The 102,089-nt window shown below is 54.9% G+C and overlaps 8 protein-coding genes and 1 long non-coding RNA gene across 22 annotated transcripts; 5 read left to right on the top strand and 4 right to left on the bottom strand.

Moving 5' to 3' along the window:
* Positions 1 to 13,416: 13,416 nt before the first annotated feature.
* On the top strand, positions 13,417 to 16,788 carry NKX2-3 (NK2 homeobox 3). The gene is made up of 2 exons (XM_064663027.1): positions 13,417 to 14,449; positions 15,134 to 16,788. The coding sequence occupies exons 1-2, from the start codon at positions 14,107 to 14,109 to the stop codon at positions 15,772 to 15,774; spliced, it is 984 nt and encodes a 327-aa protein (XP_064519097.1). The 5' UTR covers positions 13,417 to 14,106; the 3' UTR covers positions 15,775 to 16,788.
* An 8,318-nt stretch (positions 16,789 to 25,106) lies between these two features.
* Positions 25,107 to 29,400, bottom strand: SLC25A28 (solute carrier family 25 member 28). The gene is made up of 4 exons (XM_064663019.1): positions 28,753 to 29,400; positions 28,429 to 28,657; positions 27,589 to 27,645; positions 25,107 to 26,206 (listed from the first exon to the last, which is right to left on the bottom strand). The coding sequence occupies exons 1-4, from the start codon at positions 29,383 to 29,385 to the stop codon at positions 25,689 to 25,691; spliced, it is 1,437 nt and encodes a 478-aa protein (XP_064519089.1). The 5' UTR covers positions 29,386 to 29,400; the 3' UTR covers positions 25,107 to 25,688.
* A 296-nt stretch (positions 29,401 to 29,696) lies between these two features.
* Positions 29,697 to 34,871, top strand: ENTPD7 (ectonucleoside triphosphate diphosphohydrolase 7). 2 transcript variants are annotated; one of them, XM_064663006.1, is made up of 12 exons: positions 29,706 to 29,792; positions 29,869 to 30,036; positions 30,119 to 30,324; positions 30,407 to 30,557; positions 30,926 to 31,029; positions 31,103 to 31,159; positions 31,561 to 31,709; positions 31,791 to 31,957; positions 32,735 to 33,059; positions 33,160 to 33,245; positions 33,363 to 33,524; positions 33,660 to 34,871. In XM_064663006.1, exons 1-12 carry the CDS (start codon positions 29,785 to 29,787, stop codon positions 33,886 to 33,888), a joined length of 1,812 nt encoding a protein of 603 aa, XP_064519076.1. In that variant the 5' UTR covers positions 29,706 to 29,784; the 3' UTR covers positions 33,889 to 34,871. The 2 variants fall into 2 exon arrangements, with proteins under 2 accessions (XP_064519077.1, XP_064519076.1); XM_064663007.1 differs by lacking the exon at positions 29,869 to 30,036 and having other exon boundaries at positions 29,697 to 29,792.
* A 652-nt stretch (positions 34,872 to 35,523) lies between these two features.
* ATP6V0E2 (ATPase H+ transporting V0 subunit e2) lies at positions 35,524 to 37,083 on the bottom strand. Its single transcript, XM_064663026.1, has 4 exons — positions 36,926 to 37,083; positions 36,799 to 36,846; positions 36,568 to 36,715; positions 35,524 to 36,309 (listed from the first exon to the last, which is right to left on the bottom strand). The coding sequence occupies exons 1-3, from the start codon at positions 37,027 to 37,029 to the stop codon at positions 36,622 to 36,624; spliced, it is 246 nt and encodes an 81-aa protein (XP_064519096.1). The 5' UTR covers positions 37,030 to 37,083; the 3' UTR covers positions 35,524 to 36,309; positions 36,568 to 36,621.
* Positions 37,084 to 37,265: 182 nt separating this feature from the next.
* Positions 37,266 to 41,754, bottom strand: LOC135418100 (heme A synthase COX15). 2 transcript variants are annotated; one of them, XM_064663022.1, is made up of 8 exons: positions 41,516 to 41,754; positions 40,903 to 41,025; positions 40,481 to 40,667; positions 39,877 to 40,044; positions 39,264 to 39,345; positions 38,785 to 38,939; positions 37,797 to 37,910; positions 37,266 to 37,564 (listed from the first exon to the last, which is right to left on the bottom strand). In XM_064663022.1, the coding sequence occupies exons 1-8, from the start codon at positions 41,728 to 41,730 to the stop codon at positions 37,433 to 37,435; spliced, it is 1,176 nt and encodes a 391-aa protein (XP_064519092.1). In that variant the 5' UTR covers positions 41,731 to 41,754; the 3' UTR covers positions 37,266 to 37,432. The 2 variants fall into 2 exon arrangements, with proteins under 2 accessions (XP_064519092.1, XP_064519093.1); XM_064663023.1 differs by having other exon boundaries at positions 41,689 to 41,706.
* Positions 41,755 to 41,779: 25 nt separating this feature from the next.
* Positions 41,780 to 46,531, top strand: CUTC (cutC copper transporter). Of its 2 annotated transcripts, XM_064663024.1 has the most exons (9): positions 41,780 to 41,864; positions 42,169 to 42,240; positions 42,312 to 42,371; positions 42,512 to 42,721; positions 43,930 to 43,965; positions 44,271 to 44,404; positions 44,982 to 45,009; positions 45,394 to 45,499; positions 46,094 to 46,531. In XM_064663024.1, exons 2-9 carry the CDS (start codon positions 42,171 to 42,173, stop codon positions 46,203 to 46,205), a joined length of 756 nt encoding a protein of 251 aa, XP_064519094.1. In that variant the 5' UTR covers positions 41,780 to 41,864; positions 42,169 to 42,170; the 3' UTR covers positions 46,206 to 46,531. The 2 variants fall into 2 exon arrangements, with proteins under 2 accessions (XP_064519094.1, XP_064519095.1); XM_064663025.1 differs by lacking the exons at positions 41,780 to 41,864; positions 44,982 to 45,009; positions 46,094 to 46,531 and having other exon boundaries at positions 42,077 to 42,240; positions 45,394 to 45,493.
* A 115-nt stretch (positions 46,532 to 46,646) lies between these two features.
* Positions 46,647 to 67,323, top strand: ABCC2 (ATP binding cassette subfamily C member 2). Its single transcript, XM_064662993.1, has 32 exons — positions 46,647 to 49,612; positions 50,147 to 50,320; positions 50,803 to 50,928; positions 52,028 to 52,162; positions 52,572 to 52,694; positions 53,034 to 53,089; positions 53,336 to 53,567; positions 54,177 to 54,361; positions 54,970 to 55,147; positions 55,650 to 55,904; positions 56,379 to 56,444; positions 56,949 to 57,086; positions 57,435 to 57,581; positions 57,845 to 57,929; positions 58,021 to 58,087; positions 58,283 to 58,409; positions 58,584 to 58,760; positions 58,863 to 59,030; positions 59,309 to 59,495; positions 60,336 to 60,468; positions 60,898 to 61,003; positions 61,251 to 61,470; positions 61,943 to 62,097; positions 63,077 to 63,232; positions 63,334 to 63,533; positions 64,161 to 64,287; positions 64,677 to 64,778; positions 64,881 to 65,024; positions 65,260 to 65,418; positions 65,669 to 65,835; positions 66,169 to 66,363; positions 66,808 to 67,323. Exons 1-32 carry the CDS (start codon positions 49,571 to 49,573, stop codon positions 66,935 to 66,937), a joined length of 4,662 nt encoding a protein of 1,553 aa, XP_064519063.1. The 5' UTR covers positions 46,647 to 49,570; the 3' UTR covers positions 66,938 to 67,323.
* A 749-nt stretch (positions 67,324 to 68,072) lies between these two features.
* DNMBP (dynamin binding protein) lies at positions 68,073 to 101,656 on the bottom strand. Of its 11 annotated transcripts, none has more exons than XM_064662995.1 (18): positions 94,850 to 101,326; positions 94,565 to 94,729; positions 92,940 to 93,118; positions 90,585 to 90,707; positions 88,097 to 90,031; positions 75,538 to 75,725; positions 74,815 to 74,914; positions 74,143 to 74,290; positions 73,689 to 73,706; positions 72,893 to 73,092; positions 72,494 to 72,624; positions 72,158 to 72,262; positions 71,823 to 71,951; positions 71,025 to 71,357; positions 70,488 to 70,670; positions 70,214 to 70,412; positions 69,663 to 70,117; positions 68,073 to 69,332 (listed from the first exon to the last, which is right to left on the bottom strand). In XM_064662995.1, exons 3-18 carry the CDS (start codon positions 93,082 to 93,084, stop codon positions 69,147 to 69,149), a joined length of 4,578 nt encoding a protein of 1,525 aa, XP_064519065.1. In that variant the 5' UTR covers positions 93,085 to 93,118; positions 94,565 to 94,729; positions 94,850 to 101,326; the 3' UTR covers positions 68,073 to 69,146. The 11 variants fall into 11 exon arrangements, with proteins under 11 accessions (XP_064519065.1, XP_064519066.1, XP_064519067.1 ...); XM_064662996.1 differs by having other exon boundaries at positions 94,565 to 95,072; positions 96,103 to 101,326; XM_064662997.1 differs by lacking the exons at positions 94,565 to 94,729; positions 94,850 to 101,326 and adding an exon at positions 101,579 to 101,656.
* On the top strand, positions 76,167 to 79,063 carry LOC135418107 (uncharacterized). Its single transcript, XR_010432317.1, has 2 exons — positions 76,167 to 77,425; positions 77,791 to 79,063. It is a non-coding gene; the product is annotated as an uncharacterized LOC135418107 (long non-coding RNA).
* Positions 101,657 to 102,089: the final 433 nt, after the last annotated feature.

Raw genomic sequence — 102,089 nt, 5'->3', positions numbered from 1 at the left:
CAGAGTGGGGAGGTATGGGCTAGAAGGGGGCAGATAAAAGGTGGCTTAAAAACTGAGATGTTGGAATCTGTGTCTTCAGACATTTCCAAAATTCAGTGGATTGAGGCCCAACCTGTGGTTGTACCGCCAGAGCTCCTGAGGCCAAAATTATTCTGTGAAATGAGAGAGAGTGCAGAAAACAGGCACAGAAAAGACACAATTGCAGGAGAACGCACCCCACAGTGACGGAATCAAGCTGAACCTGTTTTCTTCTTAAAAAAGCTCAAGAAATTTGACTGCTATGCACAAGTACTCTCATAGTAAGAAAATACGGTGTGATAAACTGTTTTTATTCCAGCCAAAAAAGGGAGAACAAGAATCAATGGCTGGAAATTAAAAGCCAGACAAACTTGCATAAGAAATATGACATGCATTTTCTGAGCAATGCTGATTAGCCAGCGGATTAACCATCAGTGATTAAATAAAACCAAACCACAAACTCCCTTGCACTTCCAGACCAGATGATTTTGTGCCTTAGTGAAACCCCAGGTTATTCAGATCCAGAAAGAGTAAGACAAGGTAGTCAGGAAGATCAGTGTAGATGGTCTAGTAATTGACTCTGATCTTAAACACTGTGGGTAAAAATACATTGTGTTACTAGTACACACAGAAAAATTCCCATTGCACAAACTCAGTGTAAACACCGAACAGTTGACATCTGCAAACCCACAGATGGAGGGAGATGACAGTTGTTAGTCCTGTTTTAGAAACAGAAAAACACCCAGCCCACGGACGACCCACAGGGGCCTTGCAATGGGAGGGAAACCATGAACGAGGCATGAGCTTGCAACATCAGGAGTCCGTCACGAGGCAAATTCATGAGAGAGATGGGGTCTGCCCCAGGATGCTCTTGGACCCTATGTACAGGCATATGGTACACTGATTGGGGAAGAAATGGCCTCTCTACGCAGGACCTGGGGGGACCACACAAGGCATACGACCATTTCAGGAAAAGTAGGATCAGAGAGATGTACAAAAACAGGGGAAAAAAATCAATAGGAAAAAAGAAATGCTTAGGAGTAAATAACAACAACAACAAAAAAAAGCTGATGGAAAACCTGGACAGCATTCACAACTAAAGCAAGACACACCTGGCAAGGACCAGTCCTGAATAGACTGGCCACAGGCAAAATGATCTTCCCTCTTTTTAGTATCTGTATTCACAGAATTATAAAAAATAAGCCTGGAAGGCCCTTGAAAGGTCACCTAGCCTGTCTGCCTGCCCCCAGACAAATCAAACCCTTCCTGGTAGAGCTTGTGTCTAAACTCTTCCTAAAACAAGCCGCTAGTGGTGAAGACAGCTCCCAGGAAAAACAAGTTTTAATCTCTTTTACCACAATCATTGCAGGGTGAGTCTATGGCTTCTTCTAACCACCTGAAAACAAGAAATAGCCCATTATCTCGTACTTTGTAGCAGGGCTTTATGCATTTAAAGACTTTTATCTTATTTCCCTGCAGTCTTTGTGCTGTGATACTAAGCTACCCTTCAGCCTTCTCCAGTATGTCATGTTTTCTGAATTTCTGATCTCATTCTTCCCTGGGCTTTATCCAAGAATGGCAACTTGAAACACTGAGCCACAAGTGGGATTTAGCACTGAGTCTAACATTCTAAATTCAGCAGGATCACATCAGGTGTCTTACAAACACCTTATTTATGTGTCCTGGTCTGCTTTTGCTCTTCTCACTTGGGCTGCCACTTTGTCACGCTCCCTGCAGGACGCATTGTCAGCACCAGCTACTTTCCCACAGAGCAACCTTTCTCATTCCCCAGCTAGATGTTGATTTTTCCCAACTCATAGAAGAAACTTATATTTGTTCTTATCAACAGGTTTATTTCAGGTTTCTCCAATTTCTCAGGAAAGGCAGTCTTGCAGGCCCTACCAGACAGGTGCTGCAGGCAAAGTTCACTGATGAAAGCACCGACTAGCCCTCAACCCAGACCAGACCCTGTATGTGGCCTGAGTACTGGTAACTGCCCTTTCAATACCTTTTTCCAGCCAGCTGTGCTCTCATGTAGTCACACACTCACCTAGACCCCATTTCTTCGTTACTCACAAGAATTTCATGTGGAAACAGAACTAAACTCCTGTGAAAGTCAAGATTTAGCACATCTTGTCTTTCCTCTGTCAGCCAGCATAGATAATCCCAGGCAGAAAATTCAGTTGATTCAGCTCTTAGCTGACGGCCAAAGCTGTCACTTACCGGTTCATTATCTCTACTCGCATGTTGTGTCACTTAATGATGTATTTGCCTGTCTTCAATCTGTTTATGCCAATAGTCCCTTTTCCTTTAGTTCTGCACCCCTGATCTTGAGTAAAGCTCAGGAACTTGGAAGGCCACAGAGATTCATTTGGGAAAAAAAAAAAAGGAGGGAAAAGAAACCCTCAACAACTACATCCTCAGAACTCACATGTTTATCCAAATGCATCTGAACCTTCTGGGGACAGTGACTTTTTAGGGTAAAATGAAAACAAGTTCAAGTGAGTTTTCCATCCCTGCGACAGTACATTAATTCCAGCCAATCTGTAACAATTTTCCAAGAAGATTTCCTGCAACCTCACAGTGATTAAAGGAAATAACATTGTGAATAAAGGGACATTCTTCAAAGTCAACGAAGGAGCCACAAACGGTACATTCTCACAGAGGGCCGGAAAGCGCCGGCGCGAGGTGGATTTTGTGGTGTGTGGCCCCCCAGAAGGAAGAGGGTGGGCTCCCGGCTCCATCCCTCTTCCCCAGGCAGGGGTTGTGACCGGGCTTCTCCTGGAGCAGGCAGTGAGGGAAGATCATCCCCAGGCTCCCCATGTCAGATGGCAAAAGCCTTGACCCCATGAGCTCTGACTCCCCACCTCCAGGTGAGAACCGACAGGTTTGGGGTCGCAGGACACGCATCTCACTTTCTCTGCAAACAAGGCGCAAGAACCCATTGCCCCTCTCAAAACCCAGAGTGACTACACAAAGAGCAGCACCCCACCATGGCTGCTTCATGCCACAGCCTCTTCCCTGGGAACCTCCCCATGGCTGGCTTTGTCTGAATCAAACCCTCAGTGCATTTGCCTGGCTGGGCCCCGAGATTGACATGGAAATGTGAATGGGCCTGAAGCACCGCCAGGCAAGCAGGGTCCTGCCTGCTGCCGTCCCAGCCCGCAGCAACCCTTCTCACTAGGGTACCCTGACACTGGGACCAGCGAGGGAGGGATGAGCATGTACTCAAAATGGCTGGGCCAGTGGGGACTTTTAAAAGCCCACCCTCTTAGCTAAAACAAAGAGAAGGGTGTAACTAGGAAGTGAAAAGAGCTGGAGAGGAAGGTGAGAGGGGGCTGCCCAGCAACGCAAGTGCACATGTTTCAGTTGATGCTGCATAATAAGGGAATTACCTAATGAGCTTACTGTGGCACCTGGACAAGTCCTTTAGAAATATCACAGCCACCTGGGGAGGCTCGCAGAGGAGCAAGGCGGCCCTGATCTGCAGAGCTGGAAAGATGAGCCCCCTCTCCCGCCCCATCCCCTGGGACCAGCCCTGCTTCCTCCCTGAGCAGTTCGTGTCCGGGGGTGCCACAGGGGGCTGACACAAATCCAACGAGAACTGGGAATGGATACAGTCATACAGAGTGTTTTTTAAAAAGAAACAGCCCATGCTCACGGCTGATCCTAGTGGGCTGCAAATTGGCAGCCCCATGACACTCATGCAGTGGGGATGGGGCTGCTCGGCGACCAGCACGGTCCGACTCCTGCCAGACAGGCAGCACTGCCCCAAGCTGCCGGCACAGGGGCTTCCAGAAGTACGGATCGCCTGCCCTGCACTGACAACTGTGAGGGATATGTCAGACAAAACCAAATAACTCCAAAATATGGACTGGGGTTTTTTTTGCAAGTCGTTTAAATACAGCTGTATAAAATCTGAGCTTAACGCAAATTCATATATAAGTGCCTGTGAACGTGCTAATTGGAACGGAAAATGGGCGAGAGAACCTAATGTTGAAAGTCACTCAGAACAATGCAAACATTAAATATACAAATGCTCATCAAATACTTATTTAGAAAGTGGCTTTTAGACAGTGAACAGGCTGGGCTGAAAAAAAATTATTTGCTGATAAATATTGAACTCATTGAGGAATTTGGGGATGTGGCAGTATTTGCATGAATTACAGCAGGGGAAGTATGAAAACACTGAAGACACAGAACTCCTCCAAAGAAAAAAGGGAATAGCAAAACCTGAGCCAAAAACGAGTCTCCACTTAAAAATTACTCCTGCACTAGTGAAAACAGGACCAAACACAGGTATTTGCTGGAAAAATGTAAATTGATGATTTTTTTATTATTATATTGAGGTAGAATTGTGATTAATGATGTGGAAAATAAATTATAAAACTTACACTTATTCAGTAAAAAAAAAAATTACTGAAAACATTCTTGCTTAAAGTGAATTAGATTGAAAACTATTCTACAGAAACCATTTTCATTTAACTTTTCAATGGGATATTTCAAAATAATTTTTTCCTTTCAGTTATCTAAAGCAAAAAACTTTGAAATTTGGAAGAGCTGTGTTTTCATCTCTTCTTTGTCTTTTTTCCCCTGCCTTGAACCTTCTCGAAGACTGCCTGATGTTCCCACTAGATTTCCTCCTCTCTTTTCTCATCTTTTATTCCCTATGCTCATGCTTTGGCACTCTTGTGAAAGAAAAAAAGAAAAACCCTAAATGCAATATCACTTCCTCAGCTATTAAAGTTTTGTAAGAATAAAAGTAATAGAAAAAATAAGAAAAAATTTTCAACATTCCAATAATTTTTTAGCTGTAGTAGAAGCAATTCTGCCTATCTAGAAAATGGTGGGACTTACAGCCATAAGATGCTGGATTTTTAAGGTTTTTTTCCCCGTGATTTTTTTTCCTCTGAAATACTTTAACTGGATTTTTTTTTTATAGGGAAAAATCAGGGTCTATTTTCTGGAGTACTGCTTTCTGATTAGCCACGATGACTCAGGCCCTGGGAACACAAGGGTAGGGCAGAGCACCAGGAGTAGCTTGCAGGGGCAAGGGAATGGTGGCACCCCAACCCACCTGGAGGATTCAGCTCCTGCACTGCCAGCTGGGGAGTGAAAACTCTTGTCTGCTGCACCAGGAGCCACTGCTTCTCCCGCAGCCAGACCCTCCAGCAGAGGGGTGACATTAGGGGGAATGTGGTTGAAGGGCTCAGAGGTGACAGAAGTCATGGGGATGACCCCACTGCTGTGGCAGCAGCGGGTGTATGAGGCTGCAGAGCCCCTGGCTCTGCAGTGGGGGAGATGCTGGTGCCAGGCACAAGAGCCTCGCACACCTGCAGTGCGGCTAAAGGGAGGAAAACTGCCACAGCTGGCATTTGGGAAGGAGGATGGAATATCCCCTTGCCTTTCCAGTTGGTCACCACTGCCCCAACTCTGAGCCCAGCACAATGAGAACTGTGAGTGATGTCCCAGTTGCCCACCCATGCAGGGACCACGGCTACAAGAATCGCTGCTTCCTGGGCAAGGTGAGGTGGGGGTAGATGGGAGTGGCCAACTCAGTCCCTCTTTCTCTCAGCACCAATGTCCTTCCACAGTCTCTGCACCTCTGAGTATCTGCTGTGGGATAGGGCACAGCCCCACACTGAGGGCGGGGGACTGTCACTCCACAGCAACAAAACAATAGTCAGTGTTGATTATTTATTTCCCAAATAAATCAGCAGGTCCTGCAGGAGAACGGCTGGAAATCGGCAAGTTTAGATTAGACCCTCCCCAAACCTCGGCTGGGCCTTGAGCCGCTGTCAGGGCTGCAGAGAAACAGCAGCGAACTCTCACGCAAATGGCCTATAAAAAAGGCCCCTGTCAAAGGCACCTTGACCTGTAGGCTCGCTGTGGTGCTGGGCTCCCCGCGGCCCTCCCCTCCCCGGGCCGCGCTCCCCTTGCATGATGTATTTCCCCTGCCTTTTTTAGAGCTGCATTATGTTAGCTCCAGGAAACAGCCTCTTCCTTCTTATAAACACAGCCCTGGGTTACTGACCAGCGGCCCTGCCACTCCACAGCCACTCTCTGTCCATCCATCACACCTCGCTGTCACCCTGGCAACATATCTCTTGGACCGGTCCGGCTCCAGAGATGGGAGAGGCAGGAGGGGGGGGGAAAGGAGGGGGGGTCACATACACAGAGCACAATTCCAGCCTGCTGACTAATTCCCTGGAAACCCTGGGGCTGCACAATGAGAAAGCCTTTCCGAGGGTTTCTCGAGCGTTACTGGAAGGTCAGACGAAGGTCAGTGCAAGGACACGGCTCCTACTTTCCCCACCGTCAGCAAGGGCGGGTGTGTGGGACGGACGTGGGTGAGTCGCGGGGGTACCACGGGTGCACGGCAGGAGGGATGTTTGGAGAAGGGTGCCTGGGCCCAGCCAGCCCTGCAATGCGGCACAGTGCCCACTCGCTGCTGCCGGGTGTGGGGAACGTGCCTGGGACAAGGCTGGCGGGGTGTCCTGGCAGCCAGACAGGCGTCAGTGCTTCCAGTGGGATGGGGCATGGCCAGCAGCGTGGCCTCTTGCTACCCCAGCGAAGGGAGGGATGAGGACAGGAAGATCTACCATGGCCCCATGCAAACTCCCTGCCATGGCCCTCCTTTGCTATGGCCCTCCTTTGCTATGGCCCCAGTGCCCTCAGACTGTTGGCCTGATCCAGCATCGCTGCACAGGTCATTCTCAGTGCAGGATGGATCCTGGGGGACAGCACTGGGATGAGTCCTGGGAAGAGGTACCCACGGCCAAAGCACAGCAACTACAGCAGGAGGGGTCCATCTGTGCTCCGCCCCTGAAACATCACCTTTGTCCATCCCCACCTGCTTGTCCTTCACATTAAGCCATTGTCTCCAAGAGGAAATGCCATTTAAAGGCAGGTATTTCAAAAGAAATGGGAGATCTCTACTCTTGGAACAACATTGCATTTCACTTCTGCCCATTTCCGGGGTAAAAATGGGACTCAGGTTTACATGGGGATAAAACAAAAAAGGCAACGCTTTTAAGGACAGATCCTCACAAACACAAACCAAAGCCCCATGAGGGCAAATCCTTTATAATCCATGCTCTTCCTTAGAGGTGTAAGTGGAGTGGAAGAGTGGAGGGGGTGGGGATTTAAATCTGGAAAACTGAGTTCCCTGTCCCTTTGGTCTGGCAGAGGGCCCACCGAGAGACCAAAAACAAGTCTGCAGAGAAGCCTGTGTGGGATAATCCAGCTCTGGCCCCTGAGGGGACAAGAACAATTAGGAATCCTCTCTCAAGTCTCCACTCCAAGATAGAAAAACAGTTTATAGTTTGGTCTGGAGTTGTTGTTAGAAAGTTCTGAATCATCAGGATACACTAACAATTTCTGCACAGTAATTGCCAGGATAATTCATTAGGCAGACTCAGAGATAAACTATTAACAGAAGGTTTCAAATCTCCCACCTGCCTGCCCGTGTGCAGGACTCGGTGGCTGCTCTATTTATACAGTGGCTGTTGGTGAGGAGCTGTTGCAGGAGGGAACCATATGAACAGCCATGGCTAAATGTGAAAAGTATTTTAAAGGAAAACGAAAGAATGGGTGTTTATTAGAAGTGTGCAGACCAAGCACATGCTTCACCATTAACCTTTCCAGGAGGGGTAATCAGCCAGGGAGCTGTTTGCCTTCATTGTCCCTGAACGAGACACAGTCCCCACCCACAGAAACCATTCCACTTACAGAGAAAAATCCACCATGGCATTGGATGCTGGCCCATGGTGGCCTCTGGAAGTATCATGCAAAACATCTTTGGGCTTAGCCTGCAAGGCTTCTATCCCATGTTTACCCAGAAGAGACAGAACTGATGAGCTTCCCCAGCCCCATCTTCCTCCCTAGCCCTCAGCTTCAGGTTGTTGCAAGGCAGGGGATATTTGTGTCCAACCCTGCTGAGCTGGTCAGCAGCAAGTTACAGCTGAGAAGATAAAGCTGTGCAACAGCCTCTGGCTGTGGGTGTCTCTTGGAACAAATGTCAGCCCCTATAGACAAATGCCAGCAGAGCTGAGGAATGCCACCACAGAGAGGCAACTGCTTCTGCATCGCCCTATGCATGTGCTCAGCCAAGGCTGCAGCATAGTTTCAGCCAAAGCTGGTTTCTGCGCCTTTTCTCAGCTCAGTTACCCTGAAACCCTGCTGGCAAACCCACAGCTGTGTGCCATTTTAGGCACAGATTTGCCAGCTCCGGGAGTAGCCATGGCCGGGATGGCTTCATCTGCATGGGAACAAGCCCTGCTTGCAGCCAGAGGAATCTTGATTAAGCAGGGAGAGAAGTGGGGACTGGCTGCCAGGCAGATGCCCTAAACAAGAGTAACTTATCAGCTCTGTTTCCAAGATGAGACATCTGTCACCACCTTGCACAGAGCCAGCCTGGCCACTCACTCCTCACCAGCAGGCCTGTACAGAAGCAAGAGGGCTTCCCTCTTCCCAAAGGAAGCCATAGAAATGGCCACTGCATAACTTGCAAAATTTCTTCTAGAAAAGGCTTTGCTCGGGCTAAGAAAAGCATTGCACCCAGAATGCTTCAGGGGACGGTGCTGGACAGGAGTGGGAGGCACTGGACGGGAGCGGGAGGCAGCGTGCAGCTGCACTCCCAGCCCCGTGTGTTTGCCAGCGGGCTGGCCCCAGCAGCAGCGCAGGGAGGTCCCCAGCCTGGAGGAACACCGAGTGCGGCAGAGAGCAAGGAACCACTCCACCAGCACACACGCAGCAAAGCCTGACACGATTAATTCCTCCTGTTTATTATGTAATAAAACGCTTTCCAGACCTGTTAAAATTTAATTGGTTTAATCTTAATTGTTTCATTTTCTATGGAGCATGCAAACACAGAGCCTGACCCTGCCACTCTCGTGTGAACCGTCCCGCGGGCTGTGGTGGGAGCAGGATGAAACCCGCTGACCTCAGCGGGATTACGTGCATGAATCAGAGCAGCAGGCCTGGGCTCGGAGCTGAAACCCAGCACTGGGCAGGCCGCCAGCATCAGGTCCAGGGTCCACTTAGGCTCCACTTAAGCCCTATGGGATGCAAGTGGTACGCAGGCCTGTGGATGTGAGTGGTGAACAAGCCTTGTGCTGGGCCTCTGCTGAAGGATGAATTTCAGCCTGGCTTCTTAACTTCATGGGTGCAAACGTGCTACAACGGTTTCTGAAGCAAGGAGCAAAGATGCTCCCAGAAAGCCTGTGGGGTGTGCTCTAGCAAAGGGCTGGTATACATATGCCTGCAGCAGCGTCCTCCTTCTGCTGGACAGGGAACCTTCTCATGAGCATGAGCAGTAACTGTGATTTATGACAGCTTCTACTCCAGAGGAAGAAGTGTTTTGCTACCCTCTGCACATCCACAGTCATGAGGTTGTGTTGTGCAGCAGGGTGGCTTTGTGAAGCCTGGATATCCTCTGTGCACAAGAGATGCCAAATAAAAGCAGGCAGGAGGAGGTCCTTGGCACTGGCTTTTCCTATCCTGCATTGCCTTAGATGTAGGATGACCTTACCTGCTCCTGCAAGTTGGCTCTCACAGATCAGTGAGCCTCAGTTTCAGATGCCCATTAGGCACTAAAATCAAAGGCAGTCTTCCCTTCGGTGTCCAAATTTACTGAGTTCCCCTTGCTGTAATGGCCAGCACCTTTGCATGTGCTGCTCCTGTGTCCCAAAGTGCTGACCAATGAATGTTGCACACAGCTACTGGTATCCCCCAAACCAAGCTTCTACCTTGAAAACATATGTTTCTCAGTATGCTAAAGAGTCTGGTTCTGACCCTCACAAAACACATTTCTCATCGCAACTTTATTTTGGGACATATTTCCAAGCCATACATCCCTGCAAGAACTGTGAAGCAAAAGTAAATCAGCAAATGCCAATGGAGCAAGAAAATACTGCAGTGTATTTCTCGAGAAAATGGACATTAGTTGGCTGGTTCTCGGCCAAGCCAAGCAAGGTGGTTCTCAGGATCCAGAGAGGTGGAGGCAGGTGTGAAGTGGCAGACCCAAAGGGGCAGGACAGTCTAGGCACTGCCTGGGCACGGAGGGTACAGAGCAGTGGAAGACAACCTGTTGCTGCGCGAGAATGCAGCAGCCCTTGCCTGGACCTGGCTCTACTGCCTGCAGAAGCCCTCTGCTCTCCTGAGGAATACAGATAACGTTTCTTTTCAGAATTGTGAAAAAGCGTCATTCCTGTGGCAAGTGGCAAGGCAGGGATAAAAGCCATCCTTTCCCCCGGGAGATGTGACCGGGATGGTGGACTAAAGGAGGGCGTCCGGGTCGGGAGCTGCCGGCGGAGCCGCTCCGTGTTCGCTCCTCCCGGAGCCCCCCAGGCGCGCCCGCTTGCACCGTGCGGGGCGCCGAAGCTGGGTGCGGGAGAGCCAGAGCCGGGAGCGGGCGGAGCGCGGTGCCGTGCCGTGCGGGACCGGGCGGGCCCACTGCTGGCAGGTGACCGCGGCGTGCGAGGACGGTGCGGGCCTGGACGGGCACGTCCCCACCTGCGGCCCCGGCGGGGGGTTGTTTTTGCCCTGGGACCGCCGCCTCTCCGCGCCGCGTCGCCGGCCCCGCCGTGCGGGGGCGTCCCCGGCGCGCTGCGGTTCTCACATAAATCAGGACCGAGCTCCTGGGAAAGGGCCATCCTTCACCGGGCGCTGCTGACAGAGAACGAGAACCAGACGGGCCCTGAGATAAACCACGGCGCGCAGCGTTTACACAAGGGCAGGCTCTGTGTAAATAGAGCCGGGCGCGGAGGGCAGCTCCCGGCGGCGCGGGTCTGCTCCGGCTGCGGCCCCAGCCCGCGGGCCGCCGGGCTCCCGGGGCGGCGGGCAGGTGACTACCGCCCGCCCAGCGCCTTCCGCCGCCGCGCCGCCGTCCCCCGTTGGCTCCCTGAGCACCGGGGCTGGAGACAGGGTCGGATTAGTGTGTTTGTTTGTTTACGGCCATTAGCGCGGGGCCGGCTCCAGCACTCCGCACCCGCGAGACTAATGGAGCAATTAGCAGCCCCGGGACTGATAGCATCGCCCCGAGCGAGGCCCCCGGCCGCGGCCGCTGCTACCGGGCTGCCTGCGCCCGGCGCCCTGGGTCGGGCATGGGCTGCCCGCCCGCCGCGATCTGCGCGGCCGCTGCAGGGCTGCTGCTCGCTCCCCGGGCCCGGGGGGGCTCTTGGCTCTCTTGGCTCCGCTGCAGCATCCGCAAGGCAAGCTCCATCCATTACAATAATCCCCTGTCTAAACAGAGCGCAGGAACGGCCGGGACAACAAGGCCCCGCTGTAAACAGAGCTCAGGGGACGCCGCTAATGATATAAATAAAATAACCATTAATAGCCCTGTGACCCCAGCCCAGCCGGTTTGGGAAAGCCCCGGAGCCGACACCCGCCGGCAGGTACCGGGGCTGCCCCGCTTCTTCCCGTCCCTGTCTTCTGCACCCCGGCACTCCTCGTCTCGGTCCGGTCGTGCTCCTTGGCGCCAGCCGCCCGCTACGGGCATTGTCGGGCCCGACCGTCTCCCTAGTTCCCAGCTGCAAACTCGCCGCCGACCCGTCTCCACCAAAGGGGGGATGCTGGCTGGCATGGCGGGAAGGCGCTGGCTCGGTTACCGCACCGGGAGCACCGACGGGTGATGAGGCGGCCGCAGGAAAGGCCGGGGTAACACGGGGTGCTCCCAGGCCTGTCGGGGCCCGGCCGCGGCTTGCTCCCACCGCGGGGCCTGGGTTCTTCGAGCAGTCCGTGTGGCCGGCGGCGGCACAAATGAGCGGGTCTCAGCGGGAGAACCACTCGCACCGCCGGGGACACGTCCAGAAGCGTCGTTTCTGCCTGGGTCGGGCTCCCGGAGCCCGTAGGCCGCGCCTGGCGATCGGCCTGGCGATCCCTTGTCCGGGATCCGGCTGCGGGTGGGAAGGGCGATGGCGCCAGGCGACCCAGAGCCGGCCGGGGCCGCGCCCTCGGCACAGAGGCTGCTTCTCCCGCGGCCGGCCGGCCAGGCGGACATCGACTGTGGCCCGCCGGCAGTCCTTAATGCCGCCAGCACCGAGGGCACCGGACCCTGACGCTGCTCTCCCCGCCGCTGGGCTGCCGGGGAGAGCGGCGCCGTGCAGAGCCCTGCCCTCGCCGCGCGGCCGCCGGGCCCCGGGCCCCGAGGCTGGCGGGAGCGGCCCGGGACGGTGGCGGATGTGTAACACCGATAAGGAGCTAATTGTTACTAATTGTTTTCGGGGCCCCGGCAGCGAGTCAGCGCCGGGCTTCTCCGCGCACCGGCGGCATGAGGCAGAGTGGAGCCCCGGTCAGGCCTGGTTACTGCGAACGCCCTTCCCCGTCCACCGTCCGGGCAGCAGGAGAGCGTCCTGCACCGGGAGCGGGCGGGGAGCGGCGAGAAGAAACTGAATCGCCGTGATTTACGGCGAGAGGTCTGAAGCGGTGCGGGGGGAACGGTCCACTGCGCCGGGGGAACGGGAACGGGCTCCGCCGCGGGACCGGTAGCACAAGAGCTGCGGCGAAGTGTGCAAGACTCAGGTTCCCGTCCCGGGCTGCGCCACCAGTAAATGGGTGTCCGGGAAGACGAAGAAAGGAGGGCACCGACAGAGCCGGTAAACGGCGGAGCTGCCGGACGGTAACAACACAAGGGAAGCTCCCGGGAAGGCCCCGCGAAGCCGCGGCGCCGGGACACTCACCTGCCCGGCGTACGCGCCTGGCGTACGCGCCCGGCTCCGGTGGCCTCCCCTCGGCGCCGATCCGAGCCCTGCGGGGCGGCAGGATTTTAATCAAAACGAAAAATCTCACCAGGGACTCCCTGCCCCTCCTTCGGTGCGCCCGCTCCCCGCGCCGCGGCAGCCCAGAGCCCTTGGAGGGCACCGGAGGCCGCGGAGAGCGCCGAGAGGCCGCGACACCCCGCACCGCACCGCGGGGCTCGGCCGGTGCCCGGCGCAGCCCTGCGGCCGGGGGACCCGCAGTGCGGAGGAGCTCGGCAAACTCATTCGGTGCGTCACCCGCCGACACAGGGGCGAGATGGCTCCGCGGAGCCGCTTGCCGCTCATTACCGGAGGGAGAAACGAAAGAAAATGAAACGAAACGAAAGAAAACGAAAAACAACGAAAGGAAATACCGAAAAACGCGGTATCGCTCTTCCCACCCAGACCCACATTACTGCGGCCTCAGGCTGCCCGCCCGGCTCGGCCCGGTCCGCCCCGACTGGGCCTGCGACTGCGGGGCCCGATCCGGCGGCGGCGGCGAAGCGCGCTTTGCCCTGTGCGAACGGGTGTCGCACCGGCCGCGGCGAGCTGGGGCGGCCTGCAGGTTGGCCGGTCGCCGGAGGGTCTGCGGGGGCACCGGGAAATGCAGAGTGGGTCGGCTACGTGTACGTCGCATGGCTGCGGTCCGTCCGGGACGGCGGGGTCGCCGCCGGCTCCGGAAGGGGTGCGGGGCGGCAGAGGCGAACCTCGCCTTCGCGCCGCATCCTGAGCGGCGGGACGCACTTGCGGGGCCAGGCGGGCGGCCGTGCTGGTGGGCCGGAGAGGTCGGCCCTTCCCGGCACCGGACCGAACCGTGTGCGAGCAGGGGCCAGCGGGGCGCGCCGGGGCGGGGGTCCCTACCTACCTACACGTGCTTAGCACTGGGGGGCGCGGCGGCCGCGGCTCTCTGCGGGAACCCCGACCCCGACGCACCGTCCCCGCGCCCGCCGGGCGGGTGCCGGGCCGGCGGGGCGCTCTGCGGGGAAGCGGCCTCCCCGAGTACAGCCTTAATACATTGCTATTTCTGGCCGGGCGGCCGGACCCGGGCAGGGGGCCGGCTCTGCCTCCCCCTCCCTCCAATGGCGAGGCCGCCCCCGGCCCCTCCTTGCCGTGACGTGCCGGCCCGGGGCAGAGGAGGCTCCCGAGCCCTTGGCTGTCCCTGCAGAAGCTGTAACAAAACGCAGACCCCCAGCGCCGAGCTAATGGAGGCAACTTAGACAGGAGCAGGCGCGGCCCCTTGTCTCTCGGCGCTGCCCGCTCCCCCCGCACCGGGAGCGGCGCTCCCCGCCGAGCAGCCTCCCGATCGCTGCCGGGCCCGCGGGACTGCCTGGCCGCTTGCGCTGCCCCGATGATGTTACCGAGCCCCGTCACCTCCACACCTTTCTCTGTCAAAGACATCCTCAACCTGGAGCAGCAGCAGGACCCACACTATGGGGCCCAGCTCCCGCACCACCTGGAGCACCACTTCCACCCCGCCGCCTGCCTGCTGGCGGCCGCCGACGGCCCCCGCTTCTCCGACGGCGAGGAGGAAGAGGAGGAGGAGAAGCTCTCCTACCTGAGCCCTATGGCAGCGCCCGGCAGCCAGGCGGACGCGCGGATCTCCGCCGACAACTACGTTCACGCTGTGCTGCGTGGCTCCTGCGAGGCTCCCGGCCCGGGAGAAGAGCTGGACCCCGCGGTCCGCGACCCAAGTGAGTATCGGCTCCGCCGCGCTCCCCCGCACTGCACCGCCCGCCGGGACGGGCCCGCGCTAGCTCGCCGTGGTGAATTCCCAACTCTCTGGGCATCGCACCGCGAAGCCCCGGTCCTGGCGCTCCAGACCGGTCCACGTCCCCTGGCCGTGTCGAGCCGGGACCGGCCCGTCGCGGGGCTGCCACCGCCCTCCTCCGCGCCCGGCTCGCCATCTCCCTGGGTAGTGCCACTGCGGGAAGAGCCTCCGCAAGGCCCCGATCCGGAGCTGCCGGATCAGGCCCGCGCCCCGCAGCTTTGGTAGTGGGGAGGGAGGACCGGGGCGGGTTGGGCCCAACGCGCACCCGCTGCGGCGAGGCCCGGCGGCGGAGCAGGTGCCCGGCGCCGTGCGCGGCGTGTCCCCGGGGCTCACCTTGAGATGCCGCAGCAGTAACGTGGCAGCCGCCCCGGAGGGGACGTGCCCGGCCCTGCCGCCCAAATCGGGCCCTCGCAAACGCAGGTGGTGTCGGAGGCGACCGGTCCCGGGACTGCCTCCTCACTCGCACGGCGGTGGCCCGACGGGCGCGTAGCGGCTCGGGGTCGGCCGGGGCGCGGCGCGGAGCTCTCGCCCGCGGGTGGGGCCCGGCGGGAGCAGCGAGCGCCCGGCGTCTGCGAGGCGCAGTCGTGACCTGTGCTCCCCCGTGCAGAGAGCTGCGTCCTGAAGAAGCCGCTGGACGCGACGGAGAAAACGGAGGAGGCAGAGAGGCCGAAGCAGCGGAGCCGGAGGAAGCCGCGCGTCCTCTTCTCTCAGGCTCAGGTCTTCGAGCTGGAGCGTCGGTTCAAGCAGCAGCGTTACCTGTCAGCGCCCGAGCGGGAGCACCTGGCCAGCAGCCTGAAGCTCACCTCCACGCAGGTGAAGATCTGGTTCCAGAACCGGCGCTACAAGTGCAAGCGGCAGCGCCAGGACAAGTCGCTGGAGCTGGGCGGCCCCGCGGCCCCGCCGCCGCCGCGCAGGGTGGCCGTGCCCGTGCTGGTCCGCGACGGCAAGCCGTGCCTCGGTGGGTCGCAGGGCTACAGCTCGGCGTACAACGGGCCCTACTCCTACAATGGCTTCCCCGCCTACGGCTATGGCAACGCCGCCTCCTACAACCCCGGCTACGGCTGCACCTACCCGGCAGGCACCGGCGGCGCCTCCATGCAAGCCGCCTGCAGCCCGGCGGCGGCCGCCGGCCCCTTCGTGAACGTGGGCGGCCTGGGGGGCTTCAGCGGCGGCGGCCAGCCGCTGCACCAGGCGGCGGCGGGGCCGTCCTGCGGCCAGGGAGCACTGCAGGGCATTCGGGCCTGGTAGCCCGCACGCACTGAGGGTCGGGAGCGGACCGACAGGACGGCCTAGCGGCTCCGGGGCCCCGTTATCACCCGCACCGCAGCCCGGCTGCGCGCCGCGCACCCTGGACCGGAGGCGGCGGCGGGACGGCGCAGCGGCACCCCGGCACTCCCGCGGGCATCGGTGCGGGGCCGGCGACGGACGGAGCGGAGCGGCGCGGCAGAACGGGTCCTCCCGAGCCCGCAGCGAAGCGCTGCCGCACCGCGGAGCCGCCGGGACGGACGGCCGGACGGCCGAGCCGGGCGGGCCGGAGCCGATCGTGCCGCGCTAGCGGAGCAGCTTTGCTTGTAAAAAGCCGACGGCGGGGCGCGGTGGTGCCGCGGCCCCTCTATCTACTTTGTATCGGTCACTGCCAGCGCCAGCTCGCCCAGTCAGTCAATAAACCAGGTGCAATATTCGCCACCCGATCCTCCTTCGCCCACCAGTCGGTGCCCGGTGGCGGGACGGTCGCCGCGTCGTGCCCACGGGGCAGGGCGGCCCGACCGGCTTGTGAGCGTGCCAAGGGCGCTGAATGGGGCCGCGCAGCTCAGAGCCGGGCCCATTGTGGCCGCCGGGCCGGCGCTGAAAGGAGCCGCCGAGGAAGGTAGCGGGAATAGGCGCTTATTGGATTCGGGAACAAAAGGTGTGGCAGGGAGGCGAGGGACAAAGGGGCCCCGGCGCCGAGATTGACGGGCCGCTTTGCCCCCCACTGAGGCCCAGGCCCGGCGCTTTATGCGCGGGGGCTGCAGAAACGTGCTAGGTTTTGTTCCCCTTTCTGGGAGCGCAGGGGAAGAGGAGGGGGGTCCGCGGGCCGCTGATTAGGGCCGGCCGGGCCGGGCAGTCTGAATGCCGGGGCATTATTGCTACATGTTCAGCCATTTCGCTCGATTGCAGGGGGAGGGGGCGGCCGAGGCCCCCGAGCCCCGCGGGACCGGCCGCGGGGTCGCCCACCCGCCAGCCCCGTCCCGAGCCGGCCCGTCCCGTCGCCGCTGCCGCGGCGCTCTCGGGGCGGTCGCGGCCCCGCTGCCGCGGCTCCGCCTGTGCCGTGCGGGTCCCACCGAGCCCCGCCGCCGGGGCCGGAGGCCGTTGGGGAGGGCCGGACACCCGCAGAGCCCCGTCTGGCTCACCGCGGGCGGCAGCGGGGACCAGGGGCGCCGGGAGCTCTCCCGTGCCGTCCCGCGCATCTGCCCGGCGGCGACGCTGGATCTCCAGAGGTCTTTCCATTGGAGCCTTCTTGAAGCCGCCGGCACGATTGCAGACCCGGGGCTCAATATGCTACTCCTGTTACCCAGAGCTGCCCACCGTGACGTCCCCTTGACCTCCCCCTGTCTGTTGTGTGACAGTCCCTCTGCCACGAGCAGAGGACCAGGCTGCCTCGCAGAAGCTGCAGGTAACGACGGTTCACGCTACTAAACGCGGGTTTACGCTGCACATTCCCACCATTCAATCTGGACGTGCACCCTTGGGGTTTGCCATTTGACGGGAACCGGAGAAATTCTTTCCAGTGCAGCACTGCAGGGACAGAGTGGGCAACCAGCAGGCCCCGGAGCCCGTCTCGGCACGGCACCCCGCTGTCCCACGAGCCACCCCGAGGCCGGCAGGCTCCACGGGGCCGGCGCTGGGAGAGGATGCGGCACGCCCAGCTGATTGTTTGCTGGATGGCAGTAAGGTGTCACAGGAGAGGAAGCCCAGGCCCCACTCTTGGCTTTAGGAGATGAGTGGTTAGGGCCTTGTGGTCTCGTGGGTAGAAACAGGATAGCCAAGAACAAAGGTAATGTGCTCTCTTTGCAGCAGCAGTCAGGCTGAGGAGATTTGTCTCTGCCATAGGAAAGAGTTGCATTTTCCTCCGTGTTCTGCCAGACTGTTGTCTATAAAGATAAGGGACCCATGTGAGTTCATGCCTTGGTGTGCAAGTCAGAGGAACTGCAACCACAATAGAAGCTCCTCCAAAATCAGGGTGTTGGAGAGGAGTTCCCAGCTTAACACATCATCTCAAAGTATTTGGCAGCTGGTTAGAAATCCAGTGCATCTCAGCAGTGCGCAGAGGCTCAGGATGAGACCAGAGCCCTGGTGTGGGACATGCTGCCCATGTGTGTAGTCACAGTCTCTAGAGTATGGGCAGTTAGGCAAAGGGAAGGGGCACATGGAGACCCCACAACTATGTAGCAAGAGGCGATGCTGGGCAGTACCAGCATTATCCAGCACCAACAGCATCCATTATTGCCATAGCTGTGAGGTCAGTATTGTGCTCACTCCACTTGTGCCTGGTCACAACCCTAGTCCTGTTCTCCCTGTGCAGAGCTGGAACAGTGCCCAGCTGGGGGATGCTGGGAGGCCTGACTGCAGGCTGATGTGGCACGGCAGTGGAAGTTTCTAGATGTCCACCATAGCGAGCCCCATTCCTGGGACAGATCCCAGCTGTCCCACCAGCTCAGACTGGGGGAAGGGCAAGGGCTAAGTGGGAGGGACCCCTCTGCAGAGCCTCACCCAGAGCCCCTGAGCTGATGGGGAGTACGAAGTGGCACAAAGAGCCAGCGGTACTGGAGGACCTGGAGTAGGGCGGCAGAAACGAAGTGCTCCAAAAAGGAGGAACAGCTGGTGCAGGTCAGTGGGAGGGAGATGGTGGGAGATCGCAGATTGGACAGGCTGCCCAGGGAGGGGAGACACAATGGAGGGAAGTTGCTGCATGGCTGTGCTGGAGGCAATGCCCGCCTGTAACGTGCCCCACACCCTGGGGCAAAGTGGGATGCTGCTCATGGGGTGAGAGGCACCAGGAAATCCCTGGTGGAAATCCCTTCAACATGGTCCCATCCTGTGATGGTGGCATAGCAGAGGGACTTCAGGGAGGAAGAGATGGGGAGGACCATGACCAAGGGGCAGAGGGTGTGTATTTCTTCCTGGTTGATCGGGGGGGTTTACTGCTGTTTGGGAATCAAGATGGAAGTTGCCAATTGATTTCCAAGAGGGATGAGGTTTCTAAGACAGTGCACTAACTTAAAGGAAAGGAGGGACTCTTGGGGTAGCTAGGCTTTAACTCGCAAGCCTCAGACCCACCCTGTGCACAGGTTCCAGTTGTGTTTTTCATTCAAGTTTCCTGGCCAAGGAGGAGCCCATGAGCAGAACTTGTCTCTGTCCAGTGGTTCCTGGGGAGGCTTGATCCAAACCCCAGTTCTGCCTGGTTTTCTGAGGCCTTTCCATCATGCTCAGGATCACACAGGAGCAGTGCTGTTCCTTCCGCAGCACCACAGATATGCTCTGGTTTCCTCTCCTTCCTGTCATCTTTTTCCATTTCTCCCTCCCTGCTGCTGAGGTCATCCCTCCCCCTCATATCCTTCATCCTTCTCTCTTCACCACTCGTTGCCATCAGCAAGGAGCTCACCTGGGCACAGAGGGAGATGGGTGCTCCCAGAGAAGCCGGCCAGGCTGCCCACGGACCTGGGCAGACCTCGCTGAGTTCTGGTCCCATCTACTTCAACCCGGAGACAGCCACCTCCTGCTGCCTTGGGCCTGGGAACCCAGCTGTGTGCTGGGGTGGTGCCCAGCTCTTGCCCCTCTATTTTGGATGATTTTGGAGTGGCAGCTCCTGCTCTGCAGAGCTTCCCACTGCAGCCACTCCATGCCTTGAGCTGGGAGCTGCCAAGGCTGCTTGGCCACCGGGGCTCTGCAGAGCTAAGAGGTCTCAGAGATGCTGGAAGCTCCTCCTGGCAATGGCAATATGATGTTGTCACACAAGCACTCTCCAGTGCCAAGAAGGCTGTGGCCAGCCATGGATCAGGTAATTAAATTAAAATACTGTACCTGTGCTATGGAGGCTCCAGAGAGGCTTTCTCACACTACTTGTCTGCCAGCACGAGGGCCAGGGACCTACCTCCCTTCCTTGGATGAGTCATTGCATCAAAGTAACTACACCTGACTAAGTGGGGTGATGGGACTCGCATGTTTTAGCCGTTCCTTCTCCCTGCAACGGTGAGACTGGGCACAGTGCTGCCATGAGAGATCCAGGTATCCCACGAGGGATCCACTCTAATCCCACAAGGGATCCAGATGATCCCTCCAGAGAGGGGGCCTGCATCTTTGTCCCCTTCAGAGCAGAGTGCTGCTGAAGGTCAGAGCTGCCCTTGTGGCCTGCCAGAGCCCTTCCCGGCTGCATCATGCCACCATCCCCCGCTTAGGCAGTAAAACCCCCAGGCATTTCCCCAGGGACGACCCTTCTCCGCGCCCAAGGCTGCTGCAGGCAGGCGGTGCCGGGGCCAGCGGGGTCCCGAAGTGCTGCCTGGAATCCTCAGGTCCCCTGGGCTGCCAGCAGGGACAACTGCTCCCGGGGCCTGTCCCCAAGCGAGATACGCCACCGCCATCTATCGGCCAGCTGCAGGGGACAGGGAGCGACAGGCACCCCTCTGTCCTCGCCACCTCGCGCCGCGGGGGCTCCGCGGCTTATGCTGGCTCGGTTCGGGGGTGCCCGAGTCCCCCTGCAAGGCTTGGAGGGCTGCAGAGCATCCAGGTAGGGTCTCGCCTCCCCGCTGGGAACAGCAGTGGGACAGACTGGACATCGTGAATGCTGGGCTGGTTGTGTGGGCTCTGGACAGACTAGTGTCTCCCCACGGCAGAGCCCAGCAGGAGCTGAGGGTCTCCAGTCCACGCAGGAGCACTGCTGCACCGGGCAGCACCACCGGGGCTTGTGCACTCAGCAAAAGCAAGCACCCACCTGCCCCTACTGCATGGGTGCAGTGGGAGAGCTGGAGACAAGGCTGGTGTCCCCTGCCAGCCTCTAGCCACCATGCAGGCCCCTTTCCAGGGAGCAATGCTTTGCACTGCGTTCTTTTAGCTGAGCACGAGCACCCAGTGTGTCTCTGTGAGATACCCAGCAAATTTCCAGCTCTGATTATCTTCTCTGTCCCAAAGTGGTGCAATTCACCTAGTGCCAGGAGCCCCTCTAAACCTTCTGATGCCCTGGCACTGCCCACAGCTTCCAGCTAATGTTCTGCAAGTTCTTGACCATATGATGGCTGTGGCGTCCAGCATTTGGTGCCTGTCACAGCTGTGTCCTCACCAGAGGGAGCTGTGTCCCACATGAAGACACAGCCCAGTTTTGGCCCAATTCCCTACCTTTTTTATAGCCCCTGGCAATGCTCCAGGCTCCAAACTGCTCGGGTCTAATGGGCACCCAAAGGTGCCAGGGACAGAGAGGAAGGCTGCTTGGATTTGGATTTCTCCTGGCACCCACCTAGCCATGACAAACGTGGTTGGTCTGTGCCCTGCCAGGAGGCTCTTATGTCAGTCCAAATGCCATAGTGTCCTGGGGTGCATTGCAGGGTTTCTCTGGGGCTAATGCTGGCTACCAGTGCAATATCTGGAGGCATGCTAGGTCAAGGAGGTTAAGGCCAGAGCCCCCTCCCACAATCTCCTGGAACAACCTTTCCTTCAGCTGCTTTTGAGAATGATCCCAGAGCAGGCTGTAGTGTCACAGCATGTCTGAGCTGTCCCCGCTGTCCTCACCTATGTGAAGACACTTGGGAGAGTAACCCTTGCTGCCACCCCCATCTAGCCCAGGAGCAGCTCTTCTCCCACCTCTGTCACCTTCCCAACACGACATGCCATCTTCTCACACCCCACTGCCAGCTTTATTCAGGCAGTATCTTCCCAGGGCCACTTTGCAGCCCCTTGTTGGAGGACTTCAACACATAACCCTGCACTAAGTATGGGTATTACCAATATCTCCCTATCAAAACAGACATGTCAAGAGTCGTCCCAGCTCGGGGGATTGATTCCTCTAGTGGTTCTTTACAGCCAAGAAGGCAGGCTTTCAGCCTCAGCTTTACCTTTCAGGCTATATTCCCTGCCTAGAAAGGGAAACAGCCTTTCAGGCCATGCTCGAACTGAGCCAGGCAGGCTGGGACCAGCTCAGCCAGGAGTTGTCTCTCCACAGTTTAACCCGAGCAGCAACATGGGTCAGAAGAGGGTTTCCCAGGCCCACCAGAGGCAATATCTGCTCTGTTTCCAGGCAGCCCCAGCGCTCACATTTACCACTGCTGTAAGGCCGTGAGGTCATGAGAACTTGTACAACTTTATTGGGGTTTGACAGAGTCCTGAGGAATCCCAGAGCCAGGGTGGGTTGAGAGCCCACCTCTCTGCTCTCCATGAGCTCCAGCCACGTCTTCCCACTGAACAGAGCTGTCAGGCATCCAGCGCAGAGGGGATGGGGGGCAGGAAAGCTCCAGACAGTCCAGGGTGCCAGCAGAGACAGGGCAGGGATGTGGTTCGACAGGGCAGTGCCTTTGCCCCCACCTGCTCCCAAACTGGGGTGCCAAAAGTCCCTGAGGGCTGGGACCCCAGTGCCCTGTGTGGGGTCTTCAAGACAGGAGCAGCTCAGGAGCCCACTGGCCCCCAGCTGAAAGTACGAGGCAGACACACTGGAGGGATATCCCCTTCCCTCTCTGGGGAAGATGAACCCTCCCCAGCTTTCCTCACCCTAGCTCTGCCCTTAACCTGCAGAAGTGCAGTCATCTCCAGTTACCCCAGGGAGGCAGCCAGGGGCTCCTGAGCTGCTCCTGGCACTGTAACCTCAGGCTGCCTGAAATAGTTTGGACTTGTGCCACAGCACAGCTGCGGCAGTCCCGGATCTCTCACCCGGAGCAGGGCCAGGCCAGCAGTGCTGCCATGCTCTGCCTGCTTGGGGGCTGCAGGACTCACCCGACACCAACACCAGTGGCAGGACAGGGCTCGAAGGGCAGTTGGACACAGGAAGGCAAGGCAGCACATTCCTGCCCACGGTGGATGTGGCTGGGGAACCTGCAGGGAAGTGAAAGGAAAAGGGATTGTCTCCAAAACTCTGCCGGGCTGAGCATAGCTTCCTTGCTGGAAAGCCAAAAATAGTCTCTTTACTCAGAAGAGGCTGTAGGAGGGATCTCACTCGAAGTGCAGCCAAATACCTAAGAGGCCATAGGACAGCCCCAGAGCAGCACAGCTACACCGAGGTATTAGCAGGCCTTGGAAAGGCAGCAGCCATAGCTGAACCAGCCAATAGCTCTGTTATCTCCAGGCATCTCATCATGTGAAAGGTGCCAGAGGAACCAGGCCATGAGGCAAGGGAACATCCCCACCCTGGCAGAGCCAGGGAGCAGCTGCATGCCGCCACGGCCAGGGGTCTGTGGCAGAGGTTCCGCTCAGAGGGTGGCAGACAGGAGAGGGGATTTTTCCTGTCTGTTGTGGCCTAGCCAAGGGATATCTGGGAATCCCCATGGCAGCTCTGCTCTCCCTGCAGGCCAAACCCATCACAGGCAGTCCCATTCCCCGCAGGGCTGCTGCTGCCTGCACTGGGGACACCCAGATGCTGCTGGATAAGCTGGCAAAGTGCCAGGAGACCAGAAAGGCCATGCCCCTGCCAGGGGACTGCTTAAGGCCAATGACTCACATCACAGCATCTCTGTGCTGTGCTGATTTATCTCCCCATTCCTGGGGGTCTCACTCCTTCCCCAGCACTTCTGTGGGCAGTTCCAGGAAACATCCTGGAGACACTTTCAATCATGCCTTTACATGCTGACATTTATAGAGCCTCTTCCAGCAGCTGATGGATTTAATAGTGTGAATCCTCCTCCAGCCCCAGTCCATTTATGCCTTTCCCTCCACGGGGTTTGTCATTGCCCCAGTGCACGGTGAAGGCTCAAGGCAAAGCTGCAGCTCTGCTGCCAACAGCTTTCAGCTCCTGGGCAGAGAGACGCGTCCTGGCAGAGACCAGTCATACCCATCTTCTGCAAAGTCCTGTCTCATGCCCTGCCCACCCAGCTAATCCTGCCCTGGTCTCTCCCAGCCATCTCTGCTTCTCACTCTTGGGCGGAGGAGACGCAGGGCTGCCAAATCTTGTAATACTCAGACTATTTCTTTAAAGCCCCAGCTCCTGAAATGGTGGGAAAATTTGAACTTCTTAACCTCCAGTGGATTTTGTGTCTTTAAGGAGTTTCTCATTCTTCTGCTTGTGCAGAAAAAACAGGGACCAGAGCCTGCAGCCCATGCCAGGGAGCAGAGGATGGGCACAGCACACAGCCCAGGTGGAGCAGGGCTGCAGAACAGTGCTTTGTGGCTGCTCTGTCCCAGGGGCACCCAGACTTGCCAGGCAGCCACCAAAAATCCCACAGGAGGTCACTCAGCTTTCCTCACCACCTTCAGGAACCAGGGCATGAGAGATGTGTAAGGGAAAGGGGGATCCTGTGCTGGGCTGGGGCTTGGGCAGGGTGCCAACATCCAGCCCTGCAGTGCAGGGGTCCCTGCCCTCCAGTCCCCCAGCAGTGATAGAGCCCAATGGCCCTGAGGGCTGTGCATCCCCCTTGCTCACCCAGGAGCTTTTCTAGCTGCAGAAAACCCCTCTTTGTCCTCACCATAATCCACTCCAGCAGCCCTATGTGCAGGCCAGGCCAGCAGACCCTCTGGAGCAGGCCTAAGCCAACCCGGACACCCACCATCTGCACATACCATGGCCGTGAATGCATTTCCTCCAGGGAGTTATTCTGGGCATGGCACTGGGTGACACATGCCACTCCTGCATGCACCTTGGGAGAGTCAGGCATCACCCACGAGCACCCTGTTCAAGAAACCCAGAGCTCTGCTCTGGGCAGGTCAGCACAATGAGGCAATGCTTTAATGCTCGGCACACAACAGAGTGAGGATAGTTCACAGCTCCAGAGTTGGGTGGGACCCTAAAATAAATGAGTAACAAGACAACTAACAACACATTAGAAAACCAAGTTATTCTTCTAATTACCATTAGATTGGAAAAAATACTAGCAATTTGAGCAAGTGTGCTGATAGAATTTTAAGATGCTCATCAAGCATCAAACTAGTTTAATTACTCAAAATGAGTGGGTAAAAGTGCTGCTAAGCCCCGAATCTCCTGTATGAGGTGCAGAAAACCCTCCACCATCACTCAGCACCAAATTCCCGTGCTGTTCCTGACACACACAACTCAGGACCCTCCTGCCACCAGCTCCATTCGGAGCAGTTTGGAAGCATCCTGAGGACTCCTACTCAGACTGAGGGTGTGGGACTACCTGGCTGTGGAGCATAAACCTCAGCTTCCCCCGTGGAGTCACAACCCACACCAGCAGCAGGTGACGGATCATGAGCCAAACGGGATGGGCAACACCCTCATCCCTGCACGCTGCCAGGGTGACTGGGCTAGGCAGATCCCCTTCTCCCACCACCACCTCCAGACCCCACTTCCCTCCCTGCTTTGGCATTCATCAAAAGAGCTCAGCACCAGGCACAATCAGAAAGCCACAGTGCCAGGAGCTGGGCCATGCTGGAGTAAGAATGGGACATGAGGATAGAGCAGAACTGTTTTTATTGGAGGTGTCAAGAGCAGGAACAAAAACAAACCTACAGGCTCCCTCCTCAAGTGCCATCCTCCCCCTCACCCACCACCACCACCATGGCAGTCAGCATCACGTGTGCGTGCTACAAGACAACGGCCAAGGCTTACACTTCGCTTCAGCCAAAGGCCAGACAAAGCCCCCAGCATCCGCCATCACCTCCTCCTTGGCGACTGCGAGCTCAGCTTGGCCCTGCCAGAAGCCGGGCAGGACATTCACCTTCCCCTCCGAAGAGGGGTGAGCTTTGTGTGAGACATTGTGGTTAAGGGAAAGACAGGAGCACAGCTCCACCAAAGTGCGAGGGAATGTGACCTGGGCTGCAGCTCCCAGCAGGGTGTCGTGGAGGACCCTGGGAGAGAGCAAGCTGTGCAGCCTGAGCAGAGCTGCAACAGTCACAGGGAAAAAACGGCATCGCTAAACCCCAAAGGGCTTCACTGCCCCCTCTCTTCAACACAAACCAAACTGAAAGGGAGAGGGGTCAGAAGACAAACCAGGAGGGGGGTGTGAGGCAGGTCTGGAACAGCATTTGGCTCTGGCTCACTTCCCAGCCCGACGCTCCTCCTGGCGCTTGGTGAGGATGTATTTGAAGAACTCATACACGGACCAGGCAATCGCTGTCGAGGGCATCTGATAAATGACTCTGGCCTGGACCCCTCTGAAGTAGGCGGTCACACCGCCCACTTGGTACACCGTCCTGAAGGCATTAGCCATGCCTGTGATGTGTCCGCTGATGTTGGAGCTCAGGGCCAAGGACTCCTGGGTGTTGAGCAGTGTTTTGCAAACGTCCAAAGGCGTAGTGGCAGCGGCAGCGACAGCCCCCGCACAGGCTCCAGAGACCACGTGAGAGCCTGGGTTGTACTGTCTGTGGGGGTTGAGCTGCTCTTGCAAGAACTCGTAGGTCATGAAGTGAATGGCTTGGAAGGGGATGTTCATGGTGAGCTGGGTGGTGTAGCTGCGGTAGAAAGCTCCGGCCCCTTCGTTGCGCCACACAGCCCGCACACAGTCCATCACACGCTGGTAAGGCGAGTTGTACATCTGCATCCTCTGCTTGACCACTTGGGACATAAAGTGGTAGCCAGCAGCAGCAGCAGCCAGGACCCAGGCATGGAGAGGAAGAGGAAAGAGAAGGGTAAACATGAAGCCAGGCTTCCCCTCCAAATGCCTGGAGTTTGGTCACGCGGGCCTAAGAGCTAATGACAGACAACTTGAACCAGCAGCACTGGGTGTCCCCAGACAGGACTCCAGCCATTTAGATCTGCTGAAGCTTCCCTGTCAGACAGACATCACCACCTTCAAACCCTGCAGCTGCCATAGCCCCAGGGAACATCTCGATACCCCGTCAGTTACACTGCAGATCCAGCCTCACTCCCGAGCAACTGCTGAAGAACCTGCTCTGCATTCAGTCCTTTTATATTCCAGACAGCTCTCTATCTGGATAATACTGTCCCTCCCCAGCCACCCCCACTGAAGCCCAGAATAACCACAGCACATCACAGAGCTCACCAGCCAGGAACTGTTTGCAGCCACTGCCGAAACGCTGCCACTCCAGGGCAAAATTCAGATGCCAAACCCCCCAATACATCCAAGAGCAGGACAAGGAAGCCTAGAGCAGAGCCCGCCCCTGTCCTGCCTCCTCCTATCTCAACATGACCACAGGGAAATAAAAATGATGTGACTATAAACTACTACAGTCATGACAAGAAAAGCTCCAGGGAAGGAATGACATCGGTCTAGCCAGCCAGCTGCCTGCTCCTCGAGTCCCAGCCATGCAGTGGGCAGGCACGAGCCTTGCTGGGCCCACATCAGCTAGAGCCTGAACTGTCGCAAGCTCTCCAATTTTAAGAGGAAAAAATACCTTCATGACTGGCCTTTCCTCATTATTCCTCCTTTTCCCACCACGTTCACAGACTTAAATTGCAAACTCTGTTTTTTTCATACATACCAGGCTCAACAAAATCATCATCTTCCAGACATTCCACAAGATCTCCCTTCTCCCAACGTCTCTAGCATGTTTTTGTATCCCATTCTTTTAATTTTCTTCTTGAACACAGGCCCACAACCGTACCACGTCTTCCAGAGTTCTCACCATAGCAGTGCCCAGCTTCAACACACTTGGAATGACTTTAGCAGTGCAGATCACATCTCTCTTGACTTCTTCCCTGTTCCAGGTAACAGTCCCCAGCCAAACTCCTGGGTGAAAGGCCCATTCCCTCCCAGCTCCTCCTAAGCTGGGGTGTGCTGCACTTCCAAGTTAATCTCTTCTACCCACCCTGTCCATAACAGGCAGCCACTAGCATCCCTAAGAGGACCCACGTGACCCTAAAGGATCCTTGCAGTCAGGAAAGCAACAGGAGCACCTTCCATGCCACCGAGGGGACCCCAGAGGCTCAGGCAGACCCTGCTCCTCCCCTCCCTGGCAGGCCAGGACCGTCGTTACCTTCAGCAGGGTTCATGGCTGCATCGTGGAGCAACGTTGCTACACACCCGGCTGCACCTGCAAAACAAGAACTGCCACATGTGAGGGGGGGAAAGGTGAGGGACCCCGGGGCTCCACCACAGCCCCGAGTCCCCTGCCAAAGTACAGGAGGCCCTTGAAAGTGGGTGAGATCTGAAGGCAGCCTCCATCTCCCCTCCAAAAGGCAGGCTGGTCCTCAGTGGTTCCCACCCAGAGAGAGATCAGGAGAGGCAGAGGGTTGTGACAGGCTGTCAAGTCCTGTGGGCTGACTGGGACTCACTTGGGTCCATTCCTTGAGGGACAGGACAATGCCACCAGATGGCAGGGGCCCTTAGGATGGTGTCCCCATGTCCCGTGCAGGAGCAGCCCAACATAGCACTTTGCTACGTGCCTGCCAAGGGCAGAACGTGCCCTGCTCTCCCCTCAGCCCCATGCTCTCCCTACTGTGGCAGCTCCTTGAGACGGAACGGGCACCATGGCGAGACAGGCTCCAAACCCACGTGGCACTCCTGAGGCGAGCTCTGGCACTGCCAACCCACAGGGCCACGGCCAGTCCCGGCTTGTCTGCAGGAAGCTCTCATCCACCGCCATCCTCCTGGGCCAGGGCCACCGACCTGCTCCATGCCAGATACCTGGCAGCAGCTCCAGCGGGCGCAGGAGCGGTGCTTCCCCTGCCCGGTGCCGTGCGGCTGTGGCTCGCGGCTGGAGAGAGCACAGGGCTTTAGGACAACCACGGCACCCCGACCCCGCACCGGGACCGAGCCTGACCGCCACACCTGCCGCTCCCGCCCCGCTCCCCCCCCGGCGTGGCGGGGCCGGTACCGTTGGCCACATGGCTATTGCCCCCCGCGTGGATAACGTCGCTCAGCGTCTTTTTTAACTTTTCGTAGCAAGCGAAGTAGAGGGCGTGCGCCGGCCCAGCGCCGGTAGCCGTGATGTTCAGGCCCCGCATGGGCCGCCAGACGCCCTCGGTGCGGGCGATGCGCCACAGGGCCTCCAGCACGTTCCGGTAGCGGGCGGCGGGCTCCGGCTGCAGGCTCTGCATCCGCGTCTGCAACACAGGGCGGGCCCGCCCGGGCGGCTCCTGAGACCCTGCCCGGGGCACCCGCCGCGCCGCCCCCGCCCCTCCCGCCGCGCCACCGGCACCTTGACGCAGTCGATGGGGTACATCACACAGTGCTCCATGACGCCCGCCACGGCGCCCGCCAGCATGTGCGTGGACACGGCGGCGCCCTGCGGCAGCGCCTCGTAGTCGGGGGCGGGCGGGGAGCGCGGCTCGGGGCCCCCCGGGCCGGCACCGGGACCCGGCGACACCTCCGCCTCCGGGCCGCCTCGCCGCGCCCGGCCCGGGCCGCCGCCACCACTGCCCATGAGCAGCAGCAGGACGCGGCCCGACTCCGCGCCACCCCGCGCGCCGGGGCCCGCGCCCGCCCCCGCTCCCGCCCCCAGCTCCATCGCGCCGCCGCCGCCGCCGCCGCCACCGCCCCGGCCCGGCCACACCGCCTCCCGCAACGCCCCGCCCCTGCTCCGCGCCCATTGGCCGCCACCGCCCGGGGCCCGCCCTCGCAGCGCCCCCATTGGCTGGGCCCGCCGCGCACAGCCCGAACGCCCCGCGCTCATTGGCCGCCGCCGCCGCGGCCCGGGCGCCGCCACTGGCTGGCCGCTCCCTCCGGCGCGCCCCAGCGCGCCGCCCGTTGGCTGACGGGACTGCCCGCCCTGCCGGCCCGCGCGGCCCATTGGGCGCTCCAACTTGGCGGCCCGCCCCGCCGCGCGGCCCATTGGCCGGCGGGCCCGCGACCTTTGGCCGGCCCGAGAGCCGCCATTGGCCGGTGGGCCCGCCGCTCCGGCCGTCGGCGCGTGCTGTTTATTTGGGCGGCCGAGATTGGCTGGGGGCCCCCGCGTGACGCCCCACGGCGAAGGTCGGGTGCGGGAGCAAGGGCGAAGCCGGGCCCCGCCCCGCCAGCCTGGGGGGGAAGGGGCGTGTCTCTCCCCGATCCGATTGGTCGCCGGGCCGCACGGGCGTGGCCGAGGCGGGGGTCGGCGGCGCCGATTGGTCCCCGTGCGGCGGTGGGCGGATCTCCGCCCGGCGGGGCGCGGCGGCGGCGGCGGTGACGTGTCCGCCGGTGCCGGCGGCGGGGCCGCCAGCGGCGATGCGCGGGCGGGCGGCGGCGGGCGCACATGGCCAGGTGAGGGGGGCCGGGCCGCACCGGAGGGCCGGTGCCGGCGCGGTCCCGGTGCTGAGGTGTGGCCTTTGCCCTGTAGGATCGGTATTTCCTGCCTGTCGTGGCGCTCGGCGGGACCGTGCCCGGGGCCGCGGCAGCGCCCGGTGGCGCTGGGGTTCGCCCTGCTCCTGGGGCTTTTGCTGTTGCTGGCGGGCGCCGTGCCCCGCCGCTGGGCCGCACCGCCCCGCGGCGCCCGGCGGGACGAGAGGTGAGCGGGGCCGGGGTGCCGGGGAAGCGGGGCCGCCGTTGCTGAGCCGCCGGTGCTGAGCGGCCCCGCCACCCTGCCCCAGGTACCTGGCGCGGGCGGAGGAGCTGACGGCCACCGACACCGAGGACTCGGCCCTTAGCTACGGCGTGGTGGTGGACTGCGGGAGCAGCGGATCCCGTGTCTTCGTCTACTTCTGGCCCCCGCACAACGGGAACCCGCACGACCTGCTGGACATCAAGCAGATGAGGGACAGGAGCAGCCGCCCCGTCGTCAAGAAGATTAAACCGGGTGAGTGCCGCCGCTGTCCGTCCCCAGCCCGAGCCCCCTGCGCACCGAGGGGCGGGTTTCTCACAGCTCCTTCCCCGGACAGGCATCTCCATGACCGCGGCGGCCCCCGAGCGGGCCACCCCCTACCTGCGACCGCTCCTCCGGTTCGCGGCCGCCCACGTCCCGGCCCAGAAGCACAAGGAAACCCCGCTGTACATCCTGTGCACGGCGGGCATGCGGCTGCTGCCCGAGCGGTGAGTTTGTGGCCCGTGTCAGGCAAGCCAGGGATACCCTGGAATCTCTCACCCCCAACAGCTGTCTCTCTTCGGGAAAATTGGGAATCCTGGAGAGAATTGAGAAAGGAAAGGGCAAGTTGCTGGGGCAAGCAGTGAGGGATGCAGAAGGAGGATCTGAGCATGCTGGGAGGGAGTTGAGAGAAGAGGCCTTTTACTGAGAGTCTCAAACAGATGGATGTATTTCTTGTCTCCAAAGCGTGCTGGGTGCAGCAGCACGGCTTGTGTGGCTGAACAGGGGGTTCAGTGCTGGATGATCCCTGCTGTCTGTTCACCAGCCTTACTGGTGAAGGTCCCCTAGCATCTGTTCCTTTCCCATGCCCTTGCAGGCAGCAAGCTGCAATCCTGGAGGACTTGGTGAGAAACGTGCCCCTGGAGTTTGATTTCCTCTTCTCCAAATCACATGCAGAAGTAATCTCAGGGAAACAGGAAGGTAGGAGCTACCACAGAGCACTGCTTGGTGTTCTTTAGTATATTGTCATAATTACATTTTCTGTCTTGTGCAGGTGTCTATGCTTGGATTGGCATCAACTTTGTCCTGGGACGGTTTGATCACGAGGATGGTGAGTCTGGCTGCTTGTAGAACAGCTGGGAGGGTCTGACCAGAGCCCTGCTGGACTTTGCCTCAGTGCTGGAGCTAAGAGCAACCTCTGGAGCAGGCAGCAATGCCTGACCCCAGTCGTATGTGTGAAATGGATCTGGGACTTGGAGGAGCCTTGCCCTGGTCACAGGTTACTGTGTGAGGGGGCCATCTGCAGCATTTTGGGAGAAGAACCAGGGAGAGAGAGTTCGTGATAGTGTTTCTGTAGTGGCTTCCACCTGTGGATGCCTTGGGGGAATCTTCAAAGCCAGGGTGTGGCCAGTCCTGAGTGCCAGGACCAGGCAGCTGTGGGCAGTAATGGTGGAAGGGAGGAGATACTGCCCCAGGCCTTGCCCCTCTCTGACATGCTGCTGTGGGTTGCAGAGGAGGATGCAATGGTCACTGTGGCACTGGGGGACCAGGGGAAGTCCCTGGTTCGGAAACGAACAGTTGGGATCCTGGACATGGGAGGTGCCTCCCTGCAGATCGCCTACGAAGTGCCCGACTCTGGAGCTGTCTCCTCCCCTCAGCAGGTGCGTGTGTGCCTGGTTGGCCCCAAGACAGCCCCTGCCTTCCCTGGGTTGCGCTGATCAAGGGCCTCTCTGTGTCCCTAGGAGGAAGCTGCTAAGAGCTTGCTGGCAGAATTCAACCTGGGCTGTGATGTGCAGCACACTGGCCACGTGTACCGTGTCTACGTCAACACCTTCCTGGGCTTTGGGGGCAATTTTGCCCGGCAGCGCTACGAGGAGCTGGTGCTGAACCAAACCTATGTGCACAACCGGTATTGCTGCCTCACCTAGCGGTGCCCCTGCTGGGGCATTGTGAAATGAGGTGCTGGTTCCTTCATGCTGCCCTCTCCCCCCTGGGTGTGTCTCAAAAGCTGCCTGTGGCAATAACAGCTCCCACAGCCACGTTGGCAGCAGTTGTGCGGCGGCAGCAGGTGCCTGGGCTGGCACAGGGTGTATGGGTGCTGCCCTTTTCCAAGTCTGGCAGGCGTTAGCAGTGCCACAGCTCCCTGCCTTCCTCCTTCTCTCCTGGTAACAGGCTACGGGGGGGGCTCCTTTAGTGGCTTTTGGCTTTTCCTGCTCTGACTTTCCCTCCTTCTCCAGCACCGATTCACTCAGCACATCTTTCCATTGCGTCCCCACCTCGAGCTCTCTGTCTCCTGTCTCTCCTTTCCTTCCAAGAGCACTACGTGAAGCTGTTGCCAGAGGTGGAGAGGCTTGGTGCCCAGGTACTCCGGTGCCGGGAGCAAACTGCCTCCAGATCCCCAGGGGCTATGCAGGGGTACAGATCCCTGTGAGCTGGGTGGGGTGGGCTGTGCCTTGTTGCACCCTACAGGTGCTTGGAGCATGTAGCTGCAGGTCAGCGTGACAGGTCTGGCGAGTTCAGCTTGGCAAGAGGTGGCAGGGCAGGCGCCAGCACTGCGGCGTACAAGGGGACACAGCCTGGTCTGGTGTAAGGGGTATCTGGATGTGGGACAGTGCTAGACTAGGCTTTTGGGAGGTAGTATAGAACCCCCTGGGCAACTGCTGTTCCTTTCTGGACTGTTTTCCAGCCTGCACAGCCAGCAGACAGGGCTGAGCCCCAAGATGCCCTTCCTGGACCCCTGCCTACCTGTGGGACTGGAGGACACGGTGACAAGGGGTGGCCAAACCCTGTACGTGCGGGGACGAGGGGACTGGCAGGCCTGTGCAAAGCTGCTGCAGCCCCTCCTGGCAGGGTCCAACAGCAGCCAGGACTCCCTGCTGGGGGCCTACAAAGCACCCATCGACTTCAGCAACAGCGAGTTTTATGGCTTCTCTGAGTTCTTCTACTGCACCGAGGACGTGCTGCGCCTGGGGGGTCAATACAGTGCCCCCACCTTCACCTCCGCTGCCCAGGTGGGTGCTGCCCCAGCCCAGGGGCTGGGAAGCTGCTGTACATGGGGCTGGGAGTGAGGGCTGTTTCTCTGCTCTGAACCCCACCTTCTCCTTGTGGCAGGAGTACTGCAGCCAGCGGTGGGAGGTGCTGACCCAGCGTTTCCGTGGTGGCCTCTACTCAGCGCATGCTGACCAGCACCGGCTGAAGTAAATGGATTTGCTGGGGGATGCCATGGCTGGACCTCCTGGGAGGCTTTTGCAGTGGTAAGGGACTAGTGCAGGTGGCAATGTCTGGCTGATGCTCCTGTGTGCTGTGCCTTGCAGGTATCAGTGCTTCAAATCAGCCTGGATGTACCAAGTCCTTCACGAGGGCTTCCAGTTCCCACTGGACTACCCGAGCCTGCGCACGGCCCAGCTGGTGTACGACCGGGAGGTGCAGTGGACACTGGGAGCCATCCTCTACAAGACAAGATTTCTGCCACTCAGGTACTGTCGGCTCACTGATGGCATCATGCAGGGAAGGGTGGTTGGGGAGGAGTAGGTGTAACTGCACTAGGTGAGGGCTTTGCCATCCCCAGAAGGGGGCAGGACCCTGGCCAGTCCTGATGTTTCTCTCCACAGGGATCTCCGTCAGGAGAGCATCCGGCAAGCACATGCCTCCTGGCTGCGCCTCTCTTTTGTCTACAACCACTATCTCTTCTTTGCCTGCATCCTGGTGGTAGCACTGGCCATCGTCCTCTACCTCCTGCGGCTGCGCCGCATCCACCGCCGGCAGCTGCGCATGGCCCAGCACACCCTGCTCTGGCTGGACAAGGTGGTGGTGCCTCTGGGCCAGGGAAATGTGCCATGACACCGGTGGTACCCGCCATCCAGTTGCACCAGCAGAACCAGGACTGGCTGACAACCTGGGCTCCGAGGGCTTGGACTCTTTCTTGAAGACCATCTCAACTCTGCACTCCATCATCTCCACATCAGAACCAGAGCCTGTGGGCTGAGGCACCTATGGATGCTGGAGCTTTCCTCTCCACCTTGCCCCAGTCCTAATCTTTGTATTCCTTGCCCTCTGGCCTGTGTCTCACTTTATGGTGTGGAGCAAAGTCCTCTGCTGCCAGCGGGCTCAAGGCTGCAGCCCTGGCAGGTCCCTCAGATAACAGGACGCTATCACTGAGGCAGCCAACCTAGGACTGTGGCCCGAAGCACTGGGCCACCCCATGACTCAGCCACTAGTTTGCAGAGCAACCTGGTGAGGTGCTGTGGTTCATCACATGGGGTGGCCTTTCTGCAGGCCCTGACAAGCACACAGGCTGGAGAATAGCAGTCACTAGCAAAGTTACTGCAGGAACCAGGTGATCAGGAATGAGTTCCACCAGGCTGCTCTGCCCAGCCTGGCCCCTCTTTGAGCATTCCTGAAAAGGTATCATGCCCTTTGCCATGTCTTACCCTCCTAGGACAATCCTCCTACCAGCATCCCAGACTTGGCCCTGAGGGGTGACCAATTGGTTCCTAAGGCACCACCAAAGTGGGCAGCCATTCCTTTCATACATTCCCTCCAGGGCACATCTGCCCCGTGGAGTCCCACACATTAACTGGGCACTGGTGCGAGGACCTGTGGTTCTGTCCCCCCTGAGCGCAGGCTGGGCCTGCCCATGGGAGAACCACCCCCAGTCCAGCTCAGAGCCCCAGGACATGTCCAGGCTGTAGCTGTGCACAGAGGCACAAGGCTTCCTCCCCTGGGGCTGGAGCCCACTGATAGTCCAATGAACTTTGTCACTTTTTACTTGAACTCAGCCGTTCCCATTCCTGTAGCAATAAACAACCCCCTTGAGCCATCCAGCACTGGTCTTGTTTTCTAGGGAACAGCTCCCCAGCAGCACTTGCTCCTGGCTGGTGGAGTGGCTGGGAGGCTGCACATCTGTGCTGGCATGGCAGGATGATGGAACTCCTTTCCTGTTCCCTGTTATCTGAGCAGGACTGCTGAGCTGGTAGCAGCATGGGGAGCTCTGATGCAAAGCAAACTGTTGTGATCCTTGGAGACAGCATCCTTTGCTGCCCTCCTCCTAAGAGGAAAAGCCTGCCCACTCAGAGCTCCTGGAAGATATTGGTCCCTGTTTTTTACCTTATTTCCCACCCCAGTCTCATAGAGCTGCCTGGCAAAGAGGCCACTAAGCTGCTCCAGGCTGCTGAACAGGCATGGAGATGGAGCCAGCATGGCTGCCTACTGTGAGAGGCTGGGCAGACAGCCGATTCTCCCTCTGGCACATACTGTTGCCTACTTGTGACCCTGGTCCCACAGCATGAGTGCACAGGTGCCATCAAGGATAAAATTTTCCATGCACCAGTGTGCTGCCAACTTGCTCAACAGCTGAGGATCCCAGCCTTGTTCTCATGCTGCAAGAGCAGTGTTAGGGGGAAGGAAAGATGTCTAAGTAAGGCCAAGACTGTTCCTCAGCCTCAAAGCAGCAAATGACTCAGCCTCCAACATCACTTACTAGAAAAAGGATTTATTTCCACAACACAAATTGAACACAGACAAATAAATAAATAAATACAGATAAATTATCTCATAAATAAGGGGAAACCTAAAACACAACGCCCTACTGTGTTCTTCTCACAACCTGGACCCATGTCACTGTGGTGGAGATACCTAGACACTACTGCAGCTGCCTCACTGCTGACGTGGGAGACACAGCCCTCCTTTCATCCCCTCCAGCAGACCCCAACACCTCCCTTATCACACTTAAGGGGGTCTGCATGCTCCTCCAGGGTCAGCCCTCCCTTCTCCCACCCACAGCCACAACCTGTCTTAGCAGGGACCACCCCCACCACAGAAGACAGACAGAGGTTGCAATGGTTCCTGCCTTCTCATGCAGAGGGGCAGCTGGTGCCTGAAATGACCAGGGATAGGGCAACAAGGTGGGCAGCTTGGGCTACGAGCAGGGGTTTCACTTGGGGGCTAGGGCTGAGTGCTGAGGGAACAGGGCAAGCTCTGCTGGGACAGGATCCTCTGGAACCCCACCACACAGATCCCTTGCAGGATGGTGCTCAGTGACGGCAGCACTTGGGCAGCTGAAGGGATCTCTCCCTGGCTGCTCCCAGTGCCAGCTTACTAGGCCCTTGTCCAGGGGTGCTGCCTGCCATGCTCAGGGGCCGAGCCATCATCGGTCCAGGTTGCAGTGCTCCAGGTGCGCTGGGGCAGCGGGTCCAGCCTCTGTCCCAGCACCTCTGGGGGCTGCCTGGTACAGGAGGGTAGAGGCTGGAACAGCTGCAAGAGCTGGGGGAGGGAGAAAGGAGGAGAAGTTAACACCCATGAGGAAGCTCCCACAAATCTAGAGAACCACGGTGCTTGGTTTGCTCAGGCCCAGCGTAGAGGCAGCAGCCCCATATGGAGACCAGCTCACCACAGCCACAATGCACAGAAGCCAAAGCATCTCCCCAAGCCTGACAAGGACCAGGCTGCAGCTCCCTCCCCTGCCTGAAAGAGGCAAGCAAGCGAGGACATCTCTGCCACCCCAGCCCTCTGCCCACTCACGGTGACGGATTTGGCAGGGGGGTCTCGGTTCAGGCGTCGGCTCCTGGGAACTGCTCACTCCCAGAGGAAGCGCACGTACCAGATGGTCTCGTTCTTCAGCTGCGGCCCGAACAGGGGGTTGGCCTGCGCCAGGATGGCGATGAGCCAGCTGCAAAGGGACCCAATGTGCCATCAGCCCCGGTGGCATGGAGGCAGGGCCAGAGCACCCAGGGGGCGGGGGAAGGTACTCACAAGAGGTAACAGCACACGGCCGTGGTGACCAGCATCGTGATGATCACCCTGCGGAGACATCGGCGTTACCACGGGGAGGCCCCGCCCCGGAACCCCCCGCCCGCGGTACCCCCGAGCCCCCACTCACCCGCGGTTCGGCCCCTTGGGCACGAACCAGGGGGCGGCGATGCCCACGAGGCCCCAGAAGGCGGAGAAGAGGACGAGCGGCAGCGCAAAGCTGTGCGCCGTCATGGCCGCTCCGCTCCGTCCGCTCCGCGGGCTCCGCCCCGCCCACTGCCGCGGCACGCGGCCAATCCGCGGGCCGAACGTGCCGCGCCGCCGTCAGCGCCGCCTCCCATTGGCGGAGACGCCAGGCTGCGCTCGGCTCGGCTCGGCTCCGTTCGGATCCGCTCGGCCCAGCGCGGCCCGGCGGCCGCCGGCCTGCCCCCGCGCCTCGCTCCCGAAAGGAGGCTCAGCCACACACGAACTGCTCCGCAGAAACTCTTTTATGTTACAAAGTTTACACTCACACCCGCCGCCTCCCTGCGCCAACCCGTCCGGGCGCACATCCGCCCGTGCACCCGGGGTGAAGGGTCTGGGCCGCCCCTGAGTTCGGCGCTGCAGCTCCCTCCGGCAGGGCTCTCCTGCGGGTGGGTTACTTGGGGACTCTCCGGAGCTCGCTCATGAGCCACAGTGCCATGCTGAGCAGTGCCAGGGAGCCTGACTGGTGGGTAGCAGCCAGAGGTGTGGGGACATAGAGCAGCAGTGTGCTGATGCCCAGGCCCACCTGCCAAGAAGGGGAGAAGAGGTTAAGAGCAGCTATGGATGCACCACTGATACCATCCCCAGCACAAAGCGTGGTGTAGAAAGGCTCACAAGCCACAGCAGGACTTCCCACCCCCAAATTCAGAGTGTGCATGCAGTATGGTGAGGTGTAGGGTCTAGGCAGCTCCACCTCTCAGCTCCAAGCTCTTGGGCCCAGATCCAAGCTGAGGCAAAAACAACAAAAAAGGCAGTACCTGCATGCAAGCCACAGCCAGTAAGGAAGTCACAGCCATCCTGGTCCTGCGAGGGAGTGGGATCTTCCGCGAGAAGAGGTACAGTGCTGTGACAGCTGTGACGGAGGCAATTCCCTACAGAAAGGAAGGGAAACAACCACCCTTCCACAAAAGTTCAAAGGAAATGGGTGCAGTGGCCTTTGGCTGCACCTTCCATGCAGTAGAAGAAATTCTGTGAGCAATATTTAACCACAGAAACACATTATCGACCATGACCAAATCCCAGAGCTCCCACGCCATGAGGTTAACAACCCTGAACTTTAACTGAAGTTACAGAGAGTTTCATTTTTGCTCCAAATTAATGCTTTATTTTCCAACAGCTTTTCCTCTTTTATTCATTAGGGATTATGTCTGCCCTCCTCCCAGCTCTCACCTTGACAACTGAAGGTGGAAGCTGTCATCTGGAAAACTGATCTCCATTCCACCACTCGGCTGTAGTGCACCAGCATAATCTTGCTGTGCAGGTCAGACCAGGTGATTCCTCTTAATCTTCCTTTTTAGTCTTAGCCACGGCTTAGTTCACAGCAGTGCTGCCAGTGGTATTTAATAATCGGATTGCTCTAACTAGCTGAGATATTTTCAAAGGGTGCTACTGTGTAAAGCAGGTTCAGAAATGCTGAAGGAAGCATTCACTATCAAGATTTCCAAGTTTTATTTCACACAGCTTTCCCAGACATCTCAATAGCAAGGGCTACCTCCCACTGTAGCTCACGTTATGGAAAAGGAGACACAAAGAAACAAAGTCTTTTACTTGCGCAGGAGGAAAACCTCCTTAAGGAAGAAGGCCACATTGAAAATAAGAATGCTAAACTTCCTCTTCCTGCAGAAGCAAATTGGTAAGATGCTCTCAGGCCCTTTGGACACCCTGGAAATCACTCAAGTTGACAGAAAGAACCACAGCCCAAAGAGGACAGAAGCAGCCCAGACACATAAGGAAGACAGCACTTACCAAGATCCTGTGATCAAACTGTACAGTTGTAGGATTCTCAAAGATATTTCTCAGCACAGGAGAGAAGGCAAGGAGATCATCTGGGATCCAGTGCTCCCCCATTTTGGGGAAGGAATTGTACACAAGGCCAGCATCTAGTCCTGCCACAAAGGCACCTGCAATTCCAGAGCAAAAAATAAAGACTACCAGAGTAGGCAAAGGTGTCACTCCAGGTTGCACAGCTCTGATTCAAGAGCTCAGCTTGATCCTGAATTTCTTTTAGAAACATACACAGAGATCACACAGCACAGGCAGGCTGGAAGGCACATCTCCACCTGGAAAGACCAGTAAGTACATTCTTGACTGTAAGCTCCGTGACAGCAGCACGTTTCCCAGAGAATGGATGGGGTTGCTTACAGTCCCCACCAGATCAGCAGAAAAAAAACAAACAGCAGAGAGGAATGAGTGGCAAATGGGACAGTAGAAAGAAAGAGCCTTACCTGAAAGGGCAGTAAGAAAAATGAGAGCTGTAGTGCCATGAACATATTGTTTCAAGCGAAGGAGCTGATGTGTTTCAGGCAACTGTAAAATAAAAACCAAAGAAAAGCAGAAAAAAATCAAGGCAAAGCATTTCCAGTACTGTTGGCAGCAGCTAAGAAAAGCCTTCACTGCATGTACAGGACAATGGGTTTGCCTTTATTTTACAGGAGGAATCTATAGACCACCACACAGCAGTCACACGTCAGTGGTTCCTCAAAACCACAGCTAATCAAGTCCAACCCTGTGAGAAATCGAAGTGGCCACTGGACAGTTACTGGCACAAACCATTTAGCCCAGCCAGGCACACCCTTGCCTGAACTGCCACAAATTCTGAGTCTAATCCCTTTTGAGCCAAACATCATAAGACAAAGGAAGTGTCCCATAATCATGAGGTTTACAGAATGGTATTTTGTAAACTGTAAGTATTCTCTAAGTATTAGGTCAGAGTCGGGAACCGACACTAAAACAGAGCACCATCAGCCTTTACATCCTTTCCCTACCCTTCACATCACACCCCAGACCACTGAATTGACACTACCCTGAGTTTTTGACTCCTGACACAGCACTCCATACCTTGTGTTGTGGAAGCAGCAGAGTCAGCCCTGTCCACAGGCTCGCAGCGTACAGGACCAGTGCGGAGCCAAGGTGTGCTGCGAGGCGGTACTGACTGACCCGAGGGATGTCGTACGAGTCTGGCTTCTCCTCCAGCCCACTCTTCACCATGTACCACCCCAGCAGCCCCTAACAGAACAGGAGAGGGGTTACAGCCAGACAGGGCAGCAGCAACTACTAAGACCAGATAAACTTTAGGGGCAAAGCAATTTGTTTCCTCTGCCTTCAACCAGCTACCAGCACTGACACCCCTCAAGCTGTCACGAATCCCACTGAATCAGTTATGCTCAATCAGAAGATACCAAATTGAAAGAGAGTGGGTTTAGATCAGATATTAGGAAAAAATTCTTTACTGTGGGGGTGGGTGAGGCACTAGAACAGTTTGCCTAGAGAAGCTGTGGATGTCCCATCTCTGGAAGCATTCAAGGCCAGGCTGGATGGGGCTCTGAGCAACCTGTTCCAGTGAGAGATGTCCTCACCCATGGCAAGGGGGGTTGGAGCTGGGTAATCTTTAAGGTCATTCTATGATTCTATGATCATCCCCGTGGCTGCAGAGCTCTCTCACCTGGAAGCAGACCAGCCCACAGAGGGCGAGCACACGGCCCTTCAAGGGGCGGCTGAGCCAGCCCCTGTGCCAGAAATAGGCTGCAGGCAGGATGTAGACCAGGCCCACGACACGGCCCCACATGCGGTGCGAGTACTCCATGTACCAAATGAACTTGAACTCTGCCAGGGTCATGTCATGGTTCAGGCTGTTAAAAACAGTAAAACAAAGAACCTTTCCATGTGATGCAACAGCCTTACACTGAACTTTGCACGACACAGGGTCACCTTCCTCAGAAAAAGGAAGGAGCCACCACCAGGCAGGCTTTGTGTGCCTTTCTAGTGACTTCAGAAAACATTTTCCTTCTTACAAGAGTTCCCTGAATGGCTCAGTCGCAGAAGGGATGGCCTCAGCCCACTCTCCTTCCAATTTTGCACACTCACATTTTAAACTCCGGGAACTGCTGGTACTTCTGGAACTCAGCTTCCCACTCCTGCTGTGTCTGTGGGGGTTTCATCTCCTTCACCAGGTGCCAGTCAACCATGGAGAGGCCTGATTCTGTCAGCCTGGGGGCAGAGACAGAGCAGGCACAACTCACTCCCTGACAGGAGGCAAATCCACTGAGCTGAAGTGAGAGCTGCTGCCTGCACAGCAACCCAGGAGCTGGACTTGGATAGTCCCTTCCATCCCAGGATATTCTGTGGTTTTATGATAACTCTTAAAACATTTGCTCAGACAACCATTAAACTCAGAGATAGAAAGAGGATGGAAATCAGACAGTCTGTAAGTGATCAGACCTAAAATTACGACAAACGTGTAAGAGAGTCATCCCGAAGTGGCATCAACACACTGTGAAAGTCTCTCTGGTACTTCCAGCCCTACCTCACCATGTCCCTTGCAACCAGGGCGGAAAGACATGACAGGACTCTTACAGGCACGCTCGGGGTGGGTCCCTGCTGCGGGGTCATCGGCGGCGCGGACCAGAGGGCAGCCGGGACCGCTGTCCCTAAGGGCCCCCTCTGAGCGCCCCAACGAGGCTGGTGGTGCCGCGCTCACCTTGTGACGCCGCCCAGCACCACGGCACCGGCCACGGCGCCGCTGCAGGCCAGAAGCCATCGCCCCACGGCGGGCGGCGGCGCGGCGGGTAGGGGCTCCTGGTGCAGCAGCCGGAGCTGAAGCCAGCGCTGCGGGGGGAGGCGGCCGCGGGCCGACGGTGCCGGTGTCCGCACCTGCAACAGCCCCCGCGCCCCGCCGCGCGCCGCCCGCAGCATCCCGAGCCACGCCGGAAGTGCGGCGGCCGGAAGCGCGGAGCGAGCCCTTCCGGGCACGCCCGGGCGTCGCCATGACGATCGCGCGGCGCGTGACCGGCAGCGCGAGCAGCGACCCCCGCGCGGCGCTAGCGCAGGTGAGCAGGGCGCGCGCGGGGCGGGGGCGGGGCCCCCGCGGCGGCGGGGGCGGGGCCGAAGGGCCGGGGGCGGGGCTTGCGCGCTCCGCGCGCCGACGGGGTGCGCCCGCCTCGCGCCTCCGCCCGCCCGCGCGCCCGCCCTCGCGCCACCGGGCGGCGCGGGCCCGGCCGCGAGGGGGCGGGGCCGGAAGCGGAGCCGGGGGCGGGGCCTGCGGCGGAAGCGGGGCGGGGCCGGGCCGGGTGGTGCGACCCGGGCGGGAGCCATGGACCGGCTCGGTGTGACCGCGCCGCTCCCGCTCCACAGGCATGGACGATGGGTTCCTCATGGAGGTGTGCGTGGACTCGGTGGAGTCCGCCGTCAACGCGGAGCGCGGAGGTAAGGCCCGGGGGGCCCCGCGGGAGGGGCCGGCGGCGTGGCGGGTCCGGTTCTGACACACCTCTCCGCAGGTGCCGGGCGGATCGAGCTGTGCGCGGGCCTCGTGGAAGGAGGGACCACTCCGAGCATGGGTGAGCCGCCCCTGCCCCTGGGCCCCCTGCCCAGCCATCCCTCCATCCCCGCTCCTCTCCCCTCCCTCCCCTCTCCCGTCCCGCCCGCCCAGGGCCGGAGGTGCCGTGTCGGGGCGCTGAGCCCCCCGTGCCGCCCGCAGGGCTGCTGCAGGTGGTGAAGCAGTGCGTGCGGGTGCCGGTGTTCGTGATGATCCGGCCCCGCGGCGGCGATTTCCTGTACTCGGACCGCGAGGTGGAGGTGATGAAGGCCGACATCCGCCTGGCCAAGCTGCACGGCGCCGACGGGCTCGTGTTCGGGGCCCTCACCGAGGACGGGCGCATCGACACGGAGCTGTGCACGGCGCTGCTGGGTGAGGTGTCCGCGGGCACAGCTCTGTGCTGGGACAGGGGCCCAGAAAGAGCTGTACGGAGTGCTTTGGTCTGCATGGCCCGTCTATGGTCTTGCCGTCTTTTTCCACCTTCTCCAGTTTCATGTGCTGCCACACTCGTGAGACATTAAGTAGTTAAGAAACTTTGCAGCCCGGGGCCCACAGCCCCAAACTGTTCACACAGAGTTTGAGGCCACCTGGGCCGTAATAGCAAGGTCTGAGAAGGCTTAGATGAGCTGCTTTTAGAGCATTAAACTGTTGGGTTTTGTCCCTTTATTTCTTTGCCCTTTTTTCTTTATCTCCCTACTGCACATATCTAGGATATGTGTCTCCTGGACCTTGGCCTTGTGGGAAGCTGGCAATTCATCTTCATTTTTTTCTCTTAACACACTCAGTGAGAAAAGATGACAAGAGAGAGATGGAAACATATAAAAAGCTACTGAAGCTGCAGTGGGAATTCATTAGTCCAGACCATAAATATGTGGAAACAAATTCCCTTTCTCTCTGAATCTTTTCTGTGAGCTACAGGCAAAGCTAAAGAGAGCTGAGCCTTTCCCTTGTGGTGTGCTGCTGAGGGTCTTGTACAAAGGTGAATGTGCTGTAAGGAATGCAGCAAAAGACAAGGGTCTTGCTAGGACTTGGCTCCACTAGGCCAGTGAGGTGCTCTGCTGGAACCAGTGTTTCTAGGGCAGGTGGATTTCTTTTTGTAGAAATAAACTTTGCATAGTAAATAGAGCACCACTGGTGAAGTTTGTTGTGGTCTGAGACCAGAAATCATAGGTAGTGAAAGAAATCACAAGAATCAGCTCTCCTGCTTTCAAAGAGCAATGGTCCTGTCCTTTCCCTAGGTATATGATACAACTTCCTTGCTTCCTTCCTACAAAGGAAGACATCTATGGTGGAAATGAAGGTTCTGCATGTTCTAGACAAGAGAAGAGGTTTTGGTCTTACTCTTTATGGATAAACAAAGGGTTTGTTGCTTTCTCGAAGGGCAGAATAACTCTTCTCCACCAAAGAGCTTGGCCAAACAACAGCTGCTGCAATGTTCCCAGCAAGTACTGGGACTGTTCTGAACTGCCTAAAAATGGCTTGAGGAGCCTTTGCCCTCTTTCCTGTCATGTACTTTTCTTGTTCTAGTACAAGGAGCTCTCTGTTCCAGCCCTGACTGACCATATGTCTTCTTGTTGCAGCCGTGTGCCGTCCCCTGCCAGTCACCTTTCACCGCGGTGAGTTGCTGGGGACAGTGCCCCGAGCAGGGACCACCCTGTGCCCCACTGCCAGCGCCAGGTGGGGCTGGGAGGGAGCTCAGCTTGGTGTCCTTGGGTCGTTCTCTGCAGGGGGAAAGCTCTGCAGGTTGTGCAGGAGAGGGAAGGTCCAGGGGGTTCAGGCTTGGGGAGTTGTGTTACTGCACTGTGTCTGAGGAGTTGAGGATGGTGGCCCTGGCACTGCTGCAAGGGCCTGAGCTGGCTGGGGGACAGGGCTTGAGCACAATGAACCGAGTGATCTCTGAGCTGTTGTTCTGGTCTCTCAGCCTTCGACATGGTGCATGACCCTGTGGTGGCACTGGAGACCCTGATTTCCCTGGGATTTGAGCGGGTGTTGACGAGTGGCTGTGACAGCTCAGCACTGGAAGGATTGTCCTTGATTAAGAGGCTTGCGGAACAAGTAAGTGCTCACTGTGTTCTCCTGTGGCTGCTACCTCTGGGTGTTGCCTGCTACATTTATGGTAGCCCTCATTTCTATAAGGGCACTTCTGTCAGGGAGCACTTGCCTTCCCTCCCTTGCCTGGCTTTAATCTGTTTTCCCAGTTCCATATGGGTTGGGCCCTGAAGTCTCCCACAGCAAAGACTGGTTGAGTCATTCTTGCTCACAGACAGTGGGGAGGGTGGTGGGAGTTGGTTTCAACAGCTGGTGTGATGAGCCCACACAAACAGCAAAGTGAGGTCCCTGCTGGGTGTTTCACAGTTCTTATTAGGGAAATGCAACAGGTAGCCAGGTGGGATGCAGAAGGTAGAACGGAATGGGGACAGGTTGTTTTAGCTGTAACAGCAAATTCTTTTCCACATTTCCTTGTAAAACACGAACAGAACAAAAAAGATGGGTGAGAGTGAATGAATTGTAGGCCACGGTGACATCCATGAGTTTGTGGAAAGTGCTGCATGTGAGGTTTCTTTGCCACACCACAAATGCACATGTGGATGTAGTGCTGAGCAATATCACTAACATGTTATTCTTCTTTCAGGCAAAGGGCAGAATTGTGGTGGTGCCAGGTAATGTTTTTTTGTCATCTTTTACCAGGTCCTCAATCCCTAGCCCTTCCTTCCTAGCCTCCTGCTTGGGATCCACTGTCTGATCTGGCTTTCTGAGCCGGGTGCCCAGGAGGAGCAGCTCCTGCCCTGGTGTGAGTAAAGGCCACCTAGAGCCCTGCAGCTGCTGCTCACTGCAGGAACTGGGGACAGCTCTAGTTCTGTAGGATAACATGAGTCAAGGCTTCTCCTGTTTCTTTTCATGTGCCTGGGTCTCCATTGTCCCAAGGGCTGTGTTTTCCCTTCAGGGTATATGGTGCTTGTCCCTTATGGGTAGGTCCCAGCGTGATGTCTGGTCTGGGACAGCGTCATCTGCTTGGTGTTTGACATCGGGTTTGTTCCCACCAGGAGGTGGCATCACGGAGCGCAACCTGCAGAGGATTCTGGAAGGCTCCACTGCCTCTGAGTTTCACTGCTCTGCTCGCTCAGCCCGGGACTCAGGGATGAAGTTCAGGTAACTGATTATTTATGGTTATATTTTAGCAGAACTGTACAAGGGAAAGGCTAGATGAGTGTGAACATGAGTTTGTAGAACAGGCATAAATTTCAAACAACTTCCTGGGTGCTGTTGCACTCCTGTGCTTGAAATTGTGAGAGGTGCCTGACACAGTATTCTGCAGTGTATGAATCCAACAGTGCTCCTCATCTGGACACGAGCTTCATGCAGAACCAGATCCTTGGAGCATTTCTCCTGCTGCCAGCCTGGGAGTTGTGAGTGCACTTGTGTGGCACTTGGGAAGGCAGGGTCTGGGATGTAGTTGCCTTTTAACATCAGCATGCAGAATTTGGGAAGCCAGTGGGATGTGCCTCAGAGGAATGAGCAAGGAATGGGTTATATTTGTCCACAGATCTGCACTGGGTTTCTGCTGATGCTGTTGTTTTTTGCCTTTGGATTATTATTTTTTCTGTTACTGTTCCATCTTCAGTTTGGGTGGCACCAGCAGGTTCTTTGGCCACTGCTGAGATGAGGGGAGATGGGTTTTTTTCTTGTGTTCTGTCTCACCCATCTGTATCACCAGCAGATAGTAACCATTGGTTTTCCTGACAGAAATCCAAACGTTGCCATGGGAGCGTCCTTCTCTGCCCCTGAGTACTCCATAAAGGTGGCAGATGTGGCCAAAGTGAGGACCCTGAACGCAATTGCAAAGAACATTCTGTAGTGGAAGGCACCGTGCTGGGACAAGGACGCTGAGACTCCAGGGTCTTCCCTGCCACGTGGACAGATGGATACTGCTTCCATCCTCAGGCTGCAGAGGACATGCACTAGGTGATGAAGCCTGACACCTCTTCCCTTGGCTTCCCCTGAAACACCAGTCCCTGGCCTGGAAACTGCTGTTGGCTGTTTTAAATAAAAGGACTCATTCCCAGATGTTGCAGCAACAAGCTGTTGGGCAGTATTTGGGAGGAAGGGAGCTGAGCAAGTAGGGGGACTGAATTGTGTAGCACTGCATGTGATTGTCAAATAAACACTGCAGCTGCCCCCCTCTTGCTGTGGTTTTCTAAAATTTATTTATGTTTTTAGGTAAGACTGTGATCCATGTTGCACAGCCTGAAAGATCAGACCCCTGCTGCACCAGAGGAGAATACAATCATATCCAGAATGCCAGGGAGGGAAACATGATAGCAACAGCTGGAAAACAAGGCCTGCTGTAGTCAGCCAGTAGGATTAGCAGTGCAGCAGCTGCTGGGTAGAGAGAAGCACATTGATATGTATGAGTGATGAAGACATTAATTTGTAATGGCAGGGAGTTTCTCACTACCTGACTCATGAGGTGAGGGGACTGTGAGACATCCTGGGCTGTGGGCCCTCAGAGCTTGAGGTGGGGGGGGCATGTGATGAGATTTCTTGGGAGGACCAAGTGCTTTTTCTAAGGGAGTTTTCATGTCCTTTTCCAAATGTGAAGCATAAGCTGTTTGTTCACCAGACAGTGTTTGGGGAATGTGCCATTTGGGTCATTGCTGCCTAGTCATGATTGAAGCCCCAGACTCGTATCAGTCACCCTGCAAAATACCCAATAAAAGATCTGAATGGCATCAGAGTGGTCCATTAAAAGAGTAGAGACCCAGAGATAAAGCAACTTTAACCTTGCTGCCTCCTCTTCTGTAAAAGCTGAAGAGAATCTCTCTGACAGCAGAGATAGTGGACCTTCTTAGGAAGCAAAAGCAGGATTCAGATTTCTCTGTCCATCTTGGCAATAGTTTGCAGCCTGTGAGGATATACGGCAAAAATGTGGTATTTGACAAGGTGGCAGCACTTTTGTCCCCTTAAACAGAATCAGGTCATTGAAAGCCTATAATCATTGTATTTTCAGCTCAAAGAGTACATCCACCTGTTCACGTGAATCCAACAGGAGTATCACTCTCCCAAAACACACCTTGGGAACATAAGTGGTAGTTCTTAACAGAGGATATGAGAAGGGAATGACTGCCTAATCCTGGTGTCAGAGCTGTTGTCAGCACTGACATGTGCAGGCAGTAGGAAGGATCCAAATTTGGAAGAAGAAATGATTAAATTTGTTTTTCAGAATATCTGATTTAAGAGTTCATGGCTTATGTGAGATTTCATGAGTCATGGTCATGATTAAGATACTAGTAGCTCAATTAAGATGAATATTCTGCTGACACAGAGTTTGGCTCTTTCCTCTGTGTTTAAAGTTCGAAAATAAAAAGGCTTTTGAACTCGAATGGCATTACAGTGTGACAAAGCAGAAAAACAGAGAAATAAATCCTTCAGAGAAAAGATGAGTAGTGAGGGCTGGACTGATTTGTAGATTGCTTGGCAGAAACCTCTGTCCTGGATTGGCATGAAGCAATGCCTATTTTTCGAAAAGTTATACCATGCTGGACAACAGATGGATAAAGGCAGAGGAATACAGGGAAACTGTGATATTGTCAGCCAGAGAGGTGCTACTGCTTTGATTATCTTGGTCCCAGTGAAGATTTTTTGGGTATTTTAGTGAAGGAAGCTTTATGGAAGGAGCTGAAGGACAGTGAGGTGGCTTTGTGTGGTTTTGGGAGAAGCATGTCCCAGGTATGAGGGTAGAGAAAGTGAGGGTGTACTTGCTTTGAACATTAAAGAGAGCTGGCATCCTGTGCTGAGGGAAACACTCCAGCTCTGAATGAGAGCAAAGATGGGGCGGGGATGGGCTGTGACCTGTACTGAAAACCGAGACAAGCAATGGACAGGACATTACAGAGGAAGGTCTCACCAGCAAGTGGTCCCCTTGGCATCAATGCTTCAGGTGGGTTTGAGCAAGGCCACAGGATACCTGTGTCAATGGGCAGAAAAGAATCATAGCAGCAGTCTGGATGGAGAAGGGCTGAGGAAGCGACTGCTTCATTCATTTATTTCTTACCCATTTTATCAGATTGCAGCTCTCATCAGCAGTGTACTGGTTCTGGCCTGGAGGACCTAGCACTAGGGATAGTTTTATTTACAAAAACGTGGATTTAATCAGAGAAACCAGTAATAATTAACCAAGGAGTTGGACATTGAGCCTTTCTCTGGTATTGATGGTTCCTGAGCAATTACTCATTGGGTCACCCTTGACTTCTGAGTTATCTACTAACTCAGTGAACAATGAGACAACGTGATCCTTGCAGTCACCCTACCTTTCTACTGTTCCTCAAGAGCACAAATGATTAAGCAAATCCAGTTCCAGCCTTAGAGACACCATCCCCATGTGTCCCTATCATACTTCCACCTTTCTAAGCAGCAGGGTGATGATTTAATGGCAGTCACTGTCCTCAGGAGTGTTCCTCTGTCTCCAGTGATGGGGGTTGCCTTAGAATGAAGATTCAAAGTCTCTTTGGGGTTTTGTGGCCACGCAGCTGCCATAACATGCAGACAACATGGAAATGTGGGAAAGGGAGAAGCAAAAGTAATAGTTCAAAAAGCCTCCTGGCTCTGCAGGCAAGAAGTTGGTAAAAGGAGCCCAGATCCTGGGTATTCAGAAAGACCAGTGCAGCATGTGGTCAGCTCAGCTGCCAGACACTGCAAATTCTCAACCCTGGGACACTGCTGATGTCATGGGCCTCCTTGCTGGTTGGCATATGAAAAAAGGGCACTGTCTCCTTTGGCTTCTGTGGGACCAGCTCTTGCTGGACTTTTTGTCACCATTTAGCAGGCTTGTTTTGGCAGGAGAGATCGTTGCAAGAAACCAGTGTCTTCAGTGGGTCCGTATGAGCTTGTCTCTGTTGGTGTGCACTGATGAAGGCTAGTGGTTTCTGAACAGTGGCTGTGGTGTCCTGCAGTGACTCTGGCTTCCCTGTATCTCCCCTTTGATCTCTTTTTTGAGTCTTCCTCTCCTCCCTTCCCCTGATCCCATGTGGTTTCCCAAGCCCTTTTGGTTACAGCTTTGGTTTGTGGTGTTGTGCAATAGCACCAAGTTAATAAATAACTGTGTGTCATCAGGGATTTTGTCCCAACACTACTTGAGGGCGTGGGGGGACTTTTATCCCAAGCATCCACTCAGGACTCGGGCAGAGCGCGGGGAAGGAGCTGCCGTCTCTTCTCCCCTGAGCCATGTCAGCAGCCCTGGAGGAGTTCTGCGGCTCCGTCTTCTGGGTGAGTGGCAACATCATCCCTATTGCCTGTTCTCGGGGCAGGACACTCAGTGGATGGGGAGAGCAGTAGATCCCAAGGCTCACAGCTTGTCCTACCAGTGGAACCCAACGGCCAGCAGTCGGCAGAGGTTCTGATATTTATCCAGGACTGCCACAGCACTGAGAGCTGTGCAATGGCTGCGTGGTATTCACAGGACACTGAGGCAATGACAGCTCCCTAAGTGAGCCTTGGCCTGTTTTGGCCCAGCTGGAAACAGTACACCTTGCATAGACCTCTTGGGGAATGATTTGGGTCCATCTGCTTCAGCTGGCTTGGCTCCAGCAAGGGAGCCCATCCCAGGCTCAGGCAGATAGATGGGGAGAGAGGTATTATGTCAAACTTTGGCTGAGTGCTGAAATGCTCAGCCAGGAGGGTGGGTGTCAGGAGGGGTACAGTGGGGGCGGGCACCTATAGGAGTGCTGGCTCTTGTGCTGTGAACCAGGTGAGAGTCAATCCATCCCAACTGACTTTGTTTTCTGTCCTTGCTGCCCCCAGAATGATTCTTACCTTGCTCGTCCAGATGCCGACCTGCCTGTGTGCTTCCAGCAGACTGTGCTGGTCTGGGTCCCCCTTGGCTTCTTCTGGATTTTGGCTCCATGGCAGCTCTTGCCCATGTGCAAATCCAAAGCCAAGAAATCATCTGTGACCAAACTCTACATCATCAAGCAGGTAGCGTGGGGCTGAGGGGGCATGGATGACAGGCTGGGGCAGCCTGGAATGGAGGTGGTGTAAGTAGAAGGCCTCTGTGCTGGAGTCAGGTATGGGATGGAGAGATGAGAAATGTAGGAGAGAGGGAGCAGTGGGATAGGGCACCATCTGGGACAGAAATGTAAACGGGAGTCTAAGATGATGCATATATCTGGGACAGAGGGGACAATAGGGGTGGAATACACTGGGAGGGAGGGCAGAGTATATACTGGGGCCTCTCTTGTGGTCTGTTATCCTCCAAACTTAAAATGATGGCAGTGCTCCTGTGGAACTGTTGCAGCTTCACAGTGATGAAAGCTCTCACAGGCCAAGTTTGGGTTGAAAAGGGTGTAACAGTGCATGGAACACAGTGCTTCTATGCCAAACTGTGTTGTCTTCCAGTGGTTCCCAGTTCTCCTCAGTGGTCTGGGTCTCCCCTCAAGGCTGCCCCTCTCTCCTCACAGATGCTGGCTGCTTTGCTGGTGGTGACGGCAGTGGCAGAGTTGGCCCTGGCATTTGTAGAGGACACAGAGCAGGACACCGTGCCAGCTGTCAGATACACGAACCCCAGCCTGTACATCGCCACCTGGGTAAGGGATCAGCTGGTAAATGTGTTGTGTGTCACCAAAGAGACACAGTGTGAGACCACGGGCCAAGCAGCAGAAAACTTCCCTGCCTGTTCTCAGAGATCAGTGGGAAGCTGTGTCCACGGGGGAAGTGTAGCCTGCAATTTGGACAGGGACTAGCCCTCAACATGTGTGAGTGGGGCATAAGGGCAATTCATTGAGCACAGGCGTCTGGTTGTACAGTGTTCCCTGCTTTTATCCTTAAAACTGGGATAGGTTCTATGCCTGTGTATGTAGCTGAGCTGTCTCTGCTAGAAGCCTTGCTAGCAGCAGTATGGGTTTCACAGGATTGATTGCATATCGTGGACATCAAACCATGGCGTGCTGCTCTGATGTCTCACAGCTTCCCATGAGTTGCTGCTCACTTTTCTACAGAGAGTCAGGAGAAGTACCACAGGATGGCCAGGCAGAGGAGAAAGCTGAGGACATAGGGGCTATTAGCTTGTGGAATATGGAAGTTACAGATATCCTGTGTGAGACATGGCATATTCTAACAGTCTTAAAGCCAAAATGCTCAAGAAATGTTACTTTTGCACTTAAAACCAAAAGTAACATCCCCATTTGCTATCCTTCGTATTTTGTCATGTCATTTAATTTCATGTGCAGAGTCCATGTGGCATGATAAGACAAGGGGACTGCCCATAGAGAGGACTCTGCACTGCTGGGACATGACATGGGTTTAGTTACAGTTCTGGAGGCAATATGCAGGAGAGAGGGTGTGACTCCTGATGGCTGGGCATGTCTGACAATGTGTATGACATGTCTGAGAATCTGGAGTGAGAACAGCTAAAAAGAGAAATAGTGCCCTGCTGTAATGTCAGGGTACCTTCAGACCTGATCTTATGTCTTCCTGAAATAAACCTTTGCCATATGCAGTTAACTCTGAAGCTTATGTAGAGTTGGCAGTGAGCTCAGGCACTGGGAGCTCAGTGTATTCAAGGCAGTGAATCCCAGCATTTCATGAATGCTGGCACCCCAGGACACATGCTTCAAAGACACTTTTAGAGTCCAGACCTAGTCCTGCAGCCCTACCTGAACCTCTGACTGGTCTTTCTTCCTGCAGCTCCTGGTCCTGCTGGTCCACGAGGCACGACGCTTCTGCTTGCGCAGAGACTCGGGGGTACTTTTCTGCTTCTGGATACTGTCCCTGCTCTGTGGGATATTGCCGTTCCAGTCACTTGTCCGGAGAGCCCTGCAGGTTGGATTTGACAGGAAGCTCTGTGCTTCCCTAAGGTCGTGTTCTGTCCCCAAGGAAAGTCTTTCATACTTGTCTCTTGGCAAGCTCTCTGTGGTATCACACAGATCCCAGCTGCCCTGGCAACCTTGGGGAATGAGAAAATACCTGAGAAGGAATTGCTCTTTTAATTCATCCTATCTCTTTGGGGAGGTATAAGGTCTCCAGGACCAATTTCTCTGCTTACAGACTTATGGGAGGAGGTCAGGAAGAAGTGGCAAAAGGAAGCTGATCCAGGCTGCACAGCGAGTTTTGCACTGCTGCATTGTGCTCAGCCATGTTCACTGTCCTGGGGATGGATCTTGTCACTGAGTGACACCAGGTGGCCTTGAGACAACCCCCAACAATAACCCTGGGCTTTCCATTCCTGCAGGAACCAATCTCCGACCTGCCACGGTTTATCCTCTTCTTCATCTCCTATGGGCTCCAGCTGCTCATCTTCCTTGTCTCGGGCTTCTCAGATGTTGCCCCAGAAACAAAGGAAATCAGGAAGAAGGTGAGAGGACCATGTGGGAGTGGGCTTGGGGCACCACATCCCATGCATTGTGTTGGGCAGGGTGAACTCCGTGTAGGCTATGGAACCTGGAGCTCCATGCTCCAGGCCTCTTGGGGAGGGAAGACCTGAGGGCTTCAGCACATGGCACAGCAAGAGCTGCAGCCTGCAGCCAGGGACGGGGGGCTGCTGCTGGCTATGAGATGGGGTTCTTGGGGTGGGATCTAGCACAGTTGTAAACTTCTGGGGCTCCTTAATGGCTGGAGGTGCTGAATCAACTCTAGTCAACACCACCTCTCAACATCAATGATCTCTTGGTACCTACTTTGCTTTGTACCATAGAACCCAGAGGTGACAGCCTCCTTCCTGAGCTCCATCACCTTTGAATGGTACAGCAGGTGAGCAGGGCTCCATGGGAGGTGGGGCTGGAAAAATGCAAGAGTGCTTCAGGGCTGGCCCAGCCCTGTTTGGGGGAGCCTGCAGCACAGGCTGCTTGGAGTTAGTAATGAGAGGCACCACACTGGGTTCAGTCTGTGCAACCTGAGCCCAGTGCCAGGCTGGATGTGAAGTCCTTGCATTTTCAGCAAGGACTCTCCAACAAGTGTCATGCAGGAAACTTGCTGAGAGGTTTCTCTGCCCCACAGCGTTGTTTTCAAGGGCTATCGCAAGCCTTTGGAGATAGAGGATGTCTGGGAATTGAAAGATAAAGACAGGACACAGGCACTTTGCACTGCTTTTGAGAAGAACATGAAGACTGCCATACGGAAGGCCCAAGCTGAACTGGAAAAACGGAAACGCAAGAAAAGACATCAGAAAGGTGACCCAGACCATGGAAACAATATGACCAAGGCCCAGAGCCAAGACATCCTAGTGCTGGTAAGTCCATTCCTACTCGGCCTTGTATGGGACTGACACATCCAGGTCCAGCCTCAGGGAACAGGGTCACCCAATGTCCCTGCAGCCCCTATTTGATTCTGCAGGGCCATGGACAAGGATGGGGGAACCCATGACAGGGTGTTCCCTGTCCTTGGCAGATCCCCATGTTTTGAGAGACCAAGAAAGTCTACATCCTTCTGCCCTACAGAAGGACAGGAACCACCCTCAAGTCTACAGTACAAGCAGCTCCCTTATCTCTGTCTTTCCCTACCCCAAATACCTCCCAGCAAAGAAGTCAGACTGAACATCACTCCGTAATCATCCCTGGCCTCAGGTTCTTCCTGGGGTGCCTGATTTTTGGCCTGAGAGGTTCAAGGTGGTTTAGGTTTTGCAACAATTGTCTTTGGCACATGAGAGATGTGTTAGTCCTGGGTGTGTATGACATGAGCAGAGATCAGTGAGAGGGAACATGACAGGAGGTAAAGCAAAGGCTTTATTCAGGATACCTGAGCTAGGGTCTGTGTCTGTGATGCTGCCCTGGAAGCATCTTTCCAGGTGCAGGAAGCCTGCACAACCAAATCCTTCACTTTTGTGTGGGCTTCCCTCCAGGAGGAGAAGCAGCCGAAGAAGAAGAAGAAGAAGGGAGACAAAGGAGACTCTGGCCCTCCTGAGGATTACGCCAGGGGTTGGTTGATGAAAACACTGGGCAAGACCTTCCGGCAGAACCTCATGCTAGCAGTGGCATTCAAGCTGGTGCATGATGCACTTGTGTTTGTCAGCCCCCAGCTGCTGAAGTGAGTCTTTTCTCTCTGTCCCTATCCATGTTCTGTCCTGACTTTTCACCCAACCCCACCACCTCCCTTTGTGCACTATATCCAGGCCCACCATCTCCATATGTCTACCTCTCCCAACCCCAGACCCTCAGGACATTTTGTGCTCTCACTAAAGGTGGGGGAATATGCTGGGTTACAGTTTAATGAAGAATTGATTTGAGCTGGCTGCCAGCTTTTATGGGTAATAGCTTGCTCCTCGCTCCTTGCATCCTCTGTTACGCAGCCCTACTCCCTCGCTGGAGACAGTCCTGGCTCTTCTCTGGGGCCCTTCATGAGTCAGTCGGGCTCAGCCCAACAGGGCCTCCCCAATTCATTTTGCAGAGCAGCACAGTCTCTGTGGATGATCTGACATTACTGACCCACTGCTGTGTGTGAAATGCAGTGTCCTTGGCAGAACAGGGACGCCCAGCAGGTCAAGGGTCTCCAGCTTGCTGAGCACTGAGCCAGCTCTCTAGGGCAGGGTCTCAGTCACCACTCTTGTGAGGATGCTCTCCCTGCGTTCATTTGCAGCATCCTGCTTGGGTCTGTCTCAGTAGAGTGAGTGTCTCATGGGCTTCTTTATCCTCCAGGCTGCTGATTGCCTTTGTGTCGGATGAGGAGGCTTTTGCCTGGCAAGGCTATTTATATGCCATCCTGCTCTTCCTGACAGCGGTGGTCCAGTCCATCTGCCTGCAGCAGCACTTCAGCTTGTGCTTTCAGCTTGGCATAAATGTGCGTGCCAGCCTCATCGCTGCCATTTACAAGAAGGTTTGTATGGTCCTGTCATCATCCCTGTTGGCTTTCTCCGAGCTGGGCTGTGGATATAATCATTCATTGCCTGACCCATCAACCTGGGGTGACTGGGGTGTATGCACTTTACTTCTTAGGAAGGCACAGGAAAAGCTTGGCTTGTGGGATGTCCACCCAGCTCTGGGGACACTGTGGATCCTAGTTCTGCTTGGGACCTGGGTGCTGCAACCATGTGTTTGACAGCTACCAGGGGCTGAGGCAGGTTTCTCTTCAGAGCAATGTCACACCTAGGGCAATTGCCACTAGGATTCCTGCACAAGGATGTGTTTCGTTTCACCCAGCATCCAGTGGCTCCTGGTGCGTGGGCAGTGAGGAGACTGCCTGTGGCCAGCAGGGAGGCACCAGGAGCAAACCCAGGAGCAGTTTCAGGCTGGCCTGCTAATTGCCTGCTCTGTGCCATGCTGCTGGGAGCCAGGCTGCTCCCAGACTGGCTTGTGGTAACAATGTTTTCTCTTTCTAGTCACTCACCATGTCCAATGCCACCCGCAAGGAGTCCACAGTGGGAGAGACTGTGAATCTGATGTCAGCTGATGCCCAGAGGTTCATGGACATGGCCAACTTTGTTCACCAGCTGTGGTCATCTCCCCTGCAAATTATCCTGTCCATTGTCTTCCTCTGGGCAGAGCTGGGCGCCTCTGTCTTGGCTGGCCTTGCAGTCATGGTACTGCTCATCCCCATAAATGCATTCCTGGTTGCCAAGGCCAAAACCATTCAGGTCAGTGGTGGGTGCAAGATCCTTCCTGGTCTCGCACTCCTGAGGCCCACTGTTGCTCTCTTCCCTCGTTTTCCACACTCCCCTACCCTCTTCTGTTTTATTATAGATCTTTCCTAGCCTAGGAAGTTGATCTCACTTGGGCTGGGGGTAGCCTGAGCCAGGGGTGATCTGCTGCTATGAGCAGGAGACAGGTCTGTTCTACCATCACAGCTGAACTTGAACAAGATTAGAGGCAGCCTTGAGGACTGAAATGAGATATTACCAATCATAAGATAAAGCTTTAGCTTCTACCTCACAGCAGGGTGTTGTTTTTCCCCAGACTGTCCAGAGCCCCAGGGGAGCCAAGGTCCAGCTTGGTGGGATGACTTTTCTGGGTTCAGGAGCCCATCCTTCCCTTCCCTGTGGCAGCCCAGATGTGTTTCCAAGGGTGAACTGCTGTCTGGTTTTGGTGACATCTGGTTCTTCTGTTTGTAGGTGAGGAACATGAAGAACAAGGATGAACGGATGAAAATAATGACTGAAATCCTCAATGGAATCAAGGTGAGCAGTGGACTGGAGACTCCCCAGGCAGCTGCTGCACCCCTCTTGGTGCACTGTACCTGGAGAGAGCCTACCTGTATAACCCTACAGCACCAGTCTTATAGTCTAGCTTGGGGCCCCTGTGTCTGTGGTGTCCAAGCCTCAGTCTTTGCAATTCCCTTGGCTTCCTCACCTTTTGAAAAATTGGGTGGGGAGGAGCTCTGGGTTCCTGGACCAAGACTTGGGAGCCAAGAGAGGGTGTTTCTTGATAGTGAGCCCACTGCCATAGTGGCAGAGGGGCTGGCACTATGGCAGTGACCTGTAAGCTGAAAATGAGGGAGTGTCAGTGTGGAAGTGGGGGAGTGCTATAAGCCGTGGGTTAGGACAGGAGAGGGAAGATGCAATGGCCAAGCAGGCTTCTGAGCAAGCCAGGAGCTGGTGATGGAGGTGCTGGCCACTAGCAAGCTGAGTGTGCGGGTGGGCTTTCCTGTGAAGCCAGCATTGCTCACCCTGCTCATCCCGCAGATCCTGAAGCTTTTTGCCTGGGAGCCCTCATTTGAGAAGCGAGTTAACGACATACGGGCACATGAGCTCAAGGACTTGCTGAAATTCAGTTACCTGCAGTCGATCTCTGTCTTTGTGTTCACGTGTGCCCCCTTCCTGGTGAGTGACAACAGCCCCGGGGAGGGTTGCACCTTCCTCTGAGTGGAGGCTGGGCTGTGTCCAAGGGGATGGGAAATATGGGGAATCTCATATGGAGTGCTCCTGCAGTGATGAAGGGGTTGATATCCCTTCCTCTGCCTGGGATACAGAGTATAGTCCTGGCTGCTGGCAGGAGAGCTGTGGTGGAAGGGGGTCCCATCAGGGTGGTGAGATGGGGCCCAAAGAAGAAGGGGGAAGGAGGAGGGGAATAGGTCCCCAGCAGAAAAGCACTGCTGAGGCCTAAGGGCAACAATGGGGGTCTGGACACACAGCCACATTGATGGTGCTTTTTCCTGCTGTCTCTCCTAGGTCTCCTTGGCCAGTTTTGCCGTCTATGTGATGGTGGATGAGAACAACATCCTGGATGCACAGAAGGCCTTTACTGCTATTTCCCTTTTCAACGTCCTGCGTTTCCCCATGGCCATGCTGCCCATGGTCCTCTCTTCACTAGTGCAGGTCAGCCCTCCCATAGGGCAGGGGGTGCAGGGGGATCCTATGATACCTCTACCCAAACCAGAACATGGGACTCAGGTGTGTGATGGACACCCAGGAGTCAGTGCAGGGGGGTGGGACAGGACTTACATATATAACACAGGTTTGGGGCTCAGAGGTTGGATGGGGACTGTGTGATGTGGTGCTCTGCTTATGGGGCTCCTGCCAGCCCACCCAGCTGCACCCCATGCCCATGTGCCATCCTCATCCTCTTTCTACCATGGCAGACCAATGTGTCGACTGCGAGGCTGGAACGCTACCTGAGCGGAGAAAACCTGGACACCTCAGCTATCCAGCACAATCCCATTCCAGGCAAGTGAACCTCCAGATTACTCCCTGTGGGTCACAGGCTGTCCCCAGCCCTGGGCTTTCCCCGTCCTGAGGGCCCTCTCTCTGCTGACAGGCAACGCTGTGCGTTTCTCGGAGGCCACCTTTTCCTGGGAGCAGGACGGCAGTGCTGCGATAAGAGAGTAAGTGCTCTGCACCATATTGGGGGCAGATGGCTGGAGAGCAGGAGGCTTTCTGTGTTTTTAATTGGGGAAGGCAATCACTTCTCACAGTGCTGCTAGACACAGGTGTCCTAGAGACATTGCTCTGTGCTGGTCCCACTCAGGAGCCGTGGGTGACCTGGCAATGCTGCTTCCTAAGCCCTCGTATCTTTGCAGTGTCACCCTGGACATTGCACCTGGGAGCCTGGTGGCCGTGGTGGGGGCTGTGGGCTCAGGCAAATCTTCACTGGTGTCAGCTATGCTTGGGGAGATGGAGAATATCAAGGGACACATCAACATCCAGGTGAGAGGAGCCGGCTGGCGCAGGGGGCTTTGGGGCTGCCTCTGAGCTCACTGGGGAAGCAGCAGGGCAGGACTGTCTCAGCATGGTGGCTCAGGGCAAGGAGAGGCTGCAGGAGGTGGCAGTGCTCAGGCTGATGCTCTGACAAGGTAGCTATTCTTGTGTGTCTCCTTCCAGGGCTCCCTGGCCTATGTCCCCCAGCAGGCCTGGATCCAGAATGCCACCCTGAAAGACAACATCCTTTTTGGGTCAGAACTGGATGAAGCCCGGTATCAGCAGGTCCTTAAGGCCTGTGCCCTCCTTCCAGACCTGAAATTGCTGCCTGCGGGCGACCAGACAGAGATTGGAGAGAAGGTAGCAGCCCTGGGGGCTATGGATATTCCATAGCACCTGCAGCAGAGAACAGAGCTGTACCCCTGTGCCAGCCCCATGCCCAGAGAGGTCCTTCCTTTCCAGGGTATCAACCTGAGTGGGGGCCAGAAGCAGCGAGTGAGCCTGGCCCGGGCAGTGTACAGCAACGCAGACATCTACGTGCTGGATGACCCGCTGTCTGCCGTGGATGCTCACGTTGGCAAGTACCTCTTCAAGCACGTGCTGGGCCCAAAAGGGCTGCTGCAAAAGAAGGTGAGCACCCATGCCCTCCTACCCCCTACATAGCCAGGCAGGAGTGGCACTGGCACAGTGTTGATGATCCAGGGAAGACAGGCTGCCTGCCTGGGACAGGGAAGGATCCTGTGGCTTTCACATGGAGCTGCAGCAGGCAGGAGAGGCCTCATGGGTGCCCTGTGTCTGCATTGATAAGCAGAGAGGTCCCCAGCTAGGGGATGGAGAGCCTACAGGCCCATGGCTGGGGGACAAGGAGTGTTCTGATGGTCCACTACCCTGCAACCACTTTGTTGCAGACACGGATCTTGGTGACACACAGTATCAGCTTCCTGCCCCAGGTCGACAACATCGTGGTGCTGGCAGCAGGAGCAGTGACTGAGCATGGCTCCTACAGCAACCTGCTGGCAAACAAGGGGGCCTTTGCCCAGTTCCTGAACTTGTATGGCAGGCAGGAGGAGGATGTTTCAGAGAAAAATAACACAGGTACTGGGAACACAATGGGACTGTGGCAGTTAGAGGGGCTGTGCATGGATCTTGCGGATATGAAGATCCGATCTTTCAGTCTGACCTGGCTCTATCCAGCCCAGGCACCAGTGGTGGCTGCTGTGAATCCTTCCCAGCTTCTGGTAATCAGCAGCACAAGGACTTCCTGCCTCAGATTTGCACCCAGGCATTATGTTGAGCAGCCAGCAAAGGATCTGATTTTTTTACTCTCTTTTTAGTTCATTTATGTATATGTGTCCCAAAATCTTACGTGGCAACAGACTCCATATTTTAGTGATGCTGAGATGAGAGAGATCCTTTGGTTTATTCTAAACATGCCACTGGATAACATTCATCTTTATCATGTCCCCCAGTGCCATGGGGAGGAGTAATATCAGGTCAGGTGGATGCCCACCCTGCCTGGGCTCAGCACAGTTGTCCAGCTGCAGCCTGGCTATTCCCAGACCACCCTGACAGGACCCATCTCCACCTCCTCAAGGGGGTACTCCTGAACTGGACTGATACGATCTACTACATCTTGAACCTACTAAACTAGCACAAACCTCTGCTTGAGGTCACACCAGTGGCAGTGAGCAGCAGAGACTGCCTTCACGCAGGTCTTTAGCCCTATGTCCCCTGTCACTTCTCCCTCCAGCACCGTGGATTTCTTCCTCCTCCTGCTGTACTGGGCTTGCAGCAGGGTTGGAGAAGGTGTGATAAGTGATGGTAGGACATAGCCCGGGCCTGGGGTGTGGGGTGAAACTGTGTGCAGCAGAGGTGCATGGGATCTGCTCTCTCCTCAGTGCCTGATCCTACCTTCCCTCATCCCTGTGCTTTTAGCTGTTGGTTTAGCTGGGGATGAAGAGCAGAGTGATGAAGACCTTGAGCCTTGCGTGGAGGAGGGCCCTGAAGATGTGGTGACTATGACCCTGAAGCGAGAGGCCAGCATCCATCGGAGACAATTGAGTCGCAGGTAGGATGTGCCCTGAGTTCTTGGCTCTCTTCCCTGCCCCATGCACTGCTCCCTCAGAGACATGAGTCTGGGGGCTTCCCGGGAATTTCCTGCTGGGAGCCTCCCTACCTGCTCCTACAAGCTGATCTGGGTCAGGGGCATTTACTCACATTACTCACAGTAATGTGTCACAGCCTTACTCCTTACTCTCTGTGGTCTTCCCTGAAACTCGCACTGCTGGCTGGTTCTGCTTTTGGAGATGAGGGCTACAATTTCATGGCCGTAAATGCCTAATGCTTCCACAAGGCTAATTCAAAGCTGCCCCAGTTGGGACATTATTTTCCAGTGGGCTCTAGCACTGGAGATCCAATGCAGCATAGGGATGGACACTCAGGAGATTAGGACCAATCCAGCATCCTGTGATTAATGATGTCTATCACCTCCCTGCAGCCTTAGTAAAAGGAGCACCAGTTCCCAGAAGAAGGCCCAGGAGGAGCCCCCAAAGAAAGTGAAGGGACAGCAACTGATCGAGAAAGAAGCTGTGGAAACCGGCAGGGTGAGGAGGATGGAGGATGAAGCACTGTGCTGCCAGTGCTACCAGACCCTGACTGTGGCTCAGAGAAGTGTGGGCTGGTGTGGCCCCACTGCAGCCAAGAGACACGAAGGGGACAGAGCTGCCTGGGACTGGCGGGCAAGGTGGTGGAGGGAGCACTTGGGCAGCAAAGCAGGAGTCCCAAGTCTGTGCTGGCTACTATTTTGCTGAGGTTTGCTGGGCAGTGGTAATGAGTTAAATTGGTCCACAGGTAAAGTTCTCCATGTACATGCGGTACCTGCGTGCTGTTGGCTTGTGCTATTCCTTCTGGATTGCCATGGGCTACGTTGCAGAGTACGCCGCCTATGTGGGGACCAACCTGTGGCTCAGTGCCTGGACAGACGATGCGCAGCACTACCTGAACCAGACCTATCCCACGGAGCTGCGAGACCTGCGGATCGGTGTCTTTGGGGTACTTGGGGTGTCACAAGGTGGGTGTAGGAGGACAGGGGACCCGCTCACCTCAGCTGTGTGGTCCAGAAGGGATATATGACTTGTGAGGCCTGCAGGCAGAAGTGCAGGAAGCAGCAGGGGACCCAGCATTGTCTTCATTTGCCTGCTGCTGCCTTCCTTCCAGCTCCTGGCTGAACTGGGGACAGATACCAGTCCGAAGCCAGCATAAACTGCCCCAGGAAGTCTGTATTGCCTCCTTAGGTTGAAGATTACTGTCCTTAATCAATTTGGACATAGTGCTAGGGCTCAAGGTTTTCCAAAAGGGTTAGTGTTCCTCCTGGGTGGGGTGGGATGCAGTTACTGGGGCGTCCCAGGAAGGTGGGATGCAGGACTATCCCAGTGGCTCACTGCAGAGCTGCTGGCTTGGAGCTGCTTTGTGACTCTGTTGAGCCAAAGGGTACCTGGTGAACTGCTGTCACCCCCTCCCCCCCCCCCGTGCTGTCCTTGCAGCTGTCTTCCTGCTCTTTGCCACCATGCTGTCTGCTCGGGGTGCCACACGAGCCTCACGGGTTCTGCATCGGCAGCTGCTCAGCAACATCCTGCACGTGCCCATGAGCTTCTTTGACACGACCCCAATTGGCCGCATTGTGAATAGGTTTGCCAAGGTAAGAGAACAGCCCCAGCATGGAGAAGGTGTTTTTTCCAGCAGGTCTGGAGAGCGTTGGGTAATAACATAACACTGCTGCTGTTGAGCACGGCTCAACTGAGCCCAGATAAGGGCCAGAAAGGGACCAGAAGGGCGTGGTGGATACAAGGCTGACTGCAAGGCAAGCCAATCCTGGGCTATACTACAAAGACAGTGTCCAGCAAATCACAGGAAGTTGTTATCTCCTCTGCTCAGTGCTAAGGAGGTCACACTTGGATACTGTGTCCTGGTTTGGGGTCACCTGGTCAAGAAGGATGTGGAGAAACTGAAGAGGGTCCATAGTAGATCACCAAGAGAGGTAGGAGCCTAGAGCTCATGTCCCACAGTGAGATGTCCTTCTGGTTATGGACTTTCAGAAAAATATACAGTCTTTTCTATGTAAGTGAAGCTCATAAAACAAAGAGAAAGCGAAAAGGAGGAAAATAAAGACAGGTAATTTCACGTGTGCTGCTGCTCTACTTCTTCCTTTGGTGCCATCTCTTGGTTTTTGGGAATAAAATTTCTCTTGAAATGAAGCCTCAGGCCTTCTGGGTTTACTCTGAAATGAGAGAGTATGTGATGCCAAGCTAGGAGATGGATGAAGGCCAACTGGAGACCTGTGTGCTCCTGTCTACATGGACCTGTAGTTAGTCCTGTCCCTGTTTCTGTCTCAATTCCTGTTCCTGCATCCTGGGTCCAGACGAAGATGCAATTCCTAAAGCTGGTCTGTGCAACAGGGGAATATTATAAGAAGTTTTTCTGTTAAATCAGCTGTTCCCAAGCTAAGAGCTGTGGCCCTAAATGAGATTGTAACCATAATACCAATTGAGGGTCATCCAATATTTTTACAAGTGTCTGGCACTGTGTTACCATATGAGTGGGTAGGACCCCTGTATGTATGGTGTCTTTGGGATTCTCCCTCTCTCTGGGGTCACTGACTGCTTCTTCATATGCTCCAGGACATCTTCACAGTAGACGAGACCATTCCCACGTCCTTCCGCACCTGGCTCTCCTGTTTCATGGGCATCATTAGCACATTGATCACGATCTGCCTGGCCACTCCATTCTTCGCTCTCATTATTATTCCCTTGAGCATCTTCTACTATTTTGTGCTGGTGAGTAACTGTGGCTTAGTGAAGCTTCTGCCCTGCTGAGAGCAGTATCTTTGTGGCTGCTGGTCTTTGTGTCGGTAACAAAGCTGTGTTCCTCATTTCAGCGCTTCTATATCTCCACGTCACGCCAGCTAAGGCGTCTGGACTCTGTCACCAGGTCTCCCATTTACTCCCACTTTGGTGAGACAGTGTCAGGCCTTTCTGTGATCCGGGCCTATGAACACCAAGAACGGTTCATGCAGCATAATGAGACCATCATGGACATAAATCAGAAAAGTGTTTATTCCTGGATAATCTCAAATAGGTGAGTTTTACCCCTTATGCCACAGAACAGCCTGTAGCACCTCTCCCCAGGGGCTTCTGGGTCCTGAGAGAGGTCCTTGAGATGCTGCAGTTCTCCCTCTTGATCTCAGCATTGAGGGTTGTATAGGAACTGGGGGAGTTACAATAGAGGTGCCATCTCTGGGAACGACACACGTTAGGGTGATTTTGAAAGACAGAATGTGGACCCTACAAAGTGTCCAGAGCCTGGGTAGGGTGAGCTGTGCAGTCAGCGACTGAGATGCTCTTGGTAGGTTCTGGGAAGAGGCTGATGTTTCAGGCCAGGTAGGAGCACGATGTGGGCACTCTTTGGTGTTGATGTCTTACTGGTAGATGCTCTGGGCATGTGAGGGTTGTACAGTTGGGGCTCCTCTGATATATGGCATTACCAGCAGAGGAGGTTATGTGTGAGACATGGACAGACATAAAATGAACCTGCTTGCAGGCCACAAATGATCTGCAATGTGTACCATGTGTACAGCACTGGGCTCAGGGCTGGGTGTGAGGGGTGCTGGTAGGGTGCTGCTCTTACTGGTGGGCTCTGTGTTGGGCACCGGCAGATACCTCTCTGCCTCTCCCACTGCCCTTCAGCTGTCCTCTCCTGGAACAGGTGGCTGGCCATCCGTCTGGAGTTCGTTGGGAGCCTGGTGGTCTTCTTCTCTGCGCTTCTAGCAGTGATTTCAAAGAGCACTTTGGCGGGCGGCATCGTGGGTCTTTCTGTCTCCTCTGCTCTCAGCGTGAGTCAATGAAAGTGTTTTCTTATCCCAGGGACAGCCCTGTCCTGGGAGCTCTGGGCTGGCTGCAGGAGGCTGCCCTGTCTCCATCTCTGATCCATGAAGAGGGGATTATCTGGGGTGTCACATCACCTGGGGAGTGGCTACAGAGCCAAGGAAGCACACATCCCAGTGTGAATGGATACTGGCTTCCATGAGGAGGAGTATAGTCCTGCTATGGATCAGAGATGCGGCAGCAAAGTTTCTGAAGAGCTAGAGAGGGTGGGCTGTGGCTGGGGACTGGAGATCCCAGACCAGGGACAGTCATGTTCAGGCTGAGTCCCTGAGCTGAGGTGGGAGGTAGTTGTTCCTGGGTCCGACTGAGCTCTGCATCCTCTGATTCTGCCATGCAGGTGACCCAGACACTGAATTGGCTGGTGAGGACATCTTCGGAGTTGGAGACAAACATCGTGGCTGTGGAGAGGGTACATGAGTACATGAAGGTGGAGAATGAGGTGAGGAAAACAGGGTTCAGGCAAGCACCTGCTGTACAGCGTGGTGCTCTCCAGCCTCTTGGAGTGCAAGTCCCCACCTAATGCTCCTGTGCCCTCCCCCAGGCTCCATGGGTGACAGGAAAGCGTCCACCACGTGGCTGGCCCAGCAAAGGCGAGATCCAGTTCATTGACTACAAAGTTCGTTACAGACCTGAACTGGACCTGGTTCTTCAGGGGATCACCTGCAATATTGGGAGCACTGAGAAGGTGCCTCTGCCCTCACTACACTCTTTACAGAGTTACACTGTGTTAAAGCTGTTTGTTCCTCTTGGCTTCAGTCTGTGCGCTGGGGAGGGATGGTGATGGGATGTGGCTCCTGGGGACTCAAGCTGCAGGAATGGGACAGTCTGGGAGATGGTGAGGGTGGGAAGGCCCACCAGAACAAGGTGAAAAGCATCTGCCCTCTTTTCTTCAGCCCTGGTCTAAAAAGCTGCTTCCACAGGTTGGGGTTGTGGGCCGGACCGGGGCTGGAAAATCCTCCCTCACCAACTGCCTCTTCCGAGTGCTGGAGGCTGCTGGAGGGAAGATCCTCATCGATGAGGTGGACATAGCAACGATTGGCCTCCATGACCTGCGCAAGAACCTCACCATCATACCCCAGGTGAGCTGATCACCACGTTTCCATATCCCACTGCTGTGTGGCTCCTGCAGGCTGTTTCCTGGGTTATGCATTGCCCTCAGTGCATCCCTGGGTGCTGTGGAGACACCAAAAGCTGTGAGCATGCTGTCACCACCTCCCCTGCCCAGCTGCAGGCAGCAGCATGGGCAGGATGTGGGCACACTTGGGGGCCTGAAGCCATTGCCCTGCTGAATGGCTGTGGTATGGCTGAACACGGTGCTGTCCCTGGCAGGACCCTGTGCTCTTTACTGGAACCCTGCGGATGAACCTGGACCCCTTTGACCAGTACTCAGATGAGGAGGTCTGGAAGGCCCTTGAGCTGGCTCACCTGAAGACATATGTGCAAGACCATCCTGAGGGACTGCTGCATCTTGTGAGCGAGGGAGGGGAGAACCTGAGGTGAGCAGGCCCAGCTCCCCTCCCTTCTCTTGCTCCAAGGGACCAGCCTGGAACAGCAGCCTCCAGCAGAATGGCTGTCCAGAAATGAGGGCACAGAAGCTTCTGGGAAAAGAAGGTGGGAGAAAAGGGTACAGGAGCCAGGGCTCTCAGGATGCCAGCGTGAGCCAGCCCTTCTATGAGGGCCCAGAAAGATGCTGAGAGATGGGGTGCTCAGGGTGGCAGATGCAGGGGGAAGGCCAGGCACAGTGTTGGGTCAGGGCAGTGTGTGCCAGTAGGCTTGCAGAAGCTCTGATAGTGTCTGTTTAGTAACTCATGTTTTCCGTCTCATCCCAGTGTTGGGCAGAGGCAGCTGGTGTGCCTGGCCCGGGCCCTTCTCCGCAAAGCCAAGATTCTCATCCTGGATGAAGCAACAGCAGCTGTAGATCTGGAAACTGATCATTTAATCCAGACAACAATCCGGAGCGAGTTTTCTGACTGCACTGTCCTTACTATCGCTCACCGCCTCCACACCATCATGGACAGCAACAGGTACCATGGGACAGTACCATGGGGCAAGAGGAATGGGAATCTGGACCCCTAGGATGGGGCAAGAGGTGGCCAGCAGCAGAAGCAAGGATACAGCCAGAAGGGCAGGGGTGGATGTAGTGCCTGGGGCAGTAATACACAGTGGTTCCAGAAGAGAAGAGAGGGGTAGGAAGGTTGGCCATGCAGTAGTTATGCCTTTGTGGGAGAAACAGCACAAATATGGTCTGTTCTTTACAGCAACAGACCATATAGGCACTTACTGTTGGCACCTTACGTGAGTCACCCTGCCAGCACAGGGAGGAGGGCTGTGCCCTCACCACTGCTGAGAGGTGAACCACATAATGTGGCCACAGGAGGAGTGAGACTCAGTGGGGGTGCAGCACTGGTGCCATCAGTGCTATCAACTCGGACCCTGGGAGCTCAGGCCTTCTTGTTCCCCTCTGCCAGGGTGATGGTGCTGCAGGCTGGGCAGATTGTGGAATTTGACAGCCCCGAGGAGCTGCTCCAGAAGCAGGGCATCTTCTCCATGATGGCGAAGGACGCTGGCATCACCAGTACCGAAAGTACTGCCCTGTAGGGGGAGCGCTGCAGCGTCCAGGTGTGTGCGGGCAGCTCCCTCCTGCTGGCGCTCACCGAGCTGGCGTCAGCGTCTCCCCGCAGCCAAGCTGCCCAGGAATTTGCCTTTCTGCAGCTGGGAAGCAGAGAGGGTGGCTTCTCTGGTTGTCCAGAGACAGAGCATCTGGACTCGAGTGAGCTGTTAACATTGCTACCATGCCCTGCCTGCTGTGCACACAGGGGTCTGGAGCTGCTTAACTTATTCTACAGAGGGGAAAAGCTATCTGCGATGCAGGGAGATCATGACCCCTGTTGGGAGTGGTCTTACTTTTTGTACTTCACCATGCCAGGTGAACCTACCTTAGAGATGCTTTAGCACTGTGGAATTAAATTACTGTTTATCTAAGAGTGGATGCTATAATTTATTTACTTTTTGTAACTGTTTCTGGTCTTTCAACTTAAAGGCTGACATCAAGTAAGCCTTGGTTTAGCCTTAAACCCAGCTAGTGCTTGGGGGAAGCTGCCCACAGAGGTTACACAGAGGGGTGGGCAGTCCAAACTGAGTGGCACAGCTATACCCGGGCATGAACACTATGTGGCAAAAACAGGGTCTGCCGGCCTTCCCTGTGGCTATGATCCCGTCGATGGTAGTGCAAATAAATGAGCCCCTCCCTGAGGCTATTTGTAACCAGCAGTGGGGCACATTTTGGGCTGTGGCTCCAGACTGCAAACCCGACTGTGGTGGAGACAAGCTGAAGAGGTGCAGGCACGTGTCTGTGCTACAGCCATGCACACACAAAATATGGTGGTTACTCTTGACAAACTCTTGACTCCTCTTTGTTCCTGGACACCAAAGTCAGGAGCTGTAGTGCTGACCTCAGTGCTGGCATGGAGGGAGCAGGTGCAAACACAAACACCCCCACCCTGCAGGGGAAGAGGGCAGTGCTATCACTTAATCTTAATGAAGAACGTTCCTGTGAGGGTTTCCTAGTGTGTGAGCTGGAGCTGGCACAAACACCATGGCAGAAGCATGCTGGACCCCAGCGAAAGGAAATTTTCCTGGCCTTGCAGGATCTGCATGAAGTGTGTGGGCTTTGCCCCCACTGCAGCACTGGCCAAGCACTCCTCCCAGCTCTCCCAACATTTGCACAGGCACCTTCTATACACAAGGGCAAATCTTTATTTACAGAGCAGCAGTACAGGGGATACAAACATTGCCCCATGAAGAGAGCTTCTTCCCTTCTGGGCATGGCAGCAGCAGGTATCACACACCAACCCACCAAAAGGCAACACATCCCTCCCAGGGATGGTCCTGCCCTTCCAGAACATCAGCACTGTTTCCAGTGCCCTGAAAGAAGGCACAGGTGAGACAATTCTGGTCAGAGCCCCCAAAAAATCAAACTGGAGGACAATTTGTGCTTTGCCTTCTGCCCTGCCCCAGCCCAGAGCTGCCAGGTGGGCTTGTCAGAGCAAAGATGGGTCTTGGGCATGGGAAATGCACTGACAAGGCAAGATGGTGTTCTGGACTTCTGGCTCACCTGAGATGAGAACCTGATGGCTGCTGGTAGCAGCAGAGCTTGGAGAGGCTGAGCCCCTGGAAGGCCAGGCACAGGGGTAAGGCACCTGCTGAGGGCTTTGTTGGGGGAATTTCAGAGGCCAGGCCCATCCCAGCCCTGGAGCTCAGCTACTCCCAGCAAACCTCAGAGCTGCTTCCCCAGGCAGGTGTAGATGTCCCACCCTGAGTCCTGCACAGACAGACAAAACCCAGCTCCTGCTGCTGCTGAGAAGGCACAGAGAGCACGTTGGCGAAGTCTGGGCTGCTTTTAATACTACTTGACTAAACACAGTCTCCAGAAACTTGGCATTAGTCTTCCACAATTTAAACCCACAGCAGCTCCTCAGCTTTAGTCAAGCCTTACCCTCCTGGGCAGACCACAGCCCCAAGCCTTGCTCCCCTGCCCCTGGCTGCACACAGGAGGCTCAAAGAGCACAGGTGAACTCACCCCTGCCCTCACATAAGCTACCTGTCCTGCCTACCTGGCCAGCTCACCATTCTTCCTCCCTTGATGGGGAGGTGGCAGCCAGTGTGTTGGGGCCCAATAGCACTGCACAGCTGTGAGAGGGACAGTCTTGGGGCAAGCAGTGGGGGCTGCAGGGCTGGCTAGCCTCCCCAAGACCCCCAGCAGTCCTGGCAGGAACAAGGCATGGGGTGCAGGCTCCTGCCTGCTGCCTCACGTGTACTCTGTCTTCCGGATGTAACTCGAGGGCACATAGCCCTGCTTCCCGTGTGCCTCGGCCAGCCACCACTCCTGATTGCCTGTGATGTCCTCAAACTGCAGGATCTTGAGTCTCTGGTTAGCTGACACACTCAGCTCATTAGTGTTTCGGCCTTTGAAGGTGTAGAGAGCGTAATAGACCTGCCAGACAGAGGGAGAGTATCACTTGGATGGTCAGACCACACAGCCTTGCTGTTGCAATGCATAGGATGCGTGGGCTTTTGTCCTTTTCACCACACAGTGCCAGCCCTAGCCCTGTCCTGGCCTCTGCCAGAGCTGCATCCACCTGCCCACCCCCATTTGCAGCCTGGTTCTCTGCCTCTGCACCTCTGCTGCTGGAAGAAAAGATCTCATACTTCACGTTTCACCTCTCCCTGGTCACTCCCAGGGAGGAGGATGACTCAGTCCCCAGTCAAGCAAGGGGATCAGCCCTCAGGATCCCCAGCCTCCCAGGGGTGGCTAAGAACTCACCTGGTTGCCCTCTGACTCGCTGCTCTCCAATCCAGAGTCTCTATCCTCCACTGAGGGCGTGGGCCTGAGATGTGCTTTGGTGAGGTGCCCGTTGCGAGAGCTGGGGCTGCAGCCCAGCTCGGGGCGGCTGTAGCGGCACTGAGACATCACCGTACCAGCCTCCAGTGGGGCTGTCCTGTCACCACACCCAAGCTGGGGCAGAGAGGGGGAGTCCATCTCCAAGGGGGGCTGCCCAGACTGGTATGTGTCTGCTGGGGAGGCAGAGTCCTGCAGGGGTTTCTGAGTGAAGGTGACGGCCACCCCGCTGGAGCTGAAGGTCAGTGTGGTGTTGCTGTGGGGAGAGGAGTTGCTGTGCTCCGACTCATTGGAAGAGTGGCTGCCGACAGAGACGTCCGACTGACTGCGGCGTGGGTTGTAGGGCTTCAGAAAGGAGCTGTACACAAACCCTTTTGTCACTGCAGAGAGGCAAAGAAGAGAAGTCAGACTGGGGCACAGGACAACCAGAGGAAGGGACTCCCCACAGGCAGCAAGGGCAGGGAGGAGCCACTCACCTCCATTATCTATGAGCCAGCGATTCTGGCTGCCCATGGGGTCCTTCTTCTTGATGACACCCACAATGTCTCCTTCCAGCAGTGAGACATCCAGGTCCTGGGCAGCATTGAAATTGCGCTCTGCCTGGAAGAGACTCTCTGGGGGATAGCGGGCCAGGAGGGCAGCTCGGACGTCATCCGACTGCAGGAAGTAGGTCGGCTGCAGAGGAACAAGGCAGGTGTGAGTGGCTGTCCTGGGCTCTGCAAACCCTGACACCAGGCAGAAGGAACTCACCAAGCTGCCAAGGGGCTGCCGCCGGGCAGACTGCCGCTCCATGCTCTTCCTTTCAAAAGTCTTCTTGGGAGCTGCCTGGGACTCTGGGAAGAAGGTGAAGGCCTGGAGCTGCTGGAGGACTCGACTGTGCTCATCCTGGAAGACGGCAATGAGGTTCCCCTCCCTGCCAGACACCTTTAGCAACTAGAACCAGAGCAGAGTTGGACATCCTGTTAGGTGACAGTTGCTGGGAAAAGTGGCTAAGAGCTACAGCAAAGACCATGACAGGGGTTCTGCATCCTGCCTGTGACTTGCATCAGACCCAGATTTGCAGTCCTGCCTGGACTCAGCTCTGAGTGGTCCTCAAACTCATGACCTGAGATTCTCCCAGGCAAATGCTCTTCTGCCACAATTGCATCATGACCCCACAGTCCCTGCCCTGACAGCATCCCACAGGAGCCCTCCACAAGTCACTTGTGGCCTTAAACAGGGACAAGCTCTGCACAGAGTTTAGTGCTGCACCGAGCCCAGAGCACTGTCTGCACTCCGTGAACCCACCGACAGCAGTGGTCTCAGCTCTTCCAGGGCCAGGCGCACGAAGTCGCAGTGTGCCTCGGCGTAGCCCCGCACGCAGCTGGCAAACAGCTCCTTGGCAAAGCGCAGGAACTTGGGCAGCTCATCCAGCAGCTGGGCATTGAGGGCCTCGTAGTTGTTGCGGGCTGACTGCAGCTCCTCCAGGGTTCGCTTGTCCTTCAGCTTCTCCGCTCTCTCCGTGCAGTTGTGGAAGTCAAGGAGCTTGTCGAACCGTTTCTGCACCAGCTTGTGGGGCCCTGCAAACATGCTCAGCAGCTGGTTCAGGGGTGAGCTCACCAGCCGCTCCGTCCGCTCTTTCTGGTGGGCAGAGATGCAGAGAGAAGGTGAGACAAGGTGCTCTCTCCCATTGTGCAGTGAACACTAACAGCTCATTTTTCAGCACACAGGAAAATGTCCTCCCTAGGACAGTATAGGGACTGTCTTCCTGGTGGCACCCACAAAAGCTCCAGAGCTCCCTTCCAAGAGGAATTATGTAATCTTATATAACTGTGCCAGCACAGGTAACACCATGGAAAGTACCCAAAACACTCACATAAAGAGTTGTAGCATTTTCAGGTAGGGCTGAAAAAATGTGTTTCTAACAGGCACATCCGTAAATTCCCAGGCATCAAAGCTCTCAGGAAGGAAGAACTAAGCAGGAGTGCTCACAACTCTCCCAAGTTACCCTCCCTGCAGCCTCCCAGGGGCTGCCCTTTTGCAGCAAGCCCCCAGGGAAGGCCCCTGAGGGCTACCTCCAGCACATGGGAGCACAGCCTCACTCACAAAGTTGGAGAAGAGTTGGTCACTGATGAGACGATTCACTTTCTGGAACTGGTCCAAGTCCCCACTCGCCTTCTCTGTGCACAAGTCCCACATGCTCCCTGCTGCCAGTGCCTTCATACAAGCAGACTCCTGCACCAGGGAGACAGAGTCAGCTCAACCACACCTGCTGCCCAGAACAGGCCTCCCAGGGCAGCCCAGACCCTCAGAAACCACCCTCCCAGCAGGGCTGAGGCCAAAAGCCCTGGCCAGAGGCACTGCAGGTACACACCATGCAGACAGGAGGGGCAGTGCACGGCGAGTTCCACAGGTTTGGCATCACACCCAGACTGACTCACCCGAACATGCTGCAGGTACAGGGAAAGGTCCCGGATGAAGGACTTGATCAGCCGCTCCTGCATCCGGAAATTTTTCTCCATTTCTTCAAAGGCTTCATCCTTCAGCTATGAGAGAAAGTGTTTCAAGGAAGGCAATGCATGACTCCAGCACCTTCCAGAGTGCAAGATGTGGGGCCTTTTGCCCACAGGCTGAACAGCAGAGATGGGTGGTTCAGACCCTACGCTCACACTGCCTTGCTGCTCTTGATCAGAGCTACACTTTGGGGAAGAGGGGTGGAGGAACAGCAGATACCACTGGAGAAGCACTGCAGGGTGTAAGTGTATGATGCACATTACCTGGGGTGCAAAGCCTGTGAGATGCTTGAGGTGGCTGCTCACACGGTTGGATTTCTTGATGATAGAGTGGAAGTTGAGCTTGGAGATCTTCTCCATGAGGCTATCCTCATCCCCCTTCCTGTACTTTAGCACTAAAGAGATTGATATAGAAATTAAAACCCTTGTAAGCACAACACTCATGTCTTACAGTGCCTCATTAACAATCACCTTGCTGGCTCTCCCCCTCCTCAAGCCTCTGTAGTCCCAAGTATCCCTCGTATCACTATAGAATGGTCTGGATTGGAAGGGACCTTAAAGGTCCATGACTGTGTGTGTCAGCTAAGGTTCAGGGGTGAGCAGACACCAATCTCAACACACCCACTCCTGTCTCTCTCTGCCCAGCGCTGCCCAGCTTCTCACCCAGGTCCTTCCGGCGCTTGTATTCATTGATGTTGACATTGATTTCTTTGACTGCAAGGACAGCAGCTGTGAGTGGTGCCTTATCAGGATGAGCCTCGGGAGTGGCACTCAGCAGCTCCATCAGCAGCAGTGGGTACCGCATCACCCTTTGCACTGGCTTGATGAGGAAGGAGCCCAGGTTAATGTAGTTTGTGCAGCCCCTGGGAAGTCAGGACACAGGAGATGTACCAAGTGTCAGTCCAGCTCTGTCATACAAATTCTGCCTCCTCAATCCAAGCCAACCAGACTCAGAACACCGCCTCTAAATCCACTGTACTCCCTAAGTCATGCCACCCTCATGTCCAAACTCACTGCACTCCTGAACTCCTGGTGCTGTCAGATCAACTCCAGGTTTTCAGTTCTCACTCATACCAGGTGATTTTTCCCAGCCAGGATCCCCTCCATCACCAGACCCACCATGAAATTCTACATAGGCACAGCCTCACACTTGCCAGAGCACCACCTGTCTCAGACTCTGTCCCACCACCCAACTGTCCTCAGTCATTGCTGAGGGCTCTCAAAACCTGTTTCCTGATCAAAACCTCCCCATGCCTCATCCCCTGTACTCCTACCTGTGTTGCCCATCCACTGGCTCTGCTGCAGTCATACCACACACCCCCCTCTCCTCACAGATGTGCCCCAAGGCACTGTTAGGCCCCCCCAGCATGCACCCAGCCAGTGGCAGCAGATTAGTTACAAAAGAAAGCAAAGCCAAGACAGACAGACAAGCAAGGACTAAGTGGAAGGATGCACTTACCACTCACTGTACAGGCTCCTGCCGGCCCACAGAGTGCCAAAAAGCAAAGAAAAGCAATGGGTTAATGTGGTGGCAGGTGTGCAGCCCTGTCCCCTCAGAGCAGTTGCCAGCTCCTGGGGCATTAACCTGCACAAGCTGGAGCCATGGCAGTCACTGAGCCAGGCAAAGCGGCTCCTTCCTCACCAGCCATGGTGGGTCAGAGTTAGGGAAACAGGAGCCCTCAACACAGTATGTGCCACCTCCTCTGCACCTTGGTGGCTTCTATGCAGATTTAAGGGGGTCTGCAGGTTTTCCACCACCTGTGCATTGGGGCAGGGGGCCATTTGAATCCAGTGCCTGATCAGCAATGCAGTGACACAGTAGACCTGTTCAAACACTGCTGACAGAGAGGCAGGGATGCTGGAGACTGATTCCCCCTACCCCAGCCTGGTGGCTGCCAGACAGAGGCTCCAACCTGAGGCTATCCAATAGGTCCAGGAGTAGTTTCTGCATCTTCTCATCCTTCTCATAGGTTTCCAGCAGTGCGATGGCCTCATCATGGTTCTGGCAATATACCCTGTAGACACTCTCCAGCTCTGCACGCTGTGCCAGGAACACTGGCCCTGCAGACAGCAATAAAGCAGGATTTCAGTGTCACCTGGTCCCCAGGTGCCTTCAAAAACGTTGGTGTCCCTCATGGTGAGATGTCCAGCGTTCCCATTCCACACAAACAGGTCAAGAAGACAGTGCTACTAGAGCATGCAGGACACCTCCTCCTCACCCACTAGCATGTAGAGCTCAATCAATCCAGGTCTCCCGGAGGTGAGAAGTGGACACACTGGTTGCTGGAGCCAAAGAGCAAAGGCATCAGCAGTCCAAGGTCTGAAGGGGCAGTGCAGGAGTGAGGAGTGGGGCTTGCTTTGGGGTAAGGGGCCACGGAGGGCTACAGGCACCATGTTTCTCAGCAGTGACCCATGGGGCAACACAGATCTCCCTGGCTTCGCTGTTGGACTGATGAGAGGCAACAGAGACCAGCAGGGAGAAAGCCAAGTCCCAGTGATCTTCTCCCACCATTTAAACTGTTATGCCCAGCCACTAGCAAAGCTCATCCCAGCCTTCTGACAAAAGTTAACAGCAGAATCCATACCAATGGCATCTGAAGCCTCCAAGGTGGACAGCAGCTGCTTGGAGAAGCTAATCACCATGTGGATGTTTCCAAAAAGGGCCTCAAAGTCTATGTTCTGCATCTAGTGAACGGGAAAAGAGATGTCCTGGATGGGGGAACAAGTCCAACTCAGACCCAACAGCCCCCTCTTGCCCTCCTCCAACTCATCAGTCCTCAGCTTCACAGCAGACACCTGCTGCCACCTCCTTCCATCACAGTGACTTCTGCACACACTCCCTTGTCCCCCAGTGCACTGAAACTCTCACTCCTAACGTGTCCTACCACAGTGTTCTCTTCTTTCCCAGCAATTCCATCCCCACCTTTGTTCACTTTGTTTTTCTTGCTCTCCTCCCAATAATTCTGTTCCCATGCCAAGACCCCATATTTTAATTCTCCTGACAATGAATTTAACCTACAAATCAAATGAAGAGGAACATTTCCTGCCCCAGACAATGAATCTGTGATACTTGCTCCCAGGTCTCTTGCTCTCAGCAAGCCTGAAAGCTCAGCAGGATCTCAAAACAGACAGGCTATTGCTACAAATGCAAGGAGCTGCAAGAACCATCCTGTTCCCCATGGCATAGCTTGAATTTCCTTTATAGGTTTCCATGCTGCTTGCTTGCCTCTGAGAACAAAATGGACTCAATATCCTCACCCCAATCCTCCAGTGCTGCACCACAGCTTGCCCTCCCTCCCAGCTCCTACCTGTGCCTGCTGCAGGGGCACCATGATTCTCTCCACACACATCTCCAGGTCTCTGATATAGTCCCGCTCTGTCTGGAGCAGTTCCTCGATAACCTTGGACCTCTTCTCCAGCATCCTTTGCTCTGCACTCTCAGTGGCAGCCCAGGATGTCTCCAGGGATGGTGTCTGGGAGGACAGGAGAGTCATCTCTGCAAGACAGACGAGCAAGATCAGCATGCTCCAACAAAGATGCAAGGACAGGAGACAAACAGCATCTGAACTGTGAACACAAGTAACCTATGCGACTGACAAACATCAGTGCCGAGAGACCAAGAATGTCCATCCACGGGCCTTTCCAGAGCTGCCACCCACGGGGCAGCAGGGAGCTCCGGCCTGCTCCACAGCCCACCCTCGCAGCACAAGGAACACTGCAATGCCCCGGCTTTGACGGCCGCAGGCAACAAACCTGCTCCAGACGGTCCCCCGATGCCGGCCGGGCCCAGACTCCTCTCCCACCCTCGCTCTCTCACTCTGCGGCTTCAGGAAGCTCCGCGGGGCTGAGCAGACACGGAGGGGAGCCCCCGGTTCCCAGGTGGACAATGGCGGCCGCCCCCCTCTCTCAGGCCTGGAACAGGGTCTCCATTCCGCAGCCCCCAGGCATTTCCATGGGAATGGCCGCACGGGGCCCCGGGCACCCACAATGGTGCTGTCGCCGGCAAAGCCCGGAGCTGGAGCGCGGCCAGGGCGCGGGGCCGGGCCGCCCCCGGCCCTGGGTGCCTGCAGGGCCCGGAGCTGGGCCGCCCTCCTCGGCCCCGTCCACACACCCGCAGCCGCCTCTCCTCCTGGTTTTCTGTCCCACCTGCGGCTCCAGGCCGGCCCAGCCCCCTCGGTTTTCATTGAGACATTTTATCCCCCCGCAGATTCCTGGGCCCCAGCCGCCCCCTGCCCCACCTGCCTGCTTTTGAAAGCATGTGCCCTCTGGCCGAAACCACAGCCACAGCGTTCCCACCGCCACCTCCCCAGCCCGGGGGAGCCCCTCTCCCTCACCTCCCTGGGACATCCCTCCGGGGCAGGGTCTGGCCCAGGAACACTCAGGTCTCCCCCATTTCACGGCTGCTTTAGAGCACGGAGGCCCCCGAGCCACTCGCAGCAGCCCAGCCTGCCTCAGGTACCCCATTTAGTATCAATTGCTGATTTGACAAGTGCCTGTCCACTCCAGCCGTCTCCCACGGATCCCCAGCTGCTCGCTCTCAATGGGATTTTATTACAGTTGCAGACATGCCCCAACTCAGACATTTCTAAGAATGTTTTTGCAGGACTGGCACTTTCAGATCTCCCTCTCCCTGACCTCTCTGGTGACAGCCTCAGGCAACGGGGGCTCAGCCTGGGAGACTCCCAGGGACACCCACCAGGGCTTGAGACTTTATCCTGGTACCAAAGCACCCACGGTGAACAGCCCCAAGAGACCCCCATGCTCCCAGCCACTTCTGCCCAGGTGCTGGGCAGGCTGCAGGCAGACCCCAGCCTTGCCCTGCGGGGTGATGGCAGTAACCAGCATGGGAAATTGCTGCCTCAGCCCAAGCACCCTGCCCACTGCTCAGCCAGGCTGGCCTTTTCACACTGAAACGATCTGGGAAAGAAGAGACCCAAGCTGAGATGAGACACTGACTCAACCCATAATTATCTGAAACCATCGCCAGCCCTTTCAGCCCTTCCCATTGCAGAGCAGCATCGACAAGCAGAAACCACGAGCATCAGCATCAAATATCAAGTTGTCACAGCTACCTGGGCTGAGGACAAACTGATGTGCCGCTCTGCAGAAAGAACAACATCAAAATCGTTCCCATTTCCAGCCACAGCAAATGAGAAACCCAGCTGAAAGACTCAGAAGATGCCCTCGATGTAGGAGGTAAGATACCTGTCTCTGTAAGCTGCGCCTCTGCTGCCCTGCCGTGAAATCTAGCCTGGGGAGAGGCAAAACGGCTAGCTCAACAGAGGAGGATTTAGTGACACAGCCAGCACTACATTTAGAAGGCAATCATTGGGAAGAGAAAGCCTCACTGATTCCTACTGGCAAGTATCCTTAAGAGTACCCCCATCAGAGCCAAACTGCATAAGGGAAAAGGCTGATTTCAGCTAAGTCAATAGCTGTCTTGGCTTGTTTCCACCAGTCCCTGATGATAAACTTTATCAACTCAAAAGCAGCAGGAATCCCTCCAAGGAGGGTCTGGGAGCAGCCGCTGGGTTTAACATTTGCTGTTTGCATTTCCACAGCATCTGCAAAGCCTCAGTGGCAGACCAGGCCCTGCTGTGCAAGGTCCTCTACAAACACTCACAGGGATATCCTGCCGGAGACACAGCACTTGGAGCCTGAACAGGCAGAAAAACCTACAGGAGGGACAACAAAACATCAAGATAATAACAGTCAGCAGGTCTCAGTGGCTCAGAGAGTTAAGGAAATAACAACAAATGAGTTATTTTAAAGAAATATATATATTTTTTAAGGAACGGCATTTGTTTTCAGGGAGAGCAAGCTCAAGTGGGAAAGCAACCTGGAAGAAACAGGAAGGTGTTAATTTGCAATGCAAACAGGTGTGTGAAACCCAGAGGAGGTGGGAGGGCGAGATGATACTACTGCATGGGGTGGGCTGGGAAGAATCTTGAAAATGAAAACCAGCCAGAATAACAGCTGGAAATGACCCATGCATCTTGCCATATGCTATGATGGACATGATTGTAAAACCCTTTCAATTATATTTTCTGTGTCCTGCCATTTCATGCCCCAAGAAAACAAATAAAGTGTCACAGCATTTGGGAAGATAAATGGAAAGGATTATATTTGCCTTGGTCAAAGAATAGGACTTCGTATTTATATGCAGGCAAAATGCCACCAGATGAAGCTTTTTACAGGACACCTCAGGAGCTTACTGTACCACCAAACAACCCTGCTGTACTCCCAGCCTTAGCTATAGCTGAATTGCAGTCACACCATGTGTCTGGCTCCAGCTCACCAAAACAGAGCTGGGGATGTCCAGCACTGCTGGCAAACACAGCAGCTCCCCACGCTCCACCAGGCGAACCCCAGGCGAGTAAATCTAGATCAGGCCCTTACAGAAAGTGCCCAGCGGCAAGGATTCAGACAACACTCGTGAGATTGCCAGCTCCATGACACCCTTCTTCGGCAAGTCTCAAGTCCCTGCCTATGGGAGGGAAATTAAAGCCTTCCCTGCACAGATTTTAAGCTCACAGTAGTCATCAGCTCAGCTTGGCTGACCTGGCATAATGCTGGGTACTAGTTCTACTCACACTGTATCAGTATTTGCATTATTTTGAAAACTCATACTAATTAATTCTCCTCTGGTCTTCCTGGTCTTTCTGAATATTTCAAAATTCATTCAAAACCAAGGCTACATTGCAGTCAAGTATCTTAGGACTTTTGCAGTTTATCACTAGTCTAGCATCCTCCTTCAGCAATGAACTCAAAAGTCCTGCTTCTTTCCAAACACTCGTAGTTCAAAATTTTCAAATACAGAATTTATTTTTAACATTTGGCTCTTCTATCTGACCAACATGTATAACTTCGTATTTGTTTCTGATGCGTTTAAAAACTCTCACTTCTTGTATTTCATACCACCTCTGTTGCTTGTCATCAATTTATTTTTTCCTGTTTGTCACACACTCTTGTATGTCTAATAGTAGTTTTCCCTAAATGAGGCTTATTAAGAATTTATCTAAACCCACCAATTTCACAGATGTGAAATTGGTTTTGGTCATCTAGTAAATCTAGTAAATGTATTTTGAACACAGCTCCATTTTACTTCACAGATTTTCTATTTAAATGTTACCTTTCAATTTGAGTCATCATGCCCATCAATTTTGAAGGCATTAAGACCACAGCTAGAACAGACTCTATTAGTCTGCAGGAATGCGACTGGTATTTCTAATGAAGCCACCGAATTCCGATCCAGTGACAAATTCAAGTTTACCCATGACACAGTTGCCAAATGGACATTTAGAAATACATTTCCAAAAACAATGTTCTCAATCATGATTTTCAGAGGCTCAGATTTTGTTCTCTTGTAGGTTTTGCTCTGTAATTTGCCTCTCTAAATTCAAACCTCCTAACAACATCATTTTCTCTATCCCCTTTGGCAAATTTGCGGCACGTCCTTGGCTCTCCAGAATGGTTTGATGGTCTGCGACAGCCTCCCAGGAGCACCTGCTTTTGAGCTTTCCTAGTACGCCTGCAGAGCCTTGAGAGATTCAACACTAGCTCACCCTGGAAATGAAGTGTCAAGCTGGAGCACATTCCCACTTCTGCCCTTCCCGTGGAAGCTGTGATTTTCTATCACAATCACAGGGCTCCCCCGAAGGTCTGCATCGCCCCCCAGCTGCTCCTTCCTCGTCAGGGCTCACCTGCCAGCATCCCCCGTGGCTCGGCGCAGCCTCGCAGGGCGCACACGCTGCTAAGGCGATCCGCACAGTCTGCGGAGGGACGCGCCGCCCATCCGCACCGGGTCGGCGAGCAGGAACCTCCGTAGGAGATGCACCCAGCCCCGAGGCAAGCCCAGCCCCAGGTTCACAGCTCAGCAGAGTCAAGCAGTGAGTCAGGACAAAACAAACCAGCTGCAAATATTTGAAGTATGTGGAGGCCAGGAGGGGAGGAGCCGCTGCCGATCATGAGAGGGGAGGCGATGAAACTAGGGCAGGGAATAATTAATCTGAGCAAAAGGCTAAACTCGCTGCCAGGAGCAGGATCTGGCTGGGGTGGAAACTCTTACTCTGGACACTGGTAATATGCCAGCGAGCTGAACAGGAACAGAATGGGGATGCTTTCCCAGGGCCACTGGAATGGCTTGATGCCAGACTTACAGCCTGCTTGGTGGGGATGTTTCTACGTCAGGTAAGATCACAGCCATCACCCCAAACAGCCTGTGGTTGCCCAGACAGTCCCACGGCATTCAGTGTGAACAGGGGATGATCCCAACCCATGACACAGAAAACAGTGTAGTAGTATGATGGTGTACAAAGAGCTAACCTAAAACTGAGGCAGGGCATCAATGAAAGTGTGAGCAAAAACACTGATGGAAAAAAGAATGAAAGCTGAAAGTTCTTTAAAAGGATGTTTTAAATACATAATCCAAAAAACATCAAGAGAACAGTATTGATGAAAAATTTGTCCTGCATTCATGCTTCAATAAAGGCAGCAAATATAAATTAATGAACATAGAATACCACATAATAGACACTAGACACACCAGGAACTCTGAAGTACAGAAAAATTCTAAAAGAAAGATATAAAGAAAAATCCATGGATGATAGAATTAAGAATTCAGTTTTGTTTTTTTAAATGAGGAAATAAAATGCTACTTTATAATAGACTTATTTCCATCCAGGACAAAAAAAAAAAACCCTTACAATGACACAATCCCACAAGTAAGCAGATATGATAAAATTTTTGTAAGCCTAGCAAAAAAGTAGAATTATGCAATAAATATTCTGTTTATTTCTTTCTATAAAACAAAAAGAAGACCTTGCTAACTGGTACCTTGAAAACTCACTGCCAGTAGAGACTATCCAGAAAAGAGGGCATTTCTAATCAGGTTCTCCAGAGACTGTATTTAGTTAATCCTACAAAAGATTTAAAGTAAATGGAAAATCACTGCTGTCATGTAGAGAACTGAGCATCAATTCAACAGGATCACAAATAAAGATGAGGCATATGAGTCACTGAGTGATCCAAGGTACCCTGAATAAGATGGAATTGTTCAAACCAAGGAGGTTTAATGCAGACAAATGCATTAATGTATTAATGGGGACAAGAAACACAGCCACACACAGGACTGTATTCTGGGGAGTAATTCTTTTGCTTGGCCAGCCAAAACTCATCAGGAGTTTTCCAAGTGCTGCACAGGAGCACAGCAAGGTAAATGGTGCAAGCAAGTGCTGACACCCACCCAGAATGTGAAGTTCACTGTTTTTAAAGAGTCTGAACTGACAAATCAGTGAGCATCAGGAAGAATAAACACTGAGAGGTCTTCCTGTGAGTCTTTGACATGAGTATTTTAAGACTCTATTCACTGCAAAGAACTGAAGACTAAAAAATTACTTAATTACAGTACCTGCCTCAGAAGAATATCCCTCAACTAAAAAGCTCTAATTTAGTAGAAAAAGGTTGGAGTTCAGAGCTGAAATGCAACACATTAGCATGTAAAACCTTTAAGAGTGATGGTGACTAAGCAGCAAAACTATGACAGGGTTCTCCTTCTGTTGATGTGTCAGGCAGACACATCTGAGTCTCATCCCAGAACAGGTGCTCTAACCAAGTAGCTGTCACCAGGTTACACCATAGAGAAATCTGTAAGAAGTGTGATAATCCCACTTGCAGAAAAGATCATCCCTACTGGTCTGGAAGTGTTCAAGGCCAGGCTGGATGGGGAGTTGGGCAACATGATCTAGTGGGTGGCATCTCTGCCCATGGCAGGGGCGTTGGAACTAGATGATCTTTAAGGTCCATTCCAACCCAAGCTACTCTATGATTCTATGATCTCTCACTGGGGCTTTCAAGTCCTAAATTCTGTTAACTGTGGATGGAGGGGGAACCTGTGAGAGAAGTGGACAGCATTAGAAAAGGTGCCTGCAGCACAGACAGAGGGAAAACCAGAGCTGACTTTTTCCTGCCAGGTGGGCAGGAGGCTGTCTGCTGCCAAGCACAATGGGAGGTCTTTTGGGGAGGCTCCCGGGTGCTGGTGGGGTCTTACATTGAGGCAGCTGCATCAACAAAGCATTACATGCCAAGAAGGGCTGTTGCTGGTCCAGCACTGTGCCCTAGCAGGGCAGGAGGACAAATGTAACAGACAACTGCAGCCAGAAACAGGCCACAGGATGAACATAAGAGTATTTCAAATACCTAGAGCCCTTTCCCTCCTTCCCTGCTGTGGGATACTGGCGCTGATGGCAAGGGCATCCTGCCCTGCGCCTCTCACAGCCCCCGAGACAACTACAGTGGGGAAAAATTCAACAACCCTCAAAAGGGAAGACTTTCACTCAGCATTGCTGAGTCCCTTCAACTCTAGCAGAAGCTGGACAGGCCAGCACTGCTCCAGCCTCCTAAGGCTTTCTGGACTGCGTCCCACCCCACTCCCTGGCCCCTCCTGGCTCCCCTGCTGCCCTTTGGACATCTTGGCACTGCAAAGCCTCTCCCTTCCCTCACCCTGGGGACACAGCTGAGCAAAGTCCCACCCTAACAGAGTGGCCTGAGAGTGCAGAAACGCAGCCACCGGAGCCTGCTTAATCAAAAGGCTTAATCTCCAAAGGACAGACTTCATGTTAAGGCAAAGGCAGTCATAGCCTCCAGCTTTGCCAACTCTTTGGCCATTGCACGGTTTTCCTCCGCATTTCATTCCCACTTCACAGAGAGTTCACACACACAGCTACTGCAGACAGACACTGGCAGAAAAGGCACGTAAACAAACAGGTTTCAGACACACAGCTGCCCAACAGGGAACCCTGTCCATCAAGAAGGGCTCCTTTAGTCCCTCTGCCCAGACCTTAACACCTTGTTGCCACTTCCCCAACACACACTAATATTCTTGCAAGAACAAGCCAAGCTGCACAAAGCTGTCTGCAGCTGACTCTGTCCCAGCCACAGCATCAATGGAATGATTTTGCCCATGCCAAGACAGCTCAGGCCTTTCACTTTGGTATTTCTCCAGCTCCAGAGTGCTGGTTGATGGGACTGGAGACCTGCGGATGGCTTGGGGACCCAGGACATGGAACTGCTGTAGCACAGGCAAGGGAACACTGCAGTAGCGAGGGGCTGGCGATGCAGGGGATTCCCAAATGTGACAGCCCCCCAACATGCAGGTACCTCAATGTCCTGCCCATGTGCATTACACAACTACAAGTACTTGCTCTCTGCTTATGTCTGAGTGCTACACCAACTTCCTCTACGTCCTGCTTCGTGCTGGCTGTGATCAGCTGCCATACTCACGCTCTGAGCCAGGAATTGGTTCCTAAACATCAAATCTGTTCACGATGGGTTATAAAAGTAAAACAGGCAGCGGGAATAACCCCAGCACCCCACCCTTTCCCACATGAGGAACCTCCTCAGGACCCTGAGAGACTAGACAAAAGAACAGGGCCACAAGTTTTAGGGTGTACCTAAAACACTGGGAGCACAGATGGAGGAGAAAGAGAAAGGACAGCAGCAAGTCTGTATTGCCTGTGCTTCCCTCCCACCTGGGCCTCTGTGAAATCCCCTTGCAGGGCAGATCAGCGATTGTGCAGAGGGGTAATGACCATGATGCTCATTTCAGCAAGTCCCAGGGAGAAGCCTTCCCATGAGAGGTCAGTGCTGGCCACTCCCACCTGTGTCAGAGTCCTGGTGCTGCCCCAGTGCCAGGGCAGAGCACAGGCACACCCAAGGCAATTGCCCACTATTTCCCCGTGTACCTTGCTTTTTCTTCCTGGTCTGCACAAACTCTGAGTGCCGCAGGGCACTGGGAGCCGTCCGTCTGTAGAAGCTGTTTCGCTGCAGCACAGAGCCCACCCTGTTTGTGTCCTCGGCCTCCTGCTCCCAGTCCTGGCTCCAGTCCGGCCGGCCCGTGCGTACCCTCGAGCGCTCTGCTCCACTGCTGCTCTTGGCCGGCATCCCAGGCCCTGAGGCTGCTCCTTCCAGCTCCCCACAGCCATTGGAGTCAATGTCCCACATCTCGAACTGTGTGTAGCAGGTACCTGACCCCAGGCTCACACTACTGTCTAAGGACCTGCCTGCCAAAGCAGGAACTTCACAACCTCTGTCCAGACTGCTGCGGTCTATGACATGGCCTTTGGGCTGCCTGTGCCGTTCAATGTCTTCTTGGTCTACCTGGTCTCCGATACCTACACACTGCCTTTCCTGATCTCTATATGCCCCAGAGCCTCCATCCTCTCTATACCACCTTTCCCCTTCCCTATATACTTGATTGCCTCTGTCCTCTCTATACTGCCTTCTTCTCTCCCTATACTCCCCAGAGTCCCTCTCTTGCCTATACCCCCTTTCCTTCTTCCTATAATGTCTTTCATCCTCACTGTAGTCCTGATACCACCTTCCCCTCTCCCCATGGCCTTCAGGGCCTCTATCGCCTCCATACTGCCTTCCCCCCTCCCTGTACTGCCCAGGTACTCTGTCCTCTCTGCTCCGCCCTTCTCTTATCTCAGAACTGCAGTTTCTGTATTGAATGTCCTCCTTCTCATATGCCCTGTAGTTTCTACCCTCTGTATCCTGGCTTTTGCCTTCCCAAGCACCATCTGCTCTCCTGCAGCCCATGTACTGCACATCTCCCTTCCAAAAACCTCCACAGTCTACATTCATGCTCCGTTGGTCCACAGAGAAGCCCTCTCCTCTCCTGTAACTGTCCCAGCCACCATCTGCTCCCTGGCTGCCTGGGTACTGCCTCCTTGTCGCCCTGGGTCTGTCACTGCAGCCAGCCTCCCTGCGCAGCGCAGCCACCCCAGCTACGTCCTCTCTCCGTATGGCACAAGAGTCCTCATATTCCCAGCTGAGGAGTCGCCGTTCCTGTCTCGGATCTTCCATGCAGTGTTTCGACCCAGGATAAGAGCACATAGTCCTGCGGGGTATGGAGCAGGGGCTAACTCCCCTCACTGTCTGCTCCCTGAGCCCAAGCCCGGGCTGACGCTGTTTCTCCGCTCTGCTCCAGTGCTCCCGTCCCAAGTGAAATGCAGGTGCTGCTTCCTGAAACCAGTCAGCAAGGGTAGGAGGAGGCGCAGGCCCAATCACTGCCAGCCCTGGCCTCCTCCACCTGCTGCCCAAAGTAATCAGTAACCAGCCCCGAGGAGGGAAGCCGAGGCTGGGCAGGCTCTCGCTGCCCAAACCGGCTCCGCGGCTTTGCCAAAGCCTCTCCTCAGGCAGCTCAGAGGCAAGGAAGAGGAGGGCACTGGAGCAGGCAGAGGCCCTGCCCCAGATCAATGTCCTCAGGGAAGGGAAACAGACCGTGTGTGAGACTGCAGGAAGCCACAAACCAGAGATGGGATACCAGGTCTCCTTCCACTGCCTTCACATTCCTAATGGTGTGGAGGCTAAACAACGCGGTCTAGAAGAGGCTGGGCTCTGCTCCACACCTCACAGGGGCAAACTGAGGCCTTCAGGCTGCCCCTGGCTCAAACCTGATGCTGAACCCATCCTTTTCCCAGTCCTCACCCACAGTCACTGGAAGATCAGGAGAGGAGCTGCTGCCTGCAAGACAGAGCCCCCCCAGTAGTGCCTACACAGTGCCGTGCAGCCACAGCTGCCTGGTTCCCTGCTCCAGGGTGAACAGCTGCTCTACCTGCTGACAGGAACAGCCTTGAAGGGATTACCTGGCTTATGGAGTTCAGTGCCAACACAAAATATAAATTTTCAGGAGGCTACAGAAACACGCAGTCTAGTAACACCTCTCACTGCAGGGCACACCATATTCCCAGTTTTCCATGCCAAATGCAGAGCTCCTATAAGAGACCAACAATGCCCTACATGCCCTAGACAGAAAGCATGGGAGTCCATGGATGTCATCCATGTCTCAGGTTTTTTCAACACTTGTTAGGAATGCACAGCCCATGCTCTGTGCTGGTAGAAGACAACAATAAAACCTATGGACTCTCCTACTCCAACTGCAGGAGGGCAAGCGCTAATCCTGCCCAAGACAGGCGAACCCCCAGTGTGCACAAAGACACACCAAAGAAGCAATGTGACAATTTTAAACATGTGTTGTAGAAAACCACATACTTTCTATATGGGGTTTGGTTCTATATCCCAAAGGATAGGCTGGATTCCCCCAAGACTACATCAGCCCTGCTTTGGTTGCTGGTCAAAGCTTAGTGAAAGCTTTTCTCCCACCAGTGTGCCTCCATGTTCCCCTAACAATGGCAAGGCAGAGGTCACGCCTCAGGCATGGCACAAACTCATTTTCCTGAGCTGATGCAAAACCCTGTTACTGATCTGGCCTGCTGCACTAGAGCTGGGCTAGGAAGCCCGAGACATGCTCTCTGGCTATACTCAGATGTGGCAGGAAGGATGTGACAACGCTTAGGTAGAAAACATCTTTATCACAGGACCAGAGAGGTTACTTACAAATCCTCAGGTCTCTTTGAACTGGTGAAAAATCCTCTAGGACTACTGAGGGGATACTAACTTGAGCATGTCTCAGGATAGTGCATTAGTTCTTGCTTAAAACTTCCAGTTTCAGGAACCAACAGGGCACAGGTTTTACAGGATCTGTCCTCTGCCAGGAAGCACTAGGATGGTAAGAGAAGTTTCCCAGGAAGATCCATTCCATTAGAAAAATTCCCTTGAGATTCAGCCTAGAGTTTTCTCTTCCTACCTTCAAGTTATTTCGTCGTCTCATATCCTCTAAGCCTCCTTCCAAGCGTCCCTCTTGCACACCGCTGATGTGGAGGCCGTTTGTCACCCTATTTTCCTGGTGCACCTGAATCTGCCTTCATTCCCATGTGCTCTGCATCAGACACGATCGTGCAACAAAGTGCCTGGGCTTCCCAGCACTGATAAAGCAGTGGGCGGATGGAGGCAATGAAGTCAGAGTGAGTAATCCCCAGGCAGGAGCTGGCATTTCACTCCACCTCCTGAATGCAGTGCCCACATTTCCTGCACATCGTGGGTTTCAGTAACAGAACTGTGGTGTCAGAGCTCCTGGGAGAAGCTGGGGAAGGGACTGTGGGATAAAATGTATGTGGTCTCATCTTTATACTTTGTCTACTGTAATACCAAGTGTAACATAATTAACAGCACTGATCTTTACATGGCATCTTTGGGTTTCAGAGGCCAAACGTGCTGATATAATCATCGCAAATTTCTCTTCCCTGACTAATTTTTTGGGGCTTCATGGACAAAAGTTATCTTTCCAGCTAAAGATTTGCCACAATTTAAAGCTCTTTGTTGCTGTTACCAACAGCACAGTGTCATTTTCCTATCTAGGACTGCATGGATGGCAGAAGCACAGGGTCAGGCTTTACTTTTTGCCCACTAATCCATCACACTCCCAGGCCAGGTTCAGTCCCCTTCTGTGCATCCACTCTGATCTGAGTGACAAGGCCCCACAGGTCTGTATCACCACCAGAACAGAAACCACAGAAAACTCAGTGCCCTGACAGGCTGATGGCAGTCACACCACAGACATCAACTCAAATCTCAACTGCAGGACCACTAGCAAAGCCACTCTGAAGCTGCTGCTCACTCCCCTACAGCTAAGAGGGGATGAGGCAGGGAGGTTGAAACTGCAGCAGCTCTGCTTTTGCTTAATAGCAAGGATATACTGGGAAGGAATCAGATGAAGGCTCTGGACGGATGGTGGGGCCAGAAGAGGAGATGGGAGAGTTGAAAGGAAAAGTGGGTGGGGAAGACCGGGGCAAAGGGATGTTCAGAGAAAGACACTGATTCTCCAAAGCAAAATCGTGATGATTTGACTGCTTACAAAATTACCAGGAATTAAAGAAGGGTATAAAAGACTGGTTTCAATAGTGTCTCTAAACAGCAGGGGCAGCTGTCCCCCTGAAGAACCCCCATCCCATGCTGCTGTAGACTCACCTCTCAGCTCCTGCAGCTCCATGCTGAGGCTCTCAATGTTGGAGTCACAGAATTCAAGGTTTTCCATGGTCTCTGCTCTCACCAGCTCATCCTGCTGCTCCTCCAGCATCAGGCTTAGTTCAGCACGGGTCTTGCCATAAGCTTCCAAGTCTCGCTCTACCTCTCCAATCCTAGTCAGCAGAATGGAGCAGGGGGAAGCTGACCCTGCCTGTGTCAAGTCCTCACGTCCCTCCTCCACCCGCTGCTCTGGGGTGCTGGGCTGAAGCTGTGCAGGGGCCACATTTTTCTGCTGGTTGCCTGATGGAGGCCGGGGTGCAGGCCGGGAGGGCTTGACCGAGAAGGACAGAGACCTGCCTTTGGATGTTTGGCCACCCAGCGTGTGCACAGGGGTTGTTGCAAGGCTGGGCCGAGGAGGGGGTGGCCTCAGGGCCCTCCTCCTCTCTGTCTGCCTGGAGTGGGGGACAGACACAGGAGACCCCCGGACAATGTCCTTCTCAGAGCTGTAGTCCAAGATAGAGAAATGACGGGAGACTTTGTTCTGCTCAGCACTGGTGCTTGACAGACTCTTCTCAAACTGTGCCAGCTGCTCCGTCAGTTTGGAGTCAAGGTCTGTGCAGCTGTCCCCCTGCACTGCAAGTGGGCAGCACTCCCCCCAGCTCCCAGCCCATGTGTCCAGGCCCACCTGGGCAGCTCCTGAGCTGGAGGAACAGGGCTTGGACTTCTCCTGTTGACTGTCCATCCAGTTGTCTAGATCCTGGGTGCTGCTCTGGATCTCCTGGGGCTGGGATGCTGCCCAGCTGTTAGAAGATGAAATTGCCTGGCTCCTGTAAGGATCTTGGGGGATGTGGGAAGCCTGCAAGGGCACAGCGGGACTGTCTCTATCATGCTCGAGCAGAGCGTGACATTCTGATTTTCCTGGGGAGGCTGAAATGGTTCCCCCAGGCTCCAACTCACCTGCTTGGCCAGGCCTGTTGCTCTGTGGAGGAGGCAGCTGAGCAGAGAGGAGAAGGCCATTGACGGTCTTCATGCAGGCAGAGGGAAGGGAGTCCACTGGGCCTTTGGGATGTAGCCCTTGGTGTCCTGTGCTGGGAAAGGCCTGATGCTGTCTCAAGTCAGTTGCAACAGGACCCTCTGACCTCCCCACCTTGTGAGACAAAATGGTGGCAGGCTCAGGGTGTGCAGCCTCTTCCTTTTCCCTGCCATCTTTCCCTAGCAAAGGAAGAGCTTCAGAGCAGGTGTTTTCTGGGTCTTGACGGATGGACAATCCACAGCTGTCTCCACCTTGCAGATTCCCAGCACACACCTTTACCCTGCAAGCCTCAGAGGCTTCCAGCCTCACAAATCTGTGTGGAAAGATGCCACGTTTTCCTCTCAGCTCCCCCTCCAGCCAGCCATCCTCCAGAACGCCAACAATCCGAATCCTGTCACCCACATCGAAATCCAGTTCCTTGGACTCCATGGCTTGGAACTGATAGAGGGCAACACCGTAAGTGTTCCCTGGCTCCTCGTCCTCCTTGGGGGGCATCTCCACTGTCCCATTGGTGTCACAAGTCCCAGTGGGCTCTGGATCCACTGAGGTTCCTGGTGCTCGCAGAGGAGTAAGCAGTTCCACAAAACCTTCTGGAAAAATGCCTCTGCAGCCTCTGAGCTCACCTTCAAACCAGCCAGGCTCTGGGACACCAACAATGTTGATTACATCCCCTTCCCTGAAGTCCAGTTCCTCCTCTAGCTGAGCAGACAGGTCCATCAGGGCCCGGGCTTGGCCCAGTGAATAGGCAGGCACCTCCAGGAGAGTGCTCTGGGACAGCTGACGTCTCCGAACTGAAAGGCACAGCTCCCGCACACATGATGAGGGGAAAAAGCCCTTGGAACCCCAGCTGCTCCGGCCCTGGAGCCAGCTGGAGGCCAGGGACCCCCCCAGGATCACCAGGTCTCCTGCAGAGAATGACAAACACCAGTTCAAAACTGCTCTCATTATTGCTTCCTACCTCTTATTCTTGCCTTCCTGTGACCCTCCTGGCTGTGGGTGAGGTCTGGCACTCTGCGAGAGCACAGCGCATGCTGGGGATGCACATGAGAACAGGATGGGGTAAGGCATGAAGTATCAGCAGCCTCTTGCACACACATGTAAGATACACAGTTTTGGCTGCAAAGACACGAAGGTGCATTAAAGCTTTGATTTCTCCCCCAAATGCAAGTCTAAGATTTGGGTATTGGAGGTCAGTTAAAAGGCAGCTGTAAATTTACTGTGATAGGCGACTCCAGCTTCTGGAGTTTCATGAGTAATGATAGATCATGAGAAACTGGTATCAGAGTGGCAGAGGCCCAGAAGTTCGTGGTGGATTTGACAAGACCCATGTCATGAGGTACTAGGAAGTTCACCTCTCTCTTCTGTCACTCTAGGCAGGATGCTGTGACTAGGTTCATCTGTCTGGAAGGACAGATGAGGCTTAAGAGCTGCAGATCAAAAGAAGGGAATGGAGATTACCTCTCTGCAATGATAAGCTCCCTGGCTCTTGAGATGTGAAGTCATTGGTACAAACAAGCAGTTTTTCTCCCTGCTTCAAAGGAGGAATATCCACAGGTTCAACAAAGCTGCTAGGAAACTGCCCTAAAAGGAGAAGCAGTTGTCAGCAATGAGTCTTTCCTGTAGCCCACCACTACCTCCACCCTCCTTCCAGATTTTGGGATCTATTTATCTCCTGCTAAAGGAAAATACTCATTTATCCTGGGTGCCTCAATAGCATGGTGGAAGAGAAATGAGTTTGGGAGTCAGGAATTCCTGAGGTTTTAAATGCTTATGAACTGACAGAGAACAAAAAGCTTTCTGCCCTCAGATCACTCCAGGCAACCAACACACTGTGTTCATCACCGGGACTGTGCCATCAGCATGGAGCTTCTGGGAACAGACATACTAGGTTTTTTCTGCTTTTACTGCTTCTTTCCCAACTCAGATCCAGATGAGAACGAAGAGATCCACAGTGCTGGATGCTGTTTTCTGACTGGGCATATCCACCTGGTGCTCCTGCCTCTATAAGGCTTGGCCCCCGTGCAGCCTCAGCACAGAAGTCAAGCCACCACACTGAGGATGGCCAAATCGGTGAGTCACAGGCTCTGTCACAGCTTCACCACTGCTGAGACTCCAGGGACCTTCCCCACATTGTCACTCTGTGCACCTGTTTCACCATGGCTCCCACTGCTGGATGCCCAGCTATTCTGAACAGGCCCCAGCCAGGCGGGGCAGAGCACACTTGTTGGCCATCACAGGATACCACTCAGCTACTAATTTCAGTCCTGGAGAACAGGACATGGCAGAGCCCACTGCAAAGGCCACTAAATTCACTCATTCCTATATAATGTGATGGAGTATGGGCTAGTAGCACTTCCAGCATTCCTTCTTACTGATCCAGTATTTTTTAATAAAACCTGGAAACATCATATCTTAGACATCCAGAGCTTAGCACTGGCTTTAGGCAGTTTGACATCCACCAGCCTCAGCTGCTTCCTTCACAGTTTTAACCAGTTCTACCTCTTTTTCCATGTCTTAGTTTCCTGCTCTATGGAAACAACATAATGCTGCTGGAAAGGAAGTCATGGAGTTACAGTAATTATTCCACACTAATTATTCCAGAGTAATGAATATTAAGCACCTTCACAGCTTCTATTCAAAAGTGCTTTTCCAATCCCCTACAATTTCAGCTTAGAAAGCTGGGTAGAAAACTACAACAGCTGTTCCAAGAGAAAGCAGGAATGCAAGTGGGTTTTGAATTAAAGGTCATTAAAAACCATTCCGTTTGACTTCAGCACTCTTTTTTATCTTTGAGCTACGAAACACATCTGTTTACTATTCCTTAATAGCTTCATCTGCTTGAGAACAACCTCACCACTGGAAGACAAAACTGTGGTAAGAACTGCAGATGTAATTTTTGCCCAGTGACTTTGGCAGCAGCAGCAGGATCAGGCACATTCGTTCAATGTCATTTATCAGCGACATGTAGCACAGGAGAGGAGTCCTCTCCAACTTTGCTCCTGTCCATTTTTGTTTTAGACAGTTTGTCAGGAGAGCTCAGACTGCTGCTACAATAGCAGCTCCATCTCTACAGGCAGAGATGAAACTCCAGTCCCATCCTCCTGCTGAAGACAGAGGCAGGCTTACGATTTGAAGTGGCCTGGTTTTCCTCTCCCTGAGAGCTCACACATCCTCTTAACATCAGTATTAAGATGATAAAATGCTGCCTAAACAGACTCTGTTTCACGATGAGAATTTTGCTGCTTCAGAAGTTTCTCACACCCCTCCAAAAGTTTGAGACTTGCACACTACTTCAGGCACACACATACTGATGGCAGTTTGTGCAGGAAAATGCTTTGAAGCGGAAAGGAGGAAGTGGGGCTGAGTCAGAGGACTTGGGGGGACACATGGACTCTATTGCTGCATCTCCAACTGACTTGACCTGACAAGGTCACTTGGATGCGGATCCATTTCCAGTCTCAGTGCATCTGTTTCCCGTCACTCCTTCCACTGCCACGGCAGGTCAGCACACAAAGTAGCCAGGAAATGGGCTGTCTCACCACAGAGAATGGAACAACCAGTATTGTGAAGCTCTCGTCTTCTCAAGAACTGACCCTTCACTAATCTCTCTCAAAAAACAATAAACAAGCTGTCTGAATAGTTGAGGCAAAGCTGGCAGGCAACCTGCACCCTCAGTCCCAATCAAAGTCCCATGAAAGATTTAGTAAATCAAATCAGGTTCTGCACAGTGCTGGCCAAGGGAAGGGGTGCTCATGGAGTGGATGTTTAGGTGACACATGTATGGATCCAGGTGCAGACACTTCAAGCTCTTACCTGTGACACCTTCCTTCTTGCCAAGGAGCCAGAACTCGTCCACCACGGCCAACACCTCGATGACATCTCCCACGAAGAGGGGCAGCTCTTCAGAGACACTGGGACAGAAATCAAAGACTGCCCGTACCACGGAGCCAGCCTCCATCGCGCAGGGTCTGAAGGTGGATCAGTGCCTAAGGCTGAGACAGTGAGAAGTTTTTTAGCAGCCAGAAACACCTGAAATTATCACATATATGCTCAGAAAGTAAAACCCTCACCATATGCTGCAGGATCCAAGGCTCTCCAGCAATGCAGCCCCTGTGGTCTAAGCTGCCTTGCCCAGCCCCTTTGGCTATCTCTGTAGTGCCACGTATTTGTGCTGCAAGGGGGGGGGAGAAGCAGCAAGAAATTTGGAAGTGAATTCCCATCAGGAAGGAAGCAAGAGGAGGGGAGGAAACTCAGCATTTCCCTGACATACAGTGCAGGGCTCTGAGCCCGCCAGGGGCGGGTGAGCAGACAGCACCATCCACTTGCATGTCCCACCACACATGCTCTGGCAGGATGGGCACAGGAATCCTCCTCCCCATGCCATCAGTCAGGGCCACAGGAACCACATGCTGAAGCAGTGTCACACTTTTGGCCCAGCAAGAGAAGAGGCACAAAGTCCACTGAGGCCACTCATGCCACTATCCTCTTCCCCACTCGTGAACTCTTCCCATCCCCACCTGGGCTGACCCTGCCTGAGCATCCTCAGACCTGACTGGAAATATCCCTTCTGCCTTCTAGGTACCAGGCTCAGTTATCCCCTGGGAGGCATCACCATGGTTCTTGGCAGAAGCCAAGCTGAGATGAGGGTACAGACCCTGTCCAAGGCTCTGGAAGCCAAGGCTGAAACTCGCTTGGCAGGAGACCTGAGGGCAGGCAAAGACCTCCTCAATCAAGGGCTATGTCCTGAATTTCCTTTTCCTCCAGAAGTGGCTGCTGAACCAGGCTCCTGTATCATTTCTGATTTTCAGCCTCACCATCAAGGCAATACATTGCACCAGGGCAGCAGCAGTCCTGCAGCTTAAGCTGCTCGTTCACCTCCTCCCAGATTCCTTGGAATGGGAACTGAGAAATTCATCCATCCAAAGCAACCAGGAACTTTAAGATTATTCTTCAACATCAACACCTCAGGCTAGTGAGTGCTTGCCTTCACTTCCTGTCCCACTGCAATTACAGGCACAGGATGGCGCAGCAAACACCTCTCCGAGGTGCTTCCAGAGCCCTGTCCTCTGTGACACTGGGATGTCAGCATCTTCCCCATCAGTCCCCTTGGCACAGGCTGCTTTCCTCCCACATCACAAGCAGAGTCCCTGCTCAGTCCATTTGGACCCAAATTCCCTACAATGAGACCCAATGTCCTCCCTTCTCAAAGCGCCTCTAAGTGCACAGTGAACGATCACACTCCAAGCACTGCCCAGTCGGTGATACCCGTCCCTTGGGCAGCACAGCTTATCAAATAACCCCGCCCACCTAACAGCATAAAGAGCACAGTGACAACACAACAAAACACACAGGGTCCCCAGGGACCCCATTTCTCCATATAGGGACCCCATTTCTCCATATAGGGACCCCATTTCTCCATAGAGTCACACACAGCCCACCTGAGCCCTGGAGAGTCAGGAAGAGGGGAAGCTAACACAGAGAAGAGAAAACATCTCTGCTGATGAGGTGCAGCCAACTTCCAGTGAGAGTGCCAGTGGGGGATCCAGCCAGGGAAAGGCTTTCTGCTGACGGGACCACTCTGTTTATCCAGTCCGACTCACCTCCTGGGAACAAAGCGGGTTTGTACTCAGCAGGAACAGCTTCCTCAGCATGTCTCTCCCCACCCCCATGCCATGCCCCTGCTGCAGCCAGCATGCTGTGCCCTGGCCCCTGGCCACCCTCACCTCTGCCGTCCCATCCGTTGCTCCTATTACTCTCCACTGCCTTCCCCACAGCACGTGGGCTCCTTGGGACACAGGCTGTCCCTTTGTCACCAGCTTTGTGCTGGCTGTACAAACAAAGAGCCCAATATCCAGCAGCCGACAGCACTCTGCCACCAAAAAGAGATGAATGGACTGGAGTGAATCAGGAGCACAAAGAGCTGCAGTTCAGGATAGCAGAAACCTACTGAGGCAGAAGGAGTAACAGTATTAAAAACATGACCATGTGGAGCAGGGGAAAAGATGGAAGAGCCATCAATTAGCTTGGAAATACTAAAGACAAGTAAGGATCCTTGGGTTGTTTGAGGTGGGGTGGCTGGGACATGCTGCTGCATGCTGGAAACAGGAGAGCAGCAGCAACAGGAGCAGCTGTAGCAGGCCCTTGCAGGCACCTGGGGCTGCTCTCCACCTCCCAGACAGGCTGCTGACTGAGCTCAGGGTCCTAGGAATCCTTGTCATACTCTGAATATTCAAACTACACAGCAGCACCGGACAAAGAGGGCACTACAGGTATAATTGCTGCCTCGGGGTAGTTTCTCCAGGAGCACATGATGGTACAGTAAGATTTCTTGCATTTCTTCTGTCAAAGGTGTAAGGTAAGAATGGGCTGAGGCACGCGAGGATTACGGCATGTGTGCTGCAGACCCAAACCCCGGCTTTGCTGCAGCCGCTGCGGCTGAGGATATGGCCCTCCCACTGGTCCTGCCCATGAGAACAGGAGTGTCACTTCCTTAACACACCTGCAGCTCTGGGGACTCATCATTAAAATGTGCAAGATTTTCCAACAAGACAGAAGATTGAGAGTGACAGGCAGGACTGCAATTGCTCCACCATGTATATATTAATTACGGTTATAATAAAACACTAATGTATTCATGTCAAAAGCATTCCCTGAGAGGCAGCTTGTAAGAAAGTGTGAAGTAACTTCTAAAACTGCCAAAAAAGAATCCCACCAGGCTCATGTTCCCTCAGCAGTACCAAGAAGAGCAGGATCACTCCCTGACTCCATCCAAGTCTAGACAGTATGCCCCTGTATTTGCAAGCAGTGAATCAGTCTTGTGGGGTTTGCTTGCTCCATGACAAGAATTGAACACAAAATATTATGTTTTCTGGGACCTTGGCCTCGTCTTACTCCATGCAGTGCTGTCTGCCAAATTTTCTACAAACCCCCACCTAGAGAAGGAAGCCTCCCAACATATTCCAGACTGGAAACTTACTGAGTCCAACTCTTCAGGCTAAATAGCGGGCCGAGCTTCTCCCAGATCCACCCTAGATGTGGTGAAAACAAACATTCAGCAACAGCTCACGAAGAGGCTCCAGAAGGAAGAGCAGATTGCAGGGAGAGCAGGGCTCCGTCTGTGATCCCCCGTGAGTCACGGTTCCTGACAGCTGGCCAAGCACCATCCCCTCTCACCTTAAGGATGGGTGATCCCTGCCTGCCAGAGGGAAGGAGGGAGGGCTCTGCCACAACTGAGCAAGCTCAGGGATTTCACGCTGGAGGAGGTCAGGACTGCGAGTCTGCCCCCACCCAGCAGCAGACCCGCATCCAAAGAGAGCCTCACTGTGAAAGTATGAAGTTGTGGCGCAGCAGCAAACTCACCCCGCTGAGAACACACGGGCTCTGTCTCGCTGCCTGATCCTGCACAAACCAGGTAACGTGTTCCTGGCACTCGACTGCAGCCTGCCTGGTGCTAAGCTCTGGGCCTGACACAAAAGCATTGTGCAGCAAGGCAGAGAGCAGATTCCCAGAGCATTAATCACCCCCACCAGCCTGCCTGCCTGCATGCTCAGCACACAGTAACATTACCTCCATGGAAGACTGCCTATCCCATTTTGCCATTATCTCTGGAGCGTGTCTGGTCCAGCATGGGCTGATGAAAGGAGGGGCTAGAACGAAATGACGGCTATTAACTCTGTTACAATACTGTTTTGAGACCTTAGGCACAGATTGGATCAAGTCACCACAGCCAAGAAAAGGCATCTGCACACAGACTGACAGCTTCTTGTATCCCTCCTCTCTTTTGCAGCTGAGATTGTGCAGGGTAAGAAATCTCAAACAACAGACTCGCCAGCATCACAAATAATGGTCAGGCACTTGTCACAGTACCAGATCACTTAGATGCTGAAGCAAGGATTTCAACCACTTAAGAGATAAGGCAGCAATGTGAAGAGATCATTTTAGGCTGATTACAAAAAGTATTAACAGCCCCAGAAAAAGGAGAGACCCAAACGGTTTGAAGACAGCTAATCCACTGGTATTCCCAAAGGGCTGCTCAGATCATGAGATAAAAAACAGTAACGGATGGATGCCACAAATTAGAAGCAAGGCAACCAAACTTAGCAGGTGCTATCACCACTTGTTTCCCCTCTCAATAAAACATTTCAGTTTCTCACTGAAGAAGCAGCACTGACTATGGTCAGTATGACAGCACCATAACTGAAAAACTAACGTTTCACCAACAGACCAAAATGTGCCGTGTGGGCTTCCACAGGCACACTGGATTTGCACAAGAGGGACAAGTGGATTTTTCTGCAGGTGTCTCAATCTCTTTAAAAATCTTACATCCTGCATGAGCAGTAGACCAGGAATGGGTCAGACTCACAGAAATGTACAAAAAACAAGCTTGTCACAGAATTATTAGAGAAATTAATATTAAAAATATTAAACAAATACTGCCAGTGATATTTTTTAAAAATGAAAATCCCCCTGCATTTCACCTACATCTTTTCATGCCTCTTTCCACTCATTATAGCTTAATGTCTGTTCACTGGAAACACAATCCACTCCCAGAGACAGAGACGCCCCTGAGCCCTGTTCAGTGCACCCTCAGGCTGCTGGATCTGGCTTTGACAAGAGATATGCTGCAGCTCTCACTGCACTCTTCAGGATCAATACACAGCACACAGTGGGAGGGAAACAGGAGTTACACTTGGCTTCACACACCATTGTGTCAAGAACAGAAGCTTACTAACTACATGCTGAGGCATTTCTACCTTTTTCCTCTGTTCCTCCTCATGTTCTCCAAATCTGGACAGCCCTCCTTCCCTTCTCCATACCCCACTGCATCTGCACAGCCTGCACAGTCCTCATCCATACTTCTAGGGTAGGACATTACCCGCACACCAGCATGCCCTGACAGCTCTTGCTGGCCTTCAGAGCTGTCGCCACATACAGTGACTCTCCCTGCTCAGAGCAGAACATGTTGCTCTGTAAAGCTCCCCGAAGTCTTGCATATTCCTGGGAGGAATAAACAATACCCTGTTGAGCCAAGCTGCCTGGGCCCCAGCTGGAGATGTTGCCAATGCAGGGACTGCAGCTCTGGCAAACTGCAGAGCTGACCCTATGAATCCCAACAACAGATGACACAACAAACAGGACAAAATCCCAACTAATGGTGTTGGGGAGAGGAGCCTTCTCCCACCAGGGAAATGCTGATTGCTGCAGCTTCTTGTTAGGACATGCTGCTTGTCTCAGCAGATCCCAAAGAGTCCCCCTGCTGAGCTTCACACAGTGGGAAACAAGAGATCTCTTCTGCACTCCACCTCCTAACCCCATATGGCTCCCAGGAGGAAAAGGAATCTCCTCACTTCAAAAACAAATAGCCTCTTTTGCTTTGTCTGTTACCTGATATACCAAACATCATTGAAATGAATTCATTTGGGTTCACCAAGCATTACAGAACCAGGACTACCAAGGGCAAAGGCTGCTTAAGCAAGCTCTGGCCTCCCACCACACATGTGGTGGTTTGGGGTATTTGCCATGGGAGCTCTGCCACGTACCACACAAGTCATTGAAACCACTGCTTCTCTCCAGCTGGGCTCTGGCTGTCACAGTGTTCTCACTGGCTCCATTTCAGGACGTGGCTGAAGGCAGGCTGGTGGTGTTTGTGGGGGATAAGTGTGGTGTGGGGAAGAAGAAAGAGGGGCTTGTGCTGGACCAGAAGGCAAGCAAATGAAAGTCATCTGGAAACTAGAACACAGCATCAATTTTTAATGCAAAGCAGAGCACCTTGCCACAACATGTGAGCAAGACGACTGTGATGGATATTTAATCTCTGGCACTGGGGACCTAAGCACGCAAAGACCAGAACACCAGCTTAGGTGACAAGGGTTTCCCCAAATTCTGTACGGAGTGGCTGCACACACCTTACAGACCCTGTTACCGAGTCCTGTCTTCTCTCACCCCAAGGTACACGGTTGTCTCTCTTGCCATTTTTTGTAGACAGACTAAAACAATACAACTTAAAAAAAGGAACAGAAAAAACCTCAAGAGCAGCACCACTTCTGTGCAGTACCCATGGCTGGGCTCCTGGGGGTAAGTAGTATACAATTACAAAATTAGTCATTACACTTTGAGCGCATCTAAAACAAGTTAAACTGGGGTACAAGTACATTCCTTAACACTGCAGCACTTGACTTTGCACCGTGAACAATATTCTTCAAGATAACTTTTGGACAGAAGCCCATTATGATGCATTGATTGCTGGGCAGGGAGTCCAGAAATCTGGAAATTATTCGAGTTTAACTTGGAAGCTGTGCTCTTAACCCTCCATCACTCCTGTTCTGCACTGCCTGTTATCTCTGAAGAACCTAAAGCCCCAGAAGGGACTCTGCTGATACCTGGACCCCTTCCTTTCAGAATTCCTAGGTGCTCCTGCAAAGGAAGCAATTTTATTTCCTAACAGAAAGGTTCTAAAAATAAGACAAAGTAAAAGCTGTGTCACTCAGGAGTGGGGTTGAGCAACCCTTAGAATGTGATTAGAAATATACTTTTGCTGGAGGATGAAGGGAAATTACCAGTTAAGGTAGCGAAGTGCTAAGGTAAGCACAACTCAGGCTGTCCCACGCGAGCTCATATCACCACTGTCACAAAGTCTGCCTGAACAGTCATCCACTGCAGGGACACCTCACCTGCACTCCGAACCCTGAGATGCCACGCAGCCACACCTCTCATGACAGCTAGCAGAGGTGGTGCCCTGCAAAGCTTTGAGCATCACTTTTTCCTCTGCCCTACTGCTCAGTTCCTCCTATCCTATTGCCATTTTAATAGTTCTTAAAAACTGTTGTACGCTTGTACTAGTTTTTAATGTCACTGCTAATTCTAAGAGGAGCAGCTGGAGAGAGAACCGAAACCTTTGGCCTTGGCAGAGCAGAGGATTTCACGAACAGAACAGCAGTGGCCAGCTCAGAGACGTGGGCATTACTGGCGCTACGGAGGGCCTCTCACACAAGCAGGACGCATTTAGACACTGCCCAGCACGACTCACAGCCAGAGTGAGTCAAGATGAGGGGGCTGATGGTGACGTCTTGCAGCACGGCACAGAGGCTGTATTTGGCAAAGCATCTGCAAAACTGCAAATTCTGTATCTATGAACTTTTTCAAACAGAGTGAGATAGAATCATGATGGAAGCAAAGGAAAGAATGGCAGAGGCAATGGCAAAGAGAGCCTTTTCAGAAGAAACTGAAGGTTATGGAATCATGACAAACCTCAAAACAGATGTTAATGCTTATGACACAACTAAAGGCTTCCTAGGTACTACGGCAAGGAGAACGAGATGTGAAAAGACAGAGGTGGGGGGAGTTCTTCAAACACCAGGAACAGCAGCAGAGGTGTTTGAACCCAGAGGCCAAATCACATCAAGGACAAGATCAGCTGAGGCACCAATTAGGGTCAGCAAAAGGTACAGCAAAGCAGCAGCAGCTGCCTCTCAACCTGTGCTGAGGGTGACCCAAGCCTCCATCCCCTAGCAAGGCCACTGGAGGAGGCACCTCCAGTTCATCTCTGTTAAAGTACAAGGCAACTGTCAGGTTGAGAGCTATGCAAGAGGGATTTGCATTTGCTGGAATGAAAACAAACAGGAAACTCTCTTAAGTTTCTCTTCTCAGGCTGGCTCAAACAGAGTGGATGGCCTTAGAAGAGGATGTGGGAAAGGCACAGGCTGCAGCCTGGAGTTTCTGCTATCTGTGTACCACTTGTACCACCTGTGCCACCCTTCACCGGTGCTACCACTCCAGGCTCCCTGCACTAGACCACTCTGGGACACCCACATTGTTTCTAAAGGGCAAGCTGCTCCCCTACAACCAGCTACCAGCCTGGGGGGTGGCCACCCGGGTTACCACTGCCTGCACAGACACGGCTTAAGAGACCACAATCCCAAGGGATGCAATATGCGGGGCAGAAGGGCGGTTCCCGCTGTGCCGCACAGCTGCTCCGTGCTGCCGAGGTGCCCAAAGTGCTCCCTGGGCAGCATGGGCGCTGCGGGATGGAGCCGGCGGGGCACGGCGAGCACACAGCTGGGCGCCCAGGGCTGGAGAGCCACACGGTGCCCAGCCCAGCTGCCGGGCGAGGAGAGCGCACCCACCCGAGCTTGCAGCACCCCCGAACCAGCGGCACCTCAGCCAGGGGCACCCGCCCCCCGGGCCGGCCAGCGCGGCCGGGGCAGCCCCGCGCACGCAGCAGCCCCCCGGGGCGGGCAGGGCCGCGGGCTCGGGCGGCCGAGCGGGTGCCGGTGCGGCGGGGGAGGCGGGGGCCGGGCCGCGCCGAGGCCCGGCGGAGACACAGGCCGGGCGGCCGCGGGGGCGCGCAGGGCGAGGGGAGCCGGGCGGGAGGCCGGCGGGGCAGCGGCCGGGCCGGGCGGCGGCAGCGGGCAGGGAGCGCCCGGCCACCCCCGGCCGCTCCAGCGGGTCCCTACCTTCTCCCGGCCCGCTCCGGGTGCCGCGGCCGCTCCGGCCCTGCGGGTCCCGCTCCCGCCTCCGCCCCCCCGCGGCCGCCCAGCCCCGCCCGGGCCCCGGCCGGCCCGGCCCCCAGCGCCCGCCCCGCCGCCCGGCCGCCTCCGCCCGGCCCGGCGTGGTGCCTCCAGGAGGCGGGGCTGCTCCGCAGGGCTGGCCCGCAGCCTGGCCAGCCCGGGGCCCGCGGGTGACGTGGGGACATCGTCCTTTTTGCAGCACCGCCCGGCCCCAGGCTGCGAGGCGTTTCCCCCACGGGGACAGCCCGGCGCGGGACACAGTGCCCAGCGTGGGTGCCAGGCGCCGGGACACGGGGTGCAGCCACCCCCGTATCCTCCAGGCTGGACGCGGCACCCGTGCGCCGTGCCAGGCTGCTGGCACAGCACCCGGGAGCCCGGTGCGGGGCACGGCAGGCAGCTGCCTGTGCAAACCCTCTTCCACTTCCCCACAGAGCGCTGCCGCCTCGAAGACACCACC

The sequence above is a fragment of the Pseudopipra pipra genome, chromosome 8 (genome assembly GCF_036250125.1).
Source record: "Pseudopipra pipra isolate bDixPip1 chromosome 8, bDixPip1.hap1, whole genome shotgun sequence".
Classification (NCBI taxonomy): Eukaryota; Metazoa; Chordata; class Aves; order Passeriformes; family Pipridae; genus Pseudopipra; species Pseudopipra pipra.
Note: the sequence above shows the minus strand (reverse complement) of the source record. Positions and strands in the feature narration are given on the sequence as shown.

Excerpts from the sequence above, each read along its gene's own strand:
- NKX2-3 (XM_064663027.1), top strand. The coding sequence starts at position 14,107 with ATGATGTTACCGAGCCCCGTCACCTCCACACCTTTCTCTGTCAAAGAC. Across the intron at positions 14,450-15,133 it reads CCCCGCGGTCCGCGACCCAA|AGAGCTGCGTCCTGAAGAAG; the intron begins GTGAGTATCGGC and ends TCCCCCGTGCAG.
- SLC25A28 (XM_064663019.1), bottom strand. The coding sequence starts at position 29,385 with ATGGGCCGCGCGGCGGGGCGGGCCGCCAAGTTGGAGCGCCCAATGGGC. Across the intron at positions 28,658-28,752 it reads ACCCCATCGACTGCGTCAAG|ACGCGGATGCAGAGCCTGCA; the intron begins GTGCCGGTGGCG and ends CCTGTGTTGCAG. Across the intron at positions 26,207-27,588 it reads AGCCATGAACCCTGCTGAAG|TGGTCAAGCAGAGGATGCAG; the intron begins GTAACGACGGTC and ends TTATGTCCCAAG.
- ENTPD7 (XM_064663006.1), top strand. Across the intron at positions 30,325-30,406 it reads CGTCAAGAAGATTAAACCGG|GCATCTCCATGACCGCGGCG; the intron begins GTGAGTGCCGCC and ends TTCCCCGGACAG. Across the intron at positions 31,160-31,560 it reads ACGGTTTGATCACGAGGATG|AGGAGGATGCAATGGTCACT; the intron begins GTGAGTCTGGCT and ends TGTGGGTTGCAG.
- ATP6V0E2 (XM_064663026.1), bottom strand. The coding sequence starts at position 37,029 with ATGACGGCGCACAGCTTTGCGCTGCCGCTCGTCCTCTTCTCCGCCTTC. Across the intron at positions 36,847-36,925 it reads CCCAAGGGGCCGAACCGCGG|GGTGATCATCACGATGCTGG; the intron begins GTGAGTGGGGGC and ends ATGTCTCCGCAG. Across the intron at positions 36,716-36,798 it reads GCCGTGTGCTGTTACCTCTT|CTGGCTCATCGCCATCCTGG; the intron begins GTGAGTACCTTC and ends GTCCCTTTGCAG.
- LOC135418100 (XM_064663022.1), bottom strand. The coding sequence starts at position 41,730 with ATGCTGCGGGCGGCGCGCGGCGGGGCGCGGGGGCTGTTGCAGGTGCGG. Across the intron at positions 41,026-41,515 it reads GTGCTGGGCGGCGTCACAAG|GCTGACAGAATCAGGCCTCT; the intron begins GTGAGCGCGGCA and ends CTCTGCCCCCAG. Across the intron at positions 40,668-40,902 it reads CAGTTCCCGGAGTTTAAAAT|CCTGAACCATGACATGACCC; the intron begins GTGAGTGTGCAA and ends TGTTTTTAACAG.
- CUTC (XM_064663024.1), top strand. The coding sequence starts at position 42,171 with ATGGACGATGGGTTCCTCATGGAGGTGTGCGTGGACTCGGTGGAGTCC. Across the intron at positions 44,405-44,981 it reads TTAAGAGGCTTGCGGAACAA|GCAAAGGGCAGAATTGTGGT; the intron begins GTAAGTGCTCAC and ends TTCTTCTTTCAG. Across the intron at positions 45,500-46,093 it reads GACTCAGGGATGAAGTTCAG|AAATCCAAACGTTGCCATGG; the intron begins GTAACTGATTAT and ends TTTTCCTGACAG.
- ABCC2 (XM_064662993.1), top strand. The coding sequence starts at position 49,571 with ATGTCAGCAGCCCTGGAGGAGTTCTGCGGCTCCGTCTTCTGG. Across the intron at positions 52,695-53,033 it reads CAAAGGAAATCAGGAAGAAG|AACCCAGAGGTGACAGCCTC; the intron begins GTGAGAGGACCA and ends TTTGTACCATAG. Across the intron at positions 62,098-63,076 it reads TTGTGAATAGGTTTGCCAAG|GACATCTTCACAGTAGACGA; the intron begins GTAAGAGAACAG and ends CATATGCTCCAG.
- DNMBP (XM_064662997.1), bottom strand. The coding sequence starts at position 93,084 with ATGGAGGCTGGCTCCGTGGTACGGGCAGTCTTTGATTTCTGTCCCAGT. Across the intron at positions 75,726-88,096 it reads GGAGCTGCAGGAGCTGAGAG|AGATGACTCTCCTGTCCTCC; the intron begins GTGAGTCTACAG and ends TCTGTCTTGCAG. Across the intron at positions 74,915-75,537 it reads TGCCCCTGCAGCAGGCACAG|ATGCAGAACATAGACTTTGA; the intron begins GTAGGAGCTGGG and ends CCCGTTCACTAG.